The sequence below is a fragment of the Curcuma longa genome, chromosome 11, assembly GCF_044706935.1.
Source record: "Curcuma longa cultivar G26 ecotype Majalengka, Jawa Barat chromosome 11, ITB_CL_G26_1.1, whole genome shotgun sequence".
Classification (NCBI taxonomy): domain Eukaryota; kingdom Viridiplantae; phylum Streptophyta; class Magnoliopsida; order Zingiberales; family Zingiberaceae; genus Curcuma; species Curcuma longa.
The window spans coordinates 8,032,462-8,169,849 of NC_133871.1; the positions used below are offsets into that span (position 1 = coordinate 8,032,462).

The 137,388-nt window shown below is 36.8% G+C and overlaps 21 protein-coding genes, 3 non-coding genes and 1 pseudogene across 29 annotated transcripts; 11 read left to right on the forward strand and 14 right to left on the reverse strand.

The window, feature by feature from the left end:
• Positions 1-509: 509 nt before the first annotated feature.
• LOC141840439 (uncharacterized) lies at positions 510-2,909 on the forward strand. Its single transcript, XM_074728421.1, has one exon. The coding sequence runs from the start codon at positions 535-537 to the stop codon at positions 859-861; it is 327 nt and encodes a 108-aa protein (XP_074584522.1). The 5' UTR covers positions 510-534; the 3' UTR covers positions 862-2,909.
• Positions 2,910-5,031: 2,122 nt separating this feature from the next.
• On the reverse strand, positions 5,032-14,484 carry LOC141841298 (non-canonical heme oxygenase HOZ, chloroplastic). Of its 2 annotated transcripts, none has more exons than XM_074729445.1 (12): positions 14,271-14,484; positions 14,099-14,164; positions 12,530-12,616; positions 10,631-10,729; positions 10,391-10,486; positions 7,774-7,839; positions 7,600-7,690; positions 6,595-6,662; positions 6,462-6,527; positions 6,074-6,124; positions 5,330-5,394; positions 5,032-5,107 (listed from the first exon to the last, which is right to left on the reverse strand). In XM_074729445.1, the coding sequence occupies exons 1-12, from the start codon at positions 14,481-14,483 to the stop codon at positions 5,047-5,049; spliced, it is 1,029 nt and encodes a 342-aa protein (XP_074585546.1). In that variant the 5' UTR covers position 14,484; the 3' UTR covers positions 5,032-5,046. The 2 variants fall into 2 exon arrangements, with proteins under 2 accessions (XP_074585546.1, XP_074585545.1); XM_074729444.1 differs by having other exon boundaries at positions 14,099-14,161; positions 14,265-14,484.
• A 688-nt stretch (positions 14,485-15,172) lies between these two features.
• Positions 15,173-16,648, reverse strand: LOC141840382 (uncharacterized). The gene is made up of 4 exons (XM_074728357.1): positions 16,099-16,648; positions 15,706-16,003; positions 15,502-15,579; positions 15,173-15,393 (listed from the first exon to the last, which is right to left on the reverse strand). The coding sequence occupies exons 1-4, from the start codon at positions 16,341-16,343 to the stop codon at positions 15,346-15,348; spliced, it is 669 nt and encodes a 222-aa protein (XP_074584458.1). The 5' UTR covers positions 16,344-16,648; the 3' UTR covers positions 15,173-15,345.
• A 4,691-nt stretch (positions 16,649-21,339) lies between these two features.
• LOC141842299 (uncharacterized) lies at positions 21,340-22,368 on the reverse strand. Its single transcript, XM_074730509.1, has 2 exons — positions 21,647-22,368; positions 21,340-21,538 (listed from the first exon to the last, which is right to left on the reverse strand). The coding sequence occupies exons 1-2, from the start codon at positions 22,253-22,255 to the stop codon at positions 21,443-21,445; spliced, it is 705 nt and encodes a 234-aa protein (XP_074586610.1). The 5' UTR covers positions 22,256-22,368; the 3' UTR covers positions 21,340-21,442.
• A 636-nt stretch (positions 22,369-23,004) lies between these two features.
• LOC141838466 (uncharacterized) lies at positions 23,005-28,307 on the reverse strand. The gene is made up of 2 exons (XM_074725952.1): positions 27,858-28,307; positions 23,005-23,150 (listed from the first exon to the last, which is right to left on the reverse strand). The coding sequence occupies exons 1-2, from the start codon at positions 28,265-28,267 to the stop codon at positions 23,096-23,098; spliced, it is 465 nt and encodes a 154-aa protein (XP_074582053.1). The 5' UTR covers positions 28,268-28,307; the 3' UTR covers positions 23,005-23,095.
• Positions 28,308-29,430: 1,123 nt separating this feature from the next.
• LOC141838465 (uncharacterized) lies at positions 29,431-43,384 on the forward strand. Its single transcript, XM_074725951.1, has 20 exons — positions 29,431-30,775; positions 30,942-31,145; positions 35,686-35,790; positions 35,891-35,956; positions 36,038-36,202; positions 36,896-36,970; positions 37,051-37,205; positions 37,401-37,536; positions 37,631-37,700; positions 37,796-37,923; positions 38,001-38,057; positions 39,428-39,613; positions 39,752-39,844; positions 40,686-40,771; positions 40,859-40,925; positions 41,044-41,110; positions 41,205-41,341; positions 42,304-42,395; positions 42,507-42,573; positions 42,846-43,384. Exons 1-20 carry the CDS (start codon positions 29,534-29,536, stop codon positions 43,008-43,010), a joined length of 3,363 nt encoding a protein of 1,120 aa, XP_074582052.1. The 5' UTR covers positions 29,431-29,533; the 3' UTR covers positions 43,011-43,384.
• Positions 43,385-47,701: 4,317 nt separating this feature from the next.
• LOC141840637 (uncharacterized) lies at positions 47,702-57,290 on the reverse strand. The gene is made up of 13 exons (XM_074728685.1): positions 57,157-57,290; positions 56,167-56,390; positions 54,558-54,627; positions 53,362-53,558; positions 53,201-53,276; positions 52,993-53,073; positions 52,843-52,922; positions 52,467-52,593; positions 51,599-51,658; positions 50,761-50,811; positions 50,525-50,683; positions 48,616-48,748; positions 47,702-48,140 (listed from the first exon to the last, which is right to left on the reverse strand). The coding sequence occupies exons 2-13, from the start codon at positions 56,337-56,339 to the stop codon at positions 47,971-47,973; spliced, it is 1,377 nt and encodes a 458-aa protein (XP_074584786.1). The 5' UTR covers positions 56,340-56,390; positions 57,157-57,290; the 3' UTR covers positions 47,702-47,970.
• A 3,245-nt stretch (positions 57,291-60,535) lies between these two features.
• LOC141837046 (uncharacterized) lies at positions 60,536-63,307 on the reverse strand (the record flags this gene model as incomplete). The annotated part of the gene is made up of 2 exons (XM_074724524.1): positions 60,536-60,809; positions 62,765-63,307. Coding segments are annotated over 2 exons (561 nt in total), but the record flags the coding sequence as incomplete, so codon positions are not given.
• A 3,838-nt stretch (positions 63,308-67,145) lies between these two features.
• On the forward strand, positions 67,146-71,168 carry LOC141839495 (hydroxyproline O-galactosyltransferase GALT6-like). Its single transcript, XM_074727242.1, has 7 exons — positions 67,146-68,198; positions 68,366-68,595; positions 68,679-68,966; positions 69,037-69,165; positions 69,273-69,446; positions 69,598-69,705; positions 70,624-71,168. The coding sequence occupies exons 1-7, from the start codon at positions 67,316-67,318 to the stop codon at positions 70,831-70,833; spliced, it is 2,022 nt and encodes a 673-aa protein (XP_074583343.1). The 5' UTR covers positions 67,146-67,315; the 3' UTR covers positions 70,834-71,168.
• Positions 71,169-71,676: 508 nt separating this feature from the next.
• Positions 71,677-76,444, reverse strand: LOC141841365 (F-box/kelch-repeat protein At1g67480-like). Of its 3 annotated transcripts, none has more exons than XM_074729525.1 (4): positions 76,361-76,444; positions 74,621-74,677; positions 73,677-74,546; positions 71,677-72,514 (listed from the first exon to the last, which is right to left on the reverse strand). In XM_074729525.1, the coding sequence occupies exons 3-4, from the start codon at positions 74,216-74,218 to the stop codon at positions 71,887-71,889; spliced, it is 1,170 nt and encodes a 389-aa protein (XP_074585626.1). In that variant the 5' UTR covers positions 74,219-74,546; positions 74,621-74,677; positions 76,361-76,444; the 3' UTR covers positions 71,677-71,886. The 3 variants fall into 3 exon arrangements, with proteins under 3 accessions (XP_074585626.1, XP_074585627.1, XP_074585628.1); XM_074729526.1 differs by having other exon boundaries at positions 74,621-74,683; positions 76,361-76,440; XM_074729527.1 differs by having other exon boundaries at positions 74,621-74,708; positions 76,361-76,438.
• A 2,949-nt stretch (positions 76,445-79,393) lies between these two features.
• LOC141841058 (signal peptidase complex subunit 1) lies at positions 79,394-80,126 on the reverse strand. The gene is made up of 2 exons (XM_074729183.1): positions 80,045-80,126; positions 79,394-79,863 (listed from the first exon to the last, which is right to left on the reverse strand). The coding sequence occupies exon 2, from the start codon at positions 79,861-79,863 to the stop codon at positions 79,576-79,578; it is 288 nt and encodes a 95-aa protein (XP_074585284.1). The 5' UTR covers positions 80,045-80,126; the 3' UTR covers positions 79,394-79,575.
• A 153-nt stretch (positions 80,127-80,279) lies between these two features.
• On the forward strand, positions 80,280-85,366 carry LOC141840239 (ABC transporter I family member 11, chloroplastic). The gene is made up of 11 exons (XM_074728169.1): positions 80,280-80,369; positions 81,054-81,216; positions 81,447-81,501; positions 82,659-82,738; positions 82,836-82,887; positions 82,976-83,109; positions 83,821-83,935; positions 84,130-84,216; positions 84,320-84,368; positions 84,548-84,632; positions 85,141-85,366. Exons 2-11 carry the CDS (start codon positions 81,095-81,097, stop codon positions 85,217-85,219), a joined length of 858 nt encoding a protein of 285 aa, XP_074584270.1. The 5' UTR covers positions 80,280-80,369; positions 81,054-81,094; the 3' UTR covers positions 85,220-85,366.
• Positions 85,367-87,340: 1,974 nt separating this feature from the next.
• LOC141840240 (uncharacterized) lies at positions 87,341-88,449 on the reverse strand. Its single transcript, XM_074728170.1, has 2 exons — positions 88,234-88,449; positions 87,341-87,995 (listed from the first exon to the last, which is right to left on the reverse strand). Exons 1-2 carry the CDS (start codon positions 88,447-88,449, stop codon positions 87,564-87,566), a joined length of 648 nt encoding a protein of 215 aa, XP_074584271.1. The 3' UTR covers positions 87,341-87,563.
• Positions 88,450-90,524: 2,075 nt separating this feature from the next.
• Positions 90,525-93,318, reverse strand: LOC141836912 (receptor protein kinase WSS1-like). Its single transcript, XM_074724381.1, has 2 exons — positions 91,110-93,318; positions 90,525-90,979 (listed from the first exon to the last, which is right to left on the reverse strand). Exons 1-2 carry the CDS (start codon positions 93,316-93,318, stop codon positions 90,525-90,527), a joined length of 2,664 nt encoding a protein of 887 aa, XP_074580482.1.
• Positions 93,319-94,600: 1,282 nt separating this feature from the next.
• Positions 94,601-94,673, reverse strand: TRNAK-UUU (transfer RNA lysine (anticodon UUU)). The gene has a single exon. It is a non-coding gene; the product is annotated as a tRNA-Lys (tRNA).
• Positions 94,674-95,703: 1,030 nt separating this feature from the next.
• Positions 95,704-97,736, forward strand: LOC141840406 (ras-related protein RABA5b-like). The gene is made up of 2 exons (XM_074728383.1): positions 95,704-96,107; positions 97,347-97,736. The coding sequence occupies exons 1-2, from the start codon at positions 95,780-95,782 to the stop codon at positions 97,661-97,663; spliced, it is 645 nt and encodes a 214-aa protein (XP_074584484.1). The 5' UTR covers positions 95,704-95,779; the 3' UTR covers positions 97,664-97,736.
• Positions 97,737-98,767: 1,031 nt separating this feature from the next.
• On the reverse strand, positions 98,768-98,840 carry TRNAK-UUU (transfer RNA lysine (anticodon UUU)). The gene has a single exon. It is a non-coding gene; the product is annotated as a tRNA-Lys (tRNA).
• Positions 98,841-99,736: 896 nt separating this feature from the next.
• TRNAK-UUU (transfer RNA lysine (anticodon UUU)) lies at positions 99,737-99,809 on the reverse strand. The gene has a single exon. It is a non-coding gene; the product is annotated as a tRNA-Lys (tRNA).
• A 1,609-nt stretch (positions 99,810-101,418) lies between these two features.
• LOC141842360 (uncharacterized) lies at positions 101,419-102,014 on the forward strand. Its single transcript, XM_074730571.1, has one exon. The coding sequence runs from the start codon at positions 101,509-101,511 to the stop codon at positions 101,926-101,928; it is 420 nt and encodes a 139-aa protein (XP_074586672.1). The 5' UTR covers positions 101,419-101,508; the 3' UTR covers positions 101,929-102,014.
• Positions 102,015-103,083: 1,069 nt separating this feature from the next.
• LOC141839191 (peptide methionine sulfoxide reductase-like) lies at positions 103,084-104,617 on the forward strand. The gene is made up of 2 exons (XM_074726884.1): positions 103,084-103,471; positions 104,089-104,617. The coding sequence occupies exons 1-2, from the start codon at positions 103,130-103,132 to the stop codon at positions 104,338-104,340; spliced, it is 594 nt and encodes a 197-aa protein (XP_074582985.1). The 5' UTR covers positions 103,084-103,129; the 3' UTR covers positions 104,341-104,617.
• Positions 104,618-105,719: 1,102 nt separating this feature from the next.
• Positions 105,720-111,882, reverse strand: LOC141840289 (uncharacterized). 2 transcript variants are annotated; one of them, XM_074728230.1, is made up of 9 exons: positions 111,696-111,882; positions 111,520-111,604; positions 110,234-110,295; positions 109,851-110,126; positions 108,451-108,508; positions 108,185-108,309; positions 107,260-107,322; positions 106,966-107,090; positions 105,720-106,021 (listed from the first exon to the last, which is right to left on the reverse strand). In XM_074728230.1, exons 2-9 carry the CDS (start codon positions 111,575-111,577, stop codon positions 105,877-105,879), a joined length of 912 nt encoding a protein of 303 aa, XP_074584331.1. In that variant the 5' UTR covers positions 111,578-111,604; positions 111,696-111,882; the 3' UTR covers positions 105,720-105,876. The 2 variants fall into 2 exon arrangements, with proteins under 2 accessions (XP_074584331.1, XP_074584330.1); XM_074728229.1 differs by having other exon boundaries at positions 110,234-110,307.
• Positions 111,883-115,360: 3,478 nt separating this feature from the next.
• On the forward strand, positions 115,361-119,658 carry LOC141837838 (F-box protein SKIP16-like). Of its 2 annotated transcripts, XM_074725210.1 has the most exons (5): positions 115,361-115,600; positions 117,309-118,019; positions 118,810-119,028; positions 119,141-119,247; positions 119,336-119,658. In XM_074725210.1, exons 1-5 carry the CDS (start codon positions 115,388-115,390, stop codon positions 119,412-119,414), a joined length of 1,329 nt encoding a protein of 442 aa, XP_074581311.1. In that variant the 5' UTR covers positions 115,361-115,387; the 3' UTR covers positions 119,415-119,658. The 2 variants fall into 2 exon arrangements, with proteins under 2 accessions (XP_074581311.1, XP_074581312.1); XM_074725211.1 differs by lacking the exon at positions 119,336-119,658 and having other exon boundaries at positions 119,115-119,202.
• A 1,736-nt stretch (positions 119,659-121,394) lies between these two features.
• LOC141837840 (protein VERNALIZATION 3-like) lies at positions 121,395-122,334 on the forward strand. Its single transcript, XM_074725212.1, has 4 exons — positions 121,395-121,624; positions 121,727-121,788; positions 121,869-121,909; positions 122,030-122,334. The coding sequence occupies exons 1-4, from the start codon at positions 121,433-121,435 to the stop codon at positions 122,254-122,256; spliced, it is 522 nt and encodes a 173-aa protein (XP_074581313.1). The 5' UTR covers positions 121,395-121,432; the 3' UTR covers positions 122,257-122,334.
• Positions 122,335-124,967: 2,633 nt separating this feature from the next.
• On the forward strand, positions 124,968-127,552 carry LOC141837837 (4-coumarate--CoA ligase-like 7). The gene is made up of 6 exons (XM_074725209.1): positions 124,968-125,996; positions 126,210-126,396; positions 126,480-126,625; positions 126,705-126,772; positions 127,018-127,120; positions 127,256-127,552. Exons 1-6 carry the CDS (start codon positions 124,968-124,970, stop codon positions 127,379-127,381), a joined length of 1,659 nt encoding a protein of 552 aa, XP_074581310.1. The 3' UTR covers positions 127,382-127,552.
• Positions 127,553-132,254: 4,702 nt separating this feature from the next.
• LOC141837047 (4-coumarate--CoA ligase-like 7) lies at positions 132,255-133,701 on the forward strand (annotated as a pseudogene).
• Positions 133,702-137,388: the final 3,687 nt, after the last annotated feature.

Consider the following 137,388-nt stretch of genomic DNA (forward strand, 5'->3'; position numbering starts at 1 on the left):
CATGAAAAATGTAATATGAAATTCAATATGATAGACTTAACTACATGAATGTGCACTTGGATATAGAACCTACAGTATGAAGTATGTCATGTTAAATTTTATATTATATTTTCCATATAATGTATCGCTCTTTATAATTTGACTAATTCATTTGCTATTATTATTTAATAATATATCTATCTATTCTCTGTATTATTAAATTCCCTGCCCTCTTGGCAAATATTTACGCGGCCCAAATCCTTTCTTTACGATTCGTGTCTAAATATCTGGCCGTTGGATGTACATCTCGACCGTGATCGTTTTGAGCCAATTTATTGGGCTCCACAAACGATAACCCGATACCCTACCTCGTGGGCCCGCCACTGTCCCTTCCCTGACTGGCTGGCTCGCCGTCTCCGTCACCCTAATCGCGTCGCGGTAACGAGGTTTTTTTTTTTTTTTTCCATTTCTCTCCGCGTTTAAAAAGTCGGGTTCCTTCCTTCTTCCCCACGGTGGTGGTACCGCGGAGGAGAGCCTGATCGCGAGATCGGGAAGATGGTGTTCCACGCGGGGTGGGTGGGGGCGGTGGCGCGGCTGTCGGCGGAGGCCTGCCAATATGTGGCCTGCAACCCCGAGCGGGTGAGCAGCGACGAGGCGCTCGACCTCATCTGCTGCCTCCCCCTCCGCCACCTCCGCCGCCTCTCCGTCTGCATCTTCTCCTTCTTGTGCTTCCCCCCATTCTTCCCCGACGACCCTCGGCCTCACCGCCGCCGCCGCCGCTTCGCCTACCGCTACACCCTTTCCTCCTCCTCCTCCTCTTCTTCCTCCTCATCCGACGAATACGATTCGCCTGGCGGTGCCTACGAATACCACTCCGAGTGAGGGATTCTCTCCCTGTGTACGGTAATTAATCCCCTCTCGATATGCTTCCGATTTGCTAGGGGGAAGGTACAACAAATGCTTCGCATTATTGTTTATGTTTATTAATCGTAATGATAGGGGGCGCATTGTTGTGTTGGTGAGTTAATTTCCCTGTTTGATGCTGGACATTGTAGTTGTTCAATTGAGTTTTTGTTTAGCTCATCATTCTACAAAGCTATGATTGTCGTTATATTATATTTAGTTTGCATTGCCCATTTCTAAAGATAATACTGGAATGCACATTTTGTTGAGAATCTTGATGCGAGTTAGGTGCATTACTGAACTTAAGCTTCAACATGGAGTCTAAAATACTTATGTAGCACCTGAATCGTACTTATAAGGCATATTTTGACCTTCAATACTTGTTGAGATGTAAGGGAAGAAATTGACTAATCTGCATACTAATAACTTCTACATTCAAAGTTAGGTGACATAAACTCTTGCTAGCATCCTCCCATGGGCACTTCGGAAGCAAACTTAATGCCATGGTGAATGAATACATTATGCTTTTAACTTCCTAATTCTAGAAAAATCTGCTATTTGGTTTATTTAAAAGATGCTTCAAATAGTGGATTGTATTTACTATCAAATGTATGCTTGAATGAAACTTCTTTTTTTCTAATAAAAATGTGTTCATGCTACTTGGCTTTAGTTTTGAGGATATTGTTGAAGAGTTATTAGTGTTTTGTTATTCTCTCACTTGTCAAGCTGTACCTTGCAAGAACTGAAGGCTAAGCATTCCATACCCATTAATGCCTAAATTTTATAAGATTGTTTACTTGAAAATGGAAAAAAGGTTGCATCTTGTTACCCACTTTGCAATCACCTTAGATGGTTGATCTTGTCTCACGTGTAGAACATTTATCTCTTTTCTTTGATTATAGTTTTCCTTTCATTGTTGACCAATTAACAGATTGATAGATAATGCATCATAAGAATATAACATGTCTTTCAAGTGCATGGTTGTTGGATTGCATATTTGTTTAAGAAACACCCATATGGAAGACATTGTAAATTTACATTGTATATGCTTTTAATGATTAACCAAGTCTTTGGAGTGATTTGTTTATACATCTTAAGTGTTACACTGTCACATAAAATTACAACTTGTTTAATCTCATAATAGTGAAATGTGATGAATAAAGTAGATTGATGTTCAGAAATGGTCTAAAGTTTTACATTGTCTAACATACAGTTGCCATGTTACTTGCTGTCTAATTTTTGGATCAAGGAATATTTTTCTCTAAAACTGATGTGTTAAACCAGATACTCATTGCTCTATACCTTGATGCCTATGTATATTGTCCCATTAATCACACCCTCATGCACCTATTCAAGACTATAGTTGATTTTATTAACTAGAAATTGCTTTAGCTGTTGAAGTGTTGGTCTTCTGTTCTTCTTTAGTGAATTATTTCTTATAGTTATCTGTAAGGAAAATGTGTTGGCCTTCTTTTCTTCTTTAGATAGTTATTTATTTTAGTTTTAAGAGTAAAATGCTACTTGAATTGATTAGAAAAGTGAATAACTACATATGTATTATCCCACTACATAATGACTAATAACCTAATAAGCAATCTGGGAATCCTGACACACTTTCTCCAACGTAGGTTAGGTATTTATCATGACAATTTGTTTTACTGTAGACAATTGTACCACGCTAAAGAGGTTTTATGAATGTTTCTGCAATATATTTGTATTTGATTTTTCGATACCTTTCTCAAATTGAAAATTCTGTGGGAATATAAATTTTGCAAATGTAGAAGATTTTTGATCTGAGAATTGGGGTGAGAAGAAAGAGAAGAGAGTGACAAAAGGGAGGAACATAAAGTTTCAGCATTTGTTCCATCGAAAGAGAAAAAGGAGCAAATGTTGTAAGAAAGACAAAAGACCAATGTTTCAGCTTGTATTCCATTAAAAGTAATGTTGACTAATGTAGATTTATAGCCATATAAACCAAGACAACATACCAAAAGTTTCCTTAGCAAATTGGCGAAGTTTCATGAATCGTGATTCCACCAGTCCACCAGTGGATAGAATAATTGCTGTTTGGCATTTCTGATTTAAATTCGCGGTTGCTGTTGCCACTTTTCATAATGTTTATTGAACATATGCGTTTTGTTATCTTTTGTGTTCCTGAATAAATTCCATTAGCTACTTTTCTAGTCACTAGCTACATTTGTTTTATTCATTTATGATTCTGTCGTACAAGAACTGAATTTGTTACTTTGTCATATTTAAAAATTTTCTGTTAAGGTCATGCTTGCAGAATCAGCGAATTCTGATACAGATTGGCCGAGTTATATTAGGATCGCCAGATGTCGATATAATTCCAAGCGAGAAACTGGAGACCCCTGAGATTAATGGAATCTAGAGTAATCAAGGTAAAATTGATACTAAATTCATGATTAGTAATTGGTAATCAATTCAGGCAGGGGGAAAATTTGGCTCATTGGGAGAGATTAAATTGATTTCTCTTATTCTTGTTTGGGAATCTTTTCCAAATGATTCTCATGTGGCTCAATATGTTGATGATAGAAATAATGAAAATCCAGGTGAGGTTTCAATGTCATGTAGTGGGAGAGAGACCGACAGAGAGAGCAGACAGGTGAAGGTAGACGGCCAATGCCTATTCCATTTTGTGATGAAGACGAAATTATGCTTAGCTAAGCTTAAACCTTAGGATGTAGACAAATTGCAAGTACAATTAAACAAATTTGTAAAAATCTAGTTCATCTCAAATTGTCATCTTTTGTATAAGTGACAAGGTATGTCAAATGGGCAAAAAATAAATTCAAAATCCAAAATGACAAATTTCAGTAGTTTTATAAAATCTTTAAGTCTTGGAATACCCACTGTCTCTCGACTTTAAATCCATTATTCATGTCACCCCCCTTAATAATGTAATACAAAAGCTTCAAATATAATGGTTTGGTTAATTCCGTTGACTTACTCTCATGATTCATATTTACGTCATTTTATCTCACTTGTAGTGGTGGATGATATAAAACATGTTAGTAAAGAAGTGTGAATTTGGCATAGCCTTCAGTTTTAAGATCTTTGAAGTGAGAAAGAATCTTCTGAACCATTTTTGGACATGGTGCACAATGTTTTTATATTTTTCTTAGCATAAAATACATTTTACCAAAACAAGATTTTATATGTTACAAGTGTCCAAAACTCAGTATTTATTTAATTTTTTAGAAGGTATAAAACCAATGCATTTAAGATTATTTAGAATTTTGAAATGTACAAGATTGCAATTATTTAGGGTTAAATAATCTCAAATTCATAGTTAAGGGCCTTTTAGACATCTAAATAACCTTAAACTTATATGATATCAATCATTTTCACCATGCATTATATATTTGTGCCTTTAACTCACATAAAGGATTTATAGGTACAAAAACATTCCCAATGGCAAGTTACTGTACACACACGTGTTGCAAACATGATTTTACATTTCAAATACCAATATGAAAATAAATGACAAAAATTATTTGTTGGTAATAACACATTCATATGAGAAAATTTAAAACCTTATATAATTTAGAGAATTGTTGTGGGGACTAGAATATAAAAAAGGCAAAAAAAACTAACAATTTATTTTAATTTTGAATTCTAATTTTTAAATTAGGATAACACTCTTATTAGGATAGACGTAATCAACAAATGCGTCAACATTTGATTATGTAAATAACATCATCAAATTTTGTGAACAAATTGCTCATCTGTCTAGAACATTTATTTTGTTCATCTGTCTTAAATACACTTGCAGATCGTATTTCCCTGCTTCCTTTCTCCTACATTCTTCAGTTGTAGGCACAGTATCTATTTTATATAGCCTGATAAAATAAATAAATAAAGCATCTGAGTTTCAATAGTTACAAGGGATTGAACTGGTAGTCGACTCATGAAATTTCATGCTAAAATATGCACAGAAACTAGAGTTGTCTATGCTGCGTAAGGATTCCATGAGAAACGAAAATTGCCCGTAGAACAAATGCTCAATGATTGTAATGGCTGGATTTTCTTTTCTCCCATAAATGCTGTTCAACTTCAGAGAAATTGTGTGAACTAATTATGTAGGAACGCATAAAGAAGAATTGAAACCATGGGATTGTCGATCACCTGCTCCCAATCCCATCATGCTCTGTTATTTGATTTGGCAGCTTGAAGCATTTCCACTATTAGAGTCTTCACATCTCTAAATGAATAAACAAAAACTTGATCAGGTTTTGCAAAGATCTACTTGCAGATTCAATAGATAAGAGAAACAGAACAATGAAATAAGCCAAAAAAAATTTTAAAAAAAGATTAAATCGTATAAAGGTTTATGCTTAATCTCTTAGATTTAAATACCATTTAACATTTGCCTTAACACAATAAAAAAGAAAATACAATTTAACTAGGTACTGAGCATGCTTACTTCCTGTCTTGTGCTGGTCTAGGGAAAGGGATTCGAAGTTTCAAATTACTTCCTCCAAAACCAGCCTGCGCAAAAGATTATTTTGGCTCAGTACTCATGAACACAAATAACAGAAATCAGGCTTCCCCTAAAGCATCAGCCATGAAAAGAGAAACGTACAAAAGCAGTAGTAATTGGGTAAAAGCTGAACACAAACTATAACTGCAAGATGCTAAATTGGTTGATCTGAAAGAGAAATGCATCACTAATCAGAACGTAAAAGAATGCTCGATTTGTTGAATAAGCTGGCCAGTTTTAGATCTGAGAAATGATGTTACCTTAAAATAACAAAATAGACGACAAACATATCACTATTTGCTAAAGCATTTCATGGCAAATGAAATGCATGGAGGGAATATCATTTAGTTAGTCAAACCCAAAAAACGTCTCTAATATCCTCAATTTACACAAACCATGGCTAGAAGGAAGGATGCAAATTATAGGCAGCTATAGTTGTATGATATAATATATATCTGAAACCCTTGAAATTAAACTAGAGATAAAGATTTGTATGGTAACATAAATTTGAGATCCTATGCCCTTCAAATTCTCTGGAACACTTAAAACTATGAGGTAAACAGAAAACTCAAACGCAGAGGATAGCTTAAGGTGATCCAAGTAATATTCAAAATAAACATACATCAATACACTTATATAATAAGACAATGCAGAAACAAGACTTGTTTATTCCACCAAGTTCCCCACCTTTACGTTGAAGCCTAGGCTATCCACATCAAGCATCTGAGCAAAGTCTACCTGAAGGTATCATTCATATGTTAGTACAATCATAAAGAGATGTTGATTTAAAGTCTATGGGGCTTGACAAATGAGTAACAAGACATGGTTAAATAGAGACAGTAGTGCCTATTTATCATGATATATCATACAACGATAAATGAGACAATTGAGTAATTAGGTGAAGGTTTTGTTCACCTTATTTATGTTGGGATTCACCTTGTCATCACATAAAGTATAACTCACAATGAAAATGTGTCTTTCATAGTGAATAATACATTAATTATGATCAACAATTGTAAAGTGATGCTCGTTATGAAGAATTTAAACATGCAAGCTGTTATGTTCATTTGAATACCTTTACTGAGGTTGAATATTGTACGATTGCTTGGGTGTCTTCAGCATGATCCCTGTTCATATGTGACTAGCAAAGGAAGTACATGTCAACAAACATAACACCCAAAAAATTGACGAGAAAATCATGAGCGTACCGCGATAGGTTTTGTAAATTGAGCTATGGGATCAACTTTTGCAGCTTTATATTCCTCGCCATCAAATTCTAGCAACAAAAGATCACAAGGGATGCATACAATGAGATAATCATTTAATTGCATTGCTAAAATTTCTTTTGCTATATTTTGATACAGTTGCAAATCCTAACATAGTTAACACAAACATAGAATTAAAAAGCAAAAACCATCAAGATGGCAATGGTATTCACTTCAGATTATTTGTCTAGAAATGGACAACTTGCTTCCTTGATTGCATGATACCATGTTGATTTAGGTGTTAGAATTTCAGCATTATATGAGATGCCATTAGTCAATATGTAGTGTTTTGTAAAAACTAGTAGGCTTAGATCTAACTAATATTGGTGAGGCATGTTTAAACCCAACTTATGATTCATTTAATAGGCCTTGAACACATCGTGTGGACCAAGTGAGTGACGTTGTCTAGGCTTTTATCATCAGCTTTTGATGGCAAGGGCCAAATAATCTTCTATAAATGCATGGAAAATCTGCTCTCCTACCCTAGAAGCGTGTTCAACCCGTTGTGAGCTCACCTGTGAAAGGAGAAGAGAGAAGAAGAGGAAGACCAACTGCAGTTGCAAGGTAATTCAATTCCTCATTTCCATGGCACAACGAGGTATTACATGCCCATCTACTCATTTAAATTTATGTACTTGAGATAATAAATCTTCTTAAATTAGGATGGTCATTGTTAGTGATTCAATCAACTGTTTTTTTTAAAAAAAATTTCCATTTGAAATGTTATAGAAGCCAAACAGTGGACTATTTCATATGGGCCACAACCACCACTACCATTCCTACAGCAATGAGATCACCTTCATGGTAATTCATCATGATAGTTCGGAATCAATGTCATGCAGTAAAGGACTTACTATTACTTAACTGAAAGTTGCTTTAACTAATATACCAAGCACCGCTTATCTGAGATGGAACTAAAGTTTGGTTACATGAATTCATGAAAATTACCTCCTGATCCTAGTAGTGCTGTAGCAATTCCAGAAACATAGCGAACATATTTAGGTTTGATGCGAATGAAACTGAAGTCACCAAAATCAACCTATGATTGCAGAATATATCTTTCATGACTCGCAAATGTGTAAAACAGCACAATGGATAATGAAAAAGACATTTTATAGTCACCCAAAATGCATCTGGATGTTTTTCGAGGTAAGTAGTACGAGCAGACTCTTTATCATCATTAGAAAGCTGCAAGGCAAAAGGGCATTTTTAGAGGTGGTTTAAACCAAGAGATTTATAGTAGGGCTAGATGATCAAGGAGGGGAAACTGAGAAGAGCAAACTTTCAGAACATTATTATCAAAAAAGCAACTTAAAAGGTAGCATTCCTAGAATCATACACAGGAAATATTTGTTATCATCGAAGAAAGAGGATACATAATCTGAGATCAGACAATTAGCCAGACTTATCATAATATGACAGAATGCAGCATTGATAAAGTTAATAAGCACAAGTCATTAGCATTTGTAAGTTCATATCTAGAATCCAAAAGAACAAATGGTGAAAGAACAAAACCCTAGGAAAAAAAGGGATATTTGCCTACACAATCATCATACTTTTCCATGAAAAATGTTTCATTTCATAACTAGAATACCATTCGCAAACCTAGACTAACATTTACCACTTCCTTCTATTTAAAGTCACATTCTCCAATATCAACATAAACAAGTCATTTTAGTGTCACATAATTGGGATCAACTATGCAGATTTTATCCCTTCATTAACTTTACCAACTCCTGGATAAAAACTATGGATAATCTTGTATGAAAAATGAGTAATTTACAGAACTAGAATATCATTCACAAAACTATATTACCATTTAACACTTCCATTTAGAATCTCACATGATTAACAATATCACATCAGTAAGGCATCTTAGTACCTATTAGGAATTAACTACATAGATCTTGTGCCTCTATTAATTCTATCCAAGTTATATCTGCTATATTTAGGAAAAGAAGAATATTGTAATGTATTTTATATGAGATAATCATTACAAGATATAGGACCCAGGATAAAATCCTAAACCCAAAAGTACCAATGTAGGACTAAACCCATTATACCTAATAATCCTAATAAATTTAATACTCTTAACTCTAGACCTCAAGGTAAAGCAAAGATACTATGTCCAACTGATTACATTGTCTACAAAATGTAGATAGGCATGATGAGAATGATATTATGCATAATACTCATAGCAAAACAGCACTTAAAAGCTTATAGAGAAAAAAGTCAACAATCCATTCGACCTCAGATCAACATAACCAATGATGTCTTTGACCTCAGCTCAGCACATTGACAATGAGTGAGGATAAAGAGAGAAAGGATGCAGTGAATGAGAACAGAGAGAGTTCTCAGGAATAAATCTTTTGAGTAAGCTCCTCCCTGCAGCGGCACATACAACAACACCAAATTGACTAAGGGAAAGGGAAACACTCAGAAGTCTAGAGGAAAGATGAATATCATAACTCAACCCTTTGTTGTACATAGCAAACTGAGGACAGATTATTTGTCTCTGTTCAATTTTCACAGTAGCTGAATAATATAGTTAAGCTCTTTTGAAGAAGTAGCAAACTGAGAATAGATTATCTTTGTTCAGGTCTTCACTACAGAGTCCAGATCACTAGAAATGGATAGCACAATTAGACTCCTTGCTAAAAGTAATAAATTGAGACCATGATATTTTGATTGTCTTTACTAGGTTCTAGTTGACACAGAAGCAACATGCAAATAGAATAATATGATTCTAAATGATGATGAGAAATTGAAAGAAGAAGAAGATCTAGACGTATATCTGTAAAAAGGGAGAAGAAACATGGCGAAGGCATATCAGAAGAAAGAAGCAACAAAAAGGCAGATATAAAACAAATACACAAAAAAAGTCGGAGGTGAGAACAAGATCTTAGGAGGTACCACTGCTTCGTCGAACGAGGCAAGATTTGAAAGAAAACTACCTTCATGTCAAGATGCAAAAGAAAACCCTATTAAGAAAGGAAGAAAGGCAGAAAAACAAGAACTAGGTCGAGAAATCTTCAACTCAAGATCACCAAAAGTAGAAGGGAAAGTACAAGATTAGAATCTAGAGTTCTCAGAAGAAATCCAATTCTATAGGAGAAACTCAGCAAGCTGAATGGTTCAATAAAGAACAATACATGCATAAATCTGAAAAATCTAGATCAAACTTACATGGCAGGAGGCAAGTGATATAGATGATTACAGCAATTCTTAGCCTACAAAGATGATGGAATCCTGCAAGGAAGAAAAGCGCACTTCTAGAAGTTGACTCATAGACCTCCTGCTACAAGCCATACAAAACTGCAGATGTTGCAATGGAGGTGGGAGGTGAAGTCATTGTTGTTCTCTACTTTTTTATCTATTTTATCCACACTTAATTATTTTTAGATAATAATATTTTAACTTTTCAACAATTGAAATCATCATCTCAACAAGAGGACCCATATTGATATAAGTTGTCCATTCCTAATTATATTACTATGACAAATAAAATACAAGGTTTCAAATTGGTGCAAATCAATCACCAAGGTTTGAGATGAAAAGCAATTCCCACATCTTTTGCAATTAACTTTCCATGTTTCTAGACAACCCAACACTTAACCCATAGAATGTGTAGAATCACATGATAATTTAGTATTTAAGACCATATGCGTCATCCAATAAGTTAAGATACATGGACAAAGTTATAGAGCAAGAAAGAAGAAAGAGAAAAAATTGTACATACTGGAACAGCATCACCATATATGGTGACAATTGTATCAGTCCTATCTTCTGGATCCTTTGCTACAAGCAATGAGCACTTAGGATTTGCCAATAGATTCTGCATGCATTACAAGCTTCCCCATTAGACTGTTCAAAATAGACTCCAGCTGATTGAGAGATAAAAAGTAGAAAACTGAAAAGTTTCACAAAAGAAAATGTGGATTCACAAATGCATCAAACCAAAAGCTAGCATCATACTCACCTTTGAATGGACAGCTAAACTACTGACTGCCAGTATGGGAGAACCACCATGATCACATGCAAAATCAACCATTGATCCAGAAGGATAACCCTGGTGGTCCTGCACAGCCACATGTAAGCACATACAAAATCAAGGATTCAAAATGTTGAATTGGAAAAGAAATAACAATATAGATTATTCTTTTTAATTGTTCATCTAAGAACCAAATGTTAGTTAAAAGAAAAAATTATTTAGTTCAATTCCAATCAGATAAATGTTGTGATCAATATTTGTGAAAAAGAAATTATTATCTTGAAGCCCAATAAAGGGATTTTCTGTGGGAAATCATTTTATCTTTGCATCGCTTTGTTTTCTGTCCAATTCTCAGGAAAATATAGGGTCAGTATACCAACTATAATAGTAGGATGCATATGACGGACCTTCCGTTATCCAAAAAACCAACATGATCTGTGTATCAGCTCATCACTCTCATTAAGGATAGAGATTCAGAGCATGTGGTTTCAATTAAGCCTTCAAATGTTCAATAAAGAATTGACTTATTCTAGCAAGCTACCTTAGTTCCTCTTAGGCAACCATGGAAAATTGACACAAAAACTTAGAATATTTGAAGCATGTTGCCATATGGAAAATGAGAGGAAACAAGATGTAGCTAAAACAAATAATAAAAATAAGAGAAACTAAGTTTAGATGATTTAGCACATTCAATGACAACAAGTTGAGTGAAGGCATTAGGGCTAGAGGAAGACCAATTAACTTTTAACATAGAGCCAATGGTGGAACAAAATCCATCTAGCCGACCCCAAAAAATTCAGGACTCATTATTTGATAAGTTACAAAATATAAAAGTTTAGAGAGGTAAGACCAATAACGTAAATGTCTAACCCAAACCTAAATTCATTGCTTCAACAACGAGATTCAAATGGATCTCTGTTTTCTACTTTATCTAGACCCAGATTTCATCTAAAGAATGCAACAAAGGATAGTGTAAGTACTTCAAAAATTATTTCCTTTATAGGTTAACCAATTCAAGCATTTCAAAAGTAAAATAGAGGATTATCACTTTGCTATTAAGATCTTTGCCCTGACAAGTTGGTCCCTTCTCAACTCAAGTCATATCCACTCTATAATGTAGGTTAATGCTGACCTAAAATCCCTGAAACCACTCGTCCAGTCCTTGTTGAGGCTAACTATAGCACTAAGCAAGGTTCTAAGTGATAATGCCACAAACCCAAAAACAAAAAGGTTTTAACTATCATCTGCAGAAAAATGTTATGACTACATATTTGTCAAGAACAACACTAGGTTGATGCTGGTAGCTTACACAGATGTTTCTTAAGCTGAAAGGTACCATAAAATCACAAGAAAAAAAACAGCCTAAATTACACTTTTCATAGTTTTCCATATTTTTTATAGTTGGTGTTTGTTAACTTTATTTATATACTTAATACTTTAGAATTTTAATAGTCCTTTTATTAGCATAGAATAAGTAAACCAATTGTTGCACTTGAAGACCATGTAAACATGGTTAATAATATTGATTATACCAACAAATTAATGGAATTTACGTCTCTGACCACAGGTGCAGTTTACAATTCAACACCAGTAACTGTATTACACATTTCACTTATTGTTATTGGTTTATGCAATGAGATTAGGTGGCAGAATTTAGCATATGGTGTTATAAGTATTGCATTATCGTATAGGTCTGAGAGAATACAGAACTGATTGGATCTATTGATTAAAACCATGACGCCAAAAAAAAAGGTAATCAATCACCCTGTAATCAGAAGAATCAGGTTTGGCAAGTAATATAACTTCAGAATATTAGGACAATATTACTGTCACCATAAATAACAGGAGAGAAATAAACTGACTAAAAAAATGTATGAATTTAAGAACCTGAGAAAAGGTTGAAAGAATGCCTCGAATACTGAGATCAAGTAATGTCCTTATTTCTTCAACAGGAGAGAGTCGAGTTGCAGCTTCCTTTGATAACAAAAAACTTAAGTTATGGAAATGAAAGCAGTTGCAAAACTATAGTAAGAGTAAGACTGTGTTACTTCAAATCCAAGTAGTTCTAGAATGTAATCCTTGTATTGTAGAGATTTATTTTCTTTTGGTCTTTGGCCACAAGGTGTCCCCACAAGACATAAGATATGAGATAATTCACTGTTCGGGGTGGGAGTGAAAAAGCTTGTGCCGAGATCCGCATTCGAACCACCAAACTTTGACGGAAAGACCTTCAAATCTAGTTCGCTTATCGCTGAACTGAGCCACTAGTGATTGTATCATAGAGATTTCATCTTCACATATTAGGCCGCAAATCATTTTACAGTGAAATTCCATGAGTCAATTATACTAAAAAGTCAGTTATGTCTTACTGTTCTGATACATGGCTACATATTGAAATATTTCAGTCCTCTTTTATTCCTATCTTTAGTTAGTTCTTACCATTTTTCTAGAACCATCACATTCGCCCTTAAACAGATTAACAGATTATCCAGAGTCAGTGGAGTTCAAATCCAGAATGAACACATGCAATGGCTAATGTTATCATTATAATAATCAGATAGATCAGTAAATGATAATTTGTAAGACATTTCAATGCCACTCCAGTTAATTGAGAAGCTAATATCATTAAAAAATATATCAGACTTCTTCTTTGAAGGCAGGGACGTCTCACTTTCCATGCTTGTAAGGGCTATCTGATTTGTATGCCTGTATAACGACAAAGCATGAAATTATGATAAGAATCCTTGTGATGTCCTAATTTAGCCTCACATGTAGAGTTGTCGGTTAATCAAAGGGATCTAAAACTTTAAGACATCAGTTGCTATTGACGTGGGCTAAAGCATTTTGGCTAGTGGTTGTTCCTATGATTGTTAATTGGCCAATTCTCTAATTTGGATTGGTGGTAACAATCAGAATCAATGTAGTCCTAACCTGCAAAACCAAGAGAGAATTTGCAAACCCAGGGCTTAGGAAAAGCATGAACAAATGTCAAAGAAAAAGACAAACCAGGAAGGAAACCCTGTTCTACACGTTTGGAAATAGTTACTTGTTTGAAGGTGGAACTATCATTTGGCCACGCTTGTTGTCGATTACAGATGCTTATCTGGTACGAGCTACACTTTAGATCTTAATAGGGATGTCAAGTCTTAAGTGGAGGAGATTGGGAGTCTGGTAATCAAGGGTCTATAGTATTAGATTTGACAGCTGCTACGAATTTGAGCTTGAACATTTCGAGCCAATGGTAAAGAATAACAAAGTCAATCAACCAATTCTCTCATCTGGGCAAATCATGACGTCACCATAGCGACTTCCCTTGACTAACGGAGAGCTCCATCATGCTAACCCTGCTTTATCACTCGGACGACCACCCCAATACAAGTGTTGCAATTGTTTCTGCTTTAATATCACCAACAGAAAATTTTCAATATTTTCAATCAAAGAAACAAGAACTGGGACCTGATGAACCCTAATCTTCTCGAAGGCGTCCGTAATACTCGTCGCATCGCCAGGCGCCGACACCTGAAGTCAAAATTAAGATACCAGATGCCGGCCGATCGAAACAAAGGCACTAAAAATTGCATAACTGATTCCCCTAAAAAAATACAGATCCCAATTAGCAAACCTGGGAGGAGGAGGAGGACGACGAAGATGAGGCCATCGCCAGAGGAGGGGCGAAAGTAGGCGAGCAGAGAGGGCGCCTTGGAGGGAGAGGCAGCTTTATCAGATGGGAGAATGGCAGCGAGCGTTTGCTGCAAACCGCGAGGCCATTAACGAAGCGAGAGGCAGCGACGGGATGCGTGACGCAGAAGCGGGAGGGCAGCGGTCTCAGCACGCTCTTCATCTTTCTTCCCTTTCTCCATTTTTTTACTATTTTTTCCTTCCTTAAAAAGTCACGTTGCCCGTTTATTCATAATGCCCCACAATTTTATAGATATTACAATTGGCCCCTAACCATAAAGAAAATTTTAACTCGACCCAAAAACTCAAATTAGAAATATTAAAAAAACACTCAAATTTTAATAAAAATATTTAATCTGCATTATTATATCATGATTTATAATATCTATATGATAATTATCTGAATGTAATAAAATTTCTTTTTTCTTTTTGGCAAATTCTACGATAAAATTTATCATAAATTTTTAGCATTATGCTACCTGTGTGCAATCAACATTTGAAATTAAATTTTTTTTAACACATTTAATTTAAATATTTTTTTAAAAAAAATTATGATTTCTTTTTTAGGAGAACTGAACAAGCAAGGAAGAGGGAAATCTTTCTCTTATCATCTTCTTTGTTGAGCCTTTCTCAGCTTTCCTTTATCTTTCTTCCAAGAAATCGACAGAATTTGACCTTAATACACAATCACTCTGCTCTGTTCATTCTCACTTTCCATTGTAATGAAACAATTGCAGAGCAGTGTTTCCAAAGAACAGCAACTATCTTAAAACAAATCACTCCTTTCATCCACGTAGTTGCTCAATAGTATCAGAGAATGGGATTGAGGATAAGAATAGAAGCAATCTACAGTGATTCGACAACTAGCTGAAGAACTTATTTCAAATAGTTGGTACAAAATTTCTTGATCTAAGAAACAAGTAACATGCCCCCAAAGGAGTGAGGGGAGGAAGGACGCATTACATTTTCAATACTTAGCTGAACAAGTCTTATTCAACAACAAAAGGAAAAGGAAGATCTTTGATTCATTCTGAATCACTCTCTAAACTCATCGCCTTCAATCCTCTTTTTCTCTGCAGAGAGAAGGAGCTAACTCAGTGGGCATTTCGAGAACAGAAAGCAAGTTAGGAGAAAAACAAGCAGATGATCACTGGGCATTTGGAAGAGAAGAGCATGTGTACCTTTCTTGATCCTTTCTTCTCCCTCACCTCGTATCTCTCCTGGGAAAGATCTGACAGCCATGCTCCTGGACTCACTAGCTAGAAACAATTCAACCAAAAAGAAGAGTTAGTTCCATCTAATATGAAGATGAAACAGAAAAAGATCATTTTTTTTTCTTCTGAAACTTGGAATGTTGAGGAAGTGTTGAAGGAGAAGAGGCGTACAAGTATGCATTTTTGGATGTATTTGGAGCGTTTCTTGGGTCTCTGTGGCAGCTTACAGCCTTTCATGGCCATGAAATCTTCTTCTTTCTCCTTGTTGGAGAGGGATATAAAGAACCTGGGCAGGGCCACGGCCCCACCTCTCTCATCCCCGCCGCCTCCGACGCCGCCCGCCCCGTTTTCCCCTTCGCATCCGTGCGCCACCAGCGACCCCCTCGTCGTGTAGCACCGATCCTCCTTCTCCGGCGACGACGTCGCCGACCGCGATCTCTGGTTCTCGCTCCCCACGGATTCGGACCTCCTGCGCGGAACCCAGGCATCAGCAACTTCAATCTCTTCGTTGGTTCTCCAAAATGCCTAAAACGGTAGAAAAATCATTCCTTTTGGTCATTTTACCTGAGGGGGACTTGCGCGGGGTGCCGAAACCGCGGCGTGGGGAAATCCCTATCACCCCCGATGACGATGCGGCGGTTGATCCGGGACGTAGCCCTCCTCCTCCCATCGGATTTAGCCGGGGAGCCTTCCTCTCTGACCTTGACGCAGCGGAGGCGCTTGCAGCTTCCCCACTGCAAGGGGAAATCGCGCTCCGGCGGAGCCGCCCTCAGCGGCGGAGCTCTATGCTCCTTCGATTCCTTCTCCATCCAAACGAATCCCACCAAACTGTCACCCCCAAGCCCAAGGTAACTCACAAAAAAGACGCCTTTCCTCACACAAAGATCCGATCTTTCTCGATACCCAGGGCGAAGCAACCAAAGATGCGAGCTTTCGTGCAGATTCACGCTCGCAGATCGGGAGGAAGCGCGAAATCGACAAGGGAAGAGGGGAATCGAAGGGCGTAGAAGGCTTCCGAAGAGGGGCGGATGAGGATGGAGGCAGGGCCGCCCACAGCTGCTGGTCTTCGCTTCCCGTCCTTCCCTTCTTCCCCTTCCCTTCCCTTGTGTACCCGCAAGCAGACACTTATCTGCAAGTATTGATGAAATTGTCGAGCTGCGATTTGGACCGTACGTTTTCGTATGGACGAGCGGATGCTCCACTGGATTTATACCCCAAATGGCTCGGCGGCTTTAGGTTTTCACTACTTCAAATTTTGACAAGCTGAAAGAAAGGATGGATAGTGGTGGTGGCTCATTTCAAAAAAGCGCCAACCCTTTGATCCACTTGAGTGAGTGAACCTCGCCTAGAAGTCACAGTCGTGATGGTTAATACTATGAAAGCATCAGCGTGGTTACCATTTTGGCTTGCACTCGATCGAAAGGGCTAATGATACGGTCGATATCTAATATGTTCTAGGTCAACAAGATGCATCTACGCGGTCTCACCTAGCGTTGTCTAAGTCATTTTGAGTTTGTTCAAGCTAGTCCGAATTGCTTACATGTCGACCTGCCAAGCAATCCAACCTCTTGGTCTATCGACCCATCGAGCAGTCCAACCTCCTAACTCATCATTGATCTTGCCTACCGCATTGATCCTGCCTACTGCTAGTCTTACTATAACGTGTGAAGGGACACGTCGATTACAATAGAACACTTCAAACTTTGAAGTTCAAAGAGATATGCCCTTTGAATTTTTCTCTCTATATAAGATAAAAGAAGAGTGTTTACGTTGTCATTTACTTTTACTTTATTGTTTATCATTCTTCTTTCGATTATACTATTTGAAACTTCATGATGACTTAGACGATCTTGTCGGATCGCCACCTATGTCTAGGATTCCTATTTTTTTGAAACCTTTATATATATATTGGAAACATATGAGTTTAGCCGGAAATTTTTTATAGATTGAAATTATATTTGATCGATAATTTTTAATTTTTTAGGGGTCAAAATTAAATTTGATCGATATTTTTTTATTTTTTACTAGTTTTATTTGCTAATTTTTACTTTTTAACTTATCATAATTAGATTTATTAGTAATTTTTAATTTTTTAATGATCAAAAATTTTGATCGATAATTTTTAATTTTTTATTAATCAAAGTGAGATATGATCGATAATTTAATTTTTTTTATTATAAAAGTTAGATTTTATTGATGATTTATAATTTTTTTAATTAAAATTTGGTAAATAATTTTTACTTTTTATTGATAAAGTTTGATTTACATCGAAATGTTTTGTCTAATAAACTAAAAATATTTATTAGTAACTCATATTTTTATTAAAAAAAAATTTAAACATTTAAAAATATATTTAATATTTCCTTTAAATTTTATTTTATTTTCTCTATCTTTCTTCTCCTGTCATTTTTATACTCTTATTATTATATCTCTTTTTTTTTATGATTCTTCTTCAATATGAAATACTATCACTAAATATTTTTTACTACCTATATTTGACTGAAGTTAATTGATTATAAAAAATTAAAAATTAAAATATATATTAACCAATATTATAATAATTTATTATCAAATTTAATTAGTATTTTTAATATTTTGTTGACTAAATTTAACTTTATTTAGTTGATTAACAATATTTATTAGGTAAATATATTATTTTTTAACAAATTATATATGAAAATTTAGGAGAATTTTTTTCCTCAATTTAATTATGACCCATGGTCACAATTCTCAATTATAAAAATAATCTTTTATAATGTATGGAATTATTCTTTTAAATTTTACTAATAAAATTAAATATCTTTAATAATATTTTATATTAAAAACTACTTTTAAAAAATTAATTTCTATTTTTTTAAAAAAAAAAAGAAAGCCCCAACTATTTTCTGTCTAGCGATTTAAAAAGTATTAAAATTAACGATTCTAATCCAGGTAACTCCCGATGAATCCTTCAACATGTATTATTTCTTACAAAATCGATTATATCGGGAAGAGAAAATTTCAACATCATCATTCTTTTATACAAAATAGATTTTTATTGCATCAGTTAATATATAAGTTAAGTCATTGAATGGGTGTCATCGCATAATAATAATAATAATAATTATTATTATTATTATTAATGACGATGATGGCCATTATTATTATTCTCTATAACTATTACTAAAACAATCAATTAAATAATTAAATACAAACCAAATATACATAGAATCACTTATATACCCAACATGACTATTAACACAAATGACAAAAATAAATAAATAAAATCTGAAATCGAGATTGGATGAAATTGATAGTGAAGTAGGAACAAAAGATATGATCTCGATATAAACAAGATACAAGATGGCCTTGTTCTTTCAAAAGATTGAGATGCAATTGATGATAACATTATTGAGTTTGCCATAAAGTTTGTAGACATTTCATTATTTTAAGACCCGTAAGTCCGATATATAGATATAGTACATTACTTTGGCATCCACTTTGAAATGGAGAAAAGTCGAGCCTTTACTCACTATGATGCAAAAAATGATAAATTCCAGTCAGTCTAATGGACTCAATCCCTGAGGGTGGCCGGTCCGATCCCACGGAAGTTTCCCACCGACTACCAGGGGTAAATCGGGAAGCGCATACGGCGGCCAATCCAGATGCCCAACATCCTTTGATTGCATTCCCCATTTGGAAGAAAATTCTTGCAAATACGCCGTAGTTGGGGATCGAACCGTGGGTCCTTGGATCACAACCCGGATGTCCTACCGTTGCACCATTGCCCCAGGGACTACTTACTGTGATGCAAAGCTTCTACACAAGGTGGCTATATAGTTAACCATTTGACAAAAAATGACTCACTAGGATTAAGATGCAAAATTATCGCCACCACAATCGCTAATACCTAAGGATGTAAATGAATCAAATGTTTCTGAGAAATTTGATGTTTGACATGATGAGTTTATTTTGATGTTCATTCAATACATATAAAGTCAATTATATGAATAAGTTTAAATAACTCGTTAAACTAAATAAGTAAATTTGAACATATATGTGTTCAACTCATTAATATTCATGAATAAAATTTGTGAACAATATTCACGAATAAAGTTTGTGGATAATGTTCATAAATAAAGCTTATGAATTATGTTCATAAACAAAGCTTATAAACTATACTTATCAATAAAACTCTTATTAATATGATAAATAAATATAAATTTTTTTAAAATAAATAAACAAACTTGTATTATCAAACTTAATAACCAATCAAAATTTTTAAAATTATAAAATTTTCAAACAATAAAAAAAAACTTAAATTAAGAGCTCCAAAATATATAAACAAATCAAGCTTGAACCAAACACAAATTCATAAAAAAATTAAGTCAAATTTAAACAACTATTTTAATCGCTTGATTCATTTTAGATTCAATTTGATTTGACTCAATTATCTTATCCAATAAATTTAAAAATTAAGAAACTGGACTCGACTTAGCGTGTTTACAATTCCTCATCAAAAGTATTATATTATAATATACCTTGTCTAAATTAATAAAATTTATATAATAAAAATGGGCCTTAAATTAGGTCAATTAGGCCGGCAGCCTAATAAGAAAGTAGATTTGTATTTGTTTTTTTTTTGCCTGTGTGTATGCGATATTAAAACAATTCGTATGTCTTCGTTCTCTTTGGTTTCCATCGGGATGGGGAAAAACAGTTGTGTGAGGTTGCCGCCTCGCTTCTGTACAAAAGGTGGAATCCGCCACCTTAGCGGCCCCACACGATCGGTCCTACGACCATTTGTGAAGAGGTAAATCGAGAAATTGTAGTTGGTCACGACGCAGGAGGGTATTGCCTAGCTTTGTCAGGATTCGAACCTTTGCCCTCTTCTGCAAGTCTGCTGCGCCGTAACCAACTCAGCTATGCCTTGGGGGCGAGGTTGCCGTCTCGCGGGGACTATTGACGGTGGTGGCGCTGTGTCGTCATGCAAGAGATAGTGATTTTTACGAATTGGGTTGGAGAAATTCGATTGCAGAATGCAGAGGGAAGACGGAATTACTTTCCACCAAAAAATATTAAAAATTGATCAATTAATGAATTCATAATTCCATCTTCTAGTAAATAAAAAAATAAATTATCTTTTTTACAAAGTAAATAGAGGAATGTTTTTCACAGGGAAATTTTTTTATAATTTTTAATTTCATCCTTGCAGATTAAAAAAAAATACCTAAGAGCGAACGAAGATCTACTGGGATTTTTTCATAAAAATAACTGACAAATACTTGCTAGGATTAAAATGAAAGTTAGAATTGTGTATTTTCAAGTGTCTATTCGACGCTGTTTCTTGCCCCGGCTGCCTTATTTATTTCAACCTTTTTAATAAAAATAAAATAAAGAAACCTCAAAGAAATTTCCACGTGGCGCAGCCACCCAGCTCGTACAGTAACCCATCGCCATCGATCAACCAAACTAAAAAAAGGACCTTCACCAAACTACAAGCCCTGAAAGAAGCTTCGGGAAATCTAGCAAGAACCGATTCCAGACGGATTCAATGCGCATTCCACTCTATTAGTCTGTCGCATTTATGGCCAATTCAATCTGCCATTTTCCTGAGAAGAAAATCGCATCGAGAATTAATGAGAGGATATGAACCAGAGAAATGGGTTGGCGTGAGACAGCAGCCAACGTAGCCTGCGTGTCCTCCCTGTAGGGTCGCTATCAATACACATCGCCACGCCATTACTGTCAAATTAATACAATTTCTTTGCTAGAAGAATCTGCGAGCTAGAACTAGTTTTGTTTTGGGCAAGCAAAATCCAGAAGTTCAGATAAATCTATGTATATTTACAGAGTAATTGGAGCAGGCGAACTAGATGTTGCAGTTTATTTAGAGGTATATAATTGAAAGGAAAGGAAGAGCTGCTGGTCAAGCAGTGGCGCAGTAGCCTCCGAACGATATGTGCGCCTGGTTCGGCCTCGTTGCTCGGTGCAGCAGCATCATCGTCGTCGTCCCCCTCGACCTCTGCCATCGAAACAACCAAAATCTCAAATTTATTATTATTATTGTTTTTAATGTTAACGTGGAAGAAATGGCAGAGAGGTTTGTCGGCCGGTAATGGACAATAAGTACCTTGTCGTCGGAGTAGATGCAGAATTGGATCCTGTGGCTGTGCTGCTGGCTCTGCAGGTGTCGTCCCCCGAGCACAAACATGAAGGCGGTGGCGGCAGCGGCGGCTCCCAGAGAGCAGAAGGCGCCTACGCCGACCAACCTCCGGTTCCATGTGTTCATCGGTTCGCATCCGTCGCCTTTACGGTCGCCCTCAGCTTCGGCCTCCTCTTTCTCCTCCTCCTCTTCCTCTTCCTTGCCTTCCGGCTCCAAATGAGTCAGGGTGGCTCCCCGGGGGGACTCCACTTTCATGTCGACGAATTCGTTGTCCGTGAGCTTCTTGAAGAAGACTTGGGTCACCACGTCGTGGCGGTGGGGGTCGACGGCGATCGCCGCCGGCAGCACCACGGTGATGTCCTTGAATTCTTCAACCAGCTCCTTCTTCTGAGCCTCCTCCGCGAGTGGGGCGGAGCTCGAAGGGCTCAGCTTGCGGTCCACGAGAGGGAGAGACGGGCAGATGAAGTAGTTCATGTCGACGATCAGCTCCTTGAACACCACATCTCTTTTCGCCTCATGGCCCAATTCGAGAAAGCTGTCGGCGTCCGGGAGGAACTCCCACTCCTCCAGCTCCATCTCCGAGAAGGATTCAAGGTGGAATTGGAAGAAGATCTAGCATGGAATAGTTGGAAGAATTTGCTTCCAAGGAAGAAGAAGAAGAAAAGAAGAAAGTAACAGTCCATGGCATGCCTGATTGGGGGGGTTCTTATCCTCGCCAATAGAGACACGCGTGAAAAGCTAGTTTAGGGCCCACTCCTATTGAGATTTTTATTATCCCAGAAGAAAAAGTATAGAAATGGGGTTCTGAGGTAGAATAAATAATTGATTGTTATTGCTTCTAGTTCTAGGGGGTCGTTTAGGACACCTGTTTTAGGGCTTTTTTTAAGGTGAAGGCGTAAAGACTCATCTGGCTTGGATTATTTGAGTGATAAGAAACGCGGAGAAGCAAGGTAGAGATGCGATGAACCTTTAAGGCAGGATCACATTCACATCCCCGTTTGCCTGCCTGTTCCGGTAAGTTTTGCTCTCCTGCATGGATTAGAATGGTGGAAATAGATTAGTAATGATAAAGAATAATATAAAGATGTTGATGTGGCCACTGACTTGATAAAAAAAAAGTGTGGAAGGTGGACAATTTGATCCAACAATAATATTTGATAAAAGATAAACATTTCAATTTCCTTGTGGAAAAATACCTTTGGAAGATTAGTTCAAATACAATGGGCACTAGTATTCTATCAAAACAAATACCATGGAACATTTCATGGAGGAGAAGGTACCTACAGAGAATTTTAATTTTAAGGCTGGACCGTGTGCTCTTTGGCTGCCTCTGTCAACAACAGATAAATATGTTCCATCGACTCAGTTGCAGAAGGATACCTGCATATTAGTTTTCCTTAAACGAAATTTCTAAAATCACCAAATGGATCCAAGGACCACTGAAGTTTGGAGTTGTGTTAAGCGCTGACACCTAACATAGATTATGTAAACAAAACTAAGTCAAATAGTTGCTCATAAGATCATCGAATAGCCATAAAACAAATAAACAAACTTGCAGAAAGATATGTGCCATCATAACCTAGAAAAATAGTGGCGTCGAAAAACTGTAGTTTTTGACAACAGGATCCAAACTTTCAAGAGAATGCATATTGTTATTAGATGCCATCGCCCAAATAAATCTTGGCATGTTTAAGCTGAATCATAGTTATCATGTTACACTATTGGATTTGTAGATAACTTCTGAGTTCAGTGTCTGTCGGCTATGGTTTTTGAGTCTGCTATAAGGTTTCCTAATGAATGACAGATACAAACATCTTAAACCTCAATCCATCACCAAGATCAATGTTCAATCTATATCCTAGATGTTTGATGTCTTCACCTGCTAAGCAGCTAAAGTTGGTTGGCTTGAAGATATTCATTTCAAAATTGATATGCTGTTTTGATGAGATTCTCCAATGCTCTAAGATGGTTAATTAGATTGATTACTTAACAGTAATTTCATCCGGGCAATGCTTAGTCAAGAGAGAAACAAAAAGGCACAAAAAGATGAGCATGTATATCCCTTACTTAAAAATAATAAAAAAGAGTATCTATGTTACAATTTGAAGAAACATGCAAGTTTTGCAACTTGGAAGCAATAGTTTAATGTGCCTTCCAAGAGGGGAAATCCTAGGAATCATGGTAACATAATTTAAGTGATAGGGTATATAAAAAGACGCTAACTGAAGATAGAGTATTTTCTAGTTAAGTTAATCTTATACGGAATCGTCATCATCAAACTGTTCTAGCAAACTAGAAACAAGATGCGTGACACTTAGAAATCCCACATTCATATAGATAATATTAAATTAGTAGGATCAAATTATCAATCAAAAGTCCAAAATGCAGCTTAAGGAGATGAATATAATGCATGACACTGAACAAGCAAGATATTAGCAAACCATAAACCATAATCTCTTGTTTTGAATAAACAAACATGTCCAAACATAGCCTCAAATTCTGAAGAGTCCTACATTCCCAATAAAATCATCAATTGCTTCAAATCAAAACCTAGAACAGGTTTAAGTTGGCATTGCCAAGCCCACTTTACTCAAATCAGAACAGTTATGCTGCAACCAAGTTGCATAACTTCTTTTAAAAAAGCATTGAGAATAAACATAATTTTGTCAGAATTGAGAATTACGGTTCAATAAGTTGGAGACCAAGAAAGATCAACAATAATTCAGCAAATACACCTAAAAGAAAATGTTCAATATCAGAATAACTGCTGGAAAGTTGGTTGACGATGTAAAGCACATTGAAGAAAATGATATACAGAAATCATATCACAGAGAAGTCATTGACGCTACAAAATTTCCACAAGCTCTCAAGGCAACTTAAAATCTTCATATATATGTCAAAGATACTAGCTGTTGTTACAAGATGGATGGTTAATAGAAGGCAGGCTATCCCTGCCTAAAATGCTGCAAAGTAGATGAATATTTTCATTCCTGGAATGTGTAAGAATGCATTTTTAGCACCTTTTATTACCAAATTTAACAGATGCATCTATACTAATTCACAAGCAAGCATCACAAGCAAGCATCACATGAATTTCCATTCCCTAAATAACACACGAATTCTATCACCATACATATATCTTTACTAAAGAAAAAAAAAACATTGGCTCAATGTCAGGCCCAAGATTGAAGCATTAGTGCAGAAATTGGCACAACAGTACCAAGATTGATAATAGAAGACCATTGGCATCCTTACAGTTAGTATAAGGATCCTCCAATCATTTTTTTTTATTTTCATTATATTAACAAACAAAATGTGTGTTGTTACATTCCAATTGAAGGTCCATTTTACTACTAAGCATGTCCATATGAGATTAATTTGGGAATGTTGGAGACTTTGATATTCCTCCTAATTGGCAATTTTATATGCTCAATCGTGACTCGAGACCCACAACCCCATCCCACGAGTAAAACTACTTGCTTTCTTTTCACTTTTTTGTTTTTTTTTCTCCTTTTCACTTTCATATAAGTATCCATACTTGTCTTTGTTTCATAAATCTTAATGAAGAAAATAGAGAAAGGAAGATAATATGATAGAAGAAAAAAGGGAATGAGATGAAAGTACTACACCTTGGTCAGGCACCAAGCTTCATCTTCCTTTGTATAGATACAATGAGTGCACATGCACACCATTAGTTGTTGATAGTTGTTCATGCTATTTTCTCTCAACACAAAATGCTGCTATGACTGATGTTATAGGTGCTTGTAGACTCTGGTTGGAAATTGTTGGGGGTTGAATGCGCTATTTATGTTATGTATCTCCTCTAATATTATCCCTCAAGTCAGTGCATACACATCGATGATGCTCAACTAGCCTAGTAGAAACCAGAAAGTGAAAGCGATCTCTTGTAAATACCTTGGTGAAGAAATGGATTAACTAGTACTTAGTTCAGATGTGATCTACTAAAATGGCCCTGTATTAAGCATACTCTCCTACAAAACAATAGTCAATTTTAAAGTGTTGTTTGTTTAGTCCTGAAACACGGATGGCCTCAATGTAGTTAGCAATCTAGTTATCACAATAATAGAGCACTGGCTGTGGATTGTCCAACTTCAACAATCTCCAAGAGTTTGTTTATCCAACAGCTCACATGTCATTGCAGTCATTGATCCCTACTTTGCTTCTATTCATGATCTTGAGACGATCAATTGTTTTTTTTCCATTTTGCAACGTCTGATAAAGAAAGTTGGCAAACAAGTGAGTCAATAAGCAGCTGGCCTTATCTGAGTCACAATGGGGAACAAAGTCAAAGGAGGAAGCCTTTGGAACAAAACTCTTAGTCATGGATTCTTCTTTAGATATTCAAGACTTGTATCGCAATGTTCCAATGTTCTTGTCTTAAAGCTTCTTCCGTGAATTGAACAACAACATTTCATCTTTACAATAGCAAAAAAATTCATCAAAATCCACACCCTCTTTTTATATGTATATCCTTTAATAGCCACTGAGCTTTATACCAATCAATGCTTTAGTTGGCTCTTCTATTGACCATACATACACATCAACAACTTATAGGTTTCATTTTGGTCGACAAGGCTTCAATCCTCATTATTTCATTATTCTCCAAAGCTTATATCTCCACTGACATTGCCTCTCTCCATCATAGATATCGTGCCACATTAGAATGAGATGTTAAGTCATTATTCAAACCAATGACAACTATATAATTCACACATTATTCAGGTCAATGACAACTATATAATATTTCATGAGATGATATTATAATATTATAAGAGATACTTTTCACTGGCACAAGTCGTACCTTAAGAACTTAAAGTCATGCCACAAGGAGTTGGAGACTGAATATCTGAGAAAAGGTAATCATGTGATTTCAGATTTGCACTCTTTGGCCAGGTTAATTCTTTTACCTACTCATTACCATCTCTTTTGCTGGCACTTTTTGTTCTTTCACTTTTTGATTGTGTTAACTCTTCGTCTCTTTCAACTTATAATATGGAGCACTTTAAAGCTCTCTCTGGATTTCACTCAAAGGAATCTAGTCTCTAAAAAGAGTCATTTTTTCCATTGACCTGCCAAAGCCAGTCCTAAGTCCAGCTAAAAAAGGCGATGGTTGCACATTAGGTTGCCAGCCAGCATGGATTTTCAGCTAACATTCAATGAATGAATCCATCAAACAAACAAAACCACTAATCCCCTTTAATCATGACCAACTCAGCACTCTCCCTCCACTCTGCACATCCTCCTCTGTGGCCACTAACAATAGGTCTTAGTCATCTGCTATGGTGGTCATAGCTCAGTTGCTCCACTTTGGTGGTTCTCTCCAGGTCATGCGACTCTCAGTCAGCTCCTCCACTCACGTGACTCTCTACAAGCCCATCAACCCTTGGCTAACTCCTCCATCTGCACTCTTCACCTGGGTAATACGGACTGACCTCAGCACCAAGCGTTTACTCCAGCTTGGTCTCTTAAGCATTGGTGACTCATTTGCTAAAACAGCCACAAGTCCAATGACAGCACCTGCAAATCCGGGGGCATCACCCACAAGCATAGCGGCAGCATCCAGGGTGGAACCTGCCAAAAAAACTGCTTCTCCATGATGGTAATCAATGGAGAGGACAGCATGGGCACCTCAAAAATCATGCTCTTGCATGGGAAACTTGCCCTGAATGCTAGAGCGGCTTAGGTGGTTGATTGGAAGTTGTTGGTTGCATTGGACTATGTAATTGGAATTTGATGGACGTGGATTGTGCTGCTTATGATACACGTCTCCTCTAATATTTCAACTTAATTGAGAACAGAGTTCCCCTTGCTCTGAACAAACTCAAGTCTGTCAAATTGCCATTCAATTTGCTTCAGAAGAGAAGTTTTAAAATATCTCTTGCGACGAAAACTCTATGAATAGGTAGATATGTGATCATAGAGCATTTTGAAGTAAAGAACCATTTTTTGCTTTAGATTTTTCAAGCAACACATTGGACGATATGATAGCTGGAATCAATTTCATATAATTGAGCTAAAAATTGAAAATATCACGTCCAATAAGAACCATTGGTATACACATACCACAAGCCTACGATGAATGAGGAGGACACAGCACAAAATTACTCAAAGGAGGGCTATGAGAATGAAGAGCAAGAGAGCAGCGATGAAGGAGTACTTGAGAGCAGCGAGGAGGATGGCGACCGAGATGAAGAAGAGCTGAAAGACAACCTGGACGCTGGCCCAAGTAAGGAGGCCGGTCAAGGCAACGGCCAACGCGTTGTCGGGGTCCGGCGACAAGAGATCTCGCCAGCGAAGGTTGAATGCGACCGGCGGCTGGCGTTCCCTCTTCATATCTCCTCCTCCGTTTTTTCTGTTGTTGTCGGTAACGTTGTCTTCATCTTCCTGCTTCATCCCGTTGGCGCCGTCACCGGCAGCGCGGACAAAGGGGAAGGCCCTCCGAGGCCTGGCGCCACCTTTCGGCCGTCGCTTGATCAGGAAAAGGAGAGACGTCGGTTTCAAGGAGAGCGTGGCGGATCCATGGCAGGAGATGGGAGGGAGGGCGGAGAAGGAGAAGGATGCGATCATCTCGGCCTGGAAGAATTGATCGGAAGGCGGCGAGGCGATAAAAGAGGCGTAGGGCTGCGATAAGTCCGACGCATTCAAGTAGGGGTCTAAAAATAAACTCGACTCGTCGATCGGATTCGGATTGTGTTGAGTTAGGATTGATTTGAATTTAAGAATTTTTAATATTAAATTAAATTTTATTTTAAAAATTAAAATATTTTAATTTAATATTTTTTAAAATTGGATCGATTGGATTATTCGAATTGATCATTCAGCTGACTTCCAAATGTTGAATGCAATCGTATATTTTCATTTTGTGATAGTCGATCAACATTAAAAGAATAAAATAAGTTTAATAAGAATTTCATAATATATAATGCTAGTATTTTTTTTATAATTCAAGTGTCGAGATTCACTCAATTAATCTGAATCTGAAGCATAATTTATATAAGTTGATTTTTAAAATATTCATCCAACTCTAATATTTTTATTTATTCTCTTAAATATTTTAGGATTGTATAACACCTGAGAGTTATATAGTACTAGTCATGATCCACCCATGATCTATTTTATTTTTATAATATTTTTATCACTTTTTACATACTCATTACCTTAACTATTTCTTATATTTTAAAATTTACAACTAAATATAACATATTCAAAAAAAATTTTACTCAAATATTAATTTTAAAATATAATGTATATTATAATTTAAATTAACTGATAAAAAATGATGATTTAATTTAATTAATATAATTACTCTTCTTATTATTAAGTGCGAGTTATGACTCTTTTTAACAAGGCATTTAAAATTTAAAATATATTATTTAAATTTTAAAATATTTATTATAATTTATTTAATAAAAATTTAAATACATCACTTATATATTTTATTTTTTTAAAATAAAAATTAAATTATTAAAATTAGTTATGATTTGTTGAAGTTAATATTATATGTACAGCCCTAGATTTTTGGAAATTACGAAAATATAATAGAAAGGAAAAAAAAAAAAATTCTGAAACTGATTCTTAAACTTCTGGAAGTTCCGGCCCACGATTAGCCTCGAATTACTGTGAACCCGGTTGTTGTCAACCCACTAATTTTACTGGTTCTCGAAAACCCTAACGATAAAAGGGTCGAGACAAGCTCGCAATTCCTGTGAGAAAGAAAGCGAGTATCATTTCCCCGCTCGCCATCGCCACCCCCACCCCCAAACTTCCTTCTTCTTCTTCCTTTTCGTCCCTTCGGCACCGTCAACTTTCGGAGAAGGCAGAAGAAGAAGAAGAATGGATCAGCAGCAGCAGCAGCAGATCGCCGTGATTCTTGGCTCGGCGGAGTCCGGCCCCTTCGAGTCATTGATCGGTCAGTTGATGTCCGCGGCGAACGAGCAGCGCTCCCACGCTGAGTCGCTCTTCAACCTCTGCCGCGACCTCCACCCGGACGCCCTCGCCCTCAAGCTCGCTGCCGTCCTCCACGCCTCCCCCGCCCTTGACTCCCGCGCCATGTCCGCCGTCCTGCTCCGCAAGCTCCTCACCCACCGCGACTCCGACGCGCCGTTCTGGCCCCGCCTCTCTCCCGCCTCCCAGGCCTCGCTCAAGTCCCTCCTCCTCGCCGTCCTCCACCAGGAGCCCGACCGCTCCACTGCCAAGAAGGTGGCCGACGCCATCTCCGCCCTCGCCGTCTCCCTCCTCCCGGACTCTGCTTGGCCTGATCTTCTCCCGTTCCTTTTTCACGCTGTCTCTGCCTCCGACACCCCTCCTCGCCTACAGGAGTCTGCCCTCCTCATCTTCGCCCAGATCGCTTATGTCCTCGCTGACGACGCCTCCTTCATCGGCTCTCACCTCCCCACCCTGCACACTCTCCTTCTCGCCGCCCTTTCCCACCCTTCCTCTCCAGATGTTCGCGTCGCTGCATTGTCTGCCGCCGTCAACCTTGTCACTTCCTTGGAGTCTGCTGCCGATCGTAACCGCCTAGCTGACCTCCTCCCTGCCATGATGCGAACCCTTACCGAGTCTCTCAACTCTGGTAACGAAGCTACCGCTCAGGAGGCCCTCGAGCTCCTTGTCGAACTTGCAGGTGCAGAGCCACGGTTCCTTCGTCGTCAGATTGGTGATGTTGTTGGAGCCATGATGCAGATTGCTGAGGCAGATGGACTCGAGGAGGGTACACGACACTTGGCTATTGAGTTTATCATCACCCTTGCTGAAGCGAGGGAGCGTGCCCCTGGGATGATGCGGAAGCTCCCTCAGTTTCTTAGCAGACTCTTTGCTGTGCTCATGAAGATGCTGCTTGATTTAGAGGATGATCCTGCTTGGTACACTGCTGAGGTTCAGGATGAAGATGCTGGGGAAACTAGCAACTATGGTGTTGCGCAGGAGTGTCTTGACCGTCTTGCAATAGCAGTTGGTGGAAACACAATCGTTCCGGTAGCCTCTGAGCTGTTACCAGCTTTCCTGGCTGCGCCTGAGTGGCAGAAACACCATGCTGCCCTTATCGCCCTTGCACAAATAGCTGAGGGTTGTTCAAAGGTTGTTCCATGACCTTTATTTGATTTATCTGCTCTTTGTTGAGACATAAATGTTGTTTTATTTCAAAAGTCTTTTAAAGTGTTGTTCAAGCAGTGCATTTTGTCAACACACTGTTATAACAATTGTGTACACGTTCTGAAGTTGACTTTATTTCTGTACTGTGCAGGTGATGTTAAAAAATCTGGAGCAAGTGGTGACCATGGTCCTATGCTCCTTTCAAGATCCCCATCCTCGTGTTCGTTGGGCAGCAATTAATGCTATTGGACAGTTGTCCACTGATTTGGGGCCAGATCTGCAAACCCAGTATCATCAGAGGGTGCTTCCGGCATTGGCATCAGCAATGGATGATTTTCAGAATCCTCGTGTGCAGGCAAGTATTTTGGAGAGTATTAAACTTTCTAATTTAAGCTTGTGTTTTCTCCTTTCAATCATAGTTGAACTAGAAAAAGAAATTATGTGCACAGATGAGTTTCTTTGTGGTATGTCATGATAAATTCATCTCATGATCTCATTATATATTTCAGTATGTGAGCAGAAAAAAATTGTCCCCTGTTTTCCATCTTTTGTTGATGTCTTTAAGTAGTTCAGCTATGCATTAGTCTGTGATAAATCCACTCATGTTTATCTCAATAAATTAGTTAGCTACTAAAAAAATATTCACTAGGATGTCTGGATGTTGATGGAAGGGATTCTGCTAAAACTTTTAATGAGTTTTTTTCCCAACATGTAAAGCAATTTAGGGGTTAGTTATATGTTACAAGGCCTAATTTTTTTCTGAAAATTGATTTTTATCTTGCAGTTCAGCTTGATGGACTTTGATCTTATGGTCTCCCAAATTAATATTAGTATTCTTCATGCATTAAGCTGTAAATGATTGGTGTCCTATTTCTGATTGATCTGCATTTAATTATTGTTGGTTGCTTTGAAGTGAGTTTTGGCCCGTCTAGCCCTATACTATTGAAATGAAATTCTTAAGTTCTAGAGTGTATGCATAGTGATGATAGAAGTATCATGTCATGATACACTGTACGTCTGGATACTAGTGCCTAAGCAAACTAATAGCTCAAGTTGGGATCATTATTGTGTTTCTAGTCATAGAAAAGAACTTTGATTTCCATGGTTTCTGACTAGAATTCTAAATATGCCAATGCATGTATGGGACTGTCCTTTGAATTTCTTGCTAATTTTGTTTGCATTTTTCTGAAAGACAAGTTGAATCTGTGTCTAGTGTTGGAGTCATTTAATACTACCATAGTTGAGAAGTTTAATATTGGGGTTCAAGTTAGTTAATGTAGTACTGTGGATTTAGCTATCAAAATTGCAATCAAAGTTGGTTGATTAAATAAAATTTTATATAAATTAAACCAAATAAATAAATGCAATTTGAGAAATATGCAATATTGAAATACTCTGTTTTCTTTCATTTTTAAATCTTGAAGAGCCCTTACGCAAGAGGAAATGATGGTGATTATTGAAATGCATGGGACATGTTGCTTAATGACTATTAAACATATTTTTATTTAGAAAATAATTATCTTATATGTTGTTCGAAAGACTTCAAATGTAGTTTCTGCAAGTCTGAAGTACTGAATAATCCCACTGATCCATGATCGAAAAATTCAATTGACCCACTATGGATTAGTTGGATCAAAATATCACACAAAAATTGGTTGCAATTTGAGGAGCAAAAGAATCTATGGCTGTTTTCAAAATAAATTAGACTTCACTTGATTCATTTGTTAAATTTGAGGTTATTCCCAAATATATCCTTTGCTAGATAGGGTTAACGTGAGGGGCTAGATAGGAGAAAAGAAGAAAAACCATAAGTTAAAGGCGACGTAGATTTAAGCAAGGATAAGTAAAGCATCAAGTGACGGAGGGGGCAAGGTGTTTGTTGCAAGAATCAGTTGACAATAATGTAAAAATTTGCCGCGCTTAGGGTGGTCGATTTGAAAAGGTTCATGATGTAGTGTGTTGCTAGAGCCTTGATGGATGAGCAAGTCTGCAACACAAACGACAAAATTGGAGATTGCTTCATCTAACAGAAGTAGGTGAATGTTGATATCTAATAATGCAAAGCCAAATTGAACCCTAAAGTTGCATAGATAATTGGAACAATAATGATGAAGCATATGGATAACTATCATTAACTAAGGGTTTTTTTTTGTTTTACTTGAAAGATGATCATTATACTGAAGAAAATACTTTTATAGACTTTAACCCTAACTAAACTAGAAAACATATATGGTAAATCTGGAAATACAATTAACTCCATTAAATTCCTACTAAATTATAATATACTAAACTTTTGACATCTAAAATAGAATAATTATAAAAATCAACTATGATCTGAATTTCAAGTTGATTCCTTTTCCTCATTTGCATTATCTAATTTGCAAATTAAATCATATTTTAATAGATTAAATACTATTAATTACAGTTTACATTGATTACTTTGGTCCCTTTGTCATTGCAGTATCTACTCTACTTAATTCTTCATTTTTTGTAACTATGCAATCTATTAATTGTTTTGATCATGTTTATACCGTTTGAAACTATTTGCTCTCATTTTATCATCTATTGGAGCTATTGCCTAATTCCTATTTTATTTTATGCTTTCTATTATCCTTGCACTCTTAGGATTGTCACCTTCTGGACATGGTTGCTAATATCTCAACATGCTGATCAATAAAGTATTATGGCCACTCCACAATCTCATAAAAATTTTCTTCTAGCTGAAGGAGCACACATCAATTCTAGACCTGCTGACTCAGAATATTCTCCATTTCAACTATCCATTATCTTATCCTATTAGTGACATCAACAATATCTCCTTGAATAATGGATTCAAATTTAGTTTCAAGAATTGTATGCCCATCCATATTAATTGTTCCCTTATTCTTCTCTCATTATTGAAACTATGACGCATATATCTAGTTTCCAAAGTTTTTCTCCTGAATTAAAGCTCCAACTTTAATTCTTTTATACTTTCATCAGTCAGCACAGCATTACCATGAATAATATTGCATGTGAATGACAACTTTTCAGTGCTTGTCACTCTGGGTAGAATAATGAGTAGCATTTTTCATCTCATTTAATTTCCAAGCATAGGCCAAAGCAGCCAGACAAACTTAGGTTGGCTTTGGGAAATATTTAACATAACTATGTGTATGTAGCATGTATAACTATCTGATTCCAACAAAATGCAAGTCTTCTTTTTTTCTTTGATTTTTCTATTTAACCATTCGCGATGATTTTAAGGCCATGCTAGCTAAGAGTAGGCTTCTTCCGGTATTTAACTTATTTTCTATGAAAAAACACTTTGTATAATTAGTTAAATTAAAATTATCCCAAAAATTACAGAAACACATGGTTCTTGCGGTATTGTTCAACCACCATCTAGCATGCAGCATGCTGGTATTAGCTTAACATGTCAATTTATCATGCAGTTTTATCCTTTTTTTACAAGTCATGGCCAATGTTAAAGTCGGTTCTGGTTGTCCTAAACATTGAAACATAGTAAAAGCTATGAACTTTATTTTGTAAGTTGATTCTACTTAAGGATTTCCTATTTTTCCATCCCCCCCCCCCCCCCCCCCCCCCCCCCCCCCCCCCCCCCCCCTTTTTTTTTTTTTTTATTTTTTGGAAATAGGATAGGCAACATGGTCCACATAATCAATAATGGGATCAGTAATCAGTTGGCCCCAAAAACTAATACCATCAACTCATGCCGGCAGGATTGTTATAAATGGAAATGAAGATAATAGTTTTTACAATGGAAAAATTTAAACATGAAAATAAAAAAAGAAATGTTAATTTCAGATACAATTACTAGTTGTAATACATTTAAGTATTTAACTATTAATTTATATTATAATACCAATGATATTATAAAGTTTAATTATGAATCTTAATATTTTTTAAATTATCAGATTATTAATGTGATTAATGAATTTAGAATATTACTACAACTAATATCATCTTATGTGTTTATTTAATGTTTAATAAATATGTAATTGTCATTTTCAATTTATTATATAACAAACAAATGATATTATTTTGGAGCAGATATATAATATATTTCTAATTGTAATTTGCTACCATATTTAGCCATGAGTTATACTTATCTATGGTTTGGAAGCTCGTACTGTATGGGCAAAATGGTCGAAATGTATCGTTATGGTAAATCACTAAAACTCGATGTCACTCGGCATTAAGGTTTAAAATCTTGAGTTATGCCGTAGTTTCGGTTTTTGATTGAAAAGATGTTTCGGTATCTTGTCGACGCTTCAATGCATGATGTCGATGACAAATTGAAGGTTAAAGAAGGAAGGAGATGAAATAGATGAAGGAGACATTGTCTGTGCTGAGTGGTATCAAGTATTAGTAATTTACCGGAACGATATATTTTGACTCTTTCACCTCGACATGGTACCAGATTTAAAACCATGCTCGATACAGATAATGTCTTCTTCCAATGTTTCATCTCCTTACTTCTTCAACTTTAATTCATTACTGACATCATCCATTGAAACATCAGTATGATACCGAAACAGTATCGTTTCAGTCAAAGATCAAAACTTCGGCACAACTTGAGATTTTGAATCTTGTGCTTTACCCATTGATTTTCCATTATTTACTGCTTACTTGTGTATTATTTTATAAGTTCTGCTTGATGGCATAATTAGCAGTTTATATTTTAATGTTATGATTGGAATTTGCCTGCTGTTTCTTACTGATTATTGCTTGGCATTTTGTCTTTCATGTAATAGGTAGATGGGTCTCTAAAGTTCTACACTTATTTGCTAAATATCCAAGATTCATTATCAATTATTTTTTGGATTACATGCTTTTTTTTCTAAAAAAATATTTTAATCCTTCATTCTCAATTAGTATATATTAATTTGCAGGCTCATGCAGCTTCAGCTGTTCTAAATTTCTGTGAAAATTGCACTCCTGATATTTTGACACCTTACCTAGATGGAATTGTAGGAAAGTTACTTGTTCTGCTACAGGTATCATGCCAATTTTCCAGTGATCTCGTACACTTTGTGTGTCTGCTTAGTTCTTGGTTGGTAATTTGTGTATAAATGTGAATGCAATTGGTTTGTTCAGAATGGGAAGCAGATGGTTCAAGAAGGAGCTTTAACAGCTTTAGCTTCAGTTGCAGATTCATCACAAGTATCTATCATAGCCACTTTCGTGAAGCTGTTTAACATATTGCTTTGACCACACTAATTCAATTGGTAATTCACAATGCAGGAACAATTTCAGAAGTACTACGATGCTGTTATGCCTTACCTCAAAGCCATATTGATGAATGCAACTAACAAATCAAACAGGATGCTTCGTGCAAAATCAATGGAGTGCATAAGTTTGGTGGGAATGGCAGTGGGCAAGGAGAAGTTCAGGGATGATGCTAAACAGGTACAATCACATTTAATTATCCATTTTGAAAGTTTTTTGATATTTAGTGAACAGCAAAGGTGAATGATTCTACCGTAAAGAGGATTATAAGCCTATTCTTTACAGTAAGCTATTATACCCCACTATTGATTTTTAATATGAGAAATAGAGCTTCTGCTCTGAGTGAATGAAAAAGTTAAGGGGTGGGGCCATTATATATATGTATATATAACTTTATATATTTTTAAAAATGATAACAGAATTTCACTGCAAATAGTTTCAATTTTATGAATGTATGCCCACATATTTTTACATATGCATGTAGGCATGTAAATACAAGGTCCTAAAGACATTTTCAGATGGCAGGCGGTCAGCTTATAGCACACACTCGTTATGTTAGGGCATGTGCTTGAAATTCAAAAATATTAAAATAATTGTTAATTTGATATAAACATTACAAATGACTAACATATATCTATGCAACAAAGTATACAATCAGAACGTAAACACATTCACGATCACAATAAACAATTTTATTTAGTGTTATATGCATATTTTATCCATATTATTTTTGTCAAAATATGGATATATCTCTTTCATATGCTTTTTATAATTTTGGTATTTGTTTATCTGCAGTTTATAATGAAGAAATTTCATATAAATTTTTTATTTCTCACTACAATTTTTTATATTTACTGATTATTGTTATGCTAGGTAATGGAAGTGTTGCTGGCACTGCAAGGATCACAAGTGGAGACAGATGACCCTACTACGAGCTATATGCTTCAGGTGTATATGAGTTTGTATAAATCAATGTCAGGAAATGATATTGCTATAGCTAACTTTTAATTTTCAATTTCTTATGATAGGCATGGGCCAGGTTATGCAAATGTCTAGGGCAGGATTTTCTACCATACATGAATGTTGTTATGCCTCCATTGCTTCAATCTGCCCAACTGAAACCAGATGTAACTATCACATCTGCAGGCTCAGATGATGACATAGACGATTCAGATGATGAAAGGTTTGATTCACTCAAAAACATTTTATTTATCATGCTCTCTCATGCATGCTTATTGGTCACTTGATCTACTAAGCTTTTGCAAATTTTGGTATGCGAAGGATGAAATGTACTCTGCTCCATGAAGCAGATAGGATATTTTTGACAGCATGCTGCATTCATATACTTCAATTACTCTTAATGCTGCATTTGTTGCAGTGTTGAGACCATTACTCTTGGAGATAAAAGGATAGGAATTCGGACAAGTGTGTTGGAGGAGAAAGCCACTGCTTGTAACATGCTTTGTTGCTATGCTGACGAGCTAAAAGAGGGCTTCTATCCATGGATTGATCAGGTCAATTTTGATCATCATTTATCGTTTCTTATAAAAAATGATATGGAATTGCATTTCTTGAGAGCTAATTTTATACAATGCAAATTAATTGTAGGTTGCCCCAACATTGGTACCTCTACTTAAATTCTATTTCCATGAAGAAGTAAGGAAGGCTGCTGTTGCAGGTATCGTTGTGTGTGTGTGTGTGTGTGTGTGTGTGTGTGTGTGTGTGTTTGGTGTAGGTTAAAATAGAGTTATATGTATACTTTCTTGTTTCTAGCTATGCCGGAATTACTACGATCTGCAAAACTAGCAGTTGAAAAGGGGCAAGCTCAAGGTCGTGATGAATCATATATTAAGCAATTATCAGACTACATAATTCCAGCTCTTGTTGAAGCATTGCAGAAGGTTATTCTAAGGCAATGGTCTTGATCTTTTAATGTATGTGGTTATTGATATTTATTACTGTGATTCTCTTATTGCAGGAACCAGAAACAGAAATCTGTGCTAGCATGCTTGATTCACTGAATGAGTGCATGCAGGTACGTCCTTGTAGCAAGGACTTTATTATCATTTATTCTATGGACAAGGAATAGTAGTCTGCTTGGAATATCACATCAAGATTCACGACTAGCTTTACAAGACATTCAGGAACACTATATACAAAGCCTTTATAAGCCCTGCCTTGCTTTTAGTCATGAATACAAGCAAAATGGGGACACTCATAAACTTCAATGTGACAAACCAATATTTCACAATGAATTCCAGTAGGAGGGGCATTATAGAATTGTTTTATTAAACCCTGCCTTGCTTTTAGTAGATGGCATCTCTTTAATAGGACAAACGCCTAAAAAGGAAAAAACTAGTATTTTCTCCACATTCAGATGAATAAAATCTGTGTTTTTTATTGCCATTTATAAGTATTGTTATTTATAACCATGATCATTCCACATAAGCATGAATTGTAGAGTCTTTTGTTTTTTCCTAACTCATTAGTCAACTTGCAGTATTATAACTAGCAGCATCATTAGTTCAACTTACTGATGTTTATAAGGAGAATAACAGCTGAAAGGACATCTTTTAGTTTTCTGATTGGTTTTCTACTGTGTATATTATTTTATACTTCCAGATTTATTAGAGAGACACTTGTTAATTTTATTTACTTGGATTTAGGTTTTTGTCAATATGCTATTTAGCAAAGGATGTAGGATTGTGATGTCTCTTCTTGTCATTTTCAACTTTCAAAATCATGATGCCATCCTTGGCAAAGGGTTGGTAAGACAAAATACAAAAACCTCATTTTGGAATGAACTTTAGAAACTTCCGCATGGCTTTAAAAAAAAAGGTCGTGGACGAGAGGAGAGTTGAAAAATGCTATATCTCAAACATGAAACATATGAATATCTGAATTTCCTCTCTCTCTTCTCTCTCTCTCTCTCTCTCTCATCCTAGTTCTGGATGTCATCCATTTTCTTGCAGAAAATGGATGACATGTACGAACTGTATATTAACAATATCATGATTAGATTTTTTCCATCTCAAGTTGAAAGACTAGATAACCAGAAGACCATTGATCTAAGTTTACTTGATTATTAATACAAAGAATCAACTGGATATGAAGGGAAGAGATTCCTCAATGAAAAGTGTATTGGGAGTTTGACAAGCATTACGTATGATAAGTTTAATTAATTATTATGGACCTTTTATTTTCATAAATTTGAGTATAATTATTATTATATATATTTTAATAATTTGCTGCACATTTGCCTTCATTATGTATATACAATATTTGTTGACTTGCCTAAATACTGCTTATGTTTGTTTGTTAAAACCTCGCCAGATTTCCTTTTTTGTACATATAATTGACATGCTACATCTGAGTTGTTCAATTTTTTTTTTCACTTCTATGCAGCTAAGTGGATCACTTCTTAGTGAAGACCAGGTCAGAAGCATAGTTGAACAGATAAAACATGTGATAACTGCAAGTGCAGCTAGGAAAAAGGAAAGGGCAGAAAGGACCAAAGCTGAGGATTTTGATGCAGAGGAAGAGGAAATCCTCAAGGAAGAAAATGAACAGGAGGAAGAAGTCTTTGATCAGGTTATTAATGTAGACTGAAAATTGTCACTTTTTATGAATTTGTACAATATCCTTTTGATTGAAAGTGACACATTATTAAGTAACCTGTGAAATCAATTTATTGAATATTTATCAGCTTCTCTGGTTAATCCAATTCAGATCGGGGATTGCCTTGGAACTCTAATTAAGACCTTCAAGGCGTCTTTCCTTCCGTTCTTTGATGAGCTCTCTCTTTATATTACTCCGATGCTGGTATGTTCGACACACTCTTGCCTATTACTCCAATATCTTTGTTGATTACAACAGTTTGCTTTTGATCACCATTTTTTGATTTTGAAGGTAGTTGGATTTTGAAAATATTTTTCTGTTGTAATCTTTTGCTCCAGATGCTATGCATTTTTCCTTCATTAATTGAATTTTCCTGATAAACATCATGAGCTAGTTGAAGTAGAAATGAAGTGTGTGTGTGTGTGTGTATATATATTGGAATCACCAAGACATTGAACAGTAAGACAAACTGAAGCTTTTTTGGGACTAATATGTTTTTCTAATACAATTGTGGAAAAATTTATCTTATCCTAATTTTTGATCCATGAATTAATATTGTATTATCCTATGAATGGTGAAGTTTTTGCAAACTGATGGTTGCTAAATACCTTGGAATCTGGGATCAACTTCTATGCTGTCTACTAATGTTCGTTCCCCTTGTTTGAACTAAATCTCTGTTGAGTTTTACTGATACTGATATTTCTTTGTCATAGATACACCTCTATGCACATCATTGTTGTTCATTAGAAGGTTTATTTTGATATGACTTCATTCTTACAGTTAAACCTTTATTTTTTTTGTTTTATGATGATTTTGGACCGTCAACATAAGTTTTCTTATGCTAATTTTTCTACTTGCATGTTGTTCTTGCTCATTAGGTGTAATTTCTTTTATTTTCAATTTCATACTACAGTTTCCTTATCTCTCTTGCTTTGTTTTATGATGCTCTTGGACTAGTAGCAACTAATTCCTCTGTTCTGCATACCAATTCATTTACTTTCACAAACTTCTAGTTTAGCATTTTCTTCCATTGTCTTTTGTGCAGGGGAAGGATAAAACACCTGAGGAGAGAAGGATTGCCATTTGCATCTTTGATGATGTTGCAGAACAATGCCAGGAAGCCGCTCTTAGGTATGATTGTCAGTCAATTTATTGTTGTCATGCTTGTTTATGTACAACAACACAAGTATCCAATATTTCTGTTTTCCAATTTGACAGATATTATGATACCTACCTTCCTTTCCTTTTAGAAGCATGTAATGATGATAATGCAGATGTTAGGCAGGTGAGGACTGATCCTTCCTCTTTCCTATCATATGTACTTGTGCTCTTGCTATCCATTCAGCACATATGCATATAACTTCAATGGAAAATGGTTGTTATTTCTAAGTAATCATTTCCAGGCTGCTGTTTATGGTGTTGGTGTTTGTGCTGAATTTGGCGGTTCTGTGTTTCGGCCTTTGGTTGGAGGTAGCTTTACATATAAGATGTTTTTTACATTCAAGTTAAAGCCTCAATGCTGCTGCTAATAACAATTTTATCCGATATTTCTTTTTGTACGCAGAGGCTCTCTCTAGTTTGAATAATGTGATTGGATATCCTGATGCATTGCAACCAGAAAATGTAATGGCGTATGACAATGCTGTTTCAGCACTTGGCAAAATATGCCAATTCCATCGTGATGGTATTGATGCAGCTAAGGTATTGTTATTGCTCATATTTCTTTACAATTTTTTTTTGTGTGTTTTATGTGCTTTATGATTGCCAATTTTGCTGTTTCCAGACTTGGCAAAATATTTCAGTTTTCTTTTCTTTATAATTGTGTTGCCTTTCTTCTTTTTTTGTGTTCTGGCATTTGGTAATTGTAATAAGCTAAAGCATCCCAAATTATGAACTTTTTGGTTGCTAATGGATGATATTATTTAGGTTAGATAAGGACATATTATGCGTTTGCTTTATTTCGGTTTTCTGCGTGTTGCATCTCATCTATTTTAATCATTAACATTTCCTGATGCCAAACAGGTGCCATCTTAGATTGAATTCGCAGGAGAATTATAAATATTGTTTGAACCTTTAAGCTTATTTTTCTGAAAGCTTGCTTATTACAACATTGTTGGTTTTCAATTTGCCTTTTCTTAAGACAATGTTGTTACTTTTTTCTGTTCTTTTGCCCTTCATTTTTCTTGTACTGCAGAATATTAATGAAGCAGATTTTTTTTTGGGTTCGATCAAAGTGAGATTTATTGACTGACTTCAGTTACAGTTGAGGGTTGCATGGACATTCATGTCTATGCTAGAAATCATGCTGGTTATATATACTTTGATATGTGATCTATTCAGTTTTAGATTTGAAATTGATACTATTTTATAGGAATTATCACACTGTAGAATTATAATCTTGTATAGCTATTTGATTCCATTTTGTTGTTTCCATCAAAATTATATTGTCCAGAATATGCATACCCTTTGCATTCAAAGGGTATATTAGTCATTTTCCATGTCCTTTTATGTTGTCTAGATTTTACAATTTGCAGTCACATTATGATCATTTCCCAAGTTGGCAACATCTTATAATCATCTGACTTGTGCTACTCTCTTTTTTTGAATGGATTTGTTGAAATGACAACATTTTCTACATGCTACTTTTGCTGCATACTTGCCAGGTCGTCCCAGCTTGGTTGGGTTGCTTGCCAATAAAGAATGATTTAATTGAGGCCAAAATTGTTCACGAACAACTTTGTTCAATGGTCGAAAGGTAGTTAGCACATCATGAATTGTGACTGGAAATATATTAAGATTCTATGTTTCTCCATTCCTTCTGATAGGTATATGACATTGAAAATTGACCCATAGATTTTGTTAACAGGTCAGATAGGGAACTTTTGGGTCCAAACAATCAGCAAATTCCAAAAATAGTTGCTGTGTTTGCAGAGGTGAGTACGTCAATTTCTGGTTGATAACAGTCTAATCTAGTTGAGGTTGGACACTACAATTATACTCTGTTTTCCTATTCACGTACTATTCATTCTCATTCCCCCAGCATAATCCATCCGTTCCACTACCAAACACAACTTACAGCATGCAGCCACAAAACCACAAGCTCTGTAGCTGAACTAGGATCATTCAGATTTCGTTTGGTTTTTCCTGCATTTGGTGGCAATTGGTTCAATTCCTGACATGGAAATGTTTTCTTTTGTTTGTCTAGGTCCTGTGCGGAGGGAAGGATCTGGCTACGGAACAGACTGTTAGTAGAATCATCAGTCTCTTGAGACAAATTCAACAGACACTGCCACCTGCTGTTCTTGCCTCAACCTGGTCCACCCTGCAGCCTCAGCAACAACTCGCCTTGCAATCTGTATTATCTTCTTAAGTCACTGCCTGTATCTCTTCTTTCTTCTGGTCCGCATGTGGTTTCCCTAGTCTGCAACATTTTCGCTATCTCATAGTATTCTGTGCCCCACTCGTCGAGTTTATTAAAATATGGGCGTCTTGTTGGTTGAGTTGCTTTTCGTTCGCAAGAGAATTTTGTAATTTTGGTGGGATTGGTGTACAAAGTGACGGTCATCACATATTTATTTGAGTCCGCGGTGTAGATTGTGGAGGGTTGAGAAAGATTGTATTTTGATGGATATTTTTTATTTTTATTTTTATTTTTTGGTTATAATGGGAGTCCTTGCCCACATGTATATTTCCCCCCCTCAATGTGAATGCTGAGCGTGTGATAATATCATCGTTTGTAGCCAATGAGACACTTGTCATGACATGTCAACAAAGCATATATTAGCGTATAAAATTGGTGCATCAATGCCTACTAAATTAAACAGGTTCACGTTAGAATACAAAATTGGCGTACTTATAATTTGCTTTTATATTCTTTTAAACAGGTTCACGCAGCACTCGCGACGTTGCTAGACTTGCTGCCGGAGTTCTTACTGCCGCCGCCTATGTTCGTACTATCTCCGTTCTCGACGTAGACAATGCCTGATACTTCCGATCTCTCGTCCGCCGGCGGTGGCTTAGGAGACGAGACACCTGCTCCTCCCACAGCTCCACCTGCAGATCCTCAGCGCCGGCAGCGGTCGTCGGCTTCCCCGACGGCGGCGAGGCCACCTCTGCGAGTGTGAGGCTCGGAATCTCGGAGCCTTTGAGGAAGGATTCCGGCATGTCCTTCCCTCTGAACTCCGACAGCCATCTCTTCACATCTGTTCCAGCCGTCGACATCGCAGCACAAACTCAGAAAAGAAAGAAAGAAAGAACTATGTAACGCCCAGATTAATTAAGCAATGCCTTACCGCGAAGATAAATGCGATCTCGCCGGAGACGACGGATTTGGAGAAGATGCGGGTGCTCGATCCGGCCGTCGCCGCGACTGAGGAAGTAGACCACGTTTACGTACGCTCCTCACCATCCTCCTCCACCTCCACCTCCACCTCCACCTCCACCTCCAACTCCTCCTCCACCAAACTCCGACGTTGCGTCCATGACGCAAGTCTCCGGCCAACATGCGGCCATCTGTCTAATTCACAGCAACGTTTCTCGAACCGGGTCTAGATTGAACCGGCGGAGTGATCCATCGCTCGGTCGTTCTAACGGTCAAACCGGTCGACCTAAAAAAATATTGTAAATAAAAAAAATTGTATTTTACTCCCATGGTTTATATTTTTTTTTCTAAAAAGCTACTAATTAATGAAATCAGCTTAAACTTCTAGGTTTCATTTCCCTTCTCTTTAAATAGAGGAATATCTATATGGTTTAAATTTATATTTTCTAAAAAAAAATGATAATCCCAGTAGTCACATCTCTGGGGTTCCCACGAAAGTTTATAAATCGGGAATATCTATATGGTTTAAATTTTTATTTTCTAATACACTGTTTCTTGATCTTGATCATGTAATTAAATTAATGTAATATAAATTTCCATATATTTTCATAATGATATTTTTGTAGGCAAAAAAAATATTAAAAAATATCTTTAATTTATATCGTTTAACATTAATTAGAGAATAATGGGTTTTAATTTTCATTTGGTTTGGTGATAATATTTAGAAGCTAAATTAATTTATCAAAGAACGAAGAAAATCTTGTATTTATAATGGTTAATATTAGAAAATCTTTTTTATAAGGCATAAATTTATGACCACAAATATGAACTTAATGATATTTTTTTTTGTTAGAATAAATCTTTAATTTATAAGCAAATAAAATGATAAAAATATATCTTTTTATTTTATATAGTTTAACATTAGAGAATAAAATATTTTAATTTCCATTAGAAGTATTTACAAGGGTTAAAGTTAGAAAATATTGTTTATAGGACATAAAACAACAATAAAATTGTAGTTAATGATCATATTGTTAACCACAATAAAATGGTTAATTTTAGCTCAAACTATATATAAACAAAAGAGTATACGAGTGGTACACCTACATAATCTCCTATTCATTGGTTCATAGTGAAAGTCACCCTTCATTCGTTAAGAGAAACGTGCACCACCACGTAAAGATACGAAAAACATTAGTATTTAAGGGGATACAAACTTGACAACTTCATCAATTGACAAGTTTAATTTACTCAAAATGGCAATTCGTTCCCTTGCACTTGCTACCTTGTGCCTCTCCTTGACCTTCCTTAGCTTCGCCGGCAAGGTTGCTTCTTCGCCGGCCATCATCATAGAAGGACGTGTGTATTGTGATACTTGTCGTGCCGGTTTTGAAACCACCGCAACCACATACGTTGAAGGTAAAATTATATATATTGTGTTTATATAATTAAGGATATTTAAATCTCATATTAATCCAATTTAATTACTTTACTAAATTAAATGAATAAATAAATTAGTTCTTTTATTTAATTTTTAATTATATATATATTATTTGGAATATAATTAATAGGTGCAAAAGTGAAGCTAGAATGCAAAAATTTTACGACTGGCGAAGTGACTTATACGAGTGAAGCAGTGACCGATAAGTCAGGAACTTATCATGTCTCAGTGGAACACGATCATCAAGAAGAAACTTGTGGAATGCTACTAGTCGAGAGTTCTCAAAGTGATTGTTCAGAGATCAACGATGGGAGGAACATTGCCCCTGTCGTAGTAACTCACAATGTTGGAATCGCTTCGAATGTTCGATATGCCAATTCTTTAGGGTTTTTGAAGGATCAACCACTTCCCAATTGCGGCCAAGTACTTATGCAATATGCTTTGGGTACCGATGAATGAGCGAGCCAAGATGAATGAATGAATGAATGCTTGTAGCCTCGAAGGGCTCATATTATTAGCATGAATAATTTGTTTTTATTATTTATCAAACTTCTAAATGGAGAAATTCGTTTGTAATATGTTTTATTTATTTCGTTTATTTATCATGTAATTAACATGATGGATTAATTTGTCAAATGGAGAAATATTTATTTTTATTTTATATGTTTATTTATTGAAAATGAATTTATGAGTAAGAATGATTCACTAATTTTTCTGTGTATTTAACATCAATTTAATAAAATAAATAAAGAAATTGCCCAAACATCTTGATCAATTTTAAATGTAAATGCTTTATGAATTTTTAAGGAGGATAAGGATGGTTTTCTTCAAAAATGAAGATGACCTTTTTTGGTAAAGATTGTAACACATAATTACTCTATCTTTACAACATTATTTTTCTTATTGCATCTGATTATTCTTATCAAATAATTACACATATTTATTTACTCTCTCTTGTTTTTTAAAAAGATATATTTTTATGTGTTGAATAAATAAAATTACTTTTATAATAATTTCATATTTTCTTATGTTGCAATTATTTTTTTTGCAAAATCTGTGAAAAAGTGAAAATCAGATAATATTTAACTAACTTCAACCCTTGATTTTAGAAGGCCTTCCTCTAAATCAATCATTTTTAATTTATTGAACATGACAATCAAAATGTCACCCAAGGTACATTAGGAATTTGAAAATTTTACGATGTTAAAATGTCTATTATTTTTTTATTTATCTTAATGATCTATGAAAAATTTTCATAAAGTCGAATTGATTATCTCCAAGATTAATAAGATCGTAAAAATTAAATATCTAAATTATAAAAACAATGACAATCAAAATGCCTCTAGGTGAAAATATAAAAATTCTTCACTTAAAAGTCAAGAATATGTTTAGGTAAAGTCACTGATTTTAGAAGGGGTACTCTCTAGATCAATCATTATAATTTGTTGAACAATTAGTTTATCCATTGTTATGGCAATCAAAATGTTTGAAATTGGCCTTCATATTAAGATTGAACAATATGCAATTCATGGAAAAGCTGGTAGAGAGGGTAATATCCAAATTATAAAGAAGTTAATTAAATATAATTCGTATCTCTACAAAGAACTTTTCGTCTTATATTTAAAAAATTCACTATAGCAAAGAGCATTAATAAATAATAAAATTATTTTTAAAAAATAATAATAATTTTTACCATGATTAGGGGTCATCCACTGAAGACATGTTTTACATGCAAAAATTATTTTTTATAATTGTTATTTTTATCTATAAATAAAATAAATTATCATTTGTATCCCAATTTTACAATTGTAAAAGCCCACTATAGTGAATTATTATAAATTTTTTCATGTAAAGTTAATGAAATATTGTTTTTCTTTTATAAAGATTAAAGGTATGGAACTAATGATAATATCATTTGTGACTATTTGAGAAAGAACAATATATAGAGATGAGAAAGAACAATATTTTTTTTCCCATCACATTAATGACACTATAAACAATACAATCGCCGCTCACCCCAGGATTAATCGGACGACATGGATACTTAGGCTATTAAAAAAATATGCAGCAATCAACCAGCAAGAAAAGAGTTGAATTGAGAACGAGCAAATTTTATTCAAAGAATAAAAACTACACTAAGTATTAATTTAAATGTAAGCATAAGGCAACATAAAATAGTTTCAATTGTTAACACAAAAAACTGAAGCATATTGAATAAATTGGAACACAATGTAGATCTATGCATCACTAGATCTTTACAGAAATCTTTTTTACCCATTATCTATCAGTCAAAAACAAATAATCCAGAAAAAATTATTTGCACGTTGATTTTTTAAACCTTGGCATCATCACCATTTACAAAGGGGTGAGTTGAATGGCTTCAACTCATATGATGTTAGACTGCACAGTAGAATCTTAGGAACATATTGTTGATGTTCTATTTGTTGCAACTAAGAAACAACTGGTGCATGTGCATGAAACAGATGGTCTTGAGGCTCGAAATCAACTCATGAATCGAGAGATTCAAAGTTGCGCGTGCATGGAACATCCATTTCGTTCCGCGTTAAATTATGCAAGAAGCGGTTCAGCCAGTGTGACTGAACGGCCGTCAGGTAGCTTCATGGTATACGTGATAATTGCAGAAATAAGAGCACAAGTTGCAGGAATCACTCCCAGGCCATACCTTGTTACCGAGTAGCTGATATCGTTGCCAAGTTTCCCCACCAGATCAGATGATTCTGAAGAGAAAAGGGTTGTTGTCAGTTTAGATCTAATTAATAAACTGGAAAGGAATTTCTTTCCTTTGGTAAAAGATGCAAATTGAATAAGAACAGAAAAGATGAACTTGAAAGAGATAATCTTATAGTAACAACAAGTTATTCTGATGGTTAGAAAAGGACAACAATCTGATAAAGAAAAACAGAATGAAGGAGGCTTTGATGGTTAGATGAAATTGAAAAAAGTTACTCACGGGAAAAAAAATGGGATCCTACAAGAAAGAACCTAAAATGAACAAGACATTGCAATTGAAGGCTAAAGCAGTATTCTTCAACATTTTGACATAATTATAAAAAAGTCTACAGAAGATACATCAGTCTGATAATCATGAAGCTAAAAACATCAAGCTTACTACCAATGAGAAAAAGCAATTGATGGGTCATATGGACCAATTAATATAGCATGATCACAAATGTAACTTGCTTATCATTTTACCTTGATAGGACTCAAGAGCATATAAAGCAAGGCCACACGATAATTTATCAGCAAAACTTAGTGATCCATACACAAATCCACTTCCATTTAGATCTTCACCAACCAGCATGCTTTCCATGCTAATTCCAGTAACCTGCCTCAGAAAAAGAAAAGGTAGATACAAGTGACAACTTTAACATAAGTGAGTTTATAGTATAACCAAACTTCAGTTTACAATCCCAAAGCTAATATATAAAAGGAAAGCATGAGCCTTTAAATAGAAAACTACATTAAGTAAAAAAATGCAGCTTCTAAGAAGCATTGAAACATAATTAAAATTCAATATCAAAAGGTTGAAAGTCAAGGTCGACATAGATGAGAAAGAAGAGCTTAACTACTATGGAATTAACAATGTACATTCAATGTAAATTTGTATGGAGATCATAAGCAGTTTAACTTACAATGTTGTATCTAGAAGTTGGATTAATTAGTATTAGCAATTCAAGAATTGTTTTTCTCTATGTAGTCTCTAACTATTTCGATTTTGAGGCTCCTAATGTAATTATCATGGGTGTGAGTCAGTAATCCATTATGCATATATAAGGTTCCCAATGTAATTGTTGAAGTTCATGGGCATGGACCAGAAATCTGTATCGTCTATATATTAAGATATTTTCCTTCCTAAATGGCTAGCCATTTTGGAATTATATGGACTTCAGCCCACTTGAGCAACATATTAAAGTTAGATTCATACCTACGTGACATGGAAGGGCATGGGGGGATTGAGTCTCCCATGGTCTATATTTACTAAGAGACTGTCTCCTTTTAAAGTGAGTACTCATTTTGAGATGGAATAAACTCCATCAATTCAACAATATCAACAGTCTGCACTTCATGTGGGGGCAACTATAGGTTGTTCCACTGGAATAGATCACATGATACTGAGAAGCTGACACTGACTTTGAATGGGCTTGTTGATGATGTTTTAGTTTAGAGGGAGAAGGGATAGATAGGTAATTTCATGAGAGAAAAAAGTTGATTTAAAAAAAAACTTAATAGGTTCAAAAAAAGTTGGGTGTTTAACCTTTCCTCACTTTTCTCCCGAAGAAATAACATTTTACAAAATTTATCTTCCTCACTTCACTAAAATTTCTCTCCCCTACTTTCTGTCCCAACAAATAGTGAGCTAGGGAGAGTTACAAGTATGCAAACTTCAAAAGACAATCTACAAATATATTTCAAACCACATCGACCATTGTGCTGCATGTCGGTGCAGAATGCTATATCTCACTTGATACTAACTAGACAACACCAAATTTCAAACCAAGTACAGACACATCAAATGAGCAGTAATAATGCTTTTGTTTACAGTGAATTATCTGAAGTAAGAACTTTCAAAAGAAGAGTCTATGTTTCACAATGGATAATTGTTCTTTCTAGAATGGTGGTAGAGTGTTGTTTATGTTGATGATATCATGTTGACTGTTTGTCAACCTTGTCAGGATTCTATCTTGAGATGGTTAGTGACTAGTGAATAAACCAGTAGTGCTACTTCGGTTGATATGCCAGGAATGACAAATCATATAGTTTTCATAGGAGGTTTCCCCTTAGATTTTCTTTTCAAAATCCAATTCTTTGGGCTTAACTTGGACAGAATTTCCTACTTCACCTTCAAAAAAGAAGGAATAATGAAACACTATGTTGACTGCAGTCTCGTTAATTGAAATATATACTTTGGTTCTCCATACAAGTCATCAATTTGGGGCAAACAACCTCTTCTAGATAAAGGAGCCTCTTTTTCTTTTTTTCTTTACCAATATGATGTACAAAATGATATAAAGATGGATTTGTCAGATAGTTTAGTTTGGGCTTAAGTAAATATTTGACAAGCAACTTGAAGCTCTTGTGCCATGTAATGCAATAAACATACCATCATCAAAGCATTAGCAGCACCAATGATCAGAGATAGAGGGTACATCAGGTTGTGCATTCTGCCAGGAAGAACAAATACTCCTGCCCCAGAAAAGATCCACAGAATGGCTCCAGCAGTAAAGAAGATCTTAAGACGCAATCCAGACCATCTAATCTCCTGCATTAATTCCACGTTTTACTCTTGATATTAGAAATATTAAATTATTAACGCTTGCAAAAGATATCAACATCGACCTGAAGAACAACAGACACCAGAAAGCTGCAAATATAAATTATGGCAGGAACCTGAGATTAAAAGAGGAAAAGATTAGAATTTATAATCATGAGCACAATCTACTAAAAATTCCAATTAATATTGAAACTTTTGAAAAATCTACAACTAAGTACTTTCTACAAATAATCCATGTCATAAAAGTAGAGTTTTACTATTCATTTTAAACTAACCAAATATGTAATAAACCCCAAAGGAAAATTTATTCATGTTTAAGACATTGCAAATGATGCATTAAAATTCTTGTCTCGTCATAGATTTCTCTCTCTTTATTTGTCATTTGTTTATTCCTCTATTTTTCTGGAAGGGACATTTTCAAAGTGAACATTTTCATAATAGTCTATGCTATTACGATAACCAAATATGTAATAAACCCTTAATGCATCTTAATGAATAAATTTAAAAGTTGGACATTTTCATAATAGTTAATGCTATTAAGATAAGTGATCAGCTAGTCAAATCTAAACATGAAACTAGAGCTAAGGTCATGAAATTGCTCTCCTTACTTTTCTTTGTTATTCACGTGCTAATTCTCTAGTTTTCTCTCTGGTTATTACCTAATTCTTCTCTTATATCCAACCATGACCTAGCTTAATTGTGCAAGGAATGTTATCCTGAAGTAAGAGATCATAAATGTATGGCCAGATCCTTTCCTAATTAGCTCAGCTATTGGGACAAGAGAGTAGCGAATCACAACTAAAAATGTTGATATTTAGAATTACATAGATACATAAACATACTAATCCACATGCATTGTCAACATAATTGGTTAAAGTGGATGGTAAGTATTTTATCTCTTACCAATGCCTTTGATGAACGGCCCATACCCAATTCATTTGTGACATAAGAAGCAAGAAGTGCCTGACAAAAAAAGATGTTCTAAATGTCATTGCAAACCCCAACCAAATCATAAAATCAGAGAAACCAACTCCTTTTATTTGGATTTCAAATGCATTCTTGACAGCTAACAATCACAAAATGATGGTTTTCAGAACATGTATAATCTGATAACAGAAATTATGCATAAAGACTAAGATGAATTTTCATAGGTTGAAGATGTTTTAGGTTAATATAGTAGATTGGCCACTCAAAGCATGCATCAATAGAACATGAAAATGAAAGAAATATGTGATAACAGAATTTGTATATCATTTTTGAGAAAAAACAATGTTGAAAGAGACCATATCAAACAATTGCAAATAAAATGGGAATTCTAATTTTGCAAGTTCATGCAGAAGCTTCCAAAAATTTGCATTGCCAAAATATATCCCACGAAACAATTCTTTATTGAAAGAAGCAAAGAAAAATCTTGCTTTGTTAAATATAACATTATCAAAAAGATGAATTGTTAGACTATATTAGGTGGATGCCCCATAACACCTCTACCATAGAATTATATTATTCCTCTTCCACTCCAACTTACTCATTCTTCTTAAATTCAAGAAAATATGAAATTATAAGCAGGCCAACATGAATTTTTCTTTTGTTTTTTCAATTACATAGCTAAATATGGTTAGCTACATGTGTTCATAATATAACAAGTAACATAGTAAAACAATCTGAACAAATCATAAGCTCCCACCACCATGAGAAATCAACTGCAAGAAGAATAGAACATTCATTTTCAAATCTTAATTGACAACACACTAGCAAATGGAAACATGTTTACCTGTGAAACATTTGTCACTAGTCGGGTGAGCATATACACAAGGGCAACTTGATAATAGAGAATTTTCTTAAACCAATGGGTCCATGAGATACCAGAAAGCTTTCTACATTTAAATTGCAGTTTCAATCTGCATGACAAAAATGAAACACATAGTCTAAGTCTCTAAGATCGACATGTAGAGTTTATGCAAACATTAGCTAGTTTGTTAAAATCGTCTGAAGTAGGTAGCAGCCCAAGTTTATCACAAATTTTGGTGACATCGAACTGTACAGTTTGGTATACCTCATACTGAACTTGTACAATTCAACAGCTGAAAGAACTGGTACTACAGAATAATTGTAATAGAAGATGGGTGGAACATAGAAAAAAAACTTACTTTGGTTCTTTGGTTCCAATAAGGAACACAACTACGAAGCAACATCCAAAAAATATGGACGAGTATGCAATCCAATGGTACTGTACAATAAAAAGGAGATATAAGATAAAAGAGAGAAATAACAATATTTGAGAGTCAATGTGAACTTACCTGGATCGTGATATCAACAGAGTCTTTAGCATAGATACTGAACACACATAATGCGATTGCATAAAGACTAAGATTGGCCACCTTCAATGACAATAAATTGAAACAAATGGTTTTCAGTAATTTGAACCATATCTAGCATCAGATCACTAATTGCAGAAGTTTGACACTTTGACACTCAATAAACAAGAGACAATAAAAGGCATATAACCATTGAGAAGGCATTGCGACAACTTGCAAGCGAAACTCTACTTGTTGGATTAAGAGTCATGCAATTCACCATTGACCTTGAAAAAAGGAGGAAAAACCATGGATAAACACTCAGATACAGAACAATAGATAACTAAAAAGAATCTTCCAAGAAGAGCATACATGTGCGAAACTTGCGTAACAGCCCAGCCTACATTGAAGATTGCAGCAAAGGTGCTGTAACCAATAGTTTGCAATGTAGTGGAATTACTGCCCATAACTTTACAGGGAAGGCAGCTACCAAAAACTGATGAAAAAGAGACAGCCACTAATAATGATCCACCAGCATGCCATAGTTTGAAATGCCCATAGCGGTCTATCTGTTGCAACAAATACACTTTTCAGAAAAAGTGTCACATTGTATTTCATTAAAATTTAGAAATCGCCCAATTCAAGCTAGTATGCTAGAAGAGTTAGACGCTTATGAGCTTTTCTTTCACCACAGTTTCTCTATAAGATTTTAGCAGGCTATTAATGTCAGTACCAATCCCGTAGGAAAAAGGCTATAGTTGCATTAGGCTTAGACAACATGAGTTAAAAATTGTCTAAACGTATAGCTGACCTTAAACAGTTAGGACAAACATAACTGATGACAATGGTATGATGACCTCACGCATTAAAATTCTTTTTGCTGCAGATATGGACTCAAATACTATCATTTAAGGAATGAGATAATATCATTTAAAGAAATTTAAGAGAGAGTTTATCCTTCTAACTATTCACTTTCATGTTCAAATTCAACCTGTTAAATTAGCTTTTATAGGTCAGTTACCTCGTAAATCAAACAAAGAAATGCTTGCACCATTTAATCAAACAGCCCAAAGTTGTCATATAAACACAATTCATTGTCAAGGAGATTTCTCAGATAGGTGAATCCCATTTATGAGTTTCTTTTGATATGTTTATGGTTCATGGTAACTCAAGTTGCATTAAATCACTAGGAAAGAAACAAATCAGATGTGAAATTGTGCCAATTCGTTGCAAGCAGAATAATAATACAAAGAAATTTAGCATTACAAATATAAGGAACTCTAAAATTATTTTGAAAAAAAAAGAATATAGGGAACTCTGAAAACCTATACATGGATATATTGTATGAAGAAGACGTCATCTATTCAACAATCAAAATCTGTAAACAATCAACTAACAAATAGCTAAAGTTATAGTGAAACTAAAGATTATACATAGAACAGAGGGCTCAGAAATTTGATCAGAAGCTAATAGAAGAATTTGACACAGTATGTTTATAGACAGAATGCTATTATACTTGTGATATAAATCTCACATGTCTATTGGAAAAATAAAATATATATATATACCAGCTCGCCTACAAATATTGTGGTGAAGGCATCAGCAACCTGGCCAGATAGCATGACAGTTGCCGCATCCCTGTAATATTTAAAAATTGGTTTACATATCACATACCTATTCTCAGTCTTGATCACCCAAAAAAATTTGGAAGTGTCTGTTAGGTAAAGAAAAATTAGAATAATTAAGATGATGCATTAGTGACATTAGGCAACATATCCACAAACCATTATATGGTTTCAATTTTGTCTAACATGAGACACTCCCTATTTCAGTTGTTCAAAGCCCAAACAAATTTGACATCTCTTTCAATTACTTTCTTAGTCATAAGCTGAATCCTATTAATCATATGCATGATTAAAAAATATAATACCATGCTGGTAATCACTGTCAAAACGTATTGCATTAGTAAATTAACAAAACTCAATGTTGATCAACGTGGGTAGTCTCTCGTGCATTTCTTGTGTCGATAAAAATTAATTTAATCAACTATCTAATTGTTGTATTCTTATTTTCATTATTAAGTGAAAGGGTATTAAGAAATAAAACTCATCTAAACTTATTTTGTCATATTTTGATGCATGCCAAAGCATGTCAAGTAAGACAATACGGGGACAATGTTGTGCCAGTCCAATCGAAGACTGAAACTTTAGCATGTCCCTAGTATGTAGTTTTGTGTTCTCTTCTTTTTCTTCTTCTTTGTCTCCTTCTTTCCTTCATCATGTATCAACACTCTGACATCATACCAAAATTATACTATTTCAATCAACAATTGAAACTTCGACATGGGTTGAAATCTTAATCCTGATTTTATGAATATTCTTGTTCCAACCTTCCCCTCGCCATGTAGAGATTCTAATAACCATTGATAGTTGAATCATTTGGGTAGTCTTTCACCTCTCCCAAAATTTTGTGTATCACATGCATGTGTTACTCTTCAAACACTAAAATCAATCAAAGTTCATCTCTATCTCTTTTCCACCACAGGCATGCAAGAATAACCAAATGCATTTTCAGAAGCTTGGTTTCCTTCATTAATGAAAACCAGAAATGAAAGGAGACAGAAATATGAATGGCTCTATAGAGAAGAAATTAAAGATCAAGAAGTATAATAAGAAAATAAAGGGATAAGGAAATGAAGTTATATTTACGATTGTCAATGAGTATATGGCACTACAAAACTTATGGAAAACTTTACAAGACCCTCTTATATATTTCATTATGATGTAACTTCATTCCCCCCCCCCCCCCCCCCCCCCTTTCTTACAGTCATATCATTTCACAAGAAGCCATGTCAATCTAAAAGAGAAGGAATAAACCATCAGTGATTGCCATAAGTTGTTCATAAATAACTTGTTTCTATGCTTTTACAATCAGTATGAATGAAGAAGAATGAAGATCAAAAGTAGCAGATATAACAAACAAATGGATTGAACATAGCACATTTAGGTGTAACAACAAATTATATGACATACTCAATTTAGTGATGACAAAAATATATTCTAACCGAAGTGACTTTATTCTGTCAATGTGCAAGTACTAATTGAAAGAAAAAGGAAAGATAAAAAAAAATCCACAAAAAAGTTGAGCAAAGGGAACACTGGAACATCATTCTATTACCTTGGACTTAATCCCATATTTGTCAAGAACAACAACAAATAAGTAAACCAACATGCTGATGTGATATCATTTAGCATGTGACCAACACCATATGATAAAGTAGCTAATCTTCCCAACGGCCGAGCATTTTGTGCTTCTTCTGACAAGTTCTCAGTAGTTGAGTGATGAACCATAGTAAAGTTTAAGGACAATTTTCCTCAAGAAAAAAGCAATTCTTAGATTCCCTACACAAAGGAAAAACGATATAATCAATTGCTTGGAAATTTAGATATAATTGGGAAACATTCATAAATAATAGTTATGCACAGACGCATCACCATATATTTAAGTTGTTAAGCCTCCATGGTTTTGTTATGCAAGACAAAATCAGTAAAGCTTTTCACAAAGCTTTTTTGACCTAAAAGATATTAGATTATATTAATAATGCAAAACATGCACGAACACTCGAAAAACAAAAGACAGAGCTCAAGTTAATTTGAGGAAATTTGAGAGAGTTAAATACTGAGTAAAGAATGAAAATTGTTTTTGCACGTCCCTTCCTAGCTAAGGATTGTTCCAACTGATTCCTAGACCTAATTCTAAGCCCAATTTTATATTAATGTGAACCTACAATCAAACTGAGATTAAAAGAAAGTAAATCCATCAAATTTCCGTCTTGCATCATGTACTCTCTCCTCGTTACAGAAGAAAATTTATCTCACTCAGAGTTTTGACGATACTTTTCTTGCGGATGACACACAATACCAGGACCAACTTATCAACCACAGAAACAGGGAAACAAAAAAGAACTTATTAGAAGGAATGAGTAGGTTTAAGGATCCTCAATAGCAAAAAAAAAAAAAAGTAGCTTTTCACAGATTGTAGATTCTCCACTAGCAACAGAACCCATGGCCACAAAGATAAGCACTTAAAGAGTATCTACCAAGAACCAAACAAGCATGTGTAAGAAATGCATAACATCGAAGCAAAAAAAAGGAGTCGGGCGCCTACCTCTGAGACGGGTTCAGAAATTTCGAACCCTAACCGCGGCGTGGAAGAAGTAATCTATGGAGAGAATTAAAGGAGTATAAATGCAGACTTGTGATTGCGTCGAAAGAAGGAAGGAAGATCGACCCCCAACAAGCAACGGCGCCGTTGTTCTTTTCGCAGCGTACAAACCTCCAGTCTTTACCTCCCCTTCCTCCCGGCGGATCTCTCCAAGAAGGTTTACTGTAAGAACCTCTTCCAATTCGGCTCGTCGCCATTCAGATCTACGCGAATGATCCAGATCCTACCACCCACTCAGCCGGGGCTTCCGCCATTCAAATCAAACGTGTTTACTCCTCTTCCACAACCCCCGTGCCGCCAACCAACGTTTGGATATTATCTTCCGGGTCACGCCCAGTCGTTTGATAAGTCGCAGAGAGCGGCTGGTGTGAGCGTCCGCAGAATTTTTTTTTTTTTCAAAAAAAAAGTTCAAACCTAACCTCTTGGGAAGTTGGAATGCTTTCTTTTCACATGAATATTCATTGACTAATTCAGACGTACAAACTTCGACTTTCTTATCGGATAAACTCGAAATATAATTGGGTAAAAATAAAATAAATGTGCTCCATTATTTATGGAATCATCGAGGGGGTATATTAATTTTTTATTATAAAAATGCTGTATTCTCTTATAAAATAATATAATTATCCTCCGATACATTATAACAATTACAAAATTATAATTATTATAATATTATAAATCATAATTGACAATTCTAATAACTATGAAATTATAGCTATTATATAATTTTAACAACTATGAAATTTGTAAGTATCATAATTGAGTCATCACACAATTGTAATAACTATAGTTTAGTAGTTGCTATATAGTTATAGCAACTATAATATGAAAAAAAAATTTGAACAAAAGTCAAGAAGATGTTCCTTTTGATTAAAATTATTCAAAATTTTCAAAAAGATGTAAATGATATTTTTATAATTTGAAATCAAATTATTATCGATTTTACCTCATAAATAGTCGTAGATCTTTAAACGAGTTTCGATTTGATATATATATTTATCTCATGGTTTAATTTGAGTTAAAAGTTATGATCTCTCAAAATTTATGAGTTAACATTTATGTTATAACAGTTACGAAATCATAATTATTACAACTATGTAATAATTATAAAATTATAGTTGTTATAATATGAATATTAAATTTTAAATTCTTTTAATTCGTATGACATATAAAATATCAAATCAAATTTTATTCTGAGATCTATAATTACGGAGTGGAATCCGTAATGATTAGATTTCAAATTCAAATCTTAAAGGTTTTTTTTAAGGCTCCGAACGCTTTTAATTTTCCGGATGTAGAGCGATATTTTCATTAAAAAATAATATATTATCCCTATAAAAAAAGGTGTCTTTTTCTACTTTTGCCTGATATGATTTATGCGTGTAGATCGATTTTCCTAATATTATTTAACTCTGAATTTTTATTTTTTAATTCATGGGAAAGGACCGCATAGAAAATGGCATAAGACGAATCCGATCAAGACAGCAACTAGAATATTGAAGAAAGTCAAGTGATAATCATTGAAGAAAATTACGTATTTATACATTTAAGTGAGATCAAACTAATTATTATAAAAAATATTTAAATAAAAATAAAAATAAAGAGTTAACAAAGTCAAGTAACAAATTGACAATTCAAATCTCTACTATTGCTAATAATATTCATGGCTAAACAAACTTCAAAACCGGCAAGCAAGCAAAAGACTCATGAGCTCTATATGCATGGAATGGAGTTCAACGGAGACGACGACCGGCATTGGAATGCTTGGTGCCGATGCAGTAGGCAGGCATTTTTAGTAAAGAACTTTTCTCCTCTGGGCAAGCTCTCTATATTTTGATCCTTCTTCTATATGATTTTGTGTCACAGGCAATTTGTTAAGTATCTTTTCAGTGTATCACCGGGATTGATGTCAGTGATGAATAAAGTCATGAAATTTTTTAATGTGAGATCTATTAAGACTTGAGTTATTTTAATTAATATTTAACCCCAATCTATCTAATTGCAATATTTTAAAATTTTTAAAATTAAACTGTATTGACTTTCCGCAACTGAAGAATTAAAGAAAGAACATATGGGATGTTCATCCAGGTTAATATTTGTAGCGACATTAACTTTATAAGATAACAATTGTCAAAATGAGATCAAAATTTTTTAGATATAATCTTTCTCATTCAAAAGAGTAAAAAAAATTCTTTTTCTTTTCAAAATTAATGTCAAAAATATATGGTCAATATATTTTTTAAATTTACTACTTCATTTTTCTCAACCTTCAACAAGTTAAAATGTTTAAAATAAAATTATGTTATTTAATTAGATAATAAAAAGAAAATTAAAATTATTGCAACTGATTTCTAAGTATGAATATTTATTGGACAAAAATCAAAAGAATGTTCTTTCATTTCCCAGTAAGGAGAGGTTTTTGATTTTTTTATCAAAAAGATCCGTTTCATTTTATTATTTTATCATGTATATTTACTCAAATGATCTATCAGTATTTTATTCTATACTACTACTGTCTAAATCTTAAATTCTAAATACTAATTTCTGAATCAATTAGACGCATTATAATTACTACAGTTTCGTAACTACTACAACGCATCCGACATACTTAACATTTAAAAATATTCATATTGTAACAGCTACGATTTCGTAACTATTATAACATATACTCAACATGTTCAAAAATATTCACAACAACGTTGTAATAACTCTGATTTTATAATTACTAAAACTATAACATAGATTCAATTCATATTCAACTACATTATAACAATTTTTACAAAACCGTAACAATATTACTAACATGAATATTTTTGAACATTAAATATGACTTGTTGTAATAACTATGAAATCGTAACTACTATAACGTATCAATCTATTCAAAAATAAGATGAAAGATAATAATATTAAATAGTATAAAATAATACTAGAGTATATTTAGATAAATGTATATAGTAGAACAGTGAGATAGAAGTACCTCTTCCATAACAAAGGACGTCCCTATTTGGAAATAAAGAACGTCCTTTTTATTTTTGCGTAGATTTATATTTATTTGTACGGGGAAAAAACCTTTCACTAACTCATTGCATGATTGAATCAATTATTGCACGCGACAAAAGAAACAGAGAATGGATGTGATGCAAGACTATAGAGTATAAAAATGTACCCCACCAGATGACTTTGCTTTTGTTGGGACTTCACCACTGACAATCCCACTAAACCCTAATCTACAAACTAGATGAAAGTTGATTTCACCATTTTAATTTCTTTTCCAACTAAAATAACCAAATTTACTTAAACTAACATCGAACAGAACTTCACATCACAACCAACAGATCAACTATAATCTTAAACATCCTTCAATCCCAGACACAGAAATCTAATAGAAGCATCCCAGAATTTGCAGTCTTACTCTGTTTACTATAGGGAGATGCATAGTAACACGTTCTACAAAATTAACACAGGCTCCAAGTGTTTCTAGTGATCCAACAGGAGGTAGAGATAGAGTAAATCAACATTTACATACCATTATTTCGGGGACTAATACGATTCCTTGATGGGCGTGATATTGGCTACTGTCAAATGAGTTCTAGGAGCTGCATATTTAAAAAAAAACACACACACACAAAATAGATCAACTTGTCAATTAAGCAAAACCAATAAGTGAAACTCAAATACTACATGAGGAACAGTATAATAATGTGAATCTCCATTGTCGTTTATCCTAAAGTTCTCGTGCATGACTAGCTTATCGGTGATAGAGCGATAATCATTGACATCTATTTAATCAGAACTTTTGTAATGGTATTTGGCAAATCAAAACAGCTAATCAACAGCAGTGGTTTTGACAATCTTTTTATTTTTGTTCACGTAAATAAAATCATGTTCTTTCGTTGACTATGTAGGAGTACAATTGACAAAGATTAGTACATGCGTGCCATCAATGGATTTGAATTATGAAACATTTTGCATTCAAGTAACAAAATTTCACATGTGAGGAATGCCTCGCAAATAATGCAGGAGAATATTGTAGGTGCCAGAAATGTATTTAACAAACGTGAATGGCTAATCCTTGTCACTTGAGAGAAGTGAGTTTTGTCTACAAGGACTGTTCCTTTGATGGGGACCAACCATTGGGCTACTTACTCATTCCAAAGTTGTCTACGGAAATTTATCTTAATCAACAAGCAACAACCTTCCACATGACAAAAATATGGTTTGTGGCATATGAATATGATAAGGAGGGCACAAACATGAAACTTTTAAAACAACAAGAAGTTGGAAGTCACGAGTATTTACGGTTGGCTACATGAATCTCTAATAATTGACACTATGTAAAGCTACATCAAGAGCAAAACTAAGGTCAATTATTTCTCCTTTGAATGTTTTTAGGAAGAAAATTTAGTAGTTATTTCCTTATTCGTGAGGTATTGGATAAATATTTTTAAACACCAAATAAACATTTGAAGGCAATAGTCTTGTATAATATTACAGTTTAGAATGCTCATCTACAACCAGTGAAAAACTATTAAAATGTATTAAGTCAAAGAAGAATTGAATGCCGACACTTTCAAATTTCATAAAAAGTAGCACAAATAATGATAAGAACTAGCTGACAAAGTTACTTAAGGAATCATTTATTTGCATGCAGGTTCTCTCTTTTATATTACTCGGTCACAGTTGAGGTACAACAATACTCTGAAATGAAAGAAGAAAATATATTTCAATTATTTAATTGATAACAAAATTTCTCATCATAGATGTAAACATAAAGGGTTAATTAATAAATTTATCATAAAATTTATATTGTTCATACCTATCACAGCCTTTAAAATTTTTCGAATCTATCACAACATTTAGGTTTTAGTGTCATATCTATCATCCATTTGGTATCCATCCAACTGTTGTTGTTGAGACGATGACATTATATCAATCTCTCTAACTACATCATCTGCTGAATGAGAAGATAGTTACTGGGTCAGATTAATTCAAAGAAAAATCCTAGAGACTGTCTTCCTCTTCATGTTGTGGCCAAGGCGACAAGCTAGATAAACCTCCTCTGCCAAACTAGATAAACCCCATCAGGGGAGAGACATTGCCTATAGATCCCATTGGATTGAGACATGAACAGATTTAGTGACCATGGAACTATCCACAGCCTCAATCTCTAGAAATAACCTCTAGGCAGTCGGAATCAGTGGCAACGGCGTAGACCAAGTTGCCCCTAATTGTAGCATCATGCTTGAAGACGACGACGTGGTGAGCTTCACGGAGGAGCTCACATATGCCATGAGACCTACAACTTGACTCCAATAACAAACAGCTGGAAGGAGGCTTTCACAACCACCAACGCTCAACCATTTCTATAAGGTCAAGTATCATGTTGTTTGATTAAACAAACCAAAAACTAGTTCAACCTAAGACAATCAAGCCCCGCAGATCATTACCCGAGCTCTTTAGTAAAGTGGCCTTCTTCATTCCCAACTCATGCCATGGTCTACACTAAAATTATCTACTTATCATAAACGCACAAACTACAAAGAGGCATTACCTCGAACGCTGAACGGACAACTTTCTTGGCGCGCTGAAATAGAGAGACACCCTCTCTGCAAGAGTGTATGTGCTTGAACTGCTCGATGCCGAGCTTGCGAGTGACCCAGCCGAACTGGATGTAGACGAAATCGGAGTAGGGGAGGCTGACCTTGATGGAGCTAACGTCGTACCAGACGAGGTAGTTCCGGATCTGGACGCCCTCGAGGTTGGAGACGGAGCCGTAGCCGAGGAAGCCGGACACGCGCGGGGCGTAGAAGACCACGTACTCCAAGTCGACGTAGCACTCGCCGTAGAGTTCGACGACGAAGTATCCGTTGGAGGAGACGGAGAAGGACTTGACGGTGTCGGGGAAGATCCCCACCGGGAGGCTGTACTCCTGGAGGATGTCGTAGATGGTGGAGCTGTTGAACGTCGAGGCCGTCGATTGGGCTTCCGCCGCCTCGGTGAGGGAGGAGGAGGGGAGGAGAGGGAGGTGGAGAAAGAGGAGGAGGAGGAGGGAGGAGGAGGAGGGTGGAAGACATGGCGGTGCCGAAGGAGAACGACGAAATTGGGAACGGAGGGAAGAAATTAATATAAGAAAAAATTTATAAATTATTTTTTATTTAAATAAAAAAATATAAATAAAATTTAAGATTGTAATTTATTAAACATATATAAAACTAAATTTGACGATTAAAATTGAAAAAATAAAGAGAGAACATAAAATTAAAAAGACACCAAAATAATTCTCATTTTTTTAATCCAAAAATATCTTTATTTCAGTAGTGTTATAGTATCATACCTACTTGATTAAAGTTATTATTACACCCATAAAGTACTATTATATTAAAATTATTCTAAATTCATCTTAATCCTGTTGTAATAAGTAGCTTTAGCCAAAGTTATTAAAAAAATATTTTTGAAATAAAATGTTGTTTTGATTTTTTTAAAAAAATCCCTGCACAATCATTGTCCTACTTTCTCAGTGCTGGATGATATAAGTAAGTACACAATGCCTCGACAGTTGATAATGGCAAATGATTGTGGACAAAACTTTGAATGGTGCACAATATCGATCGATCGAAAGGAGCTAGTTCTTTGCCAGTTGGGCATTTGTTTTTTAGTGCAGACAAATCTGCATGAGAAATATGCAAGAAAACAAGGAACTTTAAATGCAAGAAATATTTGTCCTTGTTTATTTCTGAGGAGAGAATAACAAATGGATGCCAAGGAAGTGTAATCTTTGTTTCCCAAGGAAGTGTAATCTATTCCTTTCTCGGGAAGTAATGGAACTATTGAAAATAATCTCTAAATTTTATTAATTCGACAAATAAATATCAAAATTAAAAATTGAATTATAAAAACAAATGGGTAAATATTATTAATCAATAAAAAGTATTTCAAAACAATTAAATAAATCCAAAATCTTATAGAAATACCCTTAAATCTTAGACCCAAAAATTACTAAAAATAGTGACACAAATGAATAATACACTTATGTTATTACTATAAGAATTGAATATGTAATTAAATATTTATATAAAAATTGATTAAATATTTAAGTAGCAAATACAAATACAATTAGCAGCCTAGCGAACTATTCTATTCTATTTATTTTGCTCAGCTGCTAACTGTTTGGGTATTTATATTAACTCAAAAATACTAGGGTAAAATGAAAATATGCAATCTGATTATTTATAAAATGAACCTTTTAATAGTTTAGTATACTTGTGACTAAAGGAGTACTAATGAATAATGATTTGATAGTATATGCTGAAAAAAATTGGCAATAATATAAAATCCAACTATTCAATATTTAAGGATATGATGATTTATTGATGATATATATTTATCCTTCATAAAAAATAATGATGATTTAATAAATATATTATTATGTAATACAATACATCATGCTTTAAACAAAAAATATAATTTCAGATATTTACTGAAATATATATAATCCTCATTTTAAAGTTGTTAGGGTCGTCTGATACGAGTACTTTCATATTTATCCGGCTGCATCAATTTCTTTTTTATCTTTTACATCTTTTTATTCCTTTGGTTCTTCAATTTAACTTCGGTAAACAGTGAATAAAGATATATAATATTATAAATAATTAATCTAATATTGTTATTTATCCAACGGTGCTCAATTTTAAAGATATATTATTTAAAAAGCGTGAGCAATTTAGAACAGTTTGAATAAGTATTTTTACTGGAAAAAATAGGACAAGTATTATTTTAAGTTTTTTATTATATATATATATATAATTTAACGACAATCAATAAAAGGAGCCTTCTATTTAAAAAACAAAAATGAAAATTATATAAGAAGCATAACACATAATTAAGAGTATGACAAATATGATGAAGGGACTGATAATTCATCCTCCTCCCTTTGCGTGGATTGGATGTGTCAATCGGGCCCGGGGCAATGGTGCAACGGTAGGATATTTGGGTTGCGAACGGCCGGAAGCGACGCGATTTGATCCCCAGCTACGACGTATTTGTAGAAATTTTCCTCCAAATGAGAAACGCAATCAAAGGATGACGGTGGCATCGCATTGGCCGCCGTATGCGCTTCCCGATTTACCCTAGTGGTCGGTAAACATAATTAGGAGAACTGATCAAATATGAGATGTGGCTACTGGGATTATCCTCCTTTTTTTTTTATGGTCAGAAGCAATGCCGTGGCAAATCCGTGTATGAGTCAAACGAGCAACCAGACTAACTACCACAATTTGACTTGATCTAGAAGCTTCCAAGTGACTGAAAATGTCCGCCGAATAGATCCACGCAATCCAGTTAGTCCATTCGATTCGATCTATTTGTGGAAAACTAAATCAACAGTTCGCGGTTCACTCGGTTCACAAGGGTGGTCAACTGAATTGAAAGGGTCAAACTTACAAAATGACTTTAATGTATTCAAATCTGGCGCCGATAGGCTTCGATGGTCAAAGACGCTAATGCATGCATTTAATCCAAAGACTATTTGGTTCAAATTATTTATTATTTAATAATTATATAGTTAAAATTATAAAGTATAAAATATAACTTAATATTATTTAATTTAATTTAATTATTTATAAAATAAAATATAATTAATTTATTATATTATCTATGATTTAATAATAATACTATTAATAATATTAATGATGATAATATATATAAAAATAAATATAATTTATTTATAATTTTTTAAAATTTAAAATAAGTGTATATATATTTTAATAAAATAATTTATTAAATTAATTATTTTAATAAAATAATTCATTAAATCAATAAATATAATTCGTTAATTTTATTTTTTAAAATTTAAAATAAATATATACATTAATAAAATAATTTATTAAAATAATTATTTTAATAAAATAATTTATTAAATTAATAAATATAATTCATTAAATTTTATTTTTTAAATTTAAAATAAATTATCTCATTTAAATTTATAAGTATTTAAATTAAAATTTATTAAATTAATCAATTCAATTTCAATTAAGTTTTATGGTATATTTCAATTAGCTCGGTTTTAAAATTAAAAGATAATCATAAAAAAATTTATTAACATTTTGAATTATAGAAAATCTTAGACTATTAAAGTAATCATATTTCTGGATTATAATCATTTGCTGATGTAGCGGTAATGATAATTCCCAATCAAACACCCTCTAAGTATTATTTTTATAATTATTTTTTAAGGGGAGCAATTTAGAGAACATCTTACTAGAATACATTTTTTTTCTATAATTCAAGTGTCGAATTTCATCCTATTAATTTTAGAAATAGGGGATGTTTACTTTGATTTATCAGATAAATCAAAAGCACAGATGTATTTATTTTTCAATAATTAAAAGTGTTTGGAGATGATATATAAAATTTAAAATAAAAGGGTAACAATTTAAAGGACTCATTTTTTTTAAAAAAAGGATTATTCTATTTTTATCGGAAAAATATTTGTATTATAACACTATTATGTCAAAACTAGAATAAAATTATTTCACATAGAATACTAATATATTAAAATATTTTTTAAAACTTATCAAAATTATTCTGATATTTTTTAATTTTTATCTCAAAAATAAACATAAATAAATAGGCTTAGAGTTTATAAAGTTTATTTTATTTTTTAGATATTAAAGAAATTAAATAGGTGCATTTTTTAAAAATAAAATAAAAACTTTGTATTTGCAACGGCAACATGGAAGGGATTTCATTTCGTTGACTCGACGCCGGCGCCGAACCTCCTTCCTCGCTGCCGTTTCCACGAAACCAAACGCGGTTTGAAATCTCTCTGCTAGCGAAGTGCTGCGGGACCCACGCCGAAATAAAACCGTCGAGTGATTAATTCATCGCGTTCCCAAATTGGAAATTTAATACTGCAACCTCCAGCCCACGGCACGACCTCTCCTCAAACGGCTATTTCCTTTTGCTCTCGGCTCCGCTTCCTTCGGCTCCTCGTCGGCATCGCTGCCATTTCTAGGGTTACGGTTGCCGGCGAGTTCCTCGCTTCTTACGCCGATTTGATCGCCTCCCTGGCTGGCGGATCAGTGGAGGATCGGTAGGTGCGACGATGAGGCGGTCGAAGCTGGAGCTGTCCTTTAATCCGTTTACTCGGAAGAGGTTCCTGCACTTCCTCCTTCTTCTCGGGCTACTCTACCTCTCTTTCCTCCTCCTGTGTGAGTTCCCCTTCGTATCCCACGGCTTCACGCCGCTTGACGCCGCGGGCGGCCTCCTCGGTGGCGACCCGGTGGCCCGTCGAGTCTCCCTGCAAAGCGAGGAGGACACCCAAGCGATCTATGCCCCAGTTCGTCCCTTTTTATTCCCTTATCGTCCGGAAGTTGCCGCTGCAGCTCCTATCCCACACCGCTCGCCGCCCGAGACGCTGCGCCGGCGATCGCTGATCGTCTCCGGTTTGGCGCAGTTGGAGCTCAACTCGAGCAGTAACGGAGCCTTTTCGGATCTCCACAAGTCGGCGTGGGATGCGTGGGAGGTGGGGCGGAGGGTTTTTGAAGACCTCAAGGCTTCTCCGGCGCCGTCTGCTGCGGCTCCAACACAGGAGATTCGGGTGGAAGAGAACTGCCCGAACTCGATCATGTTGTCCGGAGCGGAGTTTCAGGAGCGAGGGAGATTGACGGTGCTTCCTTGTGGGCTGACGTTGGGGTCCCATATCACTCTGGTGGCGAGGCCACGCAGGGCACACCCCGACTATGATCCAAAGATATCGGTTCTGAAGGACTCGGAGCAGGCCCCGATGGTTTCTCAGTTCATGATGGAGCTAAAGGGGCTTAAAGCTGTGGATGGCGAAGACCCTCCAAGGATTCTCCACTTTAACCCCCGGTTAAAGGGAGATTGGAGCGGCAAGCCAGTGATGGAGCTGAACTCCTGCTACCGCATGCAGTGGGGGTCTGCTCAGCGATGTGAGGGCTGGAAGTCCAAGTCCAGCGAGGAGACAGGTATGGACATTAAGGATACTCGTTGGCCTAAATATTCAAATCCCATTTGTGAATTCTATTAGGAATTTTAGACTAGTTTCTAAATTGTTTTTATGCTAAAAAATAAATCTTCAATGTGCATATGATATTTTCATTCTTTATCTGATTTGGATTGTCAAATGTTACAGTTGATGGTCTGATTAAGTGTGAAGGGTGGACTCGAGATGAAGATACCCTGGTGGAAGAGACAAAGAAGTCATGGTGGTTTAAGAGATTAATTGCTCCGGCGAAAATCTCTTTTGATTGGCCATATCCATTTGTGGAAGACAAATTGTTTGTTTTAACATTAACTGCTGGTTTAGAGGGTTATCATATTCATGTTGGTGGGAGGCATGTAGCATCCTTTCCATACCGCACTGTGAGTTTAGCTTAAATCTTTCTCTCTAACTTCAATTTGACTTGCTATAAGTTCTATTTTTAAAGTTTTGATTTTTCCTACAGAGTTTCGCCCTTGAAGATGCCACCGGCCTGTCATTGAATGGAGATCTCGACATTGAGTCAATATATGCTGTTTCATTGCCTGCTAGGCATCCTAGTTTTTCCCTGAAAAGGGAACTGGAGATGTCTGCTCAGTGGCAGGCTCCTCCACTTGCTGATGAGCCTATTGAACTTTTCATCGGCATACTTTCTGCAGGAAACCATTTTGCAGAACGTATGGCAGTCAGAAAATCATGGATGTCTGCATTAACTGGATCATCAAATGTGGTGGCAAGGTTCTTTGTGGCGCTGGTAATTTTTGTAGTTGCTTGTTAAATTCAGTTATTTTAGGTTATCATCTTCTGACACATTTTCTGGACAGAATGGAAGAAACGAGGTGAACATGCAATTAAAACTGGAAGTGGAATTCTTTGGGGATATTGTTATAGTACCTTACATGGACAGTTATGATCTTGTTGTTTTGAAGACTGTTGCTATCTGTGAGTATGGGGTAAGTAAAACCTGCCTATTGGATGTTAAAATTAATTGCTGGAGCTTTAATCATAATTGTAAATTTGTTGGTGATAATTATACTTCTTTTGTCCTCTGCAAAAATAGGTTCGAACAATATCCGCTAAATATATTATGAAATGCGATGATGACACATTTGTGAGGCTTGACTCAGTACTCAAGGAAGTGAATAAAATCCCATCCGATAGAAGTCTTTACATAGGGAATATTAATTATTACCACAAGCCTCTGCGCTTTGGGAAATGGGCTGTGACATATGAGGTATGCTCATGTTTCATTTCTATGGAAATTAGAATTTGCAAGCTCCTAAACAAGCCTCCAGATGCTTTATGGCAAGAGGAGGAATGTGCTATTTATTATATTTCTCAAGGTTTGAAAAACCATGTGCAAACATCAAATTTCTTCCTTTCAGGAATGGCCGGAGGAGAACTACCCACATTATGCTAATGGTCCGGGCTATGTCATATCTTCTGATATTGCAAATTATGTTGTTTCAGAGTTTGAAAATCATACACTGAGAGTAAGCTCCTATCTTGATTTGAACAGATCAGTTCAATACTTCAATTTGTAACAAATCTATTCTAATTACATTTTTATACAAACGTCTCCCTGCCACACTGTTAAATGAATTCTTAAATCATCAATTAGGGCCATGTTTATTAAGCTGACTTATTAATATGCCTCATGGACTACCAAGTGGTTAGTTCCCCTAGGAAGCTTAACTCATTATTAAATTGAAAATTTGGAGATTGGATTAAGAAGAAAGCCGAAGGATTCAAGAACCTTTGGAGTAGCCAGCTGTAGTTCACATGGCACATTGACCATACAAGTCAGCTTAGCAGCACATAAGCAGTAGTCCAAGAGAAGACTAACAGTTAATATACACATCATGTATGACACATAGACAAGTTCTCCTGTTTCAGATTGACATCGTGACTTTGTTAATGTTCCTCTGGTGGATATGTAGTACCTGGAGTCACTTGTAATTCACATTAGGATCCATATTATAGTTTCTATCAGAATTCTCTATTTTATTTATAATCCATTGGATTGTATCTCACAACATACAAAATGCCTAATGTCATTCACACTTTTCTTGATACTCGACAATAACACTGTTCCAAAGTAATATACTCTTACTCTTGAACATTGAACAACAATTATTTTTTTGTGGTTTTCATTTTTAAAAAAAAACAGCATACACATTTTCATTTTAAAAGTGCCACTTGAACTCATTTCTTTGAAAATGTAAAATATCCCTAACTTTTGCAGACTGCATTTTATCAGTTAGCAAAAGCTTTAGTTATAGCTTAGACTATGCAAGTAAATATGCCTGAAAAATGATAGACCTTCTAAGGATCACTGGTCCAAGTTTTAGGATACTGCAGCTATTTTTTCTTGCATCTGAGACATTGTCGTAACTTGTTTACTCGTGCAGTTATTCAAGATGGAAGACGTGAGCATGGGCATGTGGGTGGAGAAGTTCAACATTACTAAGAAGCCCGTGGAGTATGTCCACAACGTCAAATTTTGCCAGTTCGGTTGCATTAACGATTACTACACTGCTCATTACCAGTCTCCTAGGCAAATGATGTGCATGTGGGAGAAACTCAAGGCAGGAAAACCTCAATGTTGCGACATGAGATGACGATAATCTGTGCAAGCAACCTTCACCACCAGCTCAGAGGCCAATTTTGCAAGTTACAACAAAGCAGAGGCTCGAGCCATCTCCAATCCTGGACAATCATGCGTACGGTACTTCAAGGGATGATTTAGTGCAAGCATCCCTTACCAGATTCATTTATTATTTCGTTCTTTGGGTTGATTTGGGAAGAAGGGTGGGGACTGGACTCGGAATGAGCTTTTACTTTTACCCATTCTGTGTACATTCTGATGTTTTGGTAGGTGTCTCTACGATGAGCTACGTAGAATGTAATTTAATGTAATACACATTGGAAATCTCATCCTGAGAATTTATTTAAACGAGTTGGTCAATGCAAAATTATTACTTTTAACTGATCGTTGGGTTTTACTCTTTCCTGTTCTTCAGGAGCCTATTTGGATCACTTGTAACCCTCCCAGACCCCATAGATGCCAAATCAATTCTAGGGTTGATGAAATGGAGGGAAAAGACTGCATCAAAGAGCAGAAAGAAAAGGTATATGTGCCATCAAATTTTATAAATTTAACGCGTTCTTTTATCTGTTCTTTTGTCTTGTATATAATACTAGTCTTGCACAACACAAGAACAATGTGTATATGTGCCATCCTTATCGGAAGTTAAAATGATCTATTATCTGACAAATAGATATGAGATATATCTCGACCTGATGTCTCCAAATTCTTGATCCTGAAAAAAAAAAAATGATCGAACTAACCCACTTAGAGTTCTGAGCAGTATCAATAGGAACTGATTATAGATCAATACCACTAGTTTACTCATCCAATGATCTGCAAAAAGTAGTGTTTGATAGATAAATAAAGTTTAATATTGAAGCAAACGTAAAGTTTAATATTATGCAGTCACATTTTTGGGAGTGAATATAACTGAACTCAAATAGGATCAGAGACATTTCATCACAAATACAATTCAGAAGCCAAAAGGCTTTAGCAGCCTAAAGCCAACATAACGAAGATGACAACAACACTAAAGCCAACCTAACGAAGACGACGACGATAAACCGACCTACATAAGGAACCTTCATGCCTTGATTGTCACACTGCACAGGCACAAGCCAGAGGGCTTCAGTGAAGAAGTCTGCCATTCAGATCCTACTGGAGCATCAGGATCATAGAGCAGTGTTTGATATCCAGATGTTTCTTCGAGCGCAAAAAGTAACAGCTTGCGGTTAAATATCCCAAAGCGGAATGCTATGGATGAGCTACCAGTAACAGGCACTGGAACTTTATTCCAAGAACTATCGACCGGATTAAATATTGCTAACTTTCTCTGGTTCTTCCACTCGATACAGAACAGCTTCTTGTCGAGCACAGCATGTGCAGTGACCATAACACATCCACTTCTCATCTCATTCCATGAGTGGCTTTCTGGATGATACACATTCACAAACCTGGTATTACCAATTGTGAAGCTAGATCGGCCACCCATGACATAAAGTTTGTCTTCAAAGCTGCAAGCAAAGCAACCCCACCTTGGACAACGAAGACTTTCGATTAAGGTCCACTTATTTATGTTTGGGTCATACACTTCGACACTTGATAAACAATCACCATAGGAATCAATTCCACCTACAACATATATATAACCATCAAGCTCGGCACAGGCAAAGTCACAACGAGCAATATTCATCTTGGCCATTGTGCTCCATCTGCAAAAAAGAAAAGCTTCCTTAGATTAATATTTGTGGACAGATAATGTGCAGTCGAGCAGTATTGAATGAATCAATGAATTAATCATGATAAACAAAGTGTCATGATATATTCATTGCTCAATTACATCAAATTGGTAATCAATCTGTTACACAGCATGTCAACTTGAGAGGGCTCTATTAAATCTAGTAAGCTTGATTTGACTTTGAGAAACTTTATGTCAACTATATAAATGTTGAGTTGCTTTTCTCTTTTAAGCAATTAATTTTTTATCTTTTAGCTATCATATTCTTTGATGCGCTTGACAATGAAGTACAGATAAAAGAACAAGATATAATCACCATGCAAAAGCACATTACTAACAAAGAAATTTCGAACGAATCTTTTCTATCTCTTAACTTGGAAAAACCGCTACATAAGTTGAAATTCTACATTAATTTAAGCTGTGAAATTGCTTGGCAATTAATCAATCGACGTGATTGCTTATATAGTAGGCATTTCACTTCAGATCTGAAATTGCTTGGCAATTAATCAATCGAGGTGAAAGAAAAACTGAATGGGCAGCTAACAACAATAGCAATGACACAGATCTGCTTAGCATGACTAAAATGATTCCGAAAAAGGAGTTCTTTTCCTAGAGAAGGCATACAGCTGAATAGAGAAAACAAAATTTGAGTTTCTTTTCCTAGAGAAACAAAACCAACAAAAAGTTATACTATCATTGTTTAACCATGTTAAAGTTCTTGCTAAATTAGAGGCCATTAGACAAGGGAAATAAAAGGATAGAAAAAAATCTATGTTAGCCATCTTCAAGCTCGCTACTGTGATTAGTTTTAAGAGTACACCATCCTCACATTTCAAGTTTTTGTTCTTGAACGCATGGTGAATTTATGATTGAACAAGATTTTGATACAAAGAGTAGAACAGGAGAGCGACAAGAATGAAAGCAAACTCAATACAGCAAAAAATGAAAAACAAATTTTTTGGTAGAATGTGTCAATTTATAGAAGGAATATTATGGAAATTTCAGCATCTCATGAGTAAAACTAAGAGGCAGTTCAAATTAAGTTATAATCACCATTCATTCATACACTCAACAATACAATGCAGGCTACAAGGACAAACTAGGCATGTAATATGATGGAGGAGAGTGAGAGATACCTATTAAGCCGAGAATCATACTGATAAACATCATTTGAAACACACTCCTTCCCTATATCAACTGAGTAGCCAGCTATAACAAACAGATAAGCATCAATGACAGCAACTCCAAACCCAGCTTTTTTAGAACCAGGCATTGGAGGAAGCACCTTGCTGTTATCCCCTAAGCCAGCCAATACTTCCCAATGGTTCCCAGTGCCATCAAGATCACCAGTTAAGATATACAACCATTCCTCGATCTTCCCAGCCTCCTTTCTTATAACAAGAAACTCCTTGCTTTTAATAAAAGATCTCCATCTCTTGCAAACAGCACCTATAACAGGGAGATGTTTCCGGGGAAGAAGAACAAGACAGAACTTGGCCACATCGTCAGGCAATCCAGGTATGATTGGACAATAGGGATCCTGCTGTGCTTGCAAGGAAAACCCAGCTGAAAACTTTTGAGTTGCCAGATTAGATTGAATTGAAACATTCAGATGCACCTCTGCATCCACAAGCCTTTTTTGAGCACCAAGGAACCCAGGCATTGCTAAACTGAGCATTTAAATAATGCTATAATTGATGAACATCCAGACTCAAAACAAATCCTTTGAGCAAGTCAGAGTAACAACAAATAATGTTATAAGAAGCAGTAGCCTAAAGAGAAAGATTCGTGATATCCATCATTCATAGGTATCTTAAGAGACCAAGGTACGAAAGAAGGCAATGATTCAAACAGCACAGGTGCAAATCCCAAGGGTGTTTTCTGTTTTCTTATGGTTGTTTTGAAGGCCATTCCACAGTTGCTGCTCCCAGAAAAGTTCTTCTGGATTAACGTCTGCTCTAGTTCACTGTAATTCTTGGTTTCTCCCAAAAACATTATACCAAAATCTACAAAATATTAGCGAAAGTAAAATAGTAGTACAGAATCACACACATAAAACAGAGAGAGAGAGAGAGAATACCAGTGGGTACAAAACTTTCAAAGATGTCAACCAGCCGTAAGATCCATTTTGAATCAACTGCAGCTTAAAAATCAACATACTCAACATACTACAAAAAAAATCAGGACAAAGATCCAGTGATGCAAAACACTCAACATACTCATTATAAATTTTGCATAATCATATATATAGAGAGATTTGGAAGATCAAATAAATTGCAAAAGCCTCACTATTTACTCTCCAAAGATGAAGACATCACATTAGAAAATTTTCACATCCTCTATTCAATTCCAACATTTTGTTTTCAGGTCACTACAAAAATGGGGTGAGGCTTGGATTGTGCTTATTGTTGGATTCAAAATGGTTCCAAGTGCCGAGTGTGTGGCTCACTACATGTTTAATTTACACCCTCTTAAGAAAAAAGGAGTCTCTTGAGCTTTACCATTTATTATCTGCTATTTATTTGTTTATTTTTGCACAAATTAAATCTCTTGGGCTTTACCATTTGCTTTACCACAACTACCACAGACCCACACCGACCATCCACTACCTAATTCCTTCATTTACAACTTCAACGAGCTCTATTGCAATGCCAAAGTTGAAGGGTTAACTTATTTTTGATGTTTTTTTTATCCTAGATTGAAGTTTATGTGACACTGATAAAATTTGTTCAATTATCAGATTCTAATCTATTCGCATTGTTTAAACTTAATAATCATTTAATTTCTTAGACAAATATAGGGATAAAACATGTAAGTTCAATAATACTTGGGAGCATATACATGTATCTTTGTGTTTCTACACAATCTAGAGAACCTGAACAATTTTAGTAAACTCATTTAGTTTTAGCTTTGTTCCCTTTATCCAAACTCCGTAATTTCAAAACTATAGTGAAATAGACAACTGACAGCAATAACACTTGTTTGTAAATTCAAGTACTTTTTGGATGTTTTTGTCCACAGCAGAGAAAGTTTGAATAGTTTCCAGTGAACCTGTTAAGTTATAGTTCTGTCCGGTTAATCCAAATGGATATTTTCAACTTTTTATGGACAAATATTAAAAATAAAAAAATATAAATTTAGTGAAATAGTATTTGTGTAAATTTAAATACTTTTAGAATATTTTTTATCAACAACCCAGAAAAACTTATCATTTCAGTTTAGATTTTATTTAGCACACGGGTATTTTGAAAGACTTTTGGAAGAGGGGCATCCGTTTGTTTTTCCTGAGTTTTCAAATTAACAGATCTGGAATATAGGATTCGGGATAGTTGGTGCAACGAGCCTTGTTTCACATATAACACAATGTAATCACCATAGAGCATAATCTAAGAGAAAAAAGAACTAACACCTAATTTCTCAGCACGATGATAGCAATCGCACTAAACAGATCACAACTGAACGGAACAAATTTTTTTCCTGCTTCTTGCTAAAATCGAGCCGGTAAATTTTGTTTTTTTTATAAGAATAGTTCCCTGCAGATCCCAAATCATCATTTGCAGAATAGATCTAACTTTGGCGAAGGGGGAAAAAAAGATCAACAGAAAGAAGAAAAGAAATCAATTCCGAAACCTATTACGTGCAACCAAAAGAGACTAGATTAGCTTACAAGAAAAAGAAAAAAAAACGAAATGCAATCGAACGCGTCCAAGAAAAGAAGAAGAAAGCAAAGGACAACGAAAAATCATTGCTAAATACCAAACAAAAAAAAAACATAGCTCAGATCTGTATCTGCGTGAAGGATTGAGATGAGAAAATTTACCAAAAAAATTGGGTATAGATCTTGGAACGTATCGGATGATGCGGAAGAAGACGCCGATGTCGATGGAGGCTACGAGTAGGAAGGGGGAAGTGATCCAGAGAGGCAGGAGGCCTTTTAAATAGGGTTGGATAGTAAACACGAAATGTTTACTTGAGGGTAGGGAAAGGATCGGAGAGAGAATATTGTAGCGGATAAATGTTTACTAGTGCAGAAAGGAGAGGAGAAGGGAAGAGAAGAGGGGAGAGTCGCAATTGATGTCTCCAAGATAGCATTAAATAGCACCTCTAATAATTGATGCCTCCAAGATAATAATTTAAAAAATATCCTTTATTTTTATTATCATAAAAAACACTTTATTTAAAAAAATATTAAAAAGACACTCCATATTTAAAATAATACCTTTATTCTACTATTATTATAAATTTAGCTAAAATTTCTTCAACATATTCAAAATTATCAAATAATTATAATTAAAATTATTCGATCAAAATAAATGAAATATTAATTAAACTATTCTAATTTTATTAAAAGTAGTTAAATTTAATTAAATAATATTAAAATGATTTTGATCTTTTAATAATAAAAACAAGAGGCACCGTTTTAGATTTCGCTCTCATCTTTTTCTTTAGATGGAAACATTTTGAAAGCTTTCGATCGGATAAAATATTCTTTAATGATGATGTGATAATTTAACAAGACCTGACTTTGACATTTTAAAGTTGAGGACGAATCTGATTCTCAAATTATATCCACGACTTTTCACTAGATAACTAGATAGGATTGTAAAAGAATCAAGTTAAATTTTATAATATTTAAATTATTTAAATTTAATTTATTTTTTTTATAGATTTGAATTTTAAAATATTATTTATATTATTCATAAATATTATTCAATATATTAATAAATCAAATACATATATATATTTATTCATTTAATTTAATAAACTATCTATTTAATTGATTTTATTTATATTAAATGAATATAAATAAATTTTGATTAAATTAAATATTAAATTTATTCATCGGCGTTCAATTCATATATCTCTGTTAATAGAGATTAATAATTAAATCCTGTAAAAAAATCTTGGCGTCCAAGGACCACTCTGCCTGTCGTTTAGCAAAGCAACGTCAAAGGGTTAGAGATATTGTAGAAATCTGCGCCAGACATGTCAGGAACAATCCAGTGCCTGTCTTCTTCACGGTGGCAGATCTGCCCGCACTGTCATCGCTTTGTCAGCTACTCTCGCCATTTATTCCTCCCCTATATTTTTTTAATAATTATATATATATATATATATATAGAATGGCAAATGATCTGCTGGGAAAACCATGCTCGACGATGAATCCCTCAGGTGAAGATATGTTCTGTGGTTGCCCTCGCATTCATTCACAGCACAAGAAAAAACCTGACATGTAGAGTGTTTTTGTTTCTCTCAAAACCACTCCAGCATTAGGGCAAGTTGGATAAAGAAGAAATCCCTAGTTTAAATCCAATTCAGAATAAATTGGTCTCAATATTAGAAGATAAACATGTGGAAAAACAATTAGAAAGGTCTGTCACAACAAGATTAATTAGATTTACTTGAGATGTCTAAGAGATGGTATGAATGTGTTATAGTTAGAAGAGTTGAATTAATGAGAGTGGAAGATGTAAAGGCTAGAGGGAGACAATAGAAAACATTAGTTAATGTAGGTACAAAATGATTTTATCTATGAATATTACTACTAGTGATAGTCTATCAAAGACAATGGAATGATAAGATCCACATAACTAATCTCAAATATGATCTAATGATAATAATAATTACTACAAATTATGTAAAGGTGGAAAACATTTTTGCACTTTTACAATACTACATTTGAAGAGACTCTTTCCTACACAAACTTAAAACCAGGCTATATGTATTTTCATGTTTCTTTACATGTGTAAGCACTTTGGATGATTTCAATCTACAAGTTAGGTTAGGTATATGGATTGGTATGAGCTGCTTGGAGTTGGCACATGATTGTAGGTGCTAAAATTCCACACTGTAGGTGGTTAGAAATTTGAATGGTTTTTTATCAGACAATTTCAGAGACAATTACCATCTAACAATCTAAAGAGTCTAGTTCTTTCACTAAAATTGAGAGGAGCATAGATCAACAAAGCAAGAGCTAAGGATCCGATTAATTAACTCAATGTATGAATGAACAAAATATACTTATAAGAAAAATGTTTGCTTAAGACTCATTTTACATCTCTCCAACAGATTGTTCAAGATAGTCAATCATGAAAGATGCATTTTTGTATAATGCTACAACATGTGAAATATTCTGTGTATTTAATGACTAATAAAATATAATATATAATTATGCATAAACATTATATTATAGATAATTATGAAATTTGAGTTAACATCAAATAGACTATTGAATTTCAATTTAACTATTTTACTAGGTTAGTAATACTAAACGAACTAATAAATTATACCTGGATTCATTATGGTTCCTTCTGAATTACTCCAACCACCCCATGAGTTGATTTATTCCTACATGACTCGTAAAGGGTATAACAAAGATACCTTGTCTCTAAATTGGATCGAAAACAAGGTTAAAGGGATCAAAATCTGTTAATTTATATGAAGCCTATGAACCAGCCCAACCAACAACTAGGGCTGTATGCATTATGTGAACTGAAAGTAAAGCTATTCTCACTTTAAGGAGTAATAATGCAAACACAATCAGAATTCTCTCATAATGTTCTACTGATTATAACAGTAGTTCATTATCTGCAAAATTATAAATCCTAACAATAATTCCAAGTTTAAAGAAAACAATAACTGAAGATGATGTTAAACACTGCACAAAGTTGAACAATTTGGTACAGGCACTTTCAGATGTCACTTAGAATGAAGCAACTTACAAGTTGAATGACATAGCATGAAGCAACTAAAACTAACATTGAGAGAAAGGGAAAAAAAATTCATACTGTAACGAGATTCGGATGGTCAAATAATGATGTGGAAAGAAAAGAGAAATGCCAGAATAGCTCAATTAATGAAGAACTCGACTTCTTAGCTTTCAGTTAAACATTAGCTAAATGTATTTATGACAACACAGATACTTTGAGATTGATATCCTGAAAATTGAAGTCTTAAGTACTCAAACATGGATCTGCACTCAAACTAGGAAAAACAAAGATCCCAACAACAAGCTAATTGGTACTTTATGACATACTACTGTTTGTTCTTGGAAGATTTTTTCTTGGTAGTGGTAGGAACATTCACCTGCGGCTTCGGATGCTTGTCTGCTTCACTGGGATCCAACCACTTCAAGTGGTGGCGGTTGAAGAAGGGCCAATTGGGCACGGTGATCAGCGCGGTGAGCACGACTCCACCGGCGTAGATAAGCATCATGGTCTGAAAGGAGGCAAGGGTGTACCCGATCCCCAAGGCGGCGACCGCGAAAACCACAAGCAAGATCTGCATCAGGGTCTCCGCGCGCTTCTGACCTTGCCAATCCATCTACAAACAAGTAAAACAAACATAAATAGCAAAGAAACAAGACGAAGCATCCATTGACATCATAGGCGAAGCCCTAGATCAACAAAAAAACGCAAGCAAACTTCGGCGTGAACCCTCCAAATTTGAATCACCATGAGCAAACAAGACGAAGATTACAGATCGGAGAAGTAGATGAACAAACCTTGAAGAAGATGATGAGATCAGAAAACAGAGAGCTGCAGGTGCGGATCGAGGGGATTGGAGGAACGTATCTCACGAGAGCGGCTTCGACGGCGTAGAAAAGAGGTTGACGTCATTAATGGGCTTTTTAGGTTACTGGGAGGCCCAAAATTAGTCGGGCCCGTGTAGGAAACCGGATCGATTTTTTTTTCTTAAAATCCGATATCAATCGGGAGGGGAAAAAGGAAGAGGTGAAGAGAGTGGCGAGTAGTCTGCGTCGGGACGGAGGAGATCGCCGCCGGCTAATTCGAAGGCCTCTCGAGTCCTCGCCGCCTTATCTTCTGAAGGTGTCATCTTCAATATTCTCCTCCTCCATCTCCTCTCTGTCCTCGATAGTCGGTTAGGACACTAAGGATATATCTCGTAGAGAGTTAAATTGTTTATCCTCATTTAAGTATGGGTTCTTGAGCTTAATGTCCATCCTCAATGAGGTGAGAAGGCTAAGATACCTTAATTTGGTTCCACTATAACATTATATTTAGCTTTGACCATCTTTGTTGATATTGCAAAGTTTTTTTAGTTGGCAGCTTGTGTAATGACACATAAAATCAACATTGGTATTGGATCCAAGATGCTGCAGGCTGTTTACATTCAGCCTGGTAGCAAAAATTTTTGTTCTTTAATGGTTTTTTCGTCATGTTTTTTGTCAATTAAATTTGTTGCATACTGCTACTTCTACTAGTACAATTAGGATATGTGGGCCTCTCAAGTAGTGGTTTTAACTATCTTCTAGAAATTTAGCATTTTTACAGTAGTTTATTATATTTTTATTTTAGCTAGTATTTACTTTCATTTCAAGCAGTGTTTCATATTGGACAAAATCAGATCCTGAGAAACTTGTGTTGGAAACGCATTACATAATGTATGTGTCATTAGTTTTTTGAAGTTTGCAATTATAGTTGTTAGCCATCTTAGTTTGTCGAATCACTTCCATCCTATGCATGTAATTATATGTCCATTATCATCTGCAGCCGACGTGTAGGAAAGCTCTGAGACAGTGTTGTCCACCATCATGAAGACTGTGATTCCCCTCACTAACTGCGTTACCATTCCATTTGATTATGGTCATCCTGGCATTGGCCTTCAACACAATAGCTTCTATTCATACAAGATTAAGTGCACAACAAAGTGGAGGTAAGATGTTTAAACAGTACCCCTTTGGTTCATCAAATGCTATATGCAAAAGTTTGCCAAGATATTGTCCAATGCCCATTCCATGCCTAGTGTCTCGTTGCCACTATCTGTAGCTAACTTCCACATTCATAATCCATATTTACTCCATATATCAATACTTCAATGGAACTATACCTATCAAGTTCTCTTTGACATCTTTTAATTCTTTATTTGTTAATCATGTCAACCAGGGTTGATTCAAAGCCTCGGGCACTTCGAATCTCATTTGAACATTCTTGCCTTGAAGTAAGAGTATCTCATCCCCCATGTTACTTTTGGTAGCTTGTTTTAGCTATTAGATCCTGAAGATTGATTAGCTATTCAATATAATGACTAAAACCAATGGTTCATGGGAAGGAGAGTTAGTTTCAACACTCTTCAAAATGTTGAAAGGGTGTTTCTCTTTTGTATCTCTTAGATGGAATTTTTTTTTTCTATAAGGCAATTACATTGCTTTCAAAATAGTACGATTAGCACTATGCTTACAGAAAACTTATCAAATTAAGTGGATTTTTAAGCATTAAGTTTATTGTTGATTTTCTTGCCAATTTTAAATTCCTATCTTTTTATCTAGTCCTAGATCAATTCACCAATCAGATTCAAGATAAATATCCTTTGTATATGTTGTTTGCCAACGATATTTTGTTAATTAATGAGAACTTAAATAGATAAATCATCGAAGCTTAAATTTTGGGGAAAATTTTAGAAACTAAATGATTTAAGTTAAGTAGAAATAAAACAAAATTCATGAAATGTATTTAGTAATAGGGAAAGAATTTGAGGGAATAGTTAAAAAGAATGGACATGAAAGTTCTGTACATAACATTTTAGATATCTTGGATTTCTTATCCGAAAATAAGAGATTGATAGGATAAAAGGATGGATGGTCAAAATAGAAGGGATCTTTTGGAGCCTTGTATTCCCTCATGTGCCACTTTGGCTAAAACGAATATTTTATAAGATTATTGTATGAGCTACTGTACTTTATAGGAAAAGTGTCGGGATGTTAGAATGCAACATGTAATAATTTAAGGCTGTAGAGACAATGATACTTATGGGAAGGTGTTGCATTACAAGAAAGGATAAACTAAAAATAAACTGAGACCAATTAGTGTAGCTCTGTTAGATGATTGGAGAAAATTGGTTGAGATGGTAGTGGTTTGAACATGTTCATGAAGCGGATCCAAATAGTTGGAACAAACACAAAATGATGGTGATGATGTATTCTTTAGAGATAAGAAATAAATCATCAACTTCCAACTCTTATTTGGAGTTGGACAGAACATTTGCCAACCCATATTTCAATTAACTCTATTCCTTCTAATATATTGTACCTATGAGATCTTATCATTGGTTTTGGATGTCATAATATTCTGAAATTATGCACTTGTTTTTGTTTTAAGGTAAGAAGGGTCAACTATCGGCCACCTGGGACACAACAGAATCTCTTGGATGAAGTTAGTTTTTCTCTTCCAGAGAAAAGGTACTTAAACTAGCCAGTCAATTTACCCCTACACTGTAAAATTTCAATTTGAGAAGGTGTTTTTTCATTAACTGCCATCATTTTCTGGGTTCTTCAGCTTTGGTTTGATATTTGGACGAAGTGGAAGTGGAAAAACTACTCTCTTACATGTATAAATTGGTGGCTAATGTGCTCATCTACACTGGCAATCTAATTGCAGTCCCATTGTTCAGCTCACCCTTTTAACTCTTAATGCAGCTTTTAGCTGGACTTTCAAAACCCACATCTGGTTCAATAACCATTGAGAGATATGGAAACGATGGTAACCCAAGTCAATCACCAGAACCATTAGCACCAGAAAGAGTTGGTATGGTATTTCAGTTTCCTGAGAGGTATATCATTATCCTTGGTCAATGTTTGATTATTCATGGATCTTACAACATACATCCTTCCATGCCTTATGGAGCATGTGTGGGAACAAACGACTGGCTAGAGGGGGTGAATTGCTGGTGACCTGAAAACAAAACTTTCTTTTTCTCTTGCAATGCAAGGGCAAGTCTTTGGTTGGTTGATTGTATCAAGAGTGCAAACACAACGGAAATAAATAAATATAATATACAATACTAACAGTAAGAGTTTAGTGGTACAGAGCTCCACTCTTACTCCATGGCCAACTAATTTGTTAGGTGAATCATCCCTGTAAAACCACTATGAAAATCTCCTTTCAATGGATACAGTGCAAATGGTTTTTCTCTGATATAAAATACAAATGTAAGTACAAAGAGAAAAACAAACCTCATTTTCCTCCCGAGTAAATATAAGTGAGCACATTTGGAGTCTAATTCTACATATGGAGTAAATATTCTACACCAGTCTCACAAAGCATAGTGAGTCTAATTCCTTATAATAGTTTAATCGATAATGATCTGACTCCTGCAGAATTATGCAGTTGCTGATAGTTCGTTTTTATCAAAAAGTGTAGTTAATGGTCTGATTTTTCTCAAATCTATAGCTCCATGCACATATGGAAGCTCTATCCTTTATACCCATTATATTTCTTGTCAGATTTTTGATTTTGTCTATTTGAAATTGCAAACTATTAGGTATTTTTTGGCGGATACCATTCTCGAGGAGATGACCTTTGGCTGGCCAAGGCAGAAGGCAGATTTTGCATTGAGAGAACAGCTTGCTTTAAAACTACAATATGCAATTAATTCGGTAAAAGTCTACTTACTTTTGTAAGTAATACATATGTTCATATATAACAAGATTAAGTTACCTAGTAGAGAATTTACTAGTTGGTACCTCAAGATATAGTAATATTTACATGCCACGAGCTTATTAATAGTCTGTCCGGAGTTTGTAACCTCTGGAAGTTACTGACTGATTGCTCATATTACATGGAAATCCAGGTTGGTTTGAATAATATATCTTTGGATGAAGATCCTCATTCTCTGAGTGGTGGCTATAAGCGACGCCTTGCTTTAGCAATTCAATTAGTGAGAAAAATTCTAATAGCTGATGCTTTATTGAATATTATAACTGATAGGTGGTAAAATAATGATTTTTTTTAGTTCGGTTCTGACTATTTACAGTTTTTAGGTTCAAACCCCACAACTTTTGCTACTAGATGAGCCACTTGCAGGTCTTGGTATGAAATTTTACTTATACTAGCCAAAAAATCTTAGATATTCTTCAAAAATGTTATTAGATCATTTCAATCTAATCTCTTCTTCAAAGGTTTCTCTTAGTACTGCCAACACAGTGACAGATATAGAAATGGTAAAAAATTCTTTGGCACATCCTTTATGTGATTCTTGGCTTAATCAGATTGGAAAGCTCGTGCTGATGTTGTGAAGTTGCTAAAGCATCTAAAGAAGGAATTGACCATACTGGTTGTTAGCCATGACCTAAGGTATGCTCGACTTATCTCTTTTGTCGTTTTGAACAATAACAATTTCGTCAATCTCCCTTTAATTTGAATCTATTTGTGAAAATTGTTAAGATTCAAATGCTGTGGAACATCTAGTGAAAGCAACAAGAACTTTACCATATTTGTATCCGTGTTGCTTATCCTGGTCCTCCTGCTTACAAATGCAAAACAAGAAATCAGCAATTGCGTCTCTATTAATTCCAATCTTTTTCACAAAAATCATGAATAATGTGGCACAAGAGTCGCATAATCCCTGTAATCTTGCTTCTAGGAAATTTGCACTCACTACAAACTTCTCTACTTCCCTGATGTTTTCCCCCTTATCATACTTGATTTTTAAATCGTCCATTGCATTCTGCTTCATAAGATCATGCTTATCATAATTTCTATATTTTGTTTTTGTTATAATAATTCAACAAGAAAACACTGGTTTGATTAACTATTGCATGTCAGTCTGCATGGTGTCTGATGATCTATCATTATGTTTCAGAGAACTTTCATCTCTAGTGGATAGATCATGGAGGATGCAAATGGGAGGAATTCTCAAGGAAGAATCCCTTCCTCTTTAACTCTCAGTATCAGTTAAGGTGAATTTGCCACTTGTATATTGAATATGTTATATTACAACAAGTGATTAGCAATTTATCGCCCTCAGAGCATAGTTGAGTTGGTTACGACAGAACAGACTTGTAGAAGATTAGGAATTTATCATTGTATATTTTGTGTCACACTTGTGGATGTAATTCCCACATAGCAATAGGTATTTCACAATTTATTTATATATCATTTTCCTTGTATACAACAAAGGTTGGATGAATAAAACAACAGATTAAACAAAATGAAAATATAATGAAATAAAAATCAAACTAAATTAGGAATCAATGGGTCGAAATTATTATAATATCAAAAGGATGCCGGTGTTTCCAAAATTGAAGACCAATTATAAAATCATGGCCAGGGTGGCAAAATGGGTAAGAATTGAATAGCGATTAAATAAAAAAAAAGTATTTATACTCTCAAGGTTGTTAGATAAAAACATCACAACAAACATGGGCGTGCGGCTTAATGACAAAATTCAAAGGACCACCTTAACTAATTTTATTATCAAATGATCCTCCAAAATATATTAATGGAGCCATAATATTTGCTTATTGCACAATTATTAATGGATTAAACAAAGAAACAATTATTAAGAGGTAATTAATCTCTAATATAATGCGCTAAAGCGACTTACATGCATCCTTAATGGCGGGTCTCATGATGCAGCTTATACTCCGAGGAGTAAGCGCGTTGGCGAGCTTACTGGCAGCCGCCGTCTTCAGAGCGGCGGCCGTCGTCGCCGTCGCCGTCGTCTGCCTCGTGAAGGCCCAGCGCGAGGCTTGCGACGACGCGCTCGCGCTTGCCCGCGGCCTCCTCAGCTCGGCGTTCCGGCAGGCCGTGGGTCTCCTCGGCGACGCGGCCGACGCCACCCTCTCTGCCCTGCTCGACTCGCTGGCCGCCGTCGCGGTCGAGTCGGTCCGGCTCCGTCGGCCGCGGCCGCGGCGCTCGACCTGGCATGGAGAGCATCGGACACGGCCGCCGAGGTGGCGCTGCAGGTGGTCGCCGGCGTGTGGGAGGTAGCCGGCGAAGTGGCGGCGGCTCTGTGGCGCAACAGCGCGAGCGCCGTGAGCTATATTTCCGAGAAGGTTTAGAACGATTATTTGTATTGTACACGTGTCTCCCAGTTATGTAATTAAATTTCATTTAATAATATAATTATTAATAAAGTTTTTTCATTTTCTATAATAATAATTGATAGAAAAATATTATTTTACATGTGAAAAAAAATACTTAGAATCATGAAAAAGCTTAAATTGATGAAGTTAAGAATTATCTGCTTTCAAATTTGTTATCTATAAAAGTTAGTCATTTTCTCGCCGTGTATTTGTTCATAGATAATTCTTTTTCTCTTTTATATTTTTCATATTACACATATATTTAATAAAAGTTAGTCATTTTATTAAATTTATTATATATATATTTTTTAAAATAATATAATGTCCTTAACTCATGTTAAAATTTAGCATTTGCTATATTTATATGGACGAAGGAGAATCTACTATAAAAAGATAAACAGTTCAAGTTTCGAGAATAATTGACAGCTCATAACTTTTTCAAAAAAAAAAAAAAGAATTCGCCATCCCAACGGATCCACACGATCAACTCTCGACCATTAAGAAAGTAAATCGAAAAATTACAATTGATCACTACGGAAGAGGACATTGCTTCGGCTTGATCGAGATTCAATCCTTACACATTTTAACAAGTCTACCTCACAATAACCAATTCAATTATGTCTCAAGGCAACAATGGCTTATAACCGATATTGAGTGGTAGATTTTGGCCGCATCAACTCCTCGTTGTCTTCTACATTTATTTTCAGTCATGTGTCATCTTTTTCAATATAAATAACTGTAACCATGCAAATGGCCATGGCTAGTTTGTTGAAGAACAAATTCACAATCACTACTAGTGATCAACCCTCCCAATGCAGCTCCCAGTCATTTAACTAAGCTTCAAAGCAAGCATGCATCTAGAGCTGCCTATGAACAAACAAACTTCTTGCATCACAAATAAATTAAATCCTCAGATCCATATTTGAACTCATCTGTCAAAATTTTCAGTCTCAATTGACTGTCAGATATGCAGGAAGCTTAATTAACCCTTTGTTATGCAGGAAGATTGAAGTTACAAACACATAGATATGCAGATTTATATGATGAAGGGAAGGAAAATCGATCAAACAGGGTTACTCTACCTGTGATATTTACACTAGGAAGGAGTCATCGATCTGAAGAGTGTCAGATTTATAGATTCAATAAGTGCGAGGAATGACAAGGATTGCAATTCCGCCATCAAATCGAGCAATTTTTGTTACTCCTTGCAGCGCCAAATGTTTACCTGTGGCTTGATCGCGGCTGAGAAGCTTAGATCTGGCGGGTTCACAAACTTGCAATTAGGGCAGGACAGGGCCGGCTTGCTCATCATCACCAGCATGTGGCAGCGGGCGCAGGCCGCCGCCACCATCTCCCCGGATTCGGAATCGGTGAAGGCAGCCGGCGAGATCCACGACGAGAAGGAGAGGGCTTTGAAGCCGGCACCGCGCTGCGATTTGGGGCGGGGCCGGTCGGTCTTTGGCTTCTCCAGTGGCAGCGCCGGTGGGATAATGGGCGGCGAGTCGCGGGTGGCGAGGTTGAGCTCGAGGTCGAGGCCCAACGGGCAGTTCGCCGGCGTGTCCAAGCTCAGCCAGGGGTCCGTCGGCGTTCGCCGCTCCGCCCTTGTCTCATAGAAGTCGATTCGGCCGGACTGCAACGTTAACCCCATAAATTCAAAAAAAAAAACTATTTATTTAACTTTTTAGGTAGTTTTCAAAATGGCCCCCTTCAAATATTTATCATGCTAGAAAAACACCCTTTTATAATTTCCACATATGAAACTATAATTAATTATTTATTATTTTTATTATGTAATAATCCTTATATCTGTATAATTTATTTTGTTGAGACATCAAAAAACCTTTTTAAATAAAAAAAATTATTCTCACCTTAATATCAAGCCAACCTTGCCAATTGGAAAGAAATGGAGCATCAAGACTCAACCCAACTTCCTCTTCCTTCTCCCCTTTCTCCAACCTCATCTCTTTCGCGAACAACCCTTCACTCTCTTCTTCATCTCTCTTCTTCCTCTTCTTAGAGAAAAAACTCTCTACATTATGGCACATCTTCTTCTCGAGAAGAATGGCTTCTCGGAAGGACACCATATTCTTCCTACGGCCGGTGAGGGACTGACTCTGGTCTAACTTATATAGGAATAGGTTGGATCAAAGGAGGATGAGACATTGAATTTGATGGTACAAAAATGCAAGAAAGGAGCTAAATAATGCAACGTACCATGCACAATCAATTATTTCTAGTAACCCCAAATGCTGTTTTTTCTCAAACAATAACAACAATAATAATAATTCAATGAATAATTGCAAAGCATGGCATGGTTGGTGTGCATTGTAGTGGTTATAGCTACAGAGCAATCATCAATGTTCCACCAGTTCCTGTTAAATTAATGTAGCACATAAAAGCAGAAACAGAGCAGGGCAGAGAGCTTCATGAAGAGACTGGTTAATTAGCAAGAAAATCTTATGAGTCATGCGTCGATGCATTGATGAGCAGTTTTAAGTCGCTTATGCATTTAAGAAGATAATTATTGTGGTCAACTATTCTGGTGGGAATTGAATTGAAACTAGAGCAAGTGAGCAGAAACCGCAGTTGGTGGTTAATATATTGTCGGACAAACTTACTCCGAAAGGCCTCGTCGTGTCGCCAACTGAGAAGACCGGAGGCTAGCTGGCCTCGTCGCTCCGGTGTCGAATGCTATCTGAGTTCGAGTGCCTAGTGGTCTAAGTGCCTCTCAAGTCCGGATGGGTCATCCGAGTGTCAAATGCTTCTCGAGTCCGAATGAGTTGTCCAAGTGCCGAATGCTTTCCGAGCCCAAATGGAACTCTTAAGTAGGCCGAGTAGTTGATTGCACTAGTCTCGAGAGTTGAGTTGGCCGAGTAGTCATAGACTATTGAACATCAAGAGCTGAGAGTTGAGTTGGTGGAGTAGTGATTGCATAGCAAGTCGGTTGATTGAGCCGTTGTCTAGTGGTCTGAACTACCGAGCAACCTGAGCTTTCAAATGGACTTCTAAACCCAAGTAGGGTGTTGCTGGCCGAGTGCTCAAAAGAGAAGCCAGAGTGGTCGAGTGATGAGAGGTCCGAGCCACTGACTACCAAGTGACCTAAGCACGAGTGTTAAGCTACCAAACTATCAAGTTTGATTGAGAAAGTCATAAGAGTTGCCCAACTACTGACTACTGAGTTACCCGAGTCCGAAGTGGAAATTCATGTTGCGTACTGTCGAGGCTTGTGTTTGACACAATTTCGTTAAAATGGATTCATCATCTCCGGCGGTACTATAAGGTTATGATGGACGTGTGTTTCTCATAATACAATGATAAAACAACGATCGCAACTAAATATAAGTTGTTCATTGTGAATTGAGTTTGTACAAGAATGATATCACAAAGAAACTGTCGAACGGGTTGCTCGGAGGGGGAGAGGATGGGGACGACGGTGGATGGATTCTCTCGGTGTCTACACTTGTGGCTCGCTCCTAAATCATCTCTATTGAAAGAGAAGCCTCCTTTATATAGGCTTCGAGACACCACAGTTTATTAATGACCGAATAAAGGTCATTTACTGCCTTTGCCCGCCCGGCTTGAAATACCAACCATCAATTATCTATGATCGGTCATTTCTAATCAGGCGGTTACAAATTCATCATTAATGTTTAATCATTTCAGATCCGACATGTTAATGTGAAGTTGGTAGAAAAAATAATCCAAGTGATAAAATATTGATTAATTTGTTTGAGCAATTTTTGTCCCGATCGATCACATTCGACATGTGCAAGTCACCCTAGTACACGAGCAACTTGAATTCAGTACAATCCGGATCCTAGATTTGTATCCCTGTGGCACGTGCGTTCATGTTCACAATATCCACAGTTGTGATTCATATAAATTAACTTTATGTCATGCAACTCGCAATGCAAGACTAAACTCCCATATACATATACATTGGAGTCAAATTTCATCCATTTATCATTCACATTTCCAACAAATATATCAGATTTAACCTAAAATGTTAATAGAGTATCAAAGAATGAATAAGAAAATTAAGGTTACAATCCTGACAGAGTAAGTAGAGAAGAAAAAAAATTCACTGGCAGATTAATAGTTTGGATGATACATTCTTGTTCTGTTAATGATCTGCTTTGTTCAGATTTCCAAGTGGTCTTCACTTCAATATGGAATCAAATGTATATGTTGTTGAAGTGGTATCATGATTACGCCATCTCTCCATCCTTTCTGAGAGACTCATGCTTGCCTCACCATCATCATCTTCTTCATCCACATAGTGAGTTGGCCTCCATTGATCAACCAGGTGGGCTAGTCGGTTGACGGCATGGCTCATGTCCGGCCTCTGGTGGGGCTCTCGAGTCGTCGAGTGCCATGCTAGATCAGCAACTTCTGCCCAGCTTCGCTTAGCTTCCTCGTCCAGTTCAAGAGTTTGATCCATCATTTCAGTTAGAAACTTGTCCTTCTCTTGGGAAAATTTTCTGCGGAAGAATGCCACCAAATGGATGTCCTCAGGATCTTGTGACTCGTCTAAAACTTTCCTTCCAGTAATTAGCTCCATCAGTATCACGCCGAACGCATAAACATCCACTTTAGTCGACACCCTTCCTGTGGCTGTTGCAATAAGATTCTAGCATTCAGCAACTATTCTCAGAAGGAAGAACTTTGCAAGTCTAGAATGGAGCAACAATTAAGTTCAATATGAGCAAGTTCCTAAACAAAACAATCCATGAAACTAACTTACTAGCATATTCAGGTGCAAGATACCCGAATGTGCCTGCTAGCCGCGTCTGCATCGATTTCTGATTGTCTGCAGCGAGCTTCACTAGCCCAAAATCAGAAACCTTTGCCCTCAAATCCTTGTCCAAGAGTATATTAGAAGGCTTTAGATCCCTGTGGATGTAACTTTCTTGAGCAAAACTATGCAAGTACTCTATTGCTCTAGCAACGTCGAGAGCAATCACGAGCCGCTGGTTCCAATTCAGCGGGGGTTCGCCGGAATCCTGCCACTTGAATAGACGTTCCGTTAAGGTACCCCCAGCCATGTACTCGTAAACCAGAAGTCTTTCTCGATCCTCATTGCAAAACCCAACGAGTGCAACTAAATTCTTGTGTTTAACCTTTCTAAGTACTTCGATCTCTGCTTTGAACTCCTCGTTTCCCTTGTTACCCATAAGATCATATCCATTTCTTTTAACAGCAATCAGTGTTCCATTGTGGTTCCCTTTGTATACGACGCCAAAGCCACCACTTCCCAAGATATTGGCTTTGCTGAAGGAATCAGTGGCCGTTCGAAGGGATTGAATTGAGATGTGCATGCTTTGAGCTTCAACTGAGTATTGGTTCAAACTGTTGTTGCTGATCGGGACGATGCTCCCACTATTGTTATTCAATCCATTCAGTCCTATTTTATATGATTGTGTATCAGTCAGTATGTGCTTGGATTTCTCTTTTTGTTTTCCTCTCCGATAATAAAAGCCGACTGAGCAAGCAATAACGACCACCGAGGCTACGATCAAGCCGGCGATCAAAGCTGAAGAGGATGGCGTTGACCCACTGAATGGAGAGCTTCCACCTCCTGAACCAGAGTCGTCTCCAAGCTTCGGGTTGCCGTCAAGCTTGAGCCTTACAGAAGTGCCAAATGTGGGCACCTTGCCTGAGAGGCTGTTATTGGTGACGTCCAGCAGCTGGAGATGAGGGAGCTGCGTCAAACTCCTGGGAATCGAGCCGGCCAGGTCATTGCTACTGAGGATCAGCTGGCGCAGCGAGGTGAGCTTGGAAAAGGCCGGTGAGATCTTCCCGCCGAAGTGCTGGTTAGCGAAGTTGAGGACGATGACATTCCCCTGCGCGTCACAAGTAACGCCGACCCAATCGGCGCCGCAGGGCTGATCGCCCTCCCACGAATTGGCGAGCAGAGCGGGGTAACCAAACCCGGCGGCGACGTCGAGCAGCACGGTGACACGAGGATCGCACGGGCCAGGTGCTGGCAAGCAGAATTGGTTGCCCTTGTCGATATCGAGGGCGACAGATTTGCTGGCGAACTGCGGGAATGAGCCCTGGAGCACATTGTTGGAGAGGGAAACGTTTTTGAGGGTGAGGGAGGCGGTGAGGGAGACAGGGACGACGCCTGTGAGGGCGTTATCGCGGGCGTTGAAAGACTCGAGGGAGGTGAGGTTGGAGAGGTCGGGAATAGGCCCAGTGAAGTCGTTGCTCTGGATCCAGAAGACGGTGAGCTGGGGCATGGCGCCCATGACGTCGATGCGACCGGAGAGTTTGTCGGGAGACTGCTGGCTGTTGAGGAAGAGCTGCTGGAGGCCGGAGCCAGCAAAAGACCGGGGGAGGGGGCCGGAGAGGTGATTGTAAGAGAGGCGGAGGATGCGGAGGCTGGGGAGGGAGCCAAGGAAGTCAGGGAGGGGGCCGTAGATGGAGGCATTGGCGGCAGAGAACTCAGAGAGGCCAGCGGCGGAGACAAGGTCGCGGGTGAGGTTCCATGGCGCGAGGGGGAGGTTGTCGAGGGTGATGAATTGAAGGCCAAGGAGGCCGGCGAAGAAGGAATCGGGGATGGAATCGAAGTCGTTGTCTTCGAGGGAGATGGATTGGAGGGAAGAAAGGTTGGGGAGGAGGGGGAGTGGGCCAGAGAGGCGGTTGTGCTGGAGGTTGAGGGAGGTGAGGGCGGAGAGAGAGGCGAGAGAGGGAGGGAGCGAGCCGGAGACTCCGCGGGAGACGAGGTTGATGGCGGTGACGCGGCCGGCGGAGCAGGTGACGCCGTCCCAGGAGCAAGGGTCGGAGCCGGGCTTCCAGCTGGAGGGGAGGCCGGAGATGGATCGGGCAAGGTCGAACATGGCGTCTTCATCCTCGGAGGAAGTGGCGGAGCGGCATTGGATCGGGCGGAGGCAGAGGAGGAAGAAGAGGAGAAAGACGAGGAGGCGGCGGTGCTTCTTCCTCCTCACCATTTTTGTTCACGACGATTAGCGCCGCATTCGATCGTAGGCGATAACGGCGGATGCAGACGGTGGCCGGCGGAAATGTGGAGCTTTTCAGCGATGGAGGCGGAAGAAGAAGGGACGACGACCGGCCAAGCAATAGGGGAAGGAGAGGACAAATTATTACGTCACGTGGATCCGCCAAAATCTCATATATTACGTCATATCATGGGCTGATATATAAATCTAAGAATAGTCAGCTCTCGAAATTTATCCGATACAAATTAAAATTTTAAATAAATATATTAAAGACCTCCTAATTTTTATAAAAATTATTTTATTAGGGCAAAAATCAAGATATACTCCACTTTTAAATTAAAGAGAGATGAACCTTTCATTTTTAATTAAAGTTAAATGTATGCCTTATGCCGTAATCTTTTACTGTCTAAATTATTCTCCTTTATTGTTTTGTTTTAACAGTTAGTTATTAGCTTACATATTGTTAAAAGCTACGTGACAGCCTTTACATGCTATCGTGATTAAAAGTTCATTTAAAATATAATAAATATCATATGTAAGTCTTTATCATTTATTTTATTTATTAAAATATTATTTTAATTAAATTATTAATTAAAAAACAAAATTAAAATGACATAAAATTACTTGTGGTAGAAATTAATAAATAGTAATACATTGTAAAAATTAGCATATAGTTTCTATGATTAAATTATATTTATTTGAAAATCATCTAACTTCTACATATATATATCTTATTAAATTATATTCATTTGAAATATAATAAATATTATAAAATTTTTATTATTTATTTTATTTATGAAAATATTATTTTAATTAAATTAATATTTAAAAATAAAATAATATAAAATTATTATTATAAAAATGGACAACTAACTTCTATAATTTATAAAAATTAATTATTAATTTCTACACAATGTAAGGGTAGTTGGAGCCGTTTAAATAAATGGTCCACTTATTTAATTTTAATTAGAAATAAAATATTCATAAAATGAAAATGCAAATGATGAATGTGTTTTCGTTTTTTTTCAAAAATATTATTATTATTATTATATAATATTATAGTAGCTCTAGTTTAAATTGTTAGAATGTAAAATAAAAATTATTCTTACTTAATAAAAATTATTATATATAAAATAATATAATATTAAAATTTTCAAAGTTATTAGAGAATTATTAGAGAAACCTTTTGATTCTCAAATAAGCATTTATATTATTATTTCAGGAAATCCTTCCACACGACTTACTGACACACTCGTCGCAAAATTCGAAAAAGCGCCGTCTGTGGGAATCGAACCCACGACCACGTGGTTAAAAGCCACGCGCTCTACCAGCTGAGCTAAGACGGCTCTACACGACAAAATAAATAAATATATAAATGATTTATTAATAATTACATTTCCACTGACACTGACAGTTTACTGACGGCCACCTTTAAGTTTCATTGATTTACCAAAAATCTAATTTTATGTTAGAACTTGAAATATAAATATCCAATCCGAAATCAAATGATAGAATGACACAGTAAAATAACCATGACTAAATACTTCCGATTGATTGGATACTGATCAAGTCTTTCTTCGAATTAGATTTTTTTTAGATCGGACTTCAATCAAGTTGGCCTTCTTAAAATAGGGAGGTCGACTCTACTTTTCTTCTGCAAAAATGTGGAATTCGTTATCTTAGCGGTCCACATGGTCGGTCCCATGATCATCTGTGAGGAGGTAAATCAAAAAATTACAGTTGATCATGACGCAGGCAGGAGGGTATTGCGCTTCGCCAGTATTCGAACCCTTGCTCTCTTTTGTAAATCTGTCGTAACCGTCAGCTATGTCCCGGGAGCGAATCGATTCTACTTTTTTTTTTATATTCGTTACCTGAGAGCGAGGTCGACTCTACTTGGGAGGTTGATTCTTTTCGACATGTCAACTCTAATTTAATAGGTTGGGAGATTAACTTCCTTCAAATTTCAATTAGATAGACCTTTTCAAGATGTCAGACTTCAATCTAATCAAACTTCCTTGAAGTCGGGAGGCCGGTACCGATCTAAAATAGTTGATCATAATTATTTTATTGAATCATTTCATCCTGGATCTAGGACCCATTCTAAAAATACATCAACAAAAAATCTATCTTAGGATATAAAAATAATATTAAATTTTAAAACACTGTCCTAATAAAAAAATTTATGTGCCTATTTTTTATATTTTATTTTCGTAAAATGGGTATTTATGAAAAGGTTGACGCCTTTATGAAAAGATTTTTAACAAATGGAGGGTGATGTCTGCCCTTATTAATAATAAATAACGACAACAATAACAACAGCAATAATTATAAAACAGCCCATAAGGCACTAGTGTCCACAGCAAGAAGGTGCCCACTCCTTCGATGTTCAGTAGTCAAACGGTCACTGGCGCTTGAGGAGCAAAGGGAGAAGAAGATCGCGATCGCAGCCATGGAGGGCGACGATGGGGAGCAGTACCTGTTCAAGATCGTCATCATAGGCGATTCCGCGGTGGGGAAGTCCAACCTTCTCTCTCGCTACGCCCGCAACGAGTTCAATCTCCACTCCAAGGCCACCATCGGCGTGGAGTTCCAGACTCAGAGCATGGAAATCAACGGCAAGGAAGTTAAGACCCAGATCTGGGACACCGCCGGCCAGGAACGCTTCCGCGCAGTCACCTCCGCCTACTACCGCGGCGCCGTCGGGGCCCTCGTCGTCTACGACATCTCCCGCCGCACCACCTTCGACAGCATCCCCCGCTGGCTACAGGAGCTCAACAGTACGTTCTACGTTCTCTAATGTTCTTCGTTTCTTTGATCCTCGTGATTGTCACTCTTGATCCGCTGTTGATTTATGTTCCGCGCTCTCGATTTTGGGGATAAAATGGGATCTTGTTCCTGTGGTGGATCTGACTTTTATGCAACCTGCTACACTTTTTTTTATTTAACTAATGATATATCGATTAAACCAAGCTGATCATCAACAATCGAAGGTAGTGTCAATACAGATTGCTTCTTTCCGCCTTTTACAATCAGTAGGTAGATCGAGGCCTCGTAAGAACTAATGTGTAAATTTTTTCCCCGTTTGGATAGAATTGGCAAAGGAAATTACTAACCATGTAAAATTAGAAACATTTGCTGATTTAAAGATTGTGCGCAAATCGAGTTTAAGAATGATTTTTTTATTTCACCCTTAAATATTTTCATATAAAATTACATTTTACATCTGATGGATAATCTAAGTCATTATGTCTTAATACTAAATTATTTGATTGCAACTATGATTATTTAATGATAAGAATAATTATTTTTATCTAATTAATATAATTATTTTTACTAACTAAACCTTATTCGCTTGGGTATTGTTTTAATTTGTTATATTTTATAGATATTTTTCCATAATAATAAATTGGTTAAGTTTTTCTAATGTATTTTTATATTTGCCACTGAAAGGTAGCTATACAAAGTGAGAGCTTGATTTGCCAAATAAGCTTTTATAATTTTCATCTCTTTTACATTTTTTCCCCCTGTATTACACAAAAAAAGATGTTCAGTCTTTTGAAAATGATGATTTTCTTCTCAATGTTTTTGATTTTGGATCCCTACACAACTTAATCTCTCCTTTATGTCAGGAGGTGCTTGCTTCTCCAAGGAATGCTTGTTTATATATATATAAATATCTGCAACATTCATAATTCTGGAGACTGATTGCTTGGCTATGTAAATATTTTTCACCCTCCAACTATCGAGAACTGAATGCTCAGTTATCTATATATTTCGAACCCTCCTGCAAACTGATCAAATTCTATGTTCTTTACATATGTTTACAGTAATGTTTTTGGTAAAATAAATTGTTTTTTTTCTCTTTTACCTGTAGGTTGATATGCATATTCCCTTTAAGCAGATCATATGACCTTTAATCTCGCTCTAGATTATCGCGAATTAGTTCCTGTTTTACTTTGAAATATAATGCCTTTTTGCCTTTAAGCATTGACTGCGAAATTGGAAATGCAATGCAGCACATTGCGACACCACTGTGGCAAAGCTTCTCGTCGGCAATAAATGTGATTTAGAGAACATCCGAAATATATCTGTTGAAGAAGGAAAAAGCCTTGCTGAAGCTGAAGGGCTATTTTTTATCGAAACTTCAGCTCTGGATTCCACAAATGTGAAGAAGGCCTTCGAGATCGTCATCAAACAGATATACAATAATGTGAGCCGAAAGGTGCTAAACTCTGATCCCTTCAAAGCTGAATTGTCCGTCAACAGGGTAACCCTTACGAGCAACGGAAGCGATGAGATGAAGCAAACTTCCAGTAAGCCATCCTGTTGCTAAAATGGTTTGGGTTTCAGGAGTACTGTGTTTATACTTCTCTACATAAGATTTTTTTTTCGTTTTCTTTTTCTTTCCTCTGTTTGAGTTGCTGAGAATTTTTTGAGATCGATGGTGAGTTATCTCAGAAGGAAGATCCATTTGCTTGTTAAAAACTGTGTTGGATGTTATGGATGCTGACTCAGGACCTGACGACCAGACTTAACCGAGTGTCGAGTGTCGAATGAGCCAAAGTCCATGAGCTGCTTCATTTGTCCTTAGGGTTTAGCACCACTGGTCATTCGTTTGTGCAAACCTAAACAACCACTTAATCTCTTTACATTCAACAATCGATTCACATATGATCTAACCCCTTTTCTCCATTACAAACCTAAACAGCAGCACCACTTAATCTGCATTCACTCATGTATATAGAGAAGCCAACCCTAATCCGATCGACGACAGCTCAGTAATAATTCATTCCTCTTCCAATTCTGAACGACTCTCTGGAGTTCATCGTCCCACGAATCACTGACCCGGACAAAGAAACACCAGCAGTAATGTTTCAATCATTAAATGGCGTCGTGGTATAATACTTGTCGCTGCAGTGACTGCACGTAGTTGATGATCTCGTCGAGCACCAGGGAGTTGCTGGTGATCTTGTTGCAGCCGGGGATGAGACCTTGCAGGAGCTTCATCCTCTCGCCGATCCTTTCTCTCCTCACCTGGTGAATGAGCGAATACGGGATTACGACGGTTTACGGAGGAGCGCCGGCGGCTTACCCTCTCGGCAAGCCTGTGGCCTTCCCTCTCCTCGCTCGGAAGTGGACGTAGTCCTTGGGAGGCTCCGGCGGCGAGGAATTCTTCCCGTCGTCCTGTTCCCGGTCATCGCCGGAGCTGTGGTCTAAAACTGCTTGAAAATTGTCGAGTTATTTTCCCTTGGTTAGACCGTATGAAAAATAAATGAATATTTTGGATAGAAAATTATAATTAAAATATTTTTTAAAGCCGAGGCGCATATGATGATGATGATAATAATAGACACTTTTTTAATTTCCTAACTTTTATTTTTTTCGTTACCTAAATTAAATATTTTTAAAAGAAAATTAAAAAAAAGAAAAAAAAAATCGCCGTCTGTGGGAATCGAACCCACGACCACGTGGTTAAAAGCCACGCGCTCTACCAGCTGAGCTAAGACGGCTGTTGTGGTTTAAAAATACATATAATATTAATCTATTTATTATCATCTCATTTATTTCATAAAAAGATATATATTTACTTAAATGTTAGAACATAAAAATCATACTCTATCTAAAATGAATGTCATTCCAAAAAATATTTCTGTGCGTTTACTTTCATATTTTATTCATCATCAATATATATGGATCAATCTAAATCACCTTCAAAGCATGATTTTGTATTATTTATGTCTAGAATGTTAGAATATTCCTCTTCACGTGCCACCTTTGCCCAGCAGCCGATGCATTAATTTGTGTGCCTCAATAAATTTTTTCATACCCATGACTCGTATAGTGTGCAAAGAACAGGAGGAAGCAATGGATCCATGCACTGGCTGATAAGCTTTTGAAGTATGTTATAAATCACGCGAGATCGATCAAAAATCGAGTTAATTAATTTTATTCTCTTTGTCTAACATCTGTAATGGCAGGCGGAGGCAGAGGTTCCTTCCGGCGGCGGAGCTCAGCCGTGCGGCGACAGATAGTCCTGCAACACGTCCGGCCGGAGGAGAAGGAGGAGGAGGAGAGAGCTGTCAGCGCCGGCGCCAAGTTGTTTTCCGAACGTACATACGTCTTCGGTGGATTATTCCAGTGATTCGACGTCGTCGTCTTCGTTTAACAGTCCTGATCAATCTTAATTAATTGAGACAATTATATATGTGAATCGTAGTGTGTTATGCATGCATTTGGAGTTACTGATCAAGTGCAAGAGTTGAAGTAACTGATGACATTCTACGTACCAAGTAAATCTCTATTCTTTGTGCTCCTTGTTCATTCGCTATTCTTTGTTTTACGAGGTTCGCTGACAGAAATTAAATCCTTTTACAAGAAAAAAGAGTAATAAAAGAGAGAGAAAAAACGCCGTCTGTCGGAATCGAACCCACGACCACGTGGTTAAAAGCCACGCGCTCTACCAGCTGAGCTAAGACGGCTATGTATTTAAATTAATAAATATTAATATTAAATAAAATAAAATTTCCACGCCTCCACCATTACCCAATAAACACATTTCGGCGCACAATTTACTGACGGGCACCCTTAAGTTTCATTTATTTCACAAAAAAATACTCGTTTATGTTAAAATAAAAAAAAACTATATCATATTTCAAATCATAGCCGTTCTAAAAATTATATTTATGCAATTAATTACTTTTTCCCAATAGGTGCGATGAGATAAATCGAAAAAGCTATACTTAGTTTTGTGATTTCGTTGAGATTCAATTTTTGTCCATTGTAATAATTAAATCTATTTTATATTAATCAATTCAACCATGTTCCTGAAGACGTATTTGCATCATCCTCTTCAACAAAAAGTGGAACCCGTCATCCTAACAACCTCACACGGTCAGTCCCACAACCATCTGTGAGGAGGTAAATCGAGAAGCTATAGTTGATCATGACGGAGAAGGACATTACCTCGGCTTTATCGATATTCGATCCTTCTCTACTTCAACAATTCTATTTCGTTATAACCAACTTAACTATATCTCAGGGATCATATTTGTACCATTGTCAACGTATAGGATGGATTACCTATCATGCTGATTTGTACAGAAAATTTAGTGTAATTATTATTATTATTATTAATTTAAGTTTGTGAGCTACTAATTAATTTTGAAAATAAATATTTTTTAAAATTTATTTATCAAATAAATTTAATTAAAACACAATTCATACATATTTAAAAATCATATTCATTCCATTTAAAATTTAAACCATTCTTTTTATTATTATATATATATATATATACTCATCCATTTATAAATAACTCATGGATACAAATTGACGTGGTAAATTAACTCAATATTTTTTTTAAAAAAAATTGAGTTTAAAATTTAGAATTTAAAATTTAGAGATATATTTTATTTAAATCTGTTTTTTAAGATGTGAAAATTAAAAAAAATATTTTAACAATAATTGAATTATCTATGAGGTGAACCCGATTATATGAGTGTATATCTGATATATCGTCAAACAAAGGCGTTCGCCCTGTTTGACTATGACTTCTAAGTTTTCAAACCTTGTCCTGTTCTGAACTTTTTGATGAATTTGATGTCAACTTTCAGAAATGGTAGATGGCCATAGAAGATTAGTAATTTCCACAATTTAAGTTGAGAGAGACAGAACATAAATAAATAGTAGTCAAAGTCAGATTAGATTTGAGATCGTTGTTTCTCACTTGCAATATATTTTTCAGTATCTAGAACATAATTTCCAGTCAAATCCAGTGGCTTGCTGACTTTGTAAGCATTAATGTATTATTCAAATAAACTCATGAGACCCCTTCATATTTTGTATTTACTAAAAACACCTTAAAACTTCTCCAAGTGGTGCAATTTTAGTAAAAGACATGCTTTGGTAAATATCAAATATAGACGGTGCTTTTCAAAGAAGTGCTTAAAAAATGTGGAAATCTTTGAATTTTGATCAATTTTTTTTTCTCGAGAAAGTCAACTGAAAACGTTGACCGTGTGCTTCCCGATCGTCTGTATAATAGCGACCCTCTTCGCCACCAGATCCCTTCGCCTTTGCCGGTGCAGGTGCAGCTACCACCACCACCCACCGCCCACCCACCGCAACAAGAGACTCTCTGTTTTCTCCTCTGCTTCCTTCCACCTCTCGCTAACTCCCATGGCGTCCTCGAAGGCGTACTCCGCCGCCGAGATCTCCCTCCACGCCTCCAAGAAAGACTGCTGGCTGTCCATCCACGGAAAGGTTTACGACGTGACTGCGTTCATGGAGGAACACCCAGGGGGAGAGGAAGCCATCCTCAACGCAGCTGCAGCCGGCGGAGACGCTTCGGAGGCCTTCGACGAGGTGGGCCACAGCTCCACGGCCACCAGCATGCTGCAGAGCTACTTGATCGGCGCGGTGGAGGGACACGCCTCAGGGCCGAGCAAGCCCTTCTTCGGGCCCATGCTGTCGCAGTCGCAGCAGGGGAAGCCGGCGGAGGCGTCTCCGGCCGGGCCCCTCCTCCTCCCTCTTCTGGCCCTCGGCCTGGCCTTCGCGGCTTGGTATTACTACAACTTCTATGCCAAAGTCAGCTCTTAATTAATAAAAAGCACCCTAAAGCTCGATTAATTTGTCTAGTTGTTTTAATTAAGAATTAAGGTATGGAATTAATAAAGAGAGTGTGTATCTTAATTAGTGTTTTGTTTATGATATGGAATTAATAAAGAGAGGATGTATCTTGTGGCATGTTTCACTGAATTTCCACATATTTGAGCTTGTTGCAAAATAAAATTGATTACTTAATTTAATTATTAATAGGGTCTATTACAATAAAGATCGATGGATTTATAGTGCATTAGTGATTTCTTTTTATATATATATTTTTGATAAAAAATAGTTTTTAAAAGTAACTTATTATTTAAAACAATTATTTTAATAACTTATTTTATTTTAAATTTGATTTAATTTAATTTGATTATTTTATTAAATAAATTTAAATATTATCAAATTTGATTTGATTTGACTTATTTGCGCCCTTACTTTGCCAACAAAAGAAAGAAACCTTGTTCATTCTCAACTAAAAGAAAACACTGAAGTTACTATAAAGCACTCCTAGGCCCACTATCACGTATCACGTGCATCAAGCATGACTGTGATAAACACGTTGCGTTGCCAACAAATCAAAACTCCTAGCTCAAATCTAATAATATGAAAATATTAGTATTTAAAATTAATATATATATATATATATATATATATATGATATTTAAATTCATTCATAAATATAAATAATTTTAGATCAAATTTAAGTTTAATTTAAATTGTTCAAATTTTAATTTAAATATAATCGAATTATAATTTAAAATGACTTAAATTTCAATTCAATTCGAGTTATTAACATTTTAATTTGAATATATTTTAAATTAAAATTATATAAAAATAATTAGAATTTAAGTCGAGTTCTATTTGTGTGTGACTTGTAAATAATTGAATAAAATATTATAAATTTAAATTCAATTAAAAAATTATTGAATATATTTAAATTCAATTCGAATTTAATAATTTTAAATATGAATTAAATATTTTTTTAAAAAGAATCGTTTGCATCCAAGGACACACGACAAGTTTGAAATAATGGGGCATTTCAAGAAAGTTATTAAAGTATTGGGGGCAAATGTAATTTTCTCCCCCAAAATGTTAGCTTTTTTTGGATCTTTGAAACCCTAATAAAAAAGATCGACCAGTCCAAAATAACAAACATTCCAAGTAATCCTGCCGCCGCCTCGCGTCTGGAGAAAGGATGGGCGGAAGGGCTACGACGATGGCTGATCAAGCGGCGGCGAACCAGGCCTTGGAGCCGGACGTGGACGCGCCGGCGCAGCCCGGGCTGGAAATGGCGCAGTTCGCGGCGGGATGCTTCTGGAGCGTGGAACTCGCCTTCCAGCGCTTGGAGGGCGTGGTCAAGACCGATGTGGGTTACTCCCAGGGCCACCTTCCCGATCCCACCTACAACGACGTCTGCAGCGGCAACACCGGCCACGCCGAAGTGGTCCGCCTCCAATTCGACCCGGTGGTCTGCCCGTACTCCAACCTCCTCGCCCTTTTCTGGTCTCGCCATGATGCCACCACGCTCAATCGCCAGGTGCTTCTCATCTCGACTAATTTTTCGCCCTCTGTTTTGACGTAGTTCTATCATTTGTTCTATCTATAGAGGAGAACAATCGAATTAGAACGAGCCTCTCCTAAACACCAAAATTGATTCTTTCCCCCTTTTTTTAGCATCTGGAAGGGTCTAGGTGAGTAAATCCTTGACAACTCATTGTACACTGCAAGGATCACCATTTACGGCAACCGATTCTCACACTATTCGGGACTATAAAGCAAATAAATGTTTAATCAATTGATCGGAAAGAATATATCAACCTGATTTGAGAGAAAATGTTAGTTTATATTAAGTTATACCAATTCAATCATGCATTTGTTCCTTTCCCTTAACCATACATTTGGAAGATGTCTCGATTTTGACAGGTTTTTGTAGAACTTAATTGGATCACTGTTTCATATATATAACTATTTTGTTTGCTAATTAATTGAACTCAGCACTAGTTCTAGTTGGTCTTCAACTTTGTCATCTCAATAGATTGTGCCCAAATGAGGCTGACATCTAAAAGAAACTAATGTCTTAATCATAGGCAATGCATCAGATTCACACAAGCACTTGAGGATCGAGTATCTGGTAATGATGTACTGTTTTGGCAGGGATTGGATGTAGGCACCCAGTATCGATCAGGGATATATTACTACAATGAGGAGCAAGCTAAATTTGCAAGGGAATCTTTGGAGCAAAAACAAACGGAACTGGAGAATAAGATTGTGACAGAGATTCTTCCAGCAAAGAAGTTTTACAGAGCAGAAGAATACCATCAACAGTACTTGGAGAAGGGTGGTAAAGGACGAGCAAAGCAATCTGCTAGAAAAGGGTGCGATAACCCGATTAAATGCTACGGTTGATGATCAACATGGAATGGTTAAGTTTGGTTTGGTTTGTTTTTTTTTTTTTACCAATATCATCCTATAGAATTGGTCCTGATGGATTGCTATCTTTGAATTCGAAGCTATATGTTAGATACCTTTTGAAGGTCACATTTGTTTTGTTTAGCTACATAAGGGTAAGCATAGGTGCTCCTGAACTCGTCCCTTGTCATGTCTGCAAACTTATTTAAGCTCAGGGCATAGCTCTTCTCCATCTTGTTGGACTCATGAATATACTTGGCATTCTCCTTGAAGATATCAAAGCGTAGGTGCTTCTCATAGTGGCTTTGAGCCACACCATGGTGACTCTGCCATCTCTCATACAAGTCCCATAGGCTCTCCTCCGTCGCGAGGTCCTCCTCGCTGAAGAGGATGCCCTTACCTTGCCTCAAGGCCATTGACATCGCAGCCGCGAACAAGAATAGTGCCTTGCCCATTCTTCGCTAGTGTATGCGCCGGAGTTGGTGCATGCAGTAAGGGAGAAGGGTTTATATAAGCTCCTCACTGGGCTTCTGCAACAGTGTGGAGAGATTCCTGTTGACAGGAAGTTTGTTGTGAGATCTTTGTCTTGACCTGGCAATGCCGGTGATGGAGAAGTGTGATACTGTTAGAGATGAACTTGATGTGTGAAGCTTAAAGATTATGACATCAACAAGTGGATTGTTAAAGCTGGTAGCTCTGCAAAACGGTTCTTGTCCTCTTTTACATCGCTACTCACTCTCTTGTGTGAATGAGAATGATCACAAGTTAATACTCTTCTTTTACTAATGGATTGACTCACTCTCGTGTGAATGATAATGACCACTAGTTAATAATGTTCTTATTTTGAGCACATCATAATCAATAATCACTTTTTTTTTTGTCAAATATATTAACATTCTATATATGTATCATATGATATGAACATGTAGGAAAGATCACTATACTAGAGAGTGAATGTGTATTAAAGCAAACAATGTGTGTCTTATAATTTTATTTCTTTAATTTTGTATCGAAACATACTATGTTAATATTAAAATAGCACACCTCTCGGCGAGGAGTGAGGATTTAATACAAGTATTAAATTATGAGGAGTGTTTGGCGTGAACGGAACCATATTTTGCATCTACAATAATTTCATCATTGAAATTAAATCCATACAAAAGCTTATATTTGTTATAGAACTATAAACTTCGGCTTATGCATGGGTTAAATTTTCAGAAATCTTTCTCTATTACTATGCAATTGTACTTGTTGATTTATATATATGTGATTCCAACAAAAAGAGGGATGAACATGAAATGCAAATTCTCTCGCCAAAAGCATTTCTATATATATGAAATTGTTTAAAGATTGACTTACTATGAAATGAAATGAAATTGTTTGAAGATTAACTTAGTTTAGGTAACCATGATGAATGCCTGTACAACCACAAACGGCATGTATGCCACTCTATATCAGAAATAAATACATTGGAGTTCATAAAACAAAAGGGACCATGAATGTGACATTCATTTTGTAAGATGTTTTGCAGAATCATTCATCTTGTTTCTTTGAAACGGATGTGATGCGCCATAGAAGGCTGCCTACAAGGTTGTTCAACGAGTGTGATGCCATAGGAACGATGATGCTCGAGGAAATAATCGCTGCGAGGCCATAGGCAAAGCCAACAAATGTTGCCCTGAATGAATGAGAATCCATAAGAGGTTAGTTCTATAGCAGCAAAGACGTTTACAAAGCAAATTTTGTGGACATAAAAACATCCAAAATGTCTGCTTCTCAATGGACCAGCTGCTCATAAATTGATATACAACGATACAAAGTCAAGAGTCTCAATTGTTTTTCATTCGAAAGTCCAACTGTTTCAGATCTAATTAATACTAAGTTGCGTTGGCATATCTCAGTTAATATCTTAGCCAAGGTCCTCAAGAATTATATGAAGGCAAGAATTATATTGCACTGCCATGTTTTCCTGCACGGATAATAGCATTCGTGACGATAGGGTGTGAGGTGTGCAAGGGTCGGTGATCTACTTGACGCGGATAGCAGAGCGACACAGCAAATCTAAGAGTTCAAAAATAAGGTCCTTCACTAGTTTACATGCTACATTATGAAAAATAATGGAGATCTTTTGCGATCCTGACTCCTCCATTTTGGTGAATTTGGAGTCCAGCCAAAAAAGGCCCGGCGAGGAAGGATGGATGGAATCAATAGTTTAAATGTTTATAATACACCTTTGGAGAAGGAGTAGGAACGATCAAGGGTATCTTAGCCATTTTAAACAAGGGGAGGATGAAAATGTCCTATATTTACTCTTCTCCTCTCCCTTTCCTTTCTTCCCCATCTTATCAAATACACACAACCCTTGGCTGTACTACAAAGCTTCATTTTTACCGTTTCCTTGTGAAATGAACTTGTTCATTCACCCTTCTTTCCCTTGTAAAAGGAAGAAGAAGAAAGAACCTGCCAGCACCAGTATCTCAATGTTCTATCTAGATTCTCTGAAGATTAAACCTTTTACTGGAAGATATTGTGAACGAGGTACCAAAATGTTGTTTTTATTTAGCAAGAGTTCTAGAAGAACTTTAAAGCTAGATTTTTAGCAATTGTATTCGAGATACTTACCAGATTGCATATGAATATCTCCTTCCACTGCCTAGATGAAGAACTCCAAAAATAGCTCCAACTAGCAGAGAACTCATCCAGTTAAGCCCAATCAGTGGCAGCAATGCCCCACGGAAAAGGAACTCCTGAAATAATATTTATAGGTGAGTAGAAGAAGCATACAGAAACAAGAGTGAAAATTCGAATGACAATAACACACAACATAGGGGCAAACAAGCATTCAAGCCAGGAGGTAAATTACAGTATTAAGTGCACCAAACTGTATAGAAAGAACTTGAAGCAGCAGTTCATTACCTCACTAATTCCAGGCAAAAATGCCACCAGAACATAATCCAAAGGCTCAAGTGAACTGAGGATCTGAAAAACAAATGAATAATTTAAATCATGTTCAAATGGACAAGGTCTTAACCTTTTGTTCCTATATTGCAATAAAACTTCTTAGTTTTCTCTGTCTCCAGATGATAGAAATGAGAATGGTTGAAATGAATCTGAATAATTTGGAAAAAGATATCTAGACTTTTTTTGAATGCAAAAGTTTATCTATGTTAATCATGCAAGGTTTACATCCCCAGACAAAAACCAGATAAAGAATAGGTAGAATTTCATTTTATCACAGAAAGTCTACACTCTTGCAAAATTTCTCTAGAATTTCATTTTTTTTTTTAAACCAAAAGTCCAAAAGACTGAACAACAGTTCACCACAGTTTCATTAGAAGCCGGGAGAAATCCAATCTACTACCACTACAAGACCAATGCCATCAGAAGGAAACAGATCAAACAGCAAGAGAAGCCACACAAAACTGCAGCAACACTAGCAGAAAATAAACTCCTATTCAATTTGGCACAGCTCCTCAGTAAAAACTGCAAAACTTCCCGAGTCTCTAATTTGGTATAATGCCTCCCAAAGTTTAACTTTCATTGCAAAATGCCTCTGAGTTTCATTTTTCTTTTTGTGAAGTGCCACTTTTCCTCCTTATATTTTACAAAATCATAGTCAAGGTAGGGGCTAAAGGATCGGATTTTGTAAAAAGATCTAGAGGCACCTGTGAAGCAAAAAACTACAATGGGGAATTTTAACAATAATGAAACTCCAGGGTGTTCAGAAAAGATAGGTAAACTTTACGGGATATAATGATCTTTTGTCCTAAACAACATAATGTTGAATATTGTATAATGATAAAGAATGAATCCTAGAATTTTTTCTAAAAACCAACCATACTTGCTGATTCGCAGCTTCACTTGATTTTGAAAAGTCTGGCCATGTCTTCAATAGAATATATCGGCTAGATGATATCAGTACTACAAGTGCCAAGATCAATTCAAGATGCCACATCTCAAAATCAACTGCAGTGAAGCCAGACAGCCATAAAGAAAAAAATGAAGTGAAATCCTTGTCGCAATCAACAAGTTTTCGACAAAGTAATTTATTGAATATGCCATGTGAATTTTGCTGCTATGTATTGAAATGGAGTGTCAAACACTTACATGATAATTCTGATGGGTTGACTAATGCCCATCCTTCTGCAGGTGCAAGATGGGTTAACTGAATACAAGAAAACAGAAAGTATGTGTCATTTTAACATGAAAAAATATCTCAAGAATTTTCTTTTTGAAAAAAGAATTTGAGAGAGCAGGTTGTTCAATCAATGTTATAGATTTAAACTAATATAGCTTACAGAACTCACTGATATAAACCATAATACATCTTACAAAAGTCACCGATATAAACCAGAATACATAGGCTATTGCAGGATAGATTGACTCAGGCAGATTATAGAGTCAAGAAATAGTTGTGGGGGGGAAAAAGAGATAAGAAGCTAGTGCAGCAGATTTCTGACTCAAGAGAATGTAGCAAATTATGTTTCTGGATGCAATGTAATGCAGTGAGCGCAGAATCTTGAGCCTAGGCATCATCCCGCATTCAGATCCTCCATAGCCACAGAAATTTGAGCCAAAGTAGATCAGCTGGATGAGGGCCCCTACCAAAGATAATTGTGGAAAGCTGGTACCACAAACTATGAAGCCAAGCTTGTATAAAAGTGCAGCATTTTTTTATATCTGTTTCACCTTAACCAGCCATCTTGCGGTGGAATGACCTCGTGTCCCTGGCAACATAGGCAGTGGTACCACATTGATGCATTTCTGTGAGATTTACAACCATCTAGAGAAGAAGCCCTAATTCAGAATGTTTTCGTGTGCCTAACGAACTGCCGGAAATCATCTGAGCACAGGATCGAGCAAGCCATGTGGTGGAAGTGGAAGTCCAATGACGTGCCCCATAGGCAGGGTGGCTCTTAGCCTTCCCCTTCCAAGCAAGACTAACCCAAAGTAGTCTACCATCTAAAGTGTGCTGGTTGGCCAGCGCCTTGAAGATTGCAGCTTGCTCAGTGAAAGAGACGAAGTTGAATCCCATGGACCACTTGGAGGAGAAACCCCTAACTATGTAGGCACAACTACTCACCCACAGGAACTAAAATGCTTCCATCCCAAAATTTTAATGCAGGAGTGCTCCACCCCATATTTCATACAAAAATCATGCCTGGCTACAAGCCACCTTGCTCCTGGTCAGAAGTTTGGTCAAACTGTGGAATGGGTTTCTCTGACTTGGTGACAATCCCTCTCTCTCTCCATCTCAATATAAAACTATCAACACATTTATACACAATTCAACTTGAAGATAAAACAGAATAGAAATTTACTTGATAAGCTAACTCTTAACACATGTCCATGGTCAACATGGAGCTTGGTAAAACTGCTGGTTCTTTGCACCGTGCTAACATGAGATGTAATCAAGGAGAATCCATAACAAAATTATGTATCTTCTTAGTTTTTTCTATTTGAATAATTCATTTATAGCACAATCTAAACTGAGAAAATAAACTGACCTGCCGAATAATTGCACCTAGAGCAAGTAGCAAGCATGATGTACCAATGCAAGCTTGAAGCACTTGACCTCTCCTAGGGCTAGGATATTTATCCGCAAACACTTCGGTGCTGGGGCTAAAATTTGCTTTATCATCTAAATGTACCTCATTTGATATTTTTGTAAGTTCTTTCACAGGCAGTTCTTTTCTTGGAAACGCCTTGGAAGATTTCCCACCTTTTCTCAATTTCTTTTCAGATTTCCCTGACGCAAAAACTTTCAGTTGTAGCCCATGGCCCTACGTAATTTTCACAAGAACCGTGTTTAGATTAGCCTAACAAATGATGAAAATGCTTACCCAAAAGTGTAAACTGCCAATGCAAATAAAACACAGGTGGTACTTACACAGCATATACTAGTCGACAGAAACTTTGTTCCAGGAAACAGGCCAGGAAGACACTTCCTACCTGTCAATAAGTCTCTTCCATGTATGGAAGCAAATCCAACTCCCATTAACAGATAAAATTAAAACAATAAGGTAATTGATGAGAGAAACACTTGAATTATTATGCAAGTTATGTAAACTAAAAGATTTTTTTTAATCGCTTGAGTTAACTTCTTCCTTATGAAATTAGCATGTAGTGAATTCTTTGAGGAGTCTAATAAAGTTCACAGTAAATAGAGATTGAATTGCTATCATACAGTAGTTGTTTGACAGATTTGCTAGAAAAATTTCCTGGTTTTTTGGATGTTTAAAGTTTATACTATACATTCATAAAATTTATTATTTCATACAGTGTACAAATTATTTTTAGTATTTTAGTTATCACAATTCACAATCATATCAATTTGTTACAAAATGATAGCTAAAAGTCTAGGATTTATCTTGGTTATATTTTCTCTTACTCATATAAAGTATCATAAACCTTTTCCCACTTTGGTTGCCTTTGAATTATATTAATGGTTGCTACCAGTGTCAAATTTCCTGAAAAAAAAAGAATCTAGCTGTCCACCAACAGTAGTTGCACAAACCAATTTGCTACTCTAGTCTTCATGACATATGGTAGTTTCGATGGCATCACGAAGCTTCCTGGTGCACAAAATATATAGTATCTTCTAACAGGCTAGCCTTACATTTTCAGCGGTAGTTCTCTTGTTTCTAAAGAATGGTTCCTATGCAAATTACTATTTTCTGCTACACTGCATCTCGCACAGAAATAGAAAATGGATACTGAATCACAGCTAATTAATGCTAAATTTAGAATACTAAGTTCTTGATTTACTTCTCATTTTCTTCTGAACAACTCTGTTACTGCACTGTTGTTTTCGAGACCCACATATTCTCGTATCACTGAATCCTTATGATTGGATATTTGGATTAAGTTGTTTGCCAAATCAAAATGTAATAACTTAAGTTATACAAACCTAACAGTAACTGGTCTAGTGAAAGGAGCAGTGCGACAAGGATTTACAAATCAGGACGGCAAATAACATCTCTAAAACATTGAATCCAAAATGAAAAAGCATAAAAATGAAATTCTTCATGAAATATAAACCCTGACCAATATCTTCGTAAATTTTCTCTTAAATATTTAAATCTAGTTGCATTGCCCTCCAATAACCCATAAAAGGTAAGGGGAGGAAGAGGGGGGAATAAACAAGAAGAAGATAAGCGCGAGAGGACTACCAACCTCCAGAACTGAACAAGAGATGGTAACTCGAACAAGAAATCCCGCATGCCGTCAACATATGAAAAACACCTTTCGCTTATTGTTTCTATGGCAGAGGCATGATGATATGGCAGCAAGACACGATTTTTAGGAGTTAATTTAACAATTAGGAAGCGACAAGAACAAAATCGTCGCACCTTCGGAGAGGGGGAAGGCCGATGGCGGCTCGATCTCGGGAGAGGAAAGGCGCTCGCTTCCCGCATCAGGAGACAGGCGTTGAGGGTTGAGATCGCAACTTGGGAAAAGCGTAATCGTCGACTGTTCGCGACCAAATAGCAGTGGCAACGGCGAACGGCGGTGGAATGAACGCGAGCCGGTGAGATATTTGTGGTCATCGGAGAGGGTGGCAGTGGCTTCTTGCACATATACCCTCACCGCTCCCATGACAGATTGGCAGTTTACTAGGAGGCACGCCAAAATTTGTAAATTACCAATTGCACCCCTTATTGCCGTTTCAACACCTCTCCTTCGCTCGACTACATTTCTATAATATTTTTTAAAAATATTTCAATAAAATTTCAATTATCAAAATAAGATGTATGGACATGAATAATTGAGAACCATTGGAAATATTTTTGTCGATACTTAATTCAGATTTTTTTCGTAAAATTATCGATTTAGTTCCATAAAATTGTTTTATTGATTATTAAAATAAATTTTAAAAAATACTAACAATCGACCTCCCTGATCCATCGCGGTAAAATCGTGTTATATTTAATTGTGATGGGCAGACTTGCTAAAATAGGTATCCGATGCCGAGCCCCGACTTTGGGGCTCCACTCGGTATGTTTCGACCCGGTCCTATCTTGACTCAGACCTTATTTCCTAATTTCCTGTTTCACACTTTGCCAACCTTGCCTCACTCTCTCGGCTGGTTGTGCCGCCCTTGCAGGACAAAAATTTCGATTTTTTTTTGCATGTGACATAATGATCAGTATAATGATTAATGACATGACTTGTCACTATTATAATACTGATGAGACACTTTCCTCATCGGATGATAAGACACCTTCCTCATACAGATGGGATGTATCTTCTGACAAGATCCCTGGAACCGGATATTTTCCTTAATTAAGGATAGGATAAGTCTTCATCACTCTTTCACCTTCGCTTATATAACTCTCAATTTTGCTATAGATATATGTACGCATGGATGCACAAAAAAGCTTCTCTATTAAACCCTTTCTCTTTTCTTCCTTTGTGTACTGATTTGAACGTCAGAGTGGTCGAGCCAGCTGGGCACCCCTAGCCTTCTTCTCACTATTCTTGTGTTTGCAGGATCGTGGAGTTCGTTGTCTCCTTCATCGTCTCGCGAGTCAACCTGGTGCCAAGTGGACGGTGATGTGTCAGAGAGGCAATCTCAACAAGAACAATAATAATTGATTTATATTCTCAATTCAATAAATTAATAATGTTACTTAACTGATTATCATTTTCCTCTAAGTTTATCAATATATTTTTACCATGCTACTGTATATTTTAAAAATCAAAGTACTCTTTATTTTCATTATCGATCATTCTATATTGTATTAGGATTTAGAGTATTCAATTCGTAGAAGAAAAGCAGTTAGGAAAAATAACTGATTTATCCTTATTTTGATAAATGATTAGCAAATAAAAATACGTTTAATTATTTAAAAGGCAATGCTCTACGAACGTGGTATAATTTAGTTTCTTGTCTTTGCCGCCGCATTGAGACCCGATTATCATTCGAAATTAATAATTTGATGATTCAAAATATCTCAACTCGTAATTTTAATTTTCAAAAGCGGTTATAATTCACAGTTGGAAACTGATGATTATGAAATATTATTTTTAAAAAAATCTTTATTTCATTATAATTTTCACTCAATTATTAGTGTTTAAACTTTCAAAAAGCAAAGTAGATCGAAAAGAATAAACTCAGAACCATCGCTATTTTTTTTATTAACATTAATATTAATATATTTTAATATGATAAAACATATATTTATATAATATAAATTTAAAAGATAGAACAATTTTACATTAGATAATTAAAAATAAATAAATTTAAAATTAATTTTAATAGAAATATAGAATTATCCGACGTCAAAGACCTTGTTGAACAGGCTTAACAGCTTGCTCTCCTTCTCCTTCAGCTCCCTAGCTCCACCGTTGCCGTTGCTGGCGGAGCCAACTGCCTTCTTGTCACCGGAGGCATCAGGCTTCCCGTCAGAATAAGGGAGAAAGAGAAGGCAAACAACAACAAAAACAACTGAAAAGTCCAACTGAAGAACACAGTTCATAAATGTACTACAATTTACACATTGTTCACAACCAACCAACGATATGATTGATCAATTAACCTACGAAAGTGTAATACTGCCTCAACTAATTAATAATCAGGACTGTTAACCGAAGAGGACGACGATGTCGAATCACTGGAATAATCCGCCGAAGGCGTCCAGAAAACAACTTGGCGCCGGCGAGGACGGCTCTCCTCCTCCTCCTCTCTCTCTCGGACGGACTCCTCCTCTTCTGACCGGACATGTTGCAGGACTCTCTGTCGTCGCACGGCGGAGCTCCACCGCAGCCACCACCGGAAGAAACCTTTGCCTCCGCCTGCCGTTACAGATGTTAGACAAATTAAAGAAGCATAAAATTACTTAACTCGATTTTTAATCGCGATCTCGTGATTTATAAATACCTCAAACTTATCGATCAGTGACCACTTCGCGTGAATCCATTGTTTCCTCTGCCGGAGCTTGGACGGGCGACGAACTCGGATCTGCATCGCCGAGTTCCACCGCGAAACGTCGACGACTCCACGGCGATCATCCACGTCGACGACCTTGGCCGGCCACCACGCGTAGTCGTCGAACAATTCGACCAGGTCGCCGGCTTTCCCTAGGAAGCGGCCGACTAAGGGAGGAGGGCACGGGCGGATGCAATCCCTCGGCACGCACTGCACCGGCACGTCGGGGTCGTCCAGGCGAACGATGAACTGCCTGGCATTGAAGGAGAGGAGAACGCCGCAGCCCCATGAATACGGCGGCATGCGGCAATCGTCGGCGTTTCGCCGCAGCACCTCCACTCTGCTCCCCTTAGTCAACCTAGTCGCCATGTCTGATGATCAAAGATTGATTGTAGCACAAGTTTCATTCACTCTTTGAGGTATTTATACAATTTCAATTATCCGCCATTTTAATTTCAAATATTTCCGCAAATGTATATAATTTAATAATTAATTTAGACTTTATTTTTTCGGAACAGGATAATAACAGTCGGCTAGATAGTTCTACTATTATAATTTATTTATTTTCCCTATTTTATCCTTCAAAGTAACCAGGGAATGGTTTAAATTCAAGTACATTAAATGGACACTCTTTTTTCAATAGTAAGAGTTTATTTGTAATTTCACACATTTAAATTTAAGAAATATATTACTTTAATATTCACTATAAGATACACTTAATTTATAAAATACCCCTCCATTCATTACAATCTCAAATCACATTGCTCAAGGCTGTAGTATAAGAGCTTGAGCTCATTTTTTAAATTGATTAAATAATTAATCAATTAAAAAAATGATTAATTATTTAATTCGAGAGTATAATGGATGAAGGACTATTTTAAGATAACATATATTCTTTAATAAATATTAAAGTTAAGGGTGTGTTTTGAGTTTTTGAGTATTTTTTAAAGTTAATAAGTGTCGTGATTTGATAAATTAGATAATATGTAGTGGAAATCGCAAACTCTACTATTTTTAAAGAATTTTTATTTATTTATTTATTTGTTTATTTACTGCTATTGGTTGATCATTTCGCTCCCAGGAACAAGGGGCAGTCAGAGAGAGGGGTGAAGGATGGCGGCGGGGTTGGAGTCGTTGGCCGGGTTCCTGCTCGAGAGCATCCTCTTCAAGCTCGACGCTAAGCACGCAGCCGCCGCCGCCTGTGTCAGCACTAGGCTACGCTCCGCGGCTTCCGATGATGCCCTCTGGCGTCACTTCTGCGCCCGCGACTTTGCCCTTTACGATCAACCCCTCGATCCCGACGGAGCCCTTTGCCCCTCCTTCAAGGTGGAGTCTTCTTCCTCTTTTCTCTTCTTTTTGATCTTTATAAACAATATCAAGGCTTCCGATTCGGTAACGCGAGGGACTGAGATTAAAGTGGCGGATGCCTGAGGCACGATTGAGGCAGGGAGCGTGGCAAATCCCTTCTTTAGCGCGTGGGAGTGTATTTAGGTTTGAAATTTCCCAACTTTAGGGCGTCATTCGTGTGGGTAAAGATGATTGATTGGCGTCGTATGTATTTTGGATGCTAGATTTACGTTCGGGTCTAAGTTTTTAAAGTGAAATGAAGGATTAGACCACTTGGTAAGTCATCTTCTGGAGATGTTTATACCTTTGAAGTTCTTTGTTCAGGCATCCTTTGGACATCTGAATGGACAACAACAACACACCAAAACAGTTAATCTGAAATTCCTTTTTCATATAGATTTTGTGAGTCTAAACTCCTGATGGGCGATGGCCTCTTACTTTAGGAGGTGGCAAAAGAATTTCAGGAGCAAATTGATAGAGAATAATAAAAACCATTGTTGTGAACAGGCAAATGAATTTAACAAGAGAATATAATCTGCTAAATTTGGAGAAAGGTTTATGGGATTTTTATACTAACATTCACAATTCTTTAAGATGGTCATTTTTTTCTTCTCTTTTTTCCTTTTTTTTAAAGTTGGATCCGGTGTGCTAGCACACCAATATTAATATAAGATTTTTACATGATTACATAAGCATAACCTAGAAGGACTCTGAAGTTAGTTGTTTGAGAGGAGCTACAGTAAAATATTGATTGGTCAAATCTAGCCAATAAAGGGAAAAGAAAATTTGATGAGCCCCTTAAGTTAAAGATTTTATATCCTCTTTAACTTCCTCAGTAGGTTGGCATTCCGGGTCTTTCCCCATTGGGTGCTTGGTTAAGCTATGAATAAACACAAGGATACCAATTCCAGAGCAGATATGGGTGGCCTACTTTCCTCTGAAGACTATCTTGTTCTGCTCTAGCAAAAATAGACCCCAGGCCAACCTTAGCAAATGGTATTGAATAGGTATCTAGAGGTCTCTAGGAGCCATGTTGTGTGTTCTCCATGAAAAAAGGAACTGAAGCAAGCAGATGTAGGAGTATCTAAGAGATTACTGATGCACACCCATTCTCTCAATGCCACCCGACAAAGCTGAAGTAGGTGTATTACAATTTCAAGGTTGCTGTTACAAAAAATAAAGCTGCAGTTGCTAGAGTGATCCCTTTCTTTTGCAATTAGAACTTTGGCATTGATCCTTTGTGCAGAATCAAATCAAGAGGTTACCTTCACCCTATTGGCAGAATGGCAGCAAAGAAAAAACAGACTAGAGGAGGAAAATGTTATTTGCAGAGAATCACTTCACTGAAATAGAATTCTTCTTTAATCTTTACTATTGGTACATTTATAGAAGTTGAACGTGGTGAATTTTACTTCATGCAATTTTACCAATTGAACGGTTGATTGTTGTTTGGTTTTAAGCTACTTTTTTTTTATTGATTTTAAGGATGGTTTTGTTGTCTTAGCTGTAGATCGGCTAGACGTAACATATGAAGTATCAAAACTAAGTCTGCTTGTATAACAAAATCCAGCCAATTTAATATCCTTCTGCATTTTCTTTTCTATTTATAGTTTGTAATAATGGATATTTTTCTAACCTTCAGGTCAACTGAACATGAAAGTTTTCTGGATTGTATTATGTTTTGCAGGAGGCATACAAAAGTTGGTTTGGATCCTTTTCCATGTACCCTTTGTCGTTAGTTAAAAGAGCAAAGGAATGTTGGACTTCGATAAGAAGTTGGCTGTCTGATAATTTTCCTGAAATTAGTGAGACTTTGAGGAAGGGTGTTTCTGAAGCTGAAATACAGCAGGCTGAGAAAATACTTGGGGTTAAGTTACCTGCTCCAACCAAGGTGCTGTATAGGCTGTGTGATGGTCAGGAGACATTCACTTCAAATGCTGCTAAAAATAAATTTCTTGCTGATTTGGGGATTATAGGTGGATATGAATTCTATGATCATTTGGTAAATGTGCATTTGTTGCCATTTAGAATGGTTGTGTCACAAACTAAAAAACTAAGCAAAAAGGTTAATGTGTTGACTATGCCCAAATACATTGTTGTGGCAGCATCCTTCTACATGACAAAGTTCTTTTTCCTAAATTGTTCTAGTGGTCAACTTTATGTTGGCACAAACAATCTGCTAGAAAATGGAGAAATGATGCCATGTGTACCTCAAGAATTGGTAAGGCTAAAAGCTGATGCTAACTTTGATATGCCACAAGATGCACTTCTGTTGTGGTTAGAAGAGCACAATAGGCGATTGCGAAGTAGCATGATCAAAACCCGCGACCTAAGGAGTATATGCCTTTTTCCAGAGACTTCACCTTATTGTTCTGTTGCAGTAACTAATGGTGTTCAGGTAATGAAATTAATAGTTGTCAATGATAATTATTTTTTCTAACTATGACTGTTCATACCTTTCATTTAAGTTATTCTTAATTGATTTATTTGTTTTCTCTTTCTGGTGCCTTGAAATTGTTACATTTGTACCATGTGAAGTTCATATTTTCATAGTGCATATAAGGTTGAGAGATTAGGGAGGACAAATAAATGCTTGCTGTTCAGCCAGTCTGACCTTTCATCCTTGATCAGAGCACATAGAAATGATATGGTTCTTAACTTAAAGTTTCCTAACTTATACAAACTTTCATTCTAGTCATATAGTTTTAATAGTTCTATCACGAAATTTGATAAAACCTTACTAAGCAAATAATAACTTGGGCATGGACCATGCTTTCTGTAATCTTTTTTAGTTCCTTAAAAACTTTAGTGTCCAATTCCATTTTCACTTCTGTAATCTTTTTTAGTTCCTTAAAAACTTTAGTGTCCAATTCCATTTTCACTTAAGCTATCTGATATTGCCATCTCTTGGAATGAATTACATTGATCAATATCTAATCACTCGATCATGTGGACTTTTTTATGATGATAGTATGACCATGTTGTACATTGTGATTCCAACTGGGAAGTCATGAAATTTCCAAATATTGTCGGAATCAAAACTAATATTACACAGACATAGTCAGCAAACAATAGATTCATATAGCCAACGCTAATCAACTAGGACTTGTAGGATTTCTTTGATATATTCTGAGTTTCAGCATCAAGCAATTATTGGCTTTGCTATAATGCAGCAACTGATATTTCAGGTTCGTGCTTCTGCTGTTTTTGTGCCGGAAGCTTCTGAAGCCAATGGAGGAGCAGAAAGTTACTACTTTTCTTACTCAATTCGCATGTCACTCCTGCCTGAAGGATGTATGTTGGATGGCGTGTACTACTCCTCATGCCAGCTTCATTCACGTCACTGGATTATCCGTTCCAAAGATACAATCGTGGCCAATGTGCATGGAGAAGCTGTAATAGGACAGGTATCGTTTCTGTTTCTTCAGATACTGATTAAATTTAGTGTGTCGTGAGGAATTTATCATACACTGAATTTAGGTAACCTCATCAGTGAATGTCTCCTTGCTGTTTCTGCAGTATCCGCTCCTCTTGCCTGGTGAGGAAGAATTTGTATATCAGAGTTGCACTCCCGTACCCGGTGTTCCTGGATCTGTGGAGGGCTCATTTACATTTGTTCCTGGCAGGTATCCCCAGCTAATCAACATCTTCTAACAGTTAACTCATTGTTTTCATGTTTCTCAAAGCCTGATCTTGTTTTCTTGGGGGCTTTAGGCTAAGCAGACCTGAGGGAAGACAATTTGATGTGAAAGTTGCACCTTTCATCCTGGAAAAACCGGAGTACATTTTCTAGCTGTCCACTGCAAAGCTTCTCATTTTATCTTATCAGGTGTTCCATAATTGTGTGGTCATGATACTCAAGTTTTTGATGCTACTTTCCTATATGGTTTGCATCTTCTATTAAAAATATCGCGTGCGCCTATGCGCGGTGGAGACGAAGCTTAGAGTGGTGTAGATTTCTACATTTATCACTATTCTTGCTTGTTATGTAAATATTATGTACCTCTCACTTTTATTGTGCGTTTGAAAGATTCGAATCTGTTGCCACAATGAGATTTGAATTGTTTAGCTCGTGTAGTGATTGATCCTCGACGACTGACTACACAAGATAAGCTTTGAATCTGTTGCTGCAGTGAGATTTGAATATGAAGATCAATGAACTAAATCATTAACTTTTTTTTTTTTTTAACTTGAACCGAACTGGAGAACCTCTCTCAGCGTCCTCTCTCAAGCTTCATCCACGAGCAATTTTGCAACTAACAAATAGGTGCTACCCGGTATATTATATTAAGTAATTAATATACGTTAATGTTTACGTATTCGACGGTTCGTTAAAGCTGAAACGACCTTTTTGATCGATATTTGTCCTTTCTTCATTGAAGGCGATGCTCATTGGCCTCGCCTGAGTGGATGATACTGCAGGAGGCCAAGCAATCATCTCTCCAGTTTTGTCTCTCACCAAATTTGGCATGTAGTACGTACAACATGTCCATTCTCGTTCTCTTTTTCTTTTTCATCTACATTGCCTGTACCCTATGGCCCGGGGTCAGTGGTCTGTGGTCTGCGGCCTGTGGCAATCCTCCATTTGGCCTTAGCCATTGGCCACCCACCTGAACAAAGGAAGGGGCACTGGCTGCTGCTGGTGCGTCTGCATGTTCTTAACTAAAAAGTCCTGCCCATTTAGTGAGTGGCCTAGCCAGAGACAATCCCCCTTCCTTCTTTCTTTCTTTTCCTTTTTTCACCACTAGGCCTCCTCACTGACCTTTCTAATTTGGAAGTGGATAAACGAGTGGAAGAAAAATGATCAACAAAAGTGCCACATTCTTCTCATCATTGCCAGTCGCCACCAATCATCAGCCACTCACTCAACAGGCATGACCATATCTAGCTACCAAGCACCATCTAAATTCTGGTTGACCCAGTTTCAAAACGAATCGACTAGTCGCTCCATATATAATTCCTCTTTATCTATAATCTCTCTCCTTTTAGGCCGTCATCTTTTTTTTTTTAAATTTTCCCCTTTCTGGTCATGCATCATCTCTTCCCTTTTATCTTACCGTTTGATCTCCGATTCAAGCGACGAAACTTACATATATACTCATTTACCATATATAGTGATTACATATCGTCTAGATTCTCCTCTATCTTCCTTTTAGATCTTCCCTTAGACCATGCATTATCTTGGTCGAATACAATACAATACACTTTTTACGTTTGACCTTTCACATCGTTCAATCGCCGCCGTTTTAGATGAATCTACGTTAAATCTATCGACATACCACACCATGACAAAGACCAAGGAAGGTAGGAAGGAAGGAAGGAAGGAAGGAGGGAATGACAAAAATCTAGAGCCCCACAGAATCACTTTAACGCCATTGCAGTGCAGTGCATTGCATTCAATTGCATTGCATGCACTCTGATCGCCACTTCGCTAATTCCAGAAAGGGATATTTGAATTGGATGATGAAGCATGGTGTGGAGGTCAAAAGGCAATCCGACTTTTTCGATCGAACGTATCATTCTTGAGAATAAGTCGGCGGATTTATTCACCATTATATTGATCGATCTTCTGGCGGCTAGCTAGCTAGCTACCTAGCTACCTCTTGTGGATCGTTTGAATTAATCGACAAGGACTCCATCAATGCTCTACGCTCAAATTAAAAGTAGATTCCGAGTCCTTTGGAGTCTGGAGGAGACTCTTGATCAACATCAATCTTCAATCAGTGCTCCAATCATTTACAGGCTCTATAAATACCTTCACCGAACCCGTCAATAATCACCAGTGGAGGAGATCTCAAGGCAACGAACGATATGTCTAGGGATCCTCTTGTGGTGGGCAATGTAATTGGGGACATTTTGGACCCGTTCGTCAAGTCGGCCACCCTCAGGGTGCTCTACAACAATAAGGAAGTCACCAATGGGTCCGAGCTCAAACCATCAGCCGTCGTAAATGAGCCGAGGGTCGAGATCCAGGGCCGCGGTACAAGGACTCTTTACACACTTGTAAGTGTTGATATATAGTTGGGTTCCACTCGAGTGAAACTTTGTTTGTTTGTTTGTTTGCTTGCTTGCTAACGTGGCGCGGCTAGTCGTGTTGACTACTAGGTGATGGTTGATCCCGATGCACCTAGCCCGAGCAACCCGACTAAGAGGGAGCACCTGCATTGGTAAGATCGATAGATCTATCGAATTGTGTGCCTTTGGAATGTGATCGATCAAATTAACTAACTTGGTTTAATTTTATCAGGTTGGTGACCGACATACCGGAAACGGCTAATGCTAGCTGTGGTGAGATTCAGCAATTGATTTTAATTCCAACTTTAAACGATCGATTGATCGAGTTCATTAACTAGCAAATTAATGTTGTTTTAATTTGGAATGTCAAGTTAATTTGTTTTTAATTTTCAGGAAATGAAATCGTTTCGTATGAGAGCCCGCGTCCGACTGCTGGAATTCACCGTTTGGTGTTCGTGTTGTTCCGGCAATCGGTTCGTCAGACCATTTACGCACCCGGCTGGAGGCAAAACTTCAACACCAGGGACTTCGCCGCGCTTTACAACCTCGACGACCCTGTCGCCGCAATCTACTTCAATTGCCAAAGGGAGAATGGCTGCGGTGGAAGAAGATACTTATAACTATACCTATATATAGTTATAATATTGCGATCGAAAATATGCGCAAACTATATGTACGAGAGCACTAATTCGAATATAATGCCATCATCGACTTAACAATAACACAAGCAAAAGGCATTGATTGCTTAAGTGTACTTATATTATATATGAAGATTGTGTAATTAATTAAGCCAAAGGTTAACTGAATGATCGAACTTTCTTTTGCTATATATCGGACTGATATGAGAAATCTTCGACTCAATTTGTTGAGATGATGGCTTTTCAACCAAGCACATATATAGTAATGTTCTTTAAGGCTTAATTTGGTCCACTAATGGTGACAAGAATAATCCGTATGTCCGAGTTATAGGACGGTTGTTAGGTCTGCGTATCTTGTTCCCTATATGCTATCCTGTCTGCTCACTTGTCAGGGATGTACAGAATCTGTCCCCACAATTACCTCACACCTCCACACAAATATCTCTCTCAGTAAGTATATAAACTCATCATAGGTATGAAAAAGGCGCTCTCAGGAAAATTCCCTATTCTTTAAGCACTATTTTTCCTTCCTTCTTGCGACTCCTCTGGACTGACTTGAGCATCGGAGTGGTCCCACCGGAAATCTCCGGCGCCCTGCTAATCCGCTCGTTTAGTTTCCTTCTTCCTCAGGTTTTTCTCATCGGCGGGACTCCAGCAGTTGAGGTGGCATATCCTTGACTGGTCGCTTGACCATCTACGGCGCCGGAATAGGACTGATATGAGAAATCTTCGACTCAATTTGTTGTATCTAAAACACAAGAAACTTTGAGAGCTTGCGACAATCAAACTAATGTTGATTATTTTAGTTGTCTATATATGTTGAGATGATGGCTTTTCAACCAAGCACATATATAGTAATGTTCTTTAAGGCTTAATTGGGTCCACTAATGGTGTGCAATTAAGTCCGATAAATTTCAAATTTCTTCTAGGATTTGATCGATAGTTTCTTCTTTGAGTCTTTTGCGGTTTGCCCTAGCTCTCGAGGAAAAGCTTGTGGTCCATTTGACTCGAAGAAAGTGGCAATTGATGCTTATATATCATTCTAGATTCCTCTTTATCTTCTTTTAGATCTAGATCTTTAGATCATGCATGCATTATCTCGACCGCTCATATGACTTTTTTTCTTACCATTTGACCTCTCTTCGAATGTTCAAAGCTAACTTCTCTCGTTACTAACGGGACCTTTAATTTTGTGCTTCTAACAACAATGATGGTTAATTAGTCAAATAGGACTTATCGAAAAGTCAACTAAAATGGCATCAATGCGAACCATATATACTCATTATATATCATCTAGATTCCTCTCGATCTCTTTTTAGATCGTGCATTATCTTCGAATAAAAACCAGTCCTTTCCAAATCCGTATCAAATAAAATATACTTATTATATATATATTTTTTATTTTTAATATATTATGAATAATTTTAGATTATAAAAATGTATAAATTTATACATTTAAATAAAAAGTTAATTTATAATTAAAATTTCCCTATTCGTGAAGGTTAACCAACCAAATCTATTTATTTATTTTATCATCGAATAGGTTAACCAAACAAGTTTATTTATTTATTTTATTATCGAATAAGTTAGCCAACCAAGTTTATTTATTTATTTTATTATTGAATAAATATAAATAAAGTTTATATCGAACCGACCACCAACTATATTAATATAATTACGTCCAATACATTTACAACCCCTAAGCTTCTTATTCTCTTTTGCCAACTTCAAATGACCGATCACTTGGCTTTTAAACCACTAATTAATCTTAACCTATTAAGTCAATTGGTCGCACCACTTGGACTAAATTCGAATTCGATCAATTCGATTCCATCGGCACGAGCGGTCGGTCCATTAAAGTCATCTTCACGTAAAGTGTACTAACCAAGAGTCATATCGCATCTGCACTTGATATGGACATGCATACGTCAGCATATTGGAGAGCCATGTGATGTTACAAGTGGTTTGAGCACTAGCTTCCATGTCTTGTCGAGGATTTGTTTATGGCCAAAAATGACCACTTTGACGTAGGATGCTTTTTTTAATAAATAAATAAAATATTCGATTATATTATTCATCTTAAAAATATTATTCTTTTATAACCTGATTGTAATAATTATGATTAAATTACTTTAATATAATTTTGATCAAATTAATTCAATATTATAATTGTGGTATAATAATTATCTAAATAGCTATTATAATTATTTTAATTACTTCAAGGCATAAAAAATATTTTTATATAATAAATTTGATTAATAAAATAATTAAAATTTCATATTATTTTATAGTAAATTTTACAACAATCTTAAAATAAAAATATTTTTAATACAAAATATATAGTGAAATATTCTTTTATTTTTTTTAAAAAAAAAGAAGGGGTTTTTTTTTGACAATTTACATTTAATTTACCTTTTTAATTTTTACCATTTCTTTATTAATATTCTGGAAGAAAAAAACAAAAATATCACTTCGGTTGGCTTCTTTGACCTACTTTTCCGCCATCAAATTGCTTTGTCGTCTTCGCTACAGCCTGATTTGTCACTGGACCCTGCAGAGATGTCAATCAGACCGGACCGTCGCTAACTCTATAGACTCTATTTAATCTGGACCGGGTGGGCCATACCCGCTCTGGATCTGGGCTTAAAAATGACGCATTTTCAATATCGGAAAAAATGAGAGAAGAAAAAAAAATGGAGAAGCGAAATGCTGCTCCCCCACTTTCACCTCCGTCCTCCCTCCGCCTGCGCTCTAGCGGCTTCCACGCCCCTTCCAGAACCTTCCACAGCCTTCGCCCCTCCCTTCCACTTCCGCCAGCTGAGCGCCGCCTCAACGTCGCGGCCTACGCCTTCTCCCTCCTCCCTTCTCCGCTCCCCGCCAACCCCGCCCTCGTCGACGCCTCCACTGGAGACACCGTCCGCTTCCCTGAGCTGCTCTCACAGATCCGATCCCTCGCCGCCGCACTACGCTCGCGCGCCGGCATCTCCAGGGGCCACTGCGTCTTCTTCCTTGCCCCGACGAGCCTCGACATTCCCCCGCTCTACCTCGCTCTCCTCTCCATCGGCGCCGTCGTCTCCGGCGCCAACCCTGCCTCCAGCCCGCGCGAGATCGCCCACCTCCTTTCCCTCTCCAAACCCCGCGTCGCCTTCGCCACCTCTGCCACCGCCTCCAAGCTCCCCGCGGGCCTCGACACCATCATCCTCGATTCTTCACGCTTCCGCTCGTTTCTCGACGGCGATGGAGGGGAAGCGGTCGAGGAAGTGGAGCAGTCGGATGTGGCCGTCGTGCAATTCTCGTCGGGGACGACGGGGATGATGAAGGCGGCGGCGCTGTCGCATCGGAACATGATCGCGATCGCGGCGGCATTTCACTCCGTGCGGGACCCGGTCGCGGAGCGTAGTCCGGGCAGACCAGAAGCGACGCTTCTGGCAGCGCCGTTGTTCCATTCGATGGGGTTCGCCTTTTTGTTAAAAGGATTGGCGCTGGGTGAGACGACGGTGCTGATCGGGGGCAGGGTCGGCGTGAAGGAAATAGTGCAGGCGGCGGAGAGGTACCGGGTGACCTCCCTGACGGTGGCGCCGCCCGTGGTGGTTGAGATGGCGAGGTGGCCAGAGCCGTTGGAGTTGGTGGCCCTGGAGTACGTGAACTGCGGAGGCGCACCACTCCCGGAGGCGGCGGCCGTGCGATTCATGAAACGGTTTCCCCGTGTGGAGCTCCGTCAGGTATCAATCTAAACAAAAGAAAACATAGACGCATGCCATTAGAGAACTCATTGTTAAAGACACCTTCATTTACACTCAAGGATCGAACTAACCGACCCTCCTCCTTGAAGCAGCAATAGTAAATTGTGAAGCAGGAGTAAATTCTCTTTCACTGCTTGGTTGTTTACTTTTACAAAATGTAGATATTTTGCCTAAAAGATCTACCATTTGTAGGGCTGTGGATCCACTGAAGCTGGAGCAATATCAATGATGATAGATCAGGAGGAGTGTCGCCGTCTGCGGTCGGTTGGCCGTCTCGCCCAAAACGTTGAAGCTATGATTGTGGATACTACCACCGGAGAAAGATTGTCTGTTGGGCAGACTGGAGAGCTATGGCTAAGAAGCCCTTTTATCATGCTAGGTTTGTTACCCACCCAATCCATAGTCAAATGAAAGGCGAGCAATCTTAACTCTAAACACTCGCTTTTGTTTGTTTGTTTATAGGTTATGTGGGAAATGAAGAAGCAAATGATGCGACCTTTGATTCCAGTGGCTGGCTTAAGACAGGGGATCTCTGCTACTTTGATGAAGATGGGTTTCTTTTCATTGTGGATCGATTGAAGGAGTTGATAAAGTATAAAGCCTACCAGGTGACGACAAAACTCTATACGTGGAAGTAAACAAATCTATAGAATAGCATTTTGTTTTGTTCAATGGGGATGAATACAGGTTCCACCTGCTGAGTTAGAGCATTTGCTTCAACTTCTTCCCGGCGTAGCTGATGCTGCTGTGGTTGCGTAAGTTCTAACCAGTTAATTTAGCTTTTGTAACTTCCGCTCTGCTCTACGAACAATACTTGAAATTGGCTGAACCACCAATGCACCCGTAGGCAGGGCTTGAAAACACCGATCCTACTTCAACTTTATGCATTCAAAAGGAATCATTTGTTCGAACTTAGAAAACAGAGGTTCTTATAATGTATCATGCAATCTTTTTTGTTAATTCCCAAGAGACCTTAATGTGGTTGTTTGCCAAAGAACAGTTATCCTGATGAGGAGGCAGGTCAAATACCCATGGCTTTCGTAGTACTACAGCCAGGAATCAACCTCAGTGAAGAAGCAATCATGGATTTCATAGCCAAGCAGGTTTATCTTTAACTTTGCTTTTGTTTATTCATTCAATTAAGTCCTTTCTTATTCAACAGGTCTTGATCTTGTAGAATTAAGAGCAGAAAATAAGATTAGGACTGAATCCTTTATCTTCGTATTGTTGTGTAATAGGTAGCACCGTATAAGAAGATTCGCAAAGTTGTGTTCGCCAACTCTATACCCAAAACACCATCTGGAAAGATATTGAGGGCAGAACTGCGCAACCATTCAGTTTTCGGTTCTATGTCTAAACTGTGATTGTGCATAAAATCCTATTTGTAATATTAACGTGTTCCAAGTATGAAAACAATCTCTTCTGGACAAACAAGGTGGAGAATTAACTGTCAAGCTACTTCTCAAGAAAGGTTTCATGATAGAGTAACGTACTCTAGTGGAGTTGCTAGTGCTATGCATGCCTGATCTACTCCCACGAACAACATGCATTTCTTTAAGAGTGAAGTCATGGCTCTATACTCTATATATTTGGTGTGATTTTGTGGAAGATCTTGAAAATTGTAGTTTGTTTCTTAGTTCTCCATGAAATAAATGATCCCTTAAGGAAAATACAATAACCGATCATAGATCGTCCGGTGATTGAGCATCGAACCCAATCGGCAATTCTTAGTCAGGTCCACTTTTAAGATATCGGAAAAGATGATGAACAAACATCTAAATGAGACTTTCTTGATTCTTGCATAAACTGCCTCAGAATGTGAAGCATAAGTTAATTCTCATATTCTAATTGTGAGATAAATTAATCATTCTACTGTCGTTCTATAAGCAAATGGAAATAGATAATAGAGCTATACGATAACAATGATTTTAGAAAATCAAAATTTACAAGAGCATTCGATGCATGCCATCGACTCATAACAACACATGCAAATGGTACGAAGATGGTGTAAACCAAAGGTTGAGCCTGTGTGGTCCATTTGACTTAAAGAAAATTGTGTAAATTCAATAGAAAGAAGAACGCCCACTTGGCTCAACGAATCTATCCGTGGAAGTGCATAAATTTGGTGATCAAAATTTCTTTAGTAGGAAAAAGAAAGTTGCTTATTAGAAGATATTTTGTTTGTTTGTTTGTTTGTTTGTTGTTATTATTGTTATTATGAATTTGTGATAAAAGTTAAAGTTATTCGCATAGTTCACTCTTGGCTTTTAAACCACTGATTAATCAAAACCACTGATTAAGTCAATTGGTCGCACCACTAGGACTAAATTCGAATTCGATTCCATCGGCATGAGTGGTCGGTCCATTATTGTCATCTTGCACGTAACGTGTAGCGTAGAACAATATTAAATTACAAAAGACTGACATCACCTGATTGCCATGTCTTGTCAAAATAGTGGTTCGAGCACTAGTTTCCATGTCTTATCCACTATTCCTTTTATGGCAAAAAATGATCAGGTAAGATGCTTTTTTTTTATAAAATAAATAAATAAATAAAATATTCGATTTTATTATTTATCTTAAAATATTATGCTTTATGACTAACTACTCTAATATACAATTATGATTAATTACTATAATATACAATTGTTAATCTATGACAGTGAAATATTATAATAATTAATATAATAATAATAATAATTTTAATAATTTAAAATAATAATTATCTAAATAGCTACTATAATTAGTTTAATTAATTAAATTAATAAAAAATATATTTATATAATAAATTTGATTAAAATAAATTAATTAATTTTTCATATTATTTTATAGTAATTATTACAATAATTTTAAAATAAAAAATGTTTTTAATGCAAAATATATAGTGAAATATTCTTTTAATTTTTAAAAAAGGAGTCAGAGAAAAAGACAAAAACATCACTTCACTTGGCTTCTTTCACCTACTTTGCCTCCGTCAGATTGCTTTGTCTTCTTCTCCGCTACAAGATGATTTGTCATTGGAGTCTGCAAAGATGTCAATCGGACCGGACCGGACCGCTACTAACTCTATTTAACCTGGACCGAGTGGACTATATCCACCTTGCAATTGTATTAAAATTGAATATTCAATTAAAATCAAATCAAATCAAATTAATTAAAATTAAAAAAAATAATTTTTTTAATAAACTAAATTGATTAAATTTTTAAATAATAATTGAACAAATTAAATAAAAAAATATCGATTAATTCGATAAAAATTAAATTAATCAAAATTTTAAAATATTATAAAAGATTTATCAATTAGTTAAAGATGTATAGGTTCACTTATTTAGAAATTTATTGATTATTTTTTATTTTGATTTATTAGAAGAAATTGAAATTTCAAAATAACCGAATTAAATTTTTAAATTTGATCGGCTCGATTGATTTATTTTATTTAACTGCACTTTTGCTCACTCCTATGCCGACTAGAGCTTCTAAGAACTGAGTTTAATGGAATAAATTAACTGCATCGACTAGGTAGATTATTATGAGAGAAGTACCCAATGGACCAGTGATACTCGTAAAAGATGAAGGTTAAGCATAACTTTTAGTAATCTAGTAGAGTAATGTGGATTACTCTTTAGAAATCATCTATGTGAAAAAGAAGTAAAATCACTTTAAAGATAATTAAATGACATAATTTTTAGAACTTCTCACAGAAGTAAAAGTATTCATGGCCAAGAACAAATATTCATGAGAACTAAATTATATCTGAAAGAGTCCTGAGTAATATATGTAAATGTTTAAACAAACAACAGATCAATTCAAACTATCGCATCTATTGATCAGTCAATAAGTAGATCCTCATGTAATAGTAGATTTAAAGGGTAAAATCTATTTGTCTTATATTGAACTCAACTATTGAATAATATCATATACTCTTTTTCTATTTATGTGAGGGATTGTTAAAAATATGAATGGAAATAAGAGAGGTGGATAGAAAGATCTCCCATGTGCATAGGAGTTTTCCACATTAGGAATAGGTGACTTTGTAGTTGATTTATAATGTATCACAATTATTAAAGTTGTGAATAGGTATAGGGACAGACTTTTTCTCACGCATCGGCCTGTAGGAGGGGTGCAAATCCAGGGGTTAAATTGCACTGAACCAAAGTGATTCTACCTACTCGCGTTGCATGTCGGCGGGGCAAAATTTGCCCAAGCAATCAACTTACATTTTGCCACTCAAATTTATTTCGCTACCTGCTTAAGTGCGTAATAGATGCATCTATGTGTGAGATCTAAAGCAGTCGAATGTTAATGGTGTATTCATGATTGCCCGGGTGAAATAATTAACCATTGATGGTCGACGACTAACATTTCGATCCATGCAGGTATAGATAGTAAATAGTTTTTATTCAACCATTAATGTTATCAAGGGTTGGTGCTTCTATATAAGGTGGTCGTGACATTGAGCAGAAAGAGAAGAAATAGACACAGAATCCCTCCACTTTTGCTTCTCCAAAATTTTTCTTCTCTGCCGTGCATTTCACCCAACAGTCTTTTGTGATAGCACTCAGGTACCAACTTGATTCTCCATGAACAACCAATACTTGGTTGTTTACATGGTCTTCCCATTGTATCTTGAGAAACAAACGTCCAATATGACCTCAAAGCAAAACCAAAAGGGATGAACCTATTTTAATGAAACTATGTGAAACACAGATAAGACACTCAGTCAGCTCAGCAAACTTGGCACTTGGACACGCCCAACTTGCCACTTGGCAACTCGACTTGCTTGGACGTGAATAACTTGGCACTCGGTAGCTCGATTGATTCGGTACTAGGTCGGCTCGGTTGACTCGGCACTCAATCAGTTTGATAGATTCGACATTGACAGTTCAATCAACTCAGTAGCTTGACTAACTCAACACTTGGCCAAGTCTATACTCAGTAGCTGGTACTCAGCAACTCAACCAAATCAAAATTCGGCCAACTCGGCCATACCAAGAGCTTAGCCTTCTAGGCAAATCAATCATCCAAGATAGTCTAACCATCCTAGCTGATAACTTGAGTTATCAGCTTAAGCCTTCTGACCCATAAGTTTAATTTTAATTGTAATTTTAATTCAGACTATGTCTTTATAACGTTAACTCCGTCAAATATCTCAAATGGAGTCCTTTTTTACCCGCTCGAGTTCCTCCTCTCCTTCCTCCTTAGAGGCGGCGGTGATGGTTGTTCGTCCGGCAAGTCCACTACGGGAGTCCTATGGATTAAAGCATGTCTACGGGCGACCGACATTACCTATGTGACCTCTCCAATAATCAAGCCAATGCTTGGCTGGAAGAAGAAATATTCGTGTACGTGAAGAGCATTAAGAGCTTAAAAGAAGAAGACAGAGAAGATTAACCTTCGAGAGTGAGAAGAAAATCATACTTTCAATTACTTTTGTAGTACCATATATAGCCGCGCAGGTGAAATGTCCACATAGACCGCTATGCTAGCCTCATGATCAAGACGTTGCCCACTGGCCAAACACACGAGTGGACCATTGTGCTAGGGGAGCAACAGTCCAACCGTACTACTGGTGTTGTCTGATTGTTAGCTCGACGTCGCTTCAAGTGAGCAACCTTGCGGGAGTTGATTTTGCGTTAGGGACTATCAGAGATTGGAGCCCAGCTCCCTCATCGTTTCAAAACTGTCATAATCGTTTGGATAGAGAAGATCTGGACTTAGGGACCTATGTTGCTATGTTGGGCGTTAGCTAAACATACAAGGTTCTGATAGGATGATAATATGACTAGATTCACCCAAGCTACATCAATCTCAAAAAAATTTATGAAATATTGTCCAAGATCTTTATAGGAAAAATAGCCGTTCAAAATTATGTAAATCATCGTAGGATCCTATACCCTTCTTGTTAAAATACAATACATTTCATTTTATTATTTATCTTAAAAATATTCTCACTTCTAATGTATATGTAACTATTACTTTATAACGGTTAAACTTTACTATCGTTAATAAAAATATTATTATTATAATAACTATATAATATAATAAAATTTACAACTATTTTGATAAAATAATAATGACTATAACAATTTTAAAATAATTTTAATTAAATTAATTCAATGTTATAGTTATTTAAATAGTTGTTATAATTATTTTAAAATAGCTGCCATGATCTGGATCTGGATCTGGGCATTAAATTAATGCATTTTCATATCGGAAAATAGGAGAGAAGAAAAAAAAATGGATAAGCGAAATGCTCTCCAGCTTCCGCCGTCGTCCTCCCTCCGCTCGCGCTCTAGCGGCTTCCACGCCCCATCCAGAACCTTCCACAGCCTTCGCCCCTCCCTTCCACTTCTGCCGGCTGAGCGCCGCCAGCGACCTACGCCTTCTCCCTCCTCCCTTCCCCGCTCCCCGCCAACCCCGCCTTCGTCGACGCCGCCACCGGAGACACCGTCAGCTTCCCTGAGCTTCTGTCGCAGATCCGATCCCTCTCCGCCGCTCTCCTCTCGCGCGCCGGCATCTCCAGGGGCCATTTCGTCTTCTTCCTCGCCCCGACGAGCCTCGACATTCCCCCGCTCTATCTCGCTCTCCTTTCCATCGGCGCTGTCGTCTCCGCCGGAAACCCTGCCTTCACCACGCGCGAGATCGCCCACCTCCTTTCCCTCTCCAACCCCCGCGTCGCCTTCGCCACCTCCGCCACCGCCGCCAAGCTCCCCGCGGGCCTCGACACCATCCTTCTCGACTCGCCACGCTTCCGCTCGTTTCTCGATGGCGATGGAGGGGAAGCGATTGAGGAAGTGGCGCAGTCGGATGTAGCCTTCGTGAAATTCTCGTCTGGGACGACGGGGATGATGAAGGCAGCGGCGGCGTCGCATCGTAACTTGATCGCGAACGTGGCGGCATTTCACTCCATGCGGAACCCGGTGGCGGAGCGTCGTCGGGACGGACCAGAAGCGAGCCTTCTAGGAGTGCCGTTGTTCCTGGCGGTGGCGTACACCTTTTTTTTTAAACAATTGTCGATGGGTGAGACGGCAGTGCTGATCGGGGGCAGGGCCGGCGTGAAGGAAATGGTGCAGGCCGCGGAGAGGTACCGGGTGAACTCTGTGACGGTGGCGGCGCCCGTGGTGGTTGAGATGGCGAGGTGGCCAGAGCCGTTGGACCTGGTGGCCCTGGAGTACGTGACCTGCGGCGGCGCACCACTCCCGGAGGCGGCGGCCGTGCGATTCATGAAACGGTTTCCCCGTGTGGAGCTCCGTCAGGTATCAATTTAAACAAAAGAAAATAAATTTAATTAATCAATTTAAACAAAAGAAAACATAGACGCAAGGAACTCATTGTTAAAGACACCTTCATGCACACATGAAGGATCAAACTAACTGTCCCTTTTCCTTGTAGTAGCAATAGTAAATTGTGAAGCAGGAGTAAATTCTCTTTTACTGCTTGGTTGTTTACCTCTACAACACGTAGATATTTTGCGTAAAATATCTACCATTTGTAGTATTATGGAACCGTTGAAGCTGGAACGATATCAGTGATGATAGATCAGGAGGAGTGTCGCCGTCTGCGGTCAGTTGGCCGTCTCGTCCCAAACGTCGAAGCTATGCTTGTGGATACTACTACAGGAGAAAGATTTGTTGTCCCCGGTAGCTTCGGGAGTACGCAAACTGATATGTATCGTCGAGGCTAGTGTTCGACACTATCTCCGTAAACGATATTGCTCCGCTACGGTGCTAACGGATAGCAGCAACTCGTTCCCAAGATACAACGACGATCGTCTCGGAATAGTAGCACTCCAAATTCCGAGACCGACGAACTTGCTCGTAGGCTTTTTGGACTCCGAATGCACTAGATGGATGAATGCACAAGGAAGGCTTGAATCGATGAATTCGATGAGTTTTCCACCATCTGGAGGGTTCTATTTATACTAATCAAAGAGGTTTGAAGAGAGGATGTGTTCTTTGGGCTGGATCGATCTAGATCGTCCAATTTGAAGGGTTGTAACCCTTCACACAGCCCACTCGAATCTCATCCATCAGATCTGAGGGACACAACCCTCAGATCTCGCTTATTACCATCAGCCATCGGATCTGGATCCATTCACTCTGACGCTTCAGATCAAGTCTCTTCCCAAGCGGTCTGATCGTGACTCTTCGCGATCCAACGCTCCAGATCGCATCACAAGAGATCCATCACACCTCTTTGATCGACGGTTGCCATCTGCCTGCCCAATCAACAACACAGTCACCTCTACTTGCCCACGCGGATGCCACACAGGCAATGCCACGTCACATGCGCGTCCGACACGTCACCCGAGTGCCACGCAGGCACTGCAATGTCACCTGGAGCAATAAATTAAGCTCCTCACGACGACGCGTATGTGCGAAGTGCAAAGTGCGCCTACAAAGCGCCCATTGTGCACGTGCGCACGTGGCGGGTGGCGGGCTCACAGGTGCGAGCACCAGCTCGCCCATGGATAGAGAGTACCTGTGCTTCTTGTGTTAACTTCATTAACACAGCAACACATATAAGGAAACATTAGCTATCGCCGGTTAGCAATGTGGGACTAAAATCCCATCTTTTCCTTAATATTATTTTGGACACCACTTTAGTCAATTAATTTCTCATTCACCCATAATTGGTTTTGAGCAAATTAATAGTCTAGATTTATCTACGCGAAACGTAGATTTCGATTTTGAAGTCATATCAGACTTTCAACGATCGATGGCACTTTAATTTTGCCTTGCAAAATCATATCCAACAATCCCCCACATGAATGGAAATTAATGCAATGTATGTATGCATGCTGACACTTTACAAGAGTCCAATCGATAAGTCACTGCATCAGGAGAGGTAGCTTGTGGCTTTGAACCTTCCGTAGTGGAATGCTATCGAGTATACTAGGCTGCGCAGTGAACGTGATGTCTTGAACTGCTCAGCTGTTGGTGTATACTAAGATAATAACACCCACACAGAGACCTATCTCACCTACTTTAGGTTCTCATGGTTGGTTCCGTTTCGGCCATTGACACCATCTTGGATTCATGAGTGTTTCATTGAAGTGGCCTGTCTTCACACTCACATAGGTGACACTTCTATCAAAAGTATCCTACCATACTCCACCTTATAAGGTATAGAAGTCATTAAAAGCATAAGCTTAACCTCACTACATGTGGTAGGACAGCACAAATTCATCCTAGGATTGGGATAGAGATAAAATATCTCATGTGCTATAACACAACTTCTGTAACTTCGTTATCCCATTGAACCAAGATCTTGGGATCTCCAGTCAACAAGGTTGGGTTACCGCTACAGTCATTTTCAGTTGTAGATTTTTAATCTCATTCCTCTTGATGAGCAGTATACTTGATCTCGACTTAGCCCCTTCGTTAGGAGATCTGCCAAATTATCTTTGGATTTGACATAGTCGATTGCAATCACTCCGTTCGAGATCAACTGCCTAATGGTATTGTGTCGACGACGTATATGTCGTGACTTACCATTATACATACTACTCTGTGCTCTTCCAATCGCCGATTGACTATCACAGTGGATCAGTACGGCAGACACAGGTTTCGTCCAGCTCGGAATATCTTCCAAGAAATTCCGCAGCCATTCAGCTTCCTCAGCTGCTTTGTCTAGTGCTATAAACTCGGATTCCATAGTTGACCGAGCAATGCACGTCTGCTTAGTGGATTTCCAAGATACCGCTCCCCCACCGATCGTGAATACATATCCACTAGTGGATTTGGAGTCTTTTGTATCTGATATCCAATTAGCATCACAATACCCCTCCAACACAGCGGGATATTTTCCATAGTGTAATCCATAGTTCATAGTATATTTCAAATACCTAAGAACTCGCATTAATGCTTTCCAATGGGTGTCGTTTGGATTACTTGTAAAACGACTTAGCTTTGTTTGACCGCACAGGCAATATCCGGACGTGTGCAGTTTGTGAGATACATCAAACTGCCTATTATCCGAGAATATTCCAACTGCGATATGGGTTCACCATGATTTTTCGCTAAGTGTTGACTTAGATCCCCGGAGTTCCCGTCCCTGGCAGCGAGATCATGGGCCTTAGAAGCGGATTCATATTTCAGATCTGAGCTCAAGGCGCGAAGCGGACCGACCCGGATAGAGAACTGTAGGCCCCGGTGTCGAGTATCAATCTTCCTTCCTGCGAGCTCACCCGTCCTTGCAGATCTGGACCCGGGGAAGCCTTCTCCTTTCTCGGGATGGAGGGACCGAAGGGGATGGAGGCATCTGTAGTACAGTACTTGTTCTGAGTGCTATGTCTTCCCTTTCTTCTCTTACAGTAGTACTTGACAATAATGGTCGGGCGAGTGAGAAGGACGCAGAAGCACCTAACAAGTAGTGGCAGCTGGGCGATCAGAGGAAGGCAGTCAAGCTATAGTGGTGGCAGCTGGGCTTCTCATCTATTCTCCGTGGCAGCGGGTTCTCATCTATTCTCCGTGGCAGCTATCATTCTATAGTAAGGTCAGGCAGAGCTTTCTCATTGTGTTGGCTGCTGATCGATCATAGTTGGGGAAGTCCTCTCGTCAGTTGCAACTATCAGACAAGAAGTGCTAGCGGCAGAGGCAAGTGCAGCTCCCTCATATCTTCAAGCCATACGCAGAATATCGCATAAAAGAAAGTACTCTATTTTCCCATAAATGAGTCTTTGCCCTTGTTGTCTTTGGCAGGTAATCAATCCAATCGGTTCGGAACGAAACTCCGCAATTTAATTTGAAGAACGAGACCATAGGAGGTGGAGAGCAGAATGAAATGTAGCGAGAGAGACAGCAAGCTACGTATCATTTCCTCCCAGGCGTGGTGAGGTCTTCCCCGATTCTGGCTGGACCACAAATCGAACTCTCCGTATCCTTCCAGGGTCGATGGAATTGAGGTGCTAAAAAAGCTAAGACTGGGCCTATATTATAGTAAGGCGGAATTTATATTTATTTTAGGGAATTTACTATATTTTTGGGCGAGCCTTTTCCGGACTAGAGGGGCGAAGCGGTTGCGAAACCGCTAAGTCGAGTGAGGATTCAGAACCGTAACTAACCATCGAAAAAAAGAATTGCAGGCGACAGCTGCTTGCTACATTAGCTCTAGTAACCGTAGACACAATCAATAGCTTCAGCTTCTTCAGCTCCGGCAAGAGTGCTTTTCGGGAGGCTCAAATCACAGATTGCTAAGAACAGAAGGAAGACTTTCTCTGCTCTTAAAGAAGTTATTGCTGTTAGCTCTAACTGTAACTGCTTGGTCAGAAAGAAGATCTTGTCATGGCCTCCCCACTGGCACTGTCAAAAGTGGAAGAAGCGATGTTGGTTTAAATGGTTAGTCCCTAGACCGGAGTTGGTTTTTTAAT

What these genes read in the sequence shown, in the direction of transcription:
- LOC141837838 (XM_074725210.1), top strand. Translation starts at nt 115,388, where the DNA reads ATGGCGGCGGGGTTGGAGTCGTTGGCCGGGTTCCTGCTCGAGAGCATC. An exon ending in GAGAAGCTGTAATAGGACAG is followed by an intron (nt 119,029 to 119,140) that starts GTATCGTTTCTG and finishes CTGTTTCTGCAG; the next exon opens with TATCCGCTCCTCTTGCCTGG. An exon ending in TTTACATTTGTTCCTGGCAG is followed by an intron (nt 119,248 to 119,335) that starts GTATCCCCAGCT and finishes TGGGGGCTTTAG; the next exon opens with GCTAAGCAGACCTGAGGGAA.
- LOC141837837 (XM_074725209.1), top strand. Translation starts at nt 124,968, where the DNA reads ATGGAGAAGCGAAATGCTGCTCCCCCACTTTCACCTCCGTCCTCCCTC. An exon ending in AAGCCCTTTTATCATGCTAG is followed by an intron (nt 126,397 to 126,479) that starts GTTTGTTACCCA and finishes GTTTGTTTATAG; the next exon opens with GTTATGTGGGAAATGAAGAA. An exon ending in TGGATTTCATAGCCAAGCAG is followed by an intron (nt 127,121 to 127,255) that starts GTTTATCTTTAA and finishes GTTGTGTAATAG; the next exon opens with GTAGCACCGTATAAGAAGAT.
- LOC141838465 (XM_074725951.1), top strand. Translation starts at nt 29,534, where the DNA reads ATGGATCAGCAGCAGCAGCAGCAGATCGCCGTGATTCTTGGCTCGGCG. An exon ending in CTACGAGCTATATGCTTCAG is followed by an intron (nt 36,971 to 37,050) that starts GTGTATATGAGT and finishes TTCTTATGATAG; the next exon opens with GCATGGGCCAGGTTATGCAA. An exon ending in ATGGTATTGATGCAGCTAAG is followed by an intron (nt 41,342 to 42,303) that starts GTATTGTTATTG and finishes CATACTTGCCAG; the next exon opens with GTCGTCCCAGCTTGGTTGGG.
- LOC141841298 (XM_074729444.1), bottom strand. Translation starts at nt 14,483, where the DNA reads ATGAAGAGCGTGCTGAGACCGCTGCCCTCCCGCTTCTGCGTCACGCAT. An exon ending in AGCACTACTAGGATCAGGAG is followed by an intron (nt 6,663 to 7,599) that starts GTAATTTTCATG and finishes TTTTGTTGCTAG; the next exon opens with AATTTGATGGCGAGGAATAT. An exon ending in AGACCAGCACAAGACAGGAA is followed by an intron (nt 5,108 to 5,329) that starts GTAAGCATGCTC and finishes TTATTCATTTAG; the next exon opens with AGATGTGAAGACTCTAATAG.
- LOC141842360 (XM_074730571.1), top strand. Translation starts at nt 101,509, where the DNA reads ATGGCGTCCTCGAAGGCGTACTCCGCCGCCGAGATCTCCCTCCACGCC.
- LOC141841058 (XM_074729183.1), bottom strand. Translation starts at nt 79,863, where the DNA reads ATGGATTGGCAAGGTCAGAAGCGCGCGGAGACCCTGATGCAGATCTTG.
- LOC141839495 (XM_074727242.1), top strand. Translation starts at nt 67,316, where the DNA reads ATGAGGCGGTCGAAGCTGGAGCTGTCCTTTAATCCGTTTACTCGGAAG. An exon ending in CATCCTTTCCATACCGCACT is followed by an intron (nt 68,596 to 68,678) that starts GTGAGTTTAGCT and finishes TTTTTCCTACAG; the next exon opens with AGTTTCGCCCTTGAAGATGC. An exon ending in TTGAAAATCATACACTGAGA is followed by an intron (nt 69,706 to 70,623) that starts GTAAGCTCCTAT and finishes TTACTCGTGCAG; the next exon opens with TTATTCAAGATGGAAGACGT.
- LOC141839191 (XM_074726884.1), top strand. Translation starts at nt 103,130, where the DNA reads ATGGGCGGAAGGGCTACGACGATGGCTGATCAAGCGGCGGCGAACCAG. An exon ending in CCACCACGCTCAATCGCCAG is followed by an intron (nt 103,472 to 104,088) that starts GTGCTTCTCATC and finishes CTGTTTTGGCAG; the next exon opens with GGATTGGATGTAGGCACCCA.
- LOC141838466 (XM_074725952.1), bottom strand. Translation starts at nt 28,267, where the DNA reads ATGATCGCATCCTTCTCCTTCTCCGCCCTCCCTCCCATCTCCTGCCAT. An exon ending in ATCCTCCTCGCTGCTCTCAA is followed by an intron (nt 23,151 to 27,857) that starts GTACTCCTTCAT and finishes AATCTATGTTAG; the next exon opens with GTGTCAGCGCTTAACACAAC.
- LOC141840239 (XM_074728169.1), top strand. Translation starts at nt 81,095, where the DNA reads ATGAAGACTGTGATTCCCCTCACTAACTGCGTTACCATTCCATTTGAT. An exon ending in TTTTCTCTTCCAGAGAAAAG is followed by an intron (nt 82,739 to 82,835) that starts GTACTTAAACTA and finishes TGGGTTCTTCAG; the next exon opens with CTTTGGTTTGATATTTGGAC. An exon ending in TTGCTTTAGCAATTCAATTA is followed by an intron (nt 84,217 to 84,319) that starts GTGAGAAAAATT and finishes TACAGTTTTTAG; the next exon opens with GTTCAAACCCCACAACTTTT.
- LOC141842299 (XM_074730509.1), bottom strand. Translation starts at nt 22,255, where the DNA reads ATGGAGCTGGAGGAGTGGGAGTTCCTCCCGGACGCCGACAGCTTTCTC. An exon ending in GCATCTACTCCGACGACAAG is followed by an intron (nt 21,539 to 21,646) that starts GTACTTATTGTC and finishes TTTCGATGGCAG; the next exon opens with AGGTCGAGGGGGACGACGAC.
- LOC141837840 (XM_074725212.1), top strand. Translation starts at nt 121,433, where the DNA reads ATGTCTAGGGATCCTCTTGTGGTGGGCAATGTAATTGGGGACATTTTG. An exon ending in CAAGGACTCTTTACACACTT is followed by an intron (nt 121,625 to 121,726) that starts GTAAGTGTTGAT and finishes GTTGACTACTAG; the next exon opens with GTGATGGTTGATCCCGATGC. An exon ending in AAGAGGGAGCACCTGCATTG is followed by an intron (nt 121,789 to 121,868) that starts GTAAGATCGATA and finishes TAATTTTATCAG; the next exon opens with GTTGGTGACCGACATACCGG.
- LOC141840637 (XM_074728685.1), bottom strand. Translation starts at nt 56,339, where the DNA reads ATGGTTCATCACTCAACTACTGAGAACTTGTCAGAAGAAGCACAAAAT. An exon ending in AATATGGGATTAAGTCCAAG is followed by an intron (nt 54,628 to 56,166) that starts GTAATAGAATGA and finishes TAAATATTACAG; the next exon opens with GGATGCGGCAACTGTCATGC. An exon ending in ATTGGAACCAAAGAACCAAA is followed by an intron (nt 52,594 to 52,842) that starts GTAAGTTTTTTT and finishes TTTGTCATGCAG; the next exon opens with ATTGAAACTGCAATTTAAAT.
- LOC141840439 (XM_074728421.1), top strand. Translation starts at nt 535, where the DNA reads ATGGTGTTCCACGCGGGGTGGGTGGGGGCGGTGGCGCGGCTGTCGGCG.
- LOC141836912 (XM_074724381.1), bottom strand. Translation starts at nt 93,318, where the DNA reads ATGGTGAGGAGGAAGAAGCACCGCCGCCTCCTCGTCTTTCTCCTCTTC. An exon ending in TCTTGCACCTGAATATGCTA is followed by an intron (nt 90,980 to 91,109) that starts GTAAGTTAGTTT and finishes TTATTGCAACAG; the next exon opens with CCACAGGAAGGGTGTCGACT.
- LOC141841365 (XM_074729525.1), bottom strand. Translation starts at nt 74,218, where the DNA reads ATGCTCAGTTTAGCAATGCCTGGGTTCCTTGGTGCTCAAAAAAGGCTT. An exon ending in TATGATTCTCGGCTTAATAG is followed by an intron (nt 72,515 to 73,676) that starts GTATCTCTCACT and finishes TCTTTTTTGCAG; the next exon opens with ATGGAGCACAATGGCCAAGA.
- LOC141840406 (XM_074728383.1), top strand. Translation starts at nt 95,780, where the DNA reads ATGGAGGGCGACGATGGGGAGCAGTACCTGTTCAAGATCGTCATCATA. An exon ending in CTGGCTACAGGAGCTCAACA is followed by an intron (nt 96,108 to 97,346) that starts GTACGTTCTACG and finishes AATGCAATGCAG; the next exon opens with CACATTGCGACACCACTGTG.
- LOC141840240 (XM_074728170.1), bottom strand. Translation starts at nt 88,449, where the DNA reads ATGGTGTCCTTCCGAGAAGCCATTCTTCTCGAGAAGAAGATGTGCCAT. An exon ending in AAGGTTGGCTTGATATTAAG is followed by an intron (nt 87,996 to 88,233) that starts GTGAGAATAATT and finishes TTAACGTTGCAG; the next exon opens with TCCGGCCGAATCGACTTCTA.
- LOC141840382 (XM_074728357.1), bottom strand. Translation starts at nt 16,343, where the DNA reads ATGGAGAAGGAATCGAAGGAGCATAGAGCTCCGCCGCTGAGGGCGGCT. An exon ending in CCCGCGCAAGTCCCCCTCAG is followed by an intron (nt 16,004 to 16,098) that starts GTAAAATGACCA and finishes GGTTCCGCGCAG; the next exon opens with GAGGTCCGAATCCGTGGGGA. An exon ending in ACATCCAAAAATGCATACTT is followed by an intron (nt 15,580 to 15,705) that starts GTACGCCTCTTC and finishes AATTGTTTCTAG; the next exon opens with CTAGTGAGTCCAGGAGCATG.
- LOC141840289 (XM_074728229.1), bottom strand. Translation starts at nt 111,577, where the DNA reads ATGTTGACGGCATGCGGGATTTCTTGTTCGAGTTACCATCTCTTGTTC. An exon ending in CAACCCATCAGAATTATCAT is followed by an intron (nt 108,310 to 108,450) that starts GTAAGTGTTTGA and finishes GCTTCACTGCAG; the next exon opens with TTGATTTTGAGATGTGGCAT. An exon ending in AGATATTCATATGCAATCTG is followed by an intron (nt 106,022 to 106,965) that starts GTAAGTATCTCG and finishes TCATTCATTCAG; the next exon opens with GGCAACATTTGTTGGCTTTG.